Source organism: Folsomia candida, unplaced genomic scaffold (genome assembly GCF_002217175.1).
Source record: "Folsomia candida strain VU population unplaced genomic scaffold, ASM221717v1 Fcan01_Sc014, whole genome shotgun sequence".
Classification (NCBI taxonomy): Eukaryota; Metazoa; Arthropoda; class Collembola; order Entomobryomorpha; family Isotomidae; genus Folsomia; species Folsomia candida.
The window spans coordinates 2960835-3101216 of record NW_019091206.1 but is presented as its reverse complement, the minus strand read 5'-3'; the positions used below and the strand labels follow the sequence as shown (position 1 = coordinate 3101216).

The 140382-nt window shown below is 36.6% G+C and overlaps 17 protein-coding genes, 3 long non-coding RNA genes and 1 other non-coding gene across 29 annotated transcripts in view; 12 read left to right on the top strand and 9 right to left on the bottom strand.

Annotated features, from left to right (window-relative positions):
• LOC110855925 (schwannomin-interacting protein 1) overlaps positions 1 to 2051 on the top strand; it is a 14261-nt gene extending 12210 nt beyond the window's left edge. For all 3 annotated transcript variants that reach the window (XM_035856647.1, XM_035856646.1, XM_022104346.2), the window contains 2 exons: positions 1248 to 1347; positions 1886 to 2051. In XM_035856647.1, the coding sequence (XP_035712540.1) occupies positions 1248 to 1347; positions 1886 to 1967 (182 nt within the window). In that variant the 3' untranslated portion in view covers positions 1968 to 2051. The remainder of the gene's footprint in view (positions 1 to 1247; positions 1348 to 1885) is intronic.
• Positions 2052 to 7879: 5828 nt separating this feature from the next.
• Positions 7880 to 8742, bottom strand: LOC110855833. Its single transcript, XM_022104227.2, has 2 exons — positions 8662 to 8742; positions 7880 to 8584 (listed from the first exon to the last, which is right to left on the bottom strand). Exons 1-2 carry the CDS (start codon positions 8724 to 8726, stop codon positions 8125 to 8127), a joined length of 525 nt encoding a protein of 174 aa, XP_021959919.1. The 5' UTR covers positions 8727 to 8742; the 3' UTR covers positions 7880 to 8124.
• A 12565-nt stretch (positions 8743 to 21307) lies between these two features.
• On the bottom strand, positions 21308 to 21949 carry LOC118437636. Its single transcript, XR_004836214.1, has 4 exons — positions 21833 to 21949; positions 21574 to 21648; positions 21416 to 21478; positions 21308 to 21324 (listed from the first exon to the last, which is right to left on the bottom strand). It is a non-coding gene; the product is annotated as an uncharacterized LOC118437636 (long non-coding RNA).
• Positions 21950 to 23987: 2038 nt separating this feature from the next.
• LOC110855831 (ionotropic receptor 93a) lies at positions 23988 to 39025 on the top strand. Its single transcript, XM_022104225.2, has 9 exons — positions 23988 to 24010; positions 25552 to 25747; positions 26362 to 26571; positions 28041 to 28196; positions 28674 to 28839; positions 36822 to 37042; positions 37521 to 37701; positions 37794 to 37872; positions 38714 to 39025. The coding sequence occupies exons 1-9, from the start codon at positions 23988 to 23990 to the stop codon at positions 39015 to 39017; spliced, it is 1536 nt and encodes a 511-aa protein (XP_021959917.2). The 3' UTR covers positions 39018 to 39025.
• Positions 39026 to 39734: 709 nt separating this feature from the next.
• Positions 39735 to 40994, top strand: LOC118437638. Its single transcript, XR_004836216.1, has 3 exons — positions 39735 to 39851; positions 40208 to 40478; positions 40888 to 40994. It is a non-coding gene; the product is annotated as an uncharacterized LOC118437638 (long non-coding RNA).
• A 6773-nt stretch (positions 40995 to 47767) lies between these two features.
• Positions 47768 to 49393, top strand: LOC118437635. Its single transcript, XM_035856816.1, has 2 exons — positions 47768 to 47941; positions 49021 to 49393. The coding sequence occupies exons 1-2, from the start codon at positions 47769 to 47771 to the stop codon at positions 49385 to 49387; spliced, it is 540 nt and encodes a 179-aa protein (XP_035712709.1). The 5' UTR covers position 47768; the 3' UTR covers positions 49388 to 49393.
• A 728-nt stretch (positions 49394 to 50121) lies between these two features.
• LOC110855830 lies at positions 50122 to 51639 on the bottom strand. Its single transcript, XM_022104224.2, has 3 exons — positions 51369 to 51639; positions 50367 to 50512; positions 50122 to 50281 (listed from the first exon to the last, which is right to left on the bottom strand). Exons 1-3 carry the CDS (start codon positions 51614 to 51616, stop codon positions 50181 to 50183), a joined length of 495 nt encoding a protein of 164 aa, XP_021959916.1. The 5' UTR covers positions 51617 to 51639; the 3' UTR covers positions 50122 to 50180.
• Positions 51640 to 52731: 1092 nt separating this feature from the next.
• LOC118437581 lies at positions 52732 to 54709 on the bottom strand. The gene is made up of 3 exons (XM_035856736.1): positions 54494 to 54709; positions 53894 to 54029; positions 52732 to 53227 (listed from the first exon to the last, which is right to left on the bottom strand). The coding sequence occupies exons 1-3, from the start codon at positions 54701 to 54703 to the stop codon at positions 52779 to 52781; spliced, it is 795 nt and encodes a 264-aa protein (XP_035712629.1). The 5' UTR covers positions 54704 to 54709; the 3' UTR covers positions 52732 to 52778.
• A 535-nt stretch (positions 54710 to 55244) lies between these two features.
• Positions 55245 to 57381, bottom strand: LOC118437624. Its single transcript, XM_035856798.1, has 3 exons — positions 57055 to 57381; positions 56288 to 56494; positions 55245 to 55589 (listed from the first exon to the last, which is right to left on the bottom strand). Exons 1-3 carry the CDS (start codon positions 57379 to 57381, stop codon positions 55245 to 55247), a joined length of 879 nt encoding a protein of 292 aa, XP_035712691.1.
• A 426-nt stretch (positions 57382 to 57807) lies between these two features.
• On the top strand, positions 57808 to 59296 carry LOC118437623. Its single transcript, XM_035856797.1, has 4 exons — positions 57808 to 58031; positions 58446 to 58713; positions 58805 to 58811; positions 59124 to 59296. Exons 1-4 carry the CDS (start codon positions 57808 to 57810, stop codon positions 59294 to 59296), a joined length of 672 nt encoding a protein of 223 aa, XP_035712690.1.
• A 5024-nt stretch (positions 59297 to 64320) lies between these two features.
• On the top strand, positions 64321 to 65565 carry LOC110855960. Its single transcript, XR_002548531.2, has 3 exons — positions 64321 to 64485; positions 64651 to 64855; positions 65232 to 65565. It is a non-coding gene; the product is annotated as an uncharacterized LOC110855960 (long non-coding RNA).
• Positions 65566 to 65649: 84 nt separating this feature from the next.
• Positions 65650 to 73337, bottom strand: LOC110855962. 2 transcript variants are annotated; one of them, XR_004836153.1, is made up of 12 exons: positions 72803 to 73337; positions 71905 to 72376; positions 71173 to 71493; positions 70437 to 70723; positions 69587 to 69841; positions 69057 to 69155; positions 68808 to 68982; positions 68063 to 68389; positions 67373 to 67510; positions 67060 to 67292; positions 66141 to 66585; positions 65650 to 65818 (listed from the first exon to the last, which is right to left on the bottom strand). XR_004836153.1 is itself a non-coding variant. In XM_022104400.2 (11 exons), exons 1-11 carry the CDS (start codon positions 72884 to 72886, stop codon positions 66307 to 66309), a joined length of 2670 nt encoding a protein of 889 aa, XP_021960092.1. In that variant the 5' UTR covers positions 72887 to 73337; the 3' UTR covers positions 65650 to 66306. The 2 variants fall into 2 exon arrangements, 1 of the variants encoding a protein (XP_021960092.1); XM_022104400.2 differs by having other exon boundaries at positions 65650 to 66585.
• Positions 73338 to 73631: 294 nt separating this feature from the next.
• LOC110855829 lies at positions 73632 to 83678 on the top strand. Its single transcript, XM_035856596.1, has 12 exons — positions 73632 to 73874; positions 74044 to 74105; positions 74265 to 74465; positions 75101 to 75690; positions 76024 to 76608; positions 76686 to 77003; positions 77517 to 78227; positions 79212 to 79710; positions 79780 to 79897; positions 80301 to 80536; positions 80603 to 80777; positions 83327 to 83678. Exons 3-12 carry the CDS (start codon positions 74302 to 74304, stop codon positions 83597 to 83599), a joined length of 3669 nt encoding a protein of 1222 aa, XP_035712489.1. The 5' UTR covers positions 73632 to 73874; positions 74044 to 74105; positions 74265 to 74301; the 3' UTR covers positions 83600 to 83678.
• On the bottom strand, positions 81107 to 83308 carry LOC110855922. Its single transcript, XM_022104340.2, has 2 exons — positions 82052 to 83308; positions 81107 to 81519 (listed from the first exon to the last, which is right to left on the bottom strand). Exons 1-2 carry the CDS (start codon positions 82301 to 82303, stop codon positions 81250 to 81252), a joined length of 522 nt encoding a protein of 173 aa, XP_021960032.1. The 5' UTR covers positions 82304 to 83308; the 3' UTR covers positions 81107 to 81249.
• A 1400-nt stretch (positions 83679 to 85078) lies between the features above and the next one.
• On the bottom strand, positions 85079 to 89399 carry LOC110855909 (60S ribosomal protein L3). Its single transcript, XM_022104323.2, has 7 exons — positions 89292 to 89399; positions 88131 to 88323; positions 87593 to 87761; positions 86931 to 87066; positions 86460 to 86646; positions 85885 to 86243; positions 85079 to 85339 (listed from the first exon to the last, which is right to left on the bottom strand). Exons 1-7 carry the CDS (start codon positions 89292 to 89294, stop codon positions 85181 to 85183), a joined length of 1206 nt encoding a protein of 401 aa, XP_021960015.1. The 5' UTR covers positions 89295 to 89399; the 3' UTR covers positions 85079 to 85180.
• Positions 89400 to 90340: 941 nt separating this feature from the next.
• On the top strand, positions 90341 to 99274 carry LOC110855937 (alpha-tubulin N-acetyltransferase). 2 transcript variants are annotated; one of them, XM_035856630.1, is made up of 6 exons: positions 90341 to 90603; positions 94023 to 94078; positions 94489 to 94706; positions 94846 to 95029; positions 95608 to 95926; positions 98033 to 99274. In XM_035856630.1, the coding sequence occupies exons 1-6, from the start codon at positions 90497 to 90499 to the stop codon at positions 98295 to 98297; spliced, it is 1149 nt and encodes a 382-aa protein (XP_035712523.1). In that variant the 5' UTR covers positions 90341 to 90496; the 3' UTR covers positions 98298 to 99274. The 2 variants fall into 2 exon arrangements, 1 of the variants encoding a protein (XP_035712523.1); XR_004836164.1 differs by lacking the exon at positions 98033 to 99274 and adding an exon at positions 96482 to 96968 and having other exon boundaries at positions 90344 to 90603; positions 95608 to 95992.
• Positions 99275 to 99351: 77 nt separating this feature from the next.
• On the top strand, positions 99352 to 101650 carry LOC118437622 (uncharacterized transmembrane protein DDB_G0289901-like). The gene is made up of 3 exons (XM_035856796.1): positions 99352 to 99873; positions 100360 to 100703; positions 101078 to 101650. The coding sequence occupies exons 1-3, from the start codon at positions 99870 to 99872 to the stop codon at positions 101648 to 101650; spliced, it is 921 nt and encodes a 306-aa protein (XP_035712689.1). The 5' UTR covers positions 99352 to 99869.
• Positions 101651 to 102351: 701 nt separating this feature from the next.
• LOC110855874 (facilitated trehalose transporter Tret1-2 homolog) lies at positions 102352 to 108948 on the top strand. The gene is made up of 11 exons (XM_022104269.2): positions 102352 to 103064; positions 103135 to 103235; positions 103321 to 103371; positions 103450 to 103532; positions 104522 to 104702; positions 104776 to 104878; positions 105291 to 105642; positions 106651 to 106725; positions 106802 to 106931; positions 107049 to 107183; positions 108453 to 108948. The coding sequence occupies exons 1-11, from the start codon at positions 102862 to 102864 to the stop codon at positions 108845 to 108847; spliced, it is 1809 nt and encodes a 602-aa protein (XP_021959961.1). The 5' UTR covers positions 102352 to 102861; the 3' UTR covers positions 108848 to 108948.
• A 4024-nt stretch (positions 108949 to 112972) lies between these two features.
• Positions 112973 to 113089, bottom strand: LOC118437650. Its single transcript, XR_004836225.1, has one exon. It is a non-coding gene; the product is annotated as a U5 spliceosomal RNA (small nuclear RNA).
• A 441-nt stretch (positions 113090 to 113530) lies between these two features.
• Positions 113531 to 122711, top strand: LOC110855873 (zinc finger protein 646). Of its 5 annotated transcripts, none has more exons than XR_004836162.1 (13): positions 113531 to 113794; positions 113859 to 114183; positions 114671 to 114872; positions 115276 to 115447; positions 116972 to 117080; positions 117154 to 117538; positions 118172 to 118386; positions 118474 to 118668; positions 118742 to 118828; positions 119233 to 119465; positions 119953 to 120271; positions 120917 to 121572; positions 122164 to 122711. XR_004836162.1 is itself a non-coding variant. In XM_035856627.1 (13 exons), exons 3-13 carry the CDS (start codon positions 113863 to 113865, stop codon positions 121514 to 121516), a joined length of 2838 nt encoding a protein of 945 aa, XP_035712520.1. In that variant the 5' UTR covers positions 113540 to 113642; positions 113703 to 113794; positions 113859 to 113862; the 3' UTR covers positions 121517 to 121759. The 5 variants fall into 5 exon arrangements, 1 of the variants encoding a protein (XP_035712520.1); XR_004836161.1 differs by having other exon boundaries at positions 120917 to 121584; XR_004836160.1 differs by having other exon boundaries at positions 120917 to 121601.
• A 4620-nt stretch (positions 122712 to 127331) lies between these two features.
• On the top strand, positions 127332 to 129714 carry LOC118437572. Its single transcript, XM_035856712.1, has 2 exons — positions 127332 to 127608; positions 128272 to 129714. Exons 1-2 carry the CDS (start codon positions 127354 to 127356, stop codon positions 129631 to 129633), a joined length of 1617 nt encoding a protein of 538 aa, XP_035712605.1. The 5' UTR covers positions 127332 to 127353; the 3' UTR covers positions 129634 to 129714.
• Positions 129715 to 140382: the final 10668 nt, after the last annotated feature.

The following is a 140382-nucleotide window of genomic DNA, read 5'->3' as shown; positions in this document are numbered from 1 at the left end:
TTGATTTTGAGAAAAATTGATTTTCTAATTGGATTTAAAGTCACAGAATTGTAAAATTTACTATGATTCTGAAAAATATTTCATGGTTTTTTAAAATTTTGAAAACTTGACGCTTTATTTTGAATATTTTTTACTTTCTGAAAGTATAACTAAATTTCCAATTAGAATTAAAAAACTTATCTCAGGAAACATCTTAAAAATAAGAATGATGTAGTACTTTATGAACATTTGATTTTGAGAAAAATTGATTTTCTAATTGGATTTAAACTCACAGAATTGTAAAATTTAAATACTATGATTCTGAAAAATGTTTCATGTTTTTTTTTATTTTGAAAACTTGACGCTTTATTTCGAATATTTTTTACTTTCTGAAAATATAACTAAATTTCCAATTAGTGAATTTATAAACTTAATTGGTTCAACGAAATCATCTAGAGTAATAAAATTTTCTATTTTGAGAAAAGTATATTCTTCTAACTGGCTTTAAAATTCTACAGTCTAAAAATTTATTGTGATTTTGAAAAATCGATATTTCAATAATGCTTCACATTTGCAAATTTTGAAAATTTTAAAGTTTATTTCGAATATTTTTTACTTTCTGAAATTACAATAAAATTTTTGATATGATTAAATTGAGATTTTAAAAACTTAAATAGTTGAACGATATTATCTAGAGTAATAACATTTCAATTTTGAGAAAACTAAATTCTTCCAACTGGCTTTAAAATTCCACAGGCCACAAATTTTGAACAAAATTTAAAATTCCACAGTCCAAAAATTTTGAACAAAATTTAAAATTCCACAGTCCAAAAATTTTGAACAAAATTTAAAATTCCACAGTCCAAAAATTTTGAACAAAGTATTCATAATTTTCTTTTAAAAACTTGGAATTTCCTATAAAACATCACACATTTCATTTACAAAATCAGCCTGGCTTTTTTTAAATCATAATTTCATTTAAAACTTCAAAAAATTGGCCACCACATTTTTTTCAGAGTTAAAAGTTTGTAACTTTCAAAAAAATCAGAAATTACTAAAAATTTCAGTTAGCAAATCATAATTTAGTTAAAAAATAATTAGAATTTCGATTTAACAAGTCAGAATTTGGCTTGAGAATATTTAGAATTTTGATTAAAAAAATAGGATTTCCTACAAAATACCATAAATTCTTATTTAAATCACAATTTCCGTAAAAAAAACGTTAACATCAAAATTAGCTAATTATTAATCTCCTAATTTGTATTCAGAGTTGAACGAGGACCTGGTGTCGATGTTGGTGGAAAGGGACGATCTGAACATGGAGCAGGACTCGATGCTCGTCGATATTGAAGACTTATCCAGATATCTGTACGTACTTATCTACTTGCACTCTTAAAAATCATATATACACCGTACCGGTAATGATTTGGTAAGAACTTCCTACCGGATTGGTAGCAGTTTGTTTCTACTGACTGGCAAATTTTTCATTACCATAAAATTACTAAACGGTAATGCCCGTTATTACCAGTGCCGGTATAGTTATGCACATACATATGTACTCTGTACTGGTAATGATTTGGTAATAACTTCCTACCGGAATGGAAGCAGTTTGTTTCTCAGCAGTAAATTTTTTATTACCACAACATTACCAAACGGTAACAATGCCCGTATTACCACTGGTAATTTACCAGTACCGGTAGATTTAAAAATGTATATGTGCTCCGGTCAGTAATGATTTATTTAATCCCAGTTTTCTATGTAAGAATGTACTAATTTTATCCACGCGTAGGCCACGCTGCCACGCATAAATAAATATTAAATTTTCACGATATAATCCACTAATTAATTATTAATTACTTCCTTAATTAATTATTTACTAATTAATTGATTGACCTCCTTTTTTCAGGGCGGCTAAGCACAACTCTTCCCCACATCAATCCCTCCCCGTCCTCTCCGCGTCACAGAGTATTCTCGGAAAGAAAAAGTGATCAAAATGGAAAACCAATCATTACCAAGCACTTTTTTTTTTACTAATAATCTATTCTAATCAAGATTTACTACCAAACCAACACTCAAAATAAGGTAGTAATGAATCATTACCATGCGGAATGACTATGTGGCTCTACCACGTCGGTTACGATTTGTCGTAGAAATGGTAATAATAAGTTCAGGGAAATTCAAATTTAATACATAATGGTATTCACTTCCTTAATATTTGGTAATGAATTTGAATTTCCCTGAACTTATTATTACCATTTCTACGACAAATCGTAACCGACGTGGTAGAGCCACATAGTCATTCCGCATGGGAATGATTCATTACTACCTTATTTTGAGTGAACCAATCAATTGACTCGCATACATATTTATAACACATCAAAAAAATAAAAATAAAAAATAAAATGCAACATTTTCACTTAATTTTGTAATTTCTGAAAATTCAAAACTTCAAAGATGTGATTTTTATAAACATGAGACACGAAAATTATCTAGTTTCATAATATTTATATTATGAGAAAAGTAGATTTTTATAACTGGCTTTAAAATTCTGCGATCAAAAATCTACTGTGATTTTGAAAAATCTAATATTTGAAATATTATATTTCAAGATATTATAATTATGTAAAATTTACTGCCAAACCAATCAATTGACTCTTATAAATGGATAATACACACTAAAAAAATATATGAAAATGCAACATTCCATCATTCCGAAATACAAATCTTAATTAATAAAACCAGCCAATAAAAAAATTGATCTTAATTGATTGAATTAATTGCTAAATTATTTGCGAATAATAAAACATGACATGACAAGAACTATGTGTCAATGACATTTATTAGTAATTTATATCGTTATTCCAGACTTATTGCAAATTCCAGAATATTATGTGCAATTCCTGGATGTAAAAATCTCACAAAAACGTCATTTTTAGACTTATCGCAAATTTTGTGCAATAATTTTAAACTCGTCTGCAATTCCTGTATTTAAAAAATCTTAAAAAAAAAATTCTATTTCGCAAATTCCAGGGATCCACAATTTATTTGCAAACCTGGCACAAAAATCCTCAAAAAATCCCACAAATCCGACTAAAACCATTTCATCGATCGATTCTGGAGTCAGGATTCCATAAATTTTTAATGCGACCGACAACGAAGACAATGGAACAACTTTTTTAGTTCCTGATGTCCCACACGCAACTCAGACTGACTGAGATTCCAGTTAAAATAAATAAAAAATTGCACGCGATGCGACGAGAAAACCTAATTTACCAACCTTGACATGTCGTCGTCGTCTTCTTTTTCGGGACAAATTAATCCGAAAAGTAATCCGAATTAATTTATAACGGACCAGTCAGTCGTGGTCTTTCGGAGAATCTGCATCAGTGTTGTTCCTTCTATTTTGTGTTCCTTAAAAAATGAAAATTTGCCATTGTTCTTGGCGAGTTTTAGCCACTGTGATTCTACTTTTGTTAAGTTTCTGGTCCCCTTTCAGTTCCGGACAGCAAGATGAAATTCCCGTGGAACAGTTTCAGTATAAAAATATTGTGCTGGGTAAGAAGAAACTTGTTAATCTTGTGTTTTACTACTTCCGGTCTGGTAAATTTTAAAAGTGCCATCTTTACAAGATTTGTGGCACGATTAATTCACTAAAAAAATTATACCCCAGTCGAAAAATTATGTATACACTTTTTGTTTCATTTTACCTCTTAGTTTGCAAAGTTTACACAATTGAAAAATAAATTCCTTTCAATTCTCTCAAAATTTTATTGCCAAAGAATATAATTTTAAAAAACACAATTTTTTATCTGATTTTCCCTCAATTTACAAAATTTACACAGCTAAAAAAATTACCTTATCATATTTATCTCACAATTTATCAAATAATCCTGAAGTCCCAAAATTACTTACTTTTTGTTTAAAATCTTCCCTGATTTACAGGATTTACGAATTTCAAATATTCACGTCAATGGTTTTACAATTAAGTGATTAACTACACTACAAAAATCATACACCTATTTTTTTTACACTTTTTTGTATAATTTTGATACCAGGTTCTTGAATTTTTATGTTTACAGTATACTATAAAGACTTAAGATTCAGCGTTGGACTGGACATATAAAGTCTCATCTTACCTCCTTATTTGCACAGTTTACACAATTGCAAAAAAAAATCTTGTCAAGTTTGTCACAATTTATTAACTTCAGCCCAAAAACCATATACTTTTCTCTCATTTTACCTCAAGCGTCCTTTCTTTGCACAGTTTGCGCATTAAAAAATTGTGACAATTGTCTCACAATTAAGTCCAAAAATGATTCAATTCTCGTCTCCTTTTACCCCACATGCGTCCTAATTTACACGGTTTACGCAATTCCAAAAAATTCAGGCCAATTGTCTAACAACTACGCCTAAAAGCATACAATTGTCTCCTTTTACCCCTCATGCGTCTTAATTACACAGTTTATGCAATTGCAAAAAATTAAACTCGTCAACTTTCTCACAATTAAACCCAACTCAAAACAAAATCCTCGTCTCATTTTCCCCTCACAGGCGTGCTTATCGACACCTCGTCCATCTCCATCCTGGACAAGCCGGGTTATCAGGCCGACCTCATCGCCATGATAAACGCGACCATTACCGCCCTCAATAACGGGACGTACAACCCGACACACACGGCGGGGACGCGTCGCCTCCCGCCGATCAACCTGGCCACGCCGTCCGGCAGCGTGGGGAACATTGGGGGGACGCTGAACGTGACGAAGGTCTCGACCGTCGGGCTGCACGTGATGGAGGACATTTACGACATCCTCGAAAACGTGCCGGAAATGGGGGCGCTATTCACCATGCTCAACTGTAAAGATTCGCATTATATGAATACCAAGATTACGTCGCAGTACGGCCCCATCGTCCATGTCGCGGTCACTGGTGAGTTAGCATGGGGGGTACAAAATGGGTATTTTTGGATTTTTGAACTTTTGTACATTTGCGTATTTTTAGATTTTTTTTATTTTGTTAACTTTGGTATATCTTTGTACATTTTTTGATTTTTGCATTCTTGGAGATTTGTACATTTGTTTATTTTTATATTTGTTTATCAAATTTTACATTTGTTTATCATATTATTTTATGATTTTTTGGATTTTTGGACTTTTGTACATTTGTTTATTTTTGGATTCTTGTATTTTGGTTCATTTTTTTCTACATTTTTGTATACTTTTGAAAATATCTTTTTGTATGTTTTTGCATTTTTGCGCATTGTTGAACTTAAATTTTGTATAACTTTTGCGTTTTTGTATAACTTTGACACCAAATTCTTGAATTTGAAGTATTTCTACTCCTGATAATATTTTTGTTCAGATGATGAGTAATGTTGATATTAATTACATATCTTAAATTTTACATATCTTAAATAAATTTCTCATAAATTTAAATTTTAAAATTTCAAAAATTTATTTCAGAAATTTCAGAAATTAGAAATTTATTTAAATTTTAAACATTTCAGAACCGGGTTGCACCCGCCTCTCATCGACCTCCGCGATAACCGTCCCGCTCACCTCGTCCTCCCGAAATGCGGACCTACTCCAGCTCTTGGTGGACGTTCGTGGCGAAAAAGTCCTCCCCGGATGGAAAGAGGTGAGCTTTTTTATTTAAAAAATTCACATTTTATAGAAATCTTTCACTCTTTACCGTAGGACTCGTAGGACTCAAAATTCGCACATTTTTAATCATTTCTCGCCTCTGAGAATTTATTTTAAAATTCTGAACGGCAAATTTGTAGAGGGGAGAAGAGTTACCAATTTAGGGTAAGGAAAACCCCGGGGTTTTGCTATTGAAAACCCATACCCCGGGGTTTTGCGGGTAGTCGGGGTAGTCGGGGTTTTGGGGGCAAACTGAGTCAGTGTCTCATGTATTAAATTCAGAAATTAATGAAAAAAATCAATTTTTCAGTAATTTCGCAACAAAACTGCTTATTAATTATATTTTAATAAGTAAATAATTTGTTGAATTGCTAGTAATGCGCTGTTATCATATTTTGTAAAATTTGAAAACCCCGACTACCCCGACTACCCGTGGGTATTGCTCAAATTTGCTACCCCAAAACCCACCAAAACCCGCAATACCCCAATACCCCAAAAACTCGGGGTAGCATACCCTGGATCTCATGGTTAAGAAGCCTTCAGAAAAATTGGAACTCATCGAAGCTGGCTCAAAATATAGAGAAAACTAGCACATTTTTAATCATTTCTCGCCTCTGGAAATTTATTTTAAAATTCTGGACGACAAATTTGCCGTCAATGAGTTGATTGAGGGAATGGCGTCGAGTTTTTTGAGCCAGTTTCGACGAGTTCCAATTTTTCTGAAGGTTTCTTAAACTTGAGATCTCGTCCTTCAAAAAGTGTCAAAATCTGGAATTTACACTTTATAACAATTGGCAACGACACACATTTGCTATACACAAGATTAAACTATATTCCTAGAGCTGAGAAATGATTAAAAGTGTGTCGATTTTGACCATTTTGACCACGAGTCATCGAGTTCAATAACTTTAAATTTCTAAAATTCATTACAGGCCATCATCATCAACGATGTGGAAGCGGGTGACGAAATAATTGACGTTTTTGGTCTCGGATTTTCCACTCATTCCGAACACCTTACCACCATTACGCAAACTATTTATAATGTAAGACGTTTTTAAAATTGGGGAATTTTACAAAATTTCCAAATTTCTGATTGCATATTTTGAACTTTGCAAATCAAATTATTTACAAATTATGTAAATTATCTTACATAAAGTTTTATTCTTCTTGAGGAAAGTTTAATTTTGTTACTGGCTTTAAAATCCTCATTTTTAATTCTTTATGATTCTGATGTTTGATTTTTTGAATTTTTATTTATTTTTTATTATTTTGAAATCTCTAAGCTTCATTTAGAATATCTCATAATTTCTGAAAATACAAAATTTCCAACTTGAAATTAAAAAAACTTATATAGGTAATTTTCTCACACATGAAAATTATCTAGCTTAACAAAATTTGAATTTTGAGAAAAAATTATGTTTGTAACTGGCGCTGAAATTCAATTCTAAAATTAACTCTGATTTTGAAAAATGTTTTGTAACAACAAATTAGTGTTTTACATATATGTCAATAATATTTTCATTTTTGACAATTCTGAAAATTTTGAAAACTTCGAGCTTATTTCGAATATTTTCTAATTTCTGAAAGTACAAAGACACTGTGTTATTTTAGGCGGAATAACCGAACAATATTTTAATAACTAGCTTTAAATCATGCAATTTTCCAGACTTTCAAAATTTGGATTTTTAAAAACATATTATGGGGAATTTTCTCACACATGGAAATTACCTTACTTGTTAGCATTTTAATTTTGAGGAAAACTTATTTTGATAATTTGAAAATTTTGGAAACATTAAACTTGATTTCGAATATTTTTCCGTACATCATGCAATTTTAAAATCTTTCGAAATTGCCATTTAAAAAAATTAATTGCTGGGTTAAAAATAATCTATTTTAATATTTAATTCTTGAGAAAAGTTTATGTTTGCAATTGACTTTAACCTCTTCAGGGCTACATTTATTGTCCCTAACTTTTCCCAGAGACTGCGAAGCTATTCATTGGCGTTACTACGGGGGCGCCAGTGATAATTTTGAGGGGCATAATTAAAAATATGATAAAGTCCTAAGAGACGACGTTTTTTTTTAAAAAAAAATACATTAACATAAATGCAGTGTTTTTATGTATGCAGTGGTGATGAATGAGCAAAATCTTAAAGAGTTTAAATATTTCTATAATTATTCAGTTTCCTCTTTCCTCGCAAATTGACTAACAATTTTGTTTCAAACACAAATCACCAAACAAATGAAAAAAATTGCAAACATCTAATTATTTTGATTAACGCGAAATTGAGACGAATTCAAATCAACATCATGCAACGTTAGAAAATCGGGTGTATCTAATTCGTATGGCGGAAGGGAGGGCAATAGAGGATCAGCCCGTGCTTGTGAATTTTTCTTTGGAAGATGTCGTTCAGTGTGATATTTTTTGAAGCAAGAAAGCTTTCCTGTAACACACAGCCAATTTTCACATGTTCCACAACGATACGATGTTGTCTTCTGAACACATTCAGCAGCACAATACGCACATTTTCCTGGAACCTTTTAGAGTTTGTTCCGAAAAGTGTGAACCCTGAAGTCTTAACTCTTCGGAGAGGCGTAAAAGGGGTCGTCCGACATGAGACGGATCAGTTGGGAACTGTTGAAGAATTTCTTTTACGAGTGACTCCACAAATTGCTTGTATCTTCGCTTGGAATTTGGGTGAATAATTTTGTACGCTCTGAAACTATTATACACCGCATGGTCCCAGAGATGGAAGAACACTTTTTTGTACCACTTAATGGTCTTCCTAATGGACTTGTTCGGCTTCGTCACCTTGTCCATGTCGTCAACTCCTCCCATTTTCGAAGTGTAGAGCAGAACGGTGTTAGGTTTATTCCGTGTGTTGAATGGATTAGTTGAAAGCTTCTCAGTCATTGCATGTCCCATGAATGAATTTATCATACAAACCTCTCGTCTGTCTTCCCACCTAGAAATATAATTATTTTATTACTAATTTTTCTTTATTAGAAATAAAAAATAAATATTTACGGAGGTTTGTATTACCGTTCAATAAGAATATCACCGTTAGTCCAGCTCTCAACATTTCCTTTCCTAAGTTTCGTTCGCATCTGTTTCTTTGCATCTTCACATCACCTTGACTGAACAGTCCCAAGGTAATATGTATCATTTTTCAACAATTCTGCAACTAGCTTGGAGTGGAAAACCAATTGTCAGCCACAACACGGTGGGATTTATTAAGATATCCATCCTGCAGCAAATATTGTGTTTTTGCCCTGATATGGAAGCAGAGCTAGGACTGCCTTTGTTGCACAATCCACCAAGATGTAGAACTTGACGCCGAATCTTGCCCTCTTGGAGGGTACGTACTGTTTGAAACTCAGTCGTCCCTTGAACGGCATCAAACTCTCATCTATGTAGAGATATTCCCCCGGAATCACAAAATTTTTGAACTTCGACATCAACGATGGGAAGAACGAGCCGAGCTTGATAAATCGATCAATATTTCCCGTGGGTATATTTCCATCGTTTTGGAAGTGAAGTGCCCTCATTATATCTGTGAAACTAAAATTATCAAATGCAATAATTATCATTGTCTAACACCACGTATGCATAAAATGTATGCATCTACTAACCGATCTCTGCTCATGGTTTTACCAAAAATTGGGGTTGATATTAGTTCATCCGTGCTCCAATAATCCTTCACATCTCCTTTTTTCACAATTCCCATCAGTGTTGATAGACCCATGAATTTCCAAAACTCCTGACGGCTTAGTGGTGTCCACCTCTTCAATGCTTTTGGGAATTTGGCTTTGATGACGGGCGTATAATCGTTCGATTCGAGACAAATTGTATCCACCATGTCGTCGTCGATAAACATTCGAAGCAGTTGAAATGGTGTAGAATCTGAGTCAGCATTGAATGATCGATGAAACCTTCCTAGTGGGGGCACAAACTGCGTTGGTCTAGGGTGGAAATTGGTTCCATCTCCCCACGTCGAATTTATCGTGGAATGGATAACCACTGGAGTTGGGACGACTTGTGACCGCGATGTTGTGCGTCGCCGAATTCTTGAGATTGGGGACTCTTGCTGTAAAATATAATGCTTGCTATGCATGATCAGAATAATACATTTAAAATATTCAAATACATTTGCAGCATTATCTCATTGTGCAAAATAAAGTGTCGCAAACTGCCTCTTAAGTTTTGGGGTTGATCAAGGTTTATTTGAAAGGATCTCACACACACACGCTCCACAGAACGACTAAACTATTCCTGTCCACACAGGATGGGTAAGTCTAAAAATGATGATTAACCTAAAGTGCCAATTTGGCAAAACGATTGTACACAATTCAATGGACTTTAAGATTAAGACATTTAATTAAGCACTCATTGAATGAAGCACTGTTATTTAATTATGCACACTACTTAGGTACTAGTGGTGGTCATTTAAAGATAACTAAAAATGCTGCCTCAGCACAAAACCATCTCGTCTTAAATAACTCATGTTATAACTGGAGAGCTGGAGAGCTCTCCCTCACGCAACCATTACACGACGATATTATTATGTGTGTTTCACATTCAACTTGCGTCCAAATATGGGTTATACATTCATTAAATTGGGTCGCTGATTAAAGATGAAATTGTGTCCTAACAATATGTTTGGAATTTTCGCCAAAACAAAGTAAGAAGCAGGAAAAAAAATATTATTTTCAATTTGCGATTGAAAATATGGTGATGCAACAAAAGTCGATCGTCGTCTCCAGGACATTTTTTGAGGAATCGACTAGACCGTCGTCTCACGGGGATGTTTTAATTTAGAGACAAAAGTCGCCTTTAGTCTCCATGGGACAATTTTAAAAGTCGACAATAGTAGCATGCCATCTCTCAGGGATTTAAAACAATGCAACTATAGTAGCCTTTAGCCCTAAAGAGGTTAAACTCATACAATCCAAAGATGTACTATTAATTGAAAAATCTTATAATTCAATAACAGTGGAATTTTGAGAACTTTAAGCTTTATTCTAAATATTTTTTTCTTTTATGAAAATATATCAACAATTCCCAATTTGGGATATTTATAAACTAATTGCGAAATTTTTTCACAAATGAATATTAATTTATATATCTTGTTTATTTAACACTTAAATTTAAGATAGATTTATTTTTATAACTGGCTTTAAAATCATTCTAAAATGTATTGTGATTTTGAATAATATTCCTTTATCATATTTGATTTTTTAAAATTTTCAAAACTTTAAGTTTTATTTTGAATATTTTTTTAATTACGGAAAATACAACAAAATTTCGAAGTTGTGGTTTTAAAAAACGTATTTCGGGAATTTTCTCACGTATGAAAATTATCTAGTTTAATAACATTTATATTTTGAGAAAAGCATATTTTTCCAACTGGCTTTAAAATCTACATTAATGTAGATTTTCAAAATTTTAAAAATCAAAAAGTATTGTACTTTTTTTTTTAATTAAAAAAAATTATTGTGATTTTGCAAACTCCAATATTACAATACTCTTTGATTTTTAAAATTTTGAAAATTTCAAACTTTATTTTGAATATCTTACAATTTTTGAAAATACATCAAGGAAACTGAATCTTAGGCGCATTGGATTAGTTTAACGACAAAATTATATTTTTTAATTAGCTACAAAGTCATGCAATTAAAATAACACTATTTAAAAGCACCTTAAATTTAGCTTTTAATTTTATTTGAACATTTTAAATTCATACTTGATTTAAAAAAAAATAAAAATTTCAAATTTTATTTTAAATATTTTTTTTTAAATCAGGTGGATTCGATGAGTTTAACGACCGAATTCTCCGTCCAGATTGAACACGTTTTAGCAAAATATCAAAAATCCTCGCCCGGAAATTACATATGTATTACAAAGTCAACAAATGTAAATCGTGTTTTAGAAGCGGTAAGGATAATTTTATTCACTTTCAGTCAGTGAAATAGATTAATGAATTTTTTTGTGGGATTATGGATTAATGTTATTCCAGGATTAGATTAATCCAGGCTTAATTAAATAATTCAATTTGCTGGGATTAATGATTAACCAACAATGCTCTTGAATTCAGGATTAATAATTAGGATTAATTAATCCTTATTAATTCTTGATTAGGGATTAATTAATTGATTAGGGACTAATTAATCCTGATTAATTCGTGATTAGGGATTAATTAATCCTGATTAATTTTTGATTAAGGATTAATAATTTAACCTCGCTTCTTCGGGATTATGCATTAAGGATTAGTAATTCTTAATCTTTAATCATAATTCGCAATCCATTAATCACGATTAATTAATCTCGGATCTCTCCTTCCGGTTCATTTGCATAATTAATAAATTACCAGGCTTCCCGCACGGGGATGTTATCCATCATGAAACAGTGGATTTTCGTATCGCCGGACCCCCTCGACCCAGAATTTAGTTGGGATTACATCGAAACCAAAATCATCGATGACGGCGTCAATGTTGGCTTCATCATGAATTCTTCGATCCCGTCGATAAGCAGCGTGTCGGTAAGGTCCCATACCATCACCGATAACCATTTAATTCTCACTCTTAAAAAATCGTCGAAATTTCTTTCCTTTCACACCGTTTTTTTAAAATTCGTCCCAATGTTCCCACTATTTTTTTTTAAATCATAAAAATCTCTCAAATTTCACCCATTTTTCAAAGGAATTAACAAAATTCTCAATTCTCACTCATTTTTAAAACTCGTCAAAAATTATTTCAATTGTCCCTGATTTTTCAAAATTCATAAAAATTTATAAATTCTCACTCATTTTTTTAATTCTTCCAAATTTCTCACATTTCTCACTCGTTTTATTTTCAAAATTGGCCAAAATTTCTCAATTTTTCGTTCAAATTTTTCACATTTCTCACTCTATTAAAAAAATCTGTCCTTTCTCTCAATTCTCAACAATTTCCTGAAAAACTATCCATAAATTTCTCAGTTCTTACCAATTTTCAAAAAAGTTTGAAAATTTCTTAATTATCCATCATTTTTAAAAATTCATCCAAATTTCTCAAAATTTTCGCTCATTTCTTGACTCCTTAGACGAGCACGCACCTCTACTGCGACACCGAATCGCTTATCGTCCTTCTCGCTGACGTCATCGAGTCCCTCGCCCTCTGGGAGTTTGACCTCTACCTTCAAGTCTCCAATGAAGAATGGGACATCATCAAACCCACTCGGGTGACTAAATAATTCATTTCAAAATTTCGAAAAATTTCATACACAATTTTTTTTACCTAATTTAATTTCGTTTAGGTCGACCGAGTCGTCAATATTACCGGCACGATGACGGAACAACTCAGGTAATAAAAAGATTCGGATTTTGGAATAACATATATTTTTTCACATTTTTTGTATAATTTTGATATCAGGTTCTCGAATTTTTATGTTTACAGTATATTGTAAAGATTTTAGATTCGGTATAAATTATTTTTTGTACACTTCTTTCCATAATTTTGACACTCAGATCACGAATTTGCAAATTTGCTGGACAATTTATTACTCACAATTTAACCTTTTTTCAAGCTACACCGGGACTTTGCAACGAGTTATATCAAAAATCGAGCCAAAAATTCGGAATCACATGACGCTTATCCCTCCATTAAATGGCCCTTTGAAGAAAAATATTGGGGGCCAAAGTTCCCACGAGCGACTTGGTTTTCGCCTCGTGGAGGAAAAATTTACTCAAAAAATGAACTTTGCCACCAATATTTTTCTTCCAAGATTTAGTTCTTTGAATTCTTTTCTTCAATTTTTCATTCAACGGAAAGATAAGCGTCACGTGATTCCTAATATTTGGCTCGATTTTTTTTATACAAGTCGCTACACGCTTAAAAAAGGTTGAATTATTGTCAGATTTCAGGTTCTCAATCTATTTATTTTGGTTTGGAACAAAATAAGTAAAATAAAACGTAAACTTTTTTGTCCACATTTTATATATATATTTTGACACAAAATTCTTCAAATTTTTAAATCTGCTTGATATTGTATTGTTTGGATTTTAGGTTCTTAAGCAGTTTTATTTTACGACAAAATAAACTCAAAATATTGTTTTTACTATAAGTTAGACACCAATTTCTCGATTTTTTTGCTTCGCAGTATATGATAAGTGTTTCAGGTTTGTAGTTGTTTACAATATTTGTAATCAACAAAATTCTTTTGCATGATTTTTACAGAAAGTTCTGTCTTTCAAAATTTGGTTTGCAAAATATTGTTCGAGTTTGAGGTTTCTAATATCCTGTATTTTATGGCAAGCATATTTTATACAATATTTTTTTTACACTTTTTTGAATAATTTTGACACCAGTTTCTCGAATTTTATGTGCTTCACATTACTTTATAAAGTGGGTATTCACGTCAATTAAAAACGTCGCTTCGCAACACATCTTCGTAACTTTGCGGTGTTTGCGAAATCGGTGTCGTGAACGACTTATTTTACATGAAAATGCGCAAATTGATTATTTGCAAAAAATAAATTCATTTGACGGAAAAGTGTAAGGTTGTCTGGCAACATTTCCAAAAATGAGGAGAAAATAAAATTTCACTTGACGACGAGTTTGTGAAAAATAGTTTACGACGATAATAGATGCCCTTTTGCTTCGCATGTTTCGTAAAAAAAAATAAAGCAATCTGATTGGTTGTCGCATCGCAACTCTTCGCAAACATCGCAAACTTGCGAAGATATGTTGCGAAGCGACGTTGACGGCTTTTACGTAGTTGACGTGAATACCCACAAAGTTTATAGATTTATAACCACGTCCACGGAATTAGAGAGCATGTTTCCCTTTGGGACAAAATGGAACATAAAATATTTTTTGTACAATTTTGAAACCAAGTTCTCGAATTTTTAAAATTTCTTGGACATTGTTCTTCAGATATCGGGAGCTTGGTTTCTTTTATTTTGCGACAAAATAAATACATCAAACTTTTTTTAGTACATTTTTCCACAATTTTTAGACGAAATTCTCAAATTTTATAATTTGAATTACAAAATTGTGTTCAGATTTCCTTATTTTTATTGATTTTTGGGGCAAAATAAATAAATATATTTTTTATTTTTGGTATAATTTTGACTCCAATTTCTCGAATTTTTATAATTCAAAGTGTTCATTATAAAGTTTGCAGACAAATTTTATTTTTCTATCTTCTAGACAATATAAATACATAAAATGAATTTAAAAAAATAATTTTAAGACCAATTCCTCCAATTGTTAAGGTTTGTTGTACAATATGTGAAAGAGCAGGTTTGGTCAACTTCATTAATGCCAAACCCCCTAATTAGTATGCCACTCACCTCCATCATCTCTTACAAACAAGAGACAATGTTGCAAACCAGCTTCGTCACAACCTCATCCGAGATATCTCTATTCAGCGTGGCCAATCGGTTCATAATCGGTCAACACATAGGTATCAATTAGGTATTGCTAGGATATATAAGCGAAAGCGCAGCCACCAGACGGGGAACGGTGGAGGACGGTCGAGGAAGTATTTTGTGCTACTGCAGGTTACCTCTCCCAATATTATTGGGAGAGGCAGAGTTCTGCCTGTTTGCACAAGTAATAAATAAAACCTCTCTAAGAAAAGTGCAACCAAGTCTCATCTCGCCTCCCAATTATTACGCACACACCACAACGACGACGACGATCGTCTCATCTTCCTCATCACCACCATCAATGCAGTCAACCCCCCATAAACGGAACTTCACATTGGTACCCACGGCGGCCTCTCCTTGTCAGAAGGAGAGAAGGACGCCGCACCCCCTCACTCAACTCGCCCCATCTTCACGACTGCAGTGTGACGAAGTGTCACAACGACAAAAACGCCCCATTCCCTCTCTACCTCCCATCTTCACGACGTCGGTGTGACAGACTGTCACCAAGGTAAGTAAAAAAAAAATTTCCATGACTTTCTAACCACCCCCCCCCCCCCCACACTCTCCCCCCTTCACCATTTTACACGATCCACCATTGGTCGGTACTCCGTCGATATTTTACAGAAAAAAAATATTTTGAGTTCCCACCAGCGACCATACGTCCACAATTCCCTAGAATCACGTACCTGTCAGAACTAAAAAGGACGGGGAGAAGTTTGGGGAACACTTCTTGCCCATAGGGGCCCCTACATTTCAAGTACACATAGAAGACTGTATGAATTTATTTCCCTTGACTGCGGAGACAGCAAGGACGAGGTCGTTTTTCAGTCCTTTTTGCACCTAGTAGGCCACAGTAGCCATTTTTTTCTCGCCATTAAGCGTATTTTTCTAATTATCGGTTCACGCTCCGAGGGGCGCCGATATATTTTGAAAATCATTTACCCTGTGACAGTAAGTCGTACGCACCCCGTTGTTCTCTCCAGCCGTTAAGGCATCCTCCGTTTCATTTAGCGTGTTGGTAGTTATAGCTCTTTTTTCCCATACCTGACACACAGCACTTTGTAATAAGAGAGAGCGGCAGCTCGTTCAACTCGACCGCATTGAGGATAATTTCATTTCTCGACATCGATATTACACATCCCAAACCACTAACCCCACATCGGCCTCCCCGAATCCTCGTTCCCCTCCTACTTACCGGTTACCTATAACCACATACGATCCACATTTTCATCCGGCACGCCCACTAGACCAATATTTTTCGGCGGACGAGTCGGCCTTACATCTGAATTAACCCCAGCATCATCTCACACTCTTGGTCCTCATAATTTTGGTGCCACGTCGATTGGCCAATCTCTCCCATCAGCGAGGAACTTTCCAATTTCAACATCTCGACCCCAAATCGAGGTTGTTCCGCATACTTTTGGTGCCACGTCACTTGGCAAATCTCTCCAACCTGCCACCCCCTTTCTAATTTCAACATCTCGACCCCAAATCGAGGTTGTTCCGCATACTTTTGGTGCCACGTCACTTGGTCAATCTCTCCAACCTGCCACCCCCTTTCCAATTTCAACATCTCCACCTCAAAACGAGGTTGTTGCTCCTCACCACGATATCATTTTGAGTCCAAGACGCTCACCCCAACCAGAAACTGCTTCTCCTTCATCACCTCTCTCTTCTGACCCCGATAGCTAAAATCCAGTTCCGAGTGCAAATCAACTACCTGCAGCATCCATCCCTGCGACTTTTTATCTCAAAACTAGTATCTTGCCTCCCGCTACTTTCTATCCTCAGCCAAACGCCAGCCCCCAACGTCTTCCATCAACCACCACACTCCACTCCAAACCGCATCTCAAACATCGTACTCTACGAAACCTCCTGCACAACGACTCCGTGCCCATCAACCCCTCAATCCTTATTGGTACCACAACATCTTTTACTCCACCTCCCAGCAGTGGTTGAGACCCTGCCCAAAACAACCTTCCGCTCCTCAACCACCACCATTTTTTCCTTTCATTATTGCATCACCCACTCTTTTCCAAATGGGGACAACTATCAACGACATCACCATCTCTCCAGGATGTTCACCCCCGACAGACACTAACTCTCCTCTTTCTTTCCCACAAGTCTGTCCTAATACGGAGTTGGAATCTTTACCAACCCCCGCGGCACCTCTCCCTGCTAACATTTTTGTGCCACCTCACATTCTACCTTCCTCCCAACCTGTACCTCCACACCATACCAACGCATTCTACCGACCACCTTTCCCTCCCTCGCATATCTCGACCATTGATGGCGACTTCTGCGCCTGCCCACCACACATCTCTCACATCGACAATTTGACGGGGTGGCCCACACCCACTACATCTTCCTACGATGCAGTTTTCGCCCACCTCATTCAAGCCTTAAGGTTTGCTTCCATTCAAGAACGTAATGCACACCCCCCATTCGTCAATCCCCGATCGACCAACGACCCGCACTTTGTCTCTCTCTTAGCCCAACAACTTCCCTTCCAATTACAACAAGGGATTGGTACATCCGACATGAGGCCTCATGTAGTCTCTGCAGGTTCAGATTCTATTCATATGTTAGATGCACCTCGCCCTCGTTCCTCGGGTCAGCACATGACCTTCCCAGATTCCCCACCGACGGGTGGTTTTAGACACAATAACTACCAACAGCGCACCTCACAGGGTAACCGTAACCGTAACCATAGGGGTAGATCTTCGTATTCCATCAACCGTGGTGGCGGTTTCTCTACCCGCCAGAATGTACATAGCCAATTCCAGATCACAGCACCTTCGAATCACTGGCAATCCAGGAATACAGAATTCCGAGGCACACATCACATACAGGATGGTGACGGCCGTAATTTTGGTGGAGGTGGGAGAGTCCATTCTCGACGACGCTATAACCCCAATACTAACCGACCTCGTAGTGAAAATCACTCGTTGTATTCTTCCCCTAACGCACACCCCCGCCAATCACGTTATAACTCACTGCCTATACACACTAACTACAATCCAAATCGCTCCTCCTCACATATCCCAAATACCTGGCGACCAGATCTATTAACTCGACCTAATCTACCTACCAACCTCTCCCGACCACTTTCCAATTCTAACCCTCTACCTTCTTCACCCAGCCAATGCCTCGCCCCCCACACCGCCGGTGGCAACATTCCTTTTCCTCCATGCCCCGATTGCGTCGCCTCACGACACACGAATTTCTCTATCCCACATACTTTTAAACCAGGCAGGGTTTGACCAACCTCTGCCCCTCGGCAACGTTCTCAATTAGATAACCTTGTTACACTAGCTGTATTAATTATATACGTATCACGGCGAACCCAGGATGGTCCCCTTGACTATCCCCGTAATACAATAGTAATAAATAGTAATACTTACCGGTCACCCAGATAGCTGTATTAATTATATACGTATCACGTATATACGTATACACGTATACACGTATATACGTATCACGGCGAACCTAGGATGGTCCCCTTGACTATACCCATTAATACAATAGTAATAAATAGTAATACTTACCGGTCACCCAGATATATATATATATACGCATTAGAAAACCCACCCATAGGATTTACAACAACAAAAATCCACAAGAGAATTCTTTCTCCTGTGTATTTTTTTGCGCTTTTCCATAGGTGATTTTCGATATCTAGGATTACGTAGACATCCCACATTCTTTTGTACCACATAACTATTACTTAGAAGCGAAAACCGGATAGTCTACCATATTATACAGCGGTCGCTCTATGGTCCCCACAACCATTCGCCGCATTAAATATATAAGAGAACTAACGACGCGATAATCATAAATCCACAGGAGAGTTCCTTCTCCTGTGCATTTACGTTGCGTATAGACCTCGATGGGCATCTCCCCTAATGAGTACCCTCACTCCCCTACCTTAAGATTTAACTCTAGTAAGCTCCTCCTGGTCACCTTCGTCTGCACATTTTTTCCAGCATTAGGCAACCTTCGATCTGTCATTCAACCAGTAACGAATTGTCCGCTCAATTACATTAGTTTTCTTTCTTAATCGCTACTACGTACCTCCCCGTCTGTTCACGAACCACGTACGCGACTCAGCAATACGTTTAGTATAACGGTATCTTCTACACCACCTCTATATACTCAATACCTCACCTCACCGGTTGACTCAACACTTTACTCGCCCCCGATGTTATTCTCAATCCATATACCTTGTGGACCAACTGGACCACAATATTACTCTCCTCGCTTCAGGGCTCATCTCCCATGCTGATCACAAACAATTAGCCGTCTCACTTACAACGATCCGACCCCCCGACCACAATCTAGCTCCAACCCTCCTTCTACCGTTTATCGCACACCTGAACCTCACAAAAAAAAAACCTGTTCTCCGCATCGACAGGACTCCTCGGCCAACCTCATATCTACAACGAGGAAGAACGACCTTCATCACATGGACGCCGATACCCTCATTCTCACCTGATTCTCCCTGCTCAAAACCAGTCTCCCTCCTGCCTCCATTGTCCATACTCATCCTGCCGAATATCCAACTCGACCCTTCCTCGGGCCATAACACCCATCACCCACTAACCCATATTCTTCTCCCAGACGACACTCTTCACCTCGCAACCTGCAGTATCGCCCCAGACACTGGCTCCTCCGTCTTGTATCTTCCACCCTGTGACAGTGAACGACGACCAGTTCATCAGGACCACACAACTTCTCTAGAGGAGGATTTCATCCTCCCGTGCCATGGACCACCAAGTCCCAAGTCGCCGAAGTCCACCTTCTCGTCCACCCAATTTCGGGCGTACAACAACTCAATCCTCATGCTGACCTATCTAGAAGAAATGCAATTGGCCTCCGAACTTCTTCGACTTTTTGATGCGAACTTTTTCTTCACCCCCAACCACCTCCTCCAAATGTGTGGAAAATTTACGTCCAGCCTTTCACCTCCACGCCCCTTTAATTTCACCGACTCTACAACAGTGGATGAGAAATGGTTCAACGAATTCGCAGCCCTACACCCGGAATTATTCACCAACATCAATCTCCTCACCTATTACGGCGCTTATGGATTCTGCACACGACACAATGAAAAACTCACCATTTTTCCCCCTTCAAAACTCCTACCGGTGCCAGGAAACCTACGTTTACTACCTCCACGCCCTCCCAAAAGGGGCCTCCTGTCATACGCGTACCAACTTTGTTCTTGTTCTCACTCCCCCCGCTATCTCCCGCGTCTTAAACCGCGTCATACCACGTATCAAGATCACGCCGAACAACCAATCGAAACCGAGGAAACTTCTCCAATCCCCCCACTCTACCCGAACATACCCGCCGACGGCTCCAAACCTTCCCCCCCACTTCCATCCACTCCCTCAAGGCCTGTGCCGGCTAACAGTAGGCCGTCCCCACCCCCAGATTCAACGCCATGCTCTCCAACACTGCAATCTCATCCAGCTGATCCGCCTCAGCAATAAAACAAACAACGGATATTTCTTTTCTTTACACCGTAGACCTCCTCACCCATGCCCTCCCTAATCTTCCCCTGCTTGCGGCTAAACTTCCGGCGACTCTATCCCTCTCTCTGCCGTCCATCTGAAACCCCACACCCCACCCTTCTCGTTCTTTCAAGCAACTCAGACACTCGTTTTACCCACTCAGCACCATCAATTTCATTCAGAAGACCAACGATTAACCACGGTTACAAATTATTGGAGATATTGGAAATTTTGTCAATTTTATTCCGTCAACAAAAAAAAATTAACCACGGTTACAAATTATCGGAGATATTGGAACTTTTGTCAAATTTATTTAGACAGCAAACAATTAACCACAGTTACAAATTATTGGAAATGGTGCACATTATTGGACACAACAAAAACTTATCTACGACGACGATAATCTACTTCTGGATTAGGATTTCCTTGGCATCCTATCAGATGACATCTTCCTATATTGCAAGAACCCCCATTGCAGTTCTTCAGATGATACCTCCATCGGTCCCTCGCGATGAAGACATGGCCACATGGACACCTCCTCCGAAACCACTGAAATCATTTACAAGACAATTAATTATTATCTTCGCCATTACACCTCTGTCCAACCCCTCCAACAACGGTTCTCCCTTACTCAGTTCCACTTACATTTTTCGACCTGGCCTTTATCCTCGTTTTTCCTCCCGCCATCACCCTCCCGCTCCCACCGGCCTGGTTGGCGCTCCTCTCGGTCTCCTCACCTGCACCAGTGGAAGACTTCTTCCCCTTCCGGACACGTTTCACCTGCCAAATTCAAACAATATCAGACCATCACTTTTTCTCTTCAAGCAAGTACGCACCCCCTCATCCACACACTACTAGCCCCGCTTCTTACCTTAACAAACAACGCCTCCAAGTCGTTCTCCTCCTCCGAAGACACCGGCCCCGAATATTGGACCTACATACAAACCATTTCCGACAGTCAATCTCTTTATCAGGTCATCTACTCAGGGGTTTCATCTTTATTAAATTGGCAAACAACTCATCCCTTACTTGATGATTCCTGCCGCCTGTTGCCCCTCTTCCACCACTACTACCCGGCTGCATCTCAGTTCTGGGGCCCACCTCCTAAACACACATGTCACCATTACTTCTCCACTCGCAAGAAAGAAGAAAAATAAACCAACACAAACACAACCACCCCCAAACAAAAAACGACATAAATAATAATATAAACAGCAACAAAAAAAAAAAAAATAAAAATCAATAAACACAGACCCAATCTACAGACATCTCTACGATAACCACTTACCACCGTACCAACTGCTGCGGCGTCATCATCTAACAAGAAGCATAGATAATTAGATAATTAGATAATTTAATAGCAGTAGATAATTCTTCGATTACCACCATGGTCTAAACACATCAACCAACACATGTTACTTATAATTTTTAGCCCAGTATTAATCACCATTATTGTTTACCAATTTTTTCTTTAATTGTTAGAGTACTTTTTATTTTACATTAATTTCTGTTACATTCTAAGACATTTTAATTGTAGGATCTATGAACTAATTTAGATAACTCTTGGCACTCATAACTCATCGTCTATTACTTTTAGTATTTTCGTCATCACACCATTGTTTTCACATCTGGCACTCCTCTGTCTTTGGCTCCCTCTGCTTCGACCTGCCGGGCACATATATATTTTTCAGACAGCTCCAATCCGGTCCAATTAAAATTCTTAGATAGGAAAATTGTTATAATTGGGTGAGGAGGACTGCATGTGTGTAGCGGCTACACACATGCAGTCCTCCTAACCCAATTTTAATAATTTTCCTATCTAAGAATTTTAATTTTTACAATTTTTCAAACTCCCAATTATAACAATTTTCCTATCTAAGAATTTTAATTTTTACAATTTTTCAAACTCCCAATTTTAACAATTTTCCTATCTAAGAATTTTAATTTTTTCAATTTTTCAAACTCCCAATTTTAACAATTTTCCTATCTAAATCTTAATTTGTTCCATCAAAAATCTGCTGCCTCAGTTTTTATTTTTTCGTTAATAATTTTCCGACTTTCGTACATAAGTTTTAAAATTTTGTTTTAGTTTTACCAGCCATGCACGCATTTATGCATGCATTTTATTCTGCTAAAATACCTCCCCATTATATTTCATTCACGAACACACTTTACGTCAACAAAGCTTACATGCAATTGTCCATCCACCACCATCTTGGGGGAATACATACCTATCCATTCTTAATTGAAAAAAAACAAATTTTCTTACCTGGATTTTTGACGAATTTTCCCGACTTTTCTGAATACGTTGACGCCAAGTAGGTACACAGAATCTGACTGAATTAAATCTCGCATTTTTTCGTTTGTTGCGGTAGGGCCACCGCTTACTAGAGGTGAATATTGTGAAAGAGCAGGTTTGGTCAACTTCATTAATGCCAAACCCCCTAATTAGTATGCCACTCACCTCCATCATCTCTTACAAACAAGAGACAATGTTGCAAACCAGCTTCGTCACAACCTCATCAGAGATATCTCTATTCAGAGTGGCCAACCGGTTCATAATCGGTCAACACATAGGTATCAATTAGGTATTGCTAGGATATATAAGCGAAAGCGCAGCCACCAGACGGGGAACGGTGGAGGACGGTCGAGGAAGTATTTTGTGCTACTGCAGGTTACCTCTCCCAATATTATTGGGAGAGGCAGAGTTCTGCCTGTTTGTACAAGTAATAAATAAAACCTCTCTAAGAAAAGTGCAACCAAGTCTCATCTCGCCTCCCAATTATTACGCACACACCACAACGACGACGACGATCGTCTCATCTTCCTCATCACCACCATCACTGCAGTCAACCCCCCATAAACGGAACTTCACAAATATGTTATTCAGATTTCGTAATTTTGATAATCAAAATTTGATTTATTCTGGGACAAAAGCAATATAAAATATTTTTGTAAACTTTTTTGTCTAATTTTGACACCAAGTTCTCCAAATTTTACAATTTGTTGGCACTTGTCCACTTTTCATAGTAATTCTAGTTATGATGAATTTTCAAAAGTTTTTTTAAATCTTGGGACAAAATACAACACAAAATATTATCGAACATTTTCTTGTCTAATTTTGACTCCAATTTTTGGAATCTTAAAAATTTGCTTGGCACGATATTATTCAGATTATATGTACGTACTGTCCAATTTATAGCCGATCACTTCGTTTGCATATTTTGACACATTCGCGACTTTATTCAACATGGAAAGCCGGTATCCCGGAAAATGGGCATACTAAGACTTTGCAAATGAGGTGACACGCCTAAATCATACCTGTTCACTTTCATTCATGTGACTGATTATGATAGAGAATGATAGTGAATGAAAATGAAATTCCTGTCATTTGAATGAAAATGAGTGATTTTTTGATTTATTTATTTCAATGAGACACCCCAATGCTGGGTTATTACGCCTCAAGGTAAAAAATTTGTCATTACAATAGATTTAAGAAAATAATAATACAATTTATCAAAGTGCATCATGATCGTCTAAAATATCAAATAATTCCACCATTCTCTCGGTACATTGTTCATGAACACGCTCACATTTAACTAGTCGTTTAAATTCAATTATACTTAGATTTCTTAACTTTTCAGTGATTCGTACCGGTAAATTCAGTACCGTTTTTGACGCCCTATATTGACTTTCTCATCAATCCATTACATATAATGTTAGGCTCAGAATACGTTACAGTTCTTGTTGCCCTTACTATTCTTTTCTCTTGACAAATATAGTCCCGGAAAATTCCCGGTCCGATATTATTATACATATTAAAGGCAATTTTACTCATTTCAAACTTACAACAATTTGCGTTTACATTTAACCACTCGAGATCTACAATGATTTCATCAGAAATGCTGTCAAATTTAGATTTACCATACACAAACCTGGCACATCTTCGTAAAATATTATTAATACATTTTAAGTTGCTACTCCCAACTAACCAAATCGGACAACAATACATTATAATAGGTAAAATTAAGGCTTGCACCACCATTATTTTATGTCTTACATCGAGGACTCCCTTTAATGAATATAACGACCATAACGCAAAGTTACATTTCTCCGCTACCTTATCACATTGTAAATTAAATTTTAAATCGTTATCAATTATAATACCGAGAATTTTTATAAAATTAACTCTTTTCATGGGTACTCCATCCAGTTTAACACTTATATCCTGAACATATTGGATATGTTTTTTTGCAGCAATGACCATCATTTCACATTTATCATTATTCAGTTCAAGCCTGCTACTTTTCATCCAATTACATATATTTAATAAATCAGATTCAAGTTGAATGAAAATGACTGAAAGATTCAGTAATTTCGGATGAATTACTGTGAATGAAGGATTTATCACTCATTTCATTGTGCACCTGCTTAATACATGGGGCGAAGTAAGAAATGAAGGGTTCTAATTTTCAGGATTCTAATAAAATATTTTTTTTAACACTTTTTGTATTTTGGATAACTTTGACACCAAGTTCTCAAATTTCTAAAAAATTTATTACTCCTCAGATTTGAGAGATTAGGTAGGATTTAATGGTCTCTTTTATTTTGAGACAAAATAAATACATACGATATTTTTTAGCATATTTTTTTATTAATTTTCACATAAAGTTCTCAAATTTTTAAAATTTGGTTGGCAAAATATTGGTCAGATTTTGTCATTTTATTTATTTTTGGGACAAAATACATACATATTTTTTTTATATTATTTTTAGTATAATTTTAAAACCTAATTCTGAAATTTGAATTTGTCTGATTCACATCATTATAAAATTTGTAGGTATCAAATTTTCATAGTGTTGGAAAAAATATTATATATTTTTTTCACACTTTTTGATATAATTTGACACCCAATTTTCGAATTAAAAAAATTGCTTCGCAGTATATTTCTCAGATGTCAATGTTTTCCGGTATTTTTATCAATTTTTGAAATTGTGCAAATTTCAGTGACCGCGTGTTGTCCCGGTGCGACAAGAATTCGTCCACGTGGAACCTCCAGGCCGCCGAGAATGGTCAAAAGGGCAAACAGATTTTCGAGGTGGGTTGGTGGAACCCGTTGACTGGGCTCAGAATGACAGACGACCTCCTCCCCCACGTCACCGGGGGGTTTAGAGGACGAAGAATCGCCGTTACATCCATGCACGTGCGTCTACATTCCAGCAATATTTAATCAGAGGGCGGATATGTATTTATTTTCAGACTTTTCATACAATGACGACCTTTGTGGGTGTCTCCCCTAACTCGCATAGAGCACACAAATTTAAAAATATTTCCATATGTCGGAACATATTTCGAGGTTTTCAGACATGCAAATATTTCCGTTATTATTTGAAAATTGTGCAAAGGTGTTCCATATTTTTTCAAAAATACATGTGTTTCATAAATATTTCAAGTTTCAACGATATGATGTGAGATGATCTTTTTTGTTCAAGGAAATGAATCCAGATCATTAAATTCCAAAGTACGAATTTTGCGAAATTCATTATTTTCATCAGTTTTAGTACATCGTAAATGCTAATTTTGACGTTTTTGGCTCAAATATTAGGTACATATTTCATTCATCGAAATATTTTGCTTAAAGAAATTGGAACACAAAAGATTCAGAGTACTAAATTCAGAAATGCAAATTTTTCGAGAATTCTCATTGTTATCTATTTTTGTACATATCTATTTTGTAAAGATTTTATCCGCCCTCTGATAACAATTTGTACCGCAAAAGAATAATAATCCCCCAACTTTTACCCTTTGCCCCCACAGTTTCCCCCGTGGCAAATGATCACCCGAGACGACCCCGAAAATCCGGACAACGTGACCTATTCCGGCCTCATGTTCGAAGTTCTCAACCACATGTCCAAAGATTTGAACTTTACATACGAAGTGCTGGAGCCGAGACATGGCGAAACTTGGGGACACCTCCAATCTGACGGGTCTTGGTCCGGCATGATGAAATTGGTCGCGGAAAATAAGGTCGGAAACATTCTTTTTTTTATTGCAAATTCATGCAAAAATTCATAACTTACAAGGAAAATCTGCCAGCGTATGCTCTCCGATTTTGGGCAAATTAGTGTTAATCTGTGACAAATTAGGATGTCTGTTAATCAGTTAGGATGAAATTTGCAAAGGTACACTCAAAATAAGGTAGTAATGAATCATTACCATGCGGAATCACTATGTATCTCTACCACGCCGGTTACGATTTGTCGTAGAAATGGTAATAATAAGGTCAGGGAAATTCAAATTTAATACATAATGGTATTCACTTCCTTAATATTTGGTAATGAATTTGAATTTCCCTGAACTTATTATTACCATTTCTACGACAAATCGTAACCGACGTGGTAGAGACAGAGTGATTCCGCATGGTAATGATTCATTACTACCTTATTTTGAGTGTATATATGATCTCCCATGAATGGGCACGTTTGGCAGAGATAGATATTTGCATCGGATGAGGAGAAAACGGGTACTGAAATTGACAAATTAGTTTACTGAGCGTTTTCTCCTCTTCGGATGCAAATATTTCGGCCAAAAGTGTCAATTGGGAGATCGCTTCTTTCGCAAATTTCATATATGAAATTAGTATTTAATTAGTATACTAATTAAATTTGTGATCGATTAATTTGCATAAAATTGGAGATTTGCCTTACAGAGAAAAATACTTAGCTGCCAGAAACCACTTCTCCGTACTATTTCTTGAAATTGGTTGCACCTGAAACCATACCTGTTCAAAAATTTAGTTTTCATTCAAAATTCAAGTCATCCCGATTTCTGAATGAAGATTGTCAGTAATTTTATTTCAAACTCATTTCATTTCACTTCATCTGACTTCATTTCTTACTTCGCCCCATGTACAGTATTAAGCTTATGGTGAAAAATGAAATGAGTGAGAAATCCTTTCATTCACAGTCATTCCTTTGAAATGACGGAATCCTTCAATCACTTTCATTAAAATCAGATAAAATTAATTTTCATTCTCTATCATAATCATAACATGAATGAAAGTGAACAGGTATGCCTGAAACACTGTTTTGTACATATTTCCATACATGTTCAATAAATATTTATTCATTCAAAGTTCATTCATTCAAAGCCTCGAAAAAAAGTATTCATTCTCTATTCACCCGTTCATAAAAATTATTTATTAATTATTCAACATTTATTCATTATTCACCATTCCTTCATTATCCATGTTATTCAAAATTCACAGTATTAGATGAATTTCTCAACTTTCCATATGTATTAAGCATTGAGTGAAAATGATTGATGAAAAAAATATTCATTCACACGAATTAAATAGATATTCACTCAGTATTCATTTATTCAAAAAATTAGGATAAAATATTCATTCAATATTCATTCAAATTTTGAACTATTGAATGCATAATTTATTCATTCATCATTAAATGAATGAATGTGAACATGTATGCATATTTCAGGTCGTCCTTGCCGCCGCGGCGTTCACCGTGACGCCAGAAAGGTCAAATTATGTCGACTTTACTCAAGTCATTGAACGAGAATCGTACGGATTTATGGTCAATCGACCCAACGAGTTATCCCGCGTGCTCCTCTTTGCGGCCCCATTTAGTTATCCGGTAATTTAAATCTTAATTAATTAATTTGCATATTCATTAATTACTCAATTAAGTAACTACTTAACTAACTAATTTATATATTCATTAATTAACTGGCTAATTTCCATATTGGTTAATTATTTAACGAGTAAATGAATTAACCAGCTATTGATTTCTTATTTAACTGATTAATTAATTATCAAGCTATTAATTTCGCAGATTAATTTCTTACTAACTAATTACATTAATTCGCTATTTTGCATATTCATTAATTATTTAACTAGCCGATTAATCAACTAACTATCTAATTTCCAGCTTGGTTAATTATTTAACGAACAAATGAATTAAGCAACTATTCATTTTTTACTTAACTGATTAATTAACTATGTAACTAATTCGCATATTAATTTCTTACTAACTAATTAACTAATTTGCATATTTACTAAATATTTAGCTATCTTATAAATCAATTAATCAACTAATTTGTATAATGCACAGGTCTGGATCTGCATAATAATCACGGTCATACTAGTCGCCCCCGTTTTAAACGCGGTCCACCGTTCCAGCTACTTTTACACGTTTTATCACAAAGTCGACGAAAATAATGGGCTCAGCAAGATGAAAAATTGCTACTGGTACATTTACGGCTCACTCCTCCAACAAGGTGACTTTATTATCAATTTATTTACGACTTGATGACTCGTCTCCGAAACATACCTGTTCATATTCATTCATTTGACTGATTATGATACTGAATGAAAATGAATTTCTTATCATTTGTCAAGTCAAGTAATCCTTTATTAACATGTCAACAAGTATCAGCTAATATAAACTGGTTTCCAATATTTGAATGAAAATGATTGAAAAATTCCGTCATTTCAGATGAATGACTGTGAATGAAGGATTTCTCACTCATTTCATTTTTCACCCTATGCTTAATCATGGGGCGAAGTAAGAAATGAAGTCAGATGAAGTGAAATGAAATGAATTTGAATCAAAATGACTGAATGTGAATGAAAATCTTCAATCAGAAATTGGGATCAGTGACTTTTGAATAAAAATTTGAACAGGTGCCACAAAATGGTCAATTAATCATGTTTCCGCTCTGGGAACTTATATTTCTAATTCACCTGATGAAGGAAAAAGTATTTTCCGAAAGCTTGTGACTAATAAACATCAAACAAAAGTAATCTCTTATTTTAAAATTCTGTCCGACAAATTTGTAGAGCAGGGAGTTCCCAATTTTTTCAAGAAATATACACTCCAGATTTTGACACTTTTTGAAGGAGGAGATCTCGAGTTTAAGAAACCTTCAGAAAAATTGGAACTCGTCGAAACTGGCTCAAAAAAAATCAACGCCATTCCATTAATCAACTCACTGACTACAAATTTATCGTCCAGAATTTTAAAATAAATTCCTAGAGCCAACATTAGATTTACTGGTATGAATAAAACCAGGGAAATCCTCCAAGGAAACGGGAAAAGGGAAAGGCATTTGCCTGAGGGAAAGTCTCACAGGTCAAGGCTATTGCTCCTTTTCGTATGAATAAACTTTACCTTTCTCGCCAGGCAAATCCCCTTGGTTTCGGGCAAATCCCCTGACTTCAATTACATGTAATCAAAATAATACCATCGCAACGAACACAAATGCATTTCAAAAATTTCTCTGACCATGATTTTGATCAAATTCTTAAAGAAATGTCCCCCAATGACCCCCACTGGTTTGTGATGTTCGCTAAAAAGGCTAAAATTCGGTATCGGCGCATCTCAGAATTGCAAAAATCAAGGAAATTTCAGCGTTGTTTTGTTGTATATAAGTGTATTTAATTTAATCTATTTTTGATTTTTTGAACACCCTCCAAACTCACTCAGACTAACCTGGAAAAAAACACCTTCAAATGCTCGCCAAAAATCAAATTGTTCTCGGAATTTAAAAACTCTTTTACGATTATTGTCCCATACAGTTATTTTATAATATTCAAGATCAAAGTCATTTTTGAATTTTTTATAGATTTTCAAAAATTTCCTAACCAGGAAAAATACTAAAATTCTAACCTCCTAACTTTGTATAAAGCTAAAAATTTTCGAATTTTGAAACCTCCCTTTTTGTAAAATATGCACGACGATGAATGGGTTTCAAAATCGCCATTTATATGGAGGAATGGAAAGTTGAGACACAAAAATTCAAACTCAAAACCCACATGCAATGGACCCTTAAACGGCGAATAAATGAGCGAAAGCAGAATTTAATTAGAATCTTGGAAAATTTTCAAAATTTATATGCAACTTGCGCGATACCGGTAGCATGACCAGTTGGCCGAAATCTGAATTTAAAAATATTTCAGAAAATATTTTCAGGTTTTCAATGAAAATATAAAATACATTTTTTCGATGTCGATAGCAAATAAAAATCTATATTTTTGTCGATAAATCTGGTTTTGTGAGTTTCAAAGCCCTAACATGTCCAACTAGTGTCCAACATTCATAAAAAGTACAACAGATGCTTAAAAACTAAGTTTTATTGCTAATTTTGTTAGTTGGGGTCAGCATAGTAGCTGATCGGTATTTTTTGGGGAGATTGCCTGAAGGAAAGGCTTTCACCTTGGTTTTACTCATACGAAAATCCCCGTCTCCAGGGAAAATCTTGAGGTTGAGGTAAAAGCTATTCCCTTTTTCCTTTCCCTCGGGGAAAAGCAAATGCCCAAATTTTTATTCATCTATATTGGGGCATTCTCCTCAATTTTTTCGGAAAAAGGATTTCCCTGGTTTTATTCATATCACCCATTATGAAGTTTTCAAAAATTTCTGAAACATGATTTGAAAAAACATATTTTTATCGATTGTTTTTGATCGATCGACCCAACAAGCTTAATCTGGTTAAATAATATTTTTTAAAGAAAAGTTTATTCTTATAATTGGCTTTGAAATCCTACAATTTACTCTGATTTTAAAAATTGGGTGATTTCTGAAAATTTAGAAAACTTTAAGGTCCTTTGAATTTTTTAGCAAATAATCAATGCATTAAGCTGAGCAACAAAATTATGTCTGTTCTAAGTAGCTTCGAAGCAGACTATTTCAAAACTTCTAAAATTTTGATTTTTAAAAACATATTTTAGAAAACTTTTCGTCCTCAAAATTAGAATATCTAGTTTAATTGCATTTGAATTTTGCGAAAATTTCATTTATTGCTGCAACTTACTTTGGAATCAAGAAATTCTAAAATTTGCCTTGATTTTGAAAAGTGTTTTGCAAAATAATTAGAACAGAAAAACTACTAAAAATGTATTGATTTTTACGATTTTGGCGACGAGGCAATCACTGGTATGAATAAACACAGGCAAAAGCCTTTTCCCCTAAATTTGAGGAAAATCCACAGTTTTGTATGAATAAAACTTGAGGCCTTCGCTTTTACCAAGGTCAAAGGAAAAGGAAAAAGCTTTTCCCTTTCGCATGACCTTTTCCCCCTCCCACAGAGAAATTCTTATGAATAAAGTCCGGTAAAATCCTTTTCCCCTGGAGCAATTACCCTAAAATACCGATCAGGTCAAATCCATCCCCGACGTCAAGGAAAAAGCTACTTCCTCTGCAAATTTTTAAATTCTGCTCACTATAATTAATTTCTTTGTTTAATACGCCCATTCTGCACAATTATGGCAGCCTTTTTAAATGTGGGAGTGGTTCGAGCAGCCAAGGATTACAAGGCTAGAGTCACTACAAGAGATTCCGACTACAAATCGCTTTTCCGCTTTGAAAAAGAGAGTGTTGAATGGTTAGCGTATCACTTTTTAGGGGAAAACACCGAACATAGGGGAGGAGCTTTAACTTCGGAGCAGACAATGAAGGTCTTCCTGCGATATATGGCGGACCCAGGATTTCAAACTGGCGTTGGTGAAGATGTCGGCGTGGACCAGACTACAGTGAGCAGGACTGTACACGAGGTTTTAATAAACTTATTTATGATCTGTTTAATTTCAAACCTCATGGTACAGGAAACTACAATTATTAATTCTGCACTTTAGGTTAGAAAAAAAATTATGGAAAAAGCTCACATTTGGATAAAATTTCCCCAAACGGTCACCGAGATTTTAGCAGCTAAACAGGATTGGCAAACAAAGTTTTCGATTCCGTCCGTCGTAGGCGTGGTAGATTGTACACACATCCGGATCCCCAACCCAAAAATCGATGGTGACGAATATATAAATCGGAAAAATTATCCCAGCTTAAACGTCCAAGCCACTTGTAACGCCAAGGAGTGGTTTACGAGTGTTAATGCAGAATGGCCGGGCTCAGTCCATGACAGCAGGATTATGAGAAATTCCGAACTTTTCCAAATTATGAGCAAGACGCAGGATACCATAATCTTAGGTGACTCAGGCTATGGAATTTCGCCATGGCTAATTACACCGTATCAAAATCCAACAAATCATGTGCAGCAATATTTCAACAAAGTGTATGCAAAAGAAAGGGTTATAATAGAACGCTGCTTCGGTCAAGTAAAAAGAAGATTTCCCATTTTGCACTATAAGGTCCGGACAGCTCTTAAATCCGTTCCATCAATAATTGTCTGCTGTTTCGTGCTGCATAATATCGCCAAATATTTAAAAGACCCAGATGATTTTCCACATTTTGATGAAGAGGAGAGTAATGAAGACGATCTGGATGGGATTGAGCTGGTGACTGGCCAGAGCGCAAGGATTAGACAACTTGGCCAACAGAAACGAGATCAGATTGCAGCAATAATTTATCAAAATAGATAATTCTTAGTTTTCACTATTCGTATGTTCATTTCTCTGCAATAATCATAAATTGTTAACAGTTTACTAGTGCATTTAAGGGTTTTAAAATGTTTCAAAATGTTTTACGAACACCAACCTACCTATAAATAAACAAACATTTATACATTTTTTTTACTATTTAACTTCATGAAGTGTGAAAGGTTCACAGCTATCTACTGTAAAAGTTACGCTTTGGCCACGAATTGGTGATGCACTTTCTAGTCGACGCCGTTTCAATCGTAGAACCTGTAGTTGCTCCAGAAGTACCAAGCGCTGAGGCTGGGAACTAGACAAGTTTCGAGTCTCTTCTGTTTCAAATTTTGCCAGTATCTGCTCCCCAGTTTTCCGTTTGTGAGTACTATCAGGGTTTGAAATTGGCTTCGTAGATTCTAAATTGATTTTGAGGTCAGGAACAGTGATGGGGTCGGAAATCCGGGCACTAGAAACCCCCGCGGATACAGCTCCCTGGAAGAATAGTTATCAATTTTACGAGGATTGAAATTAAAGGGGATTTGTTTCACACCACACCTGAACCTGGGAAATTGATGGGTTCGACTTTGACCCAATCAATTCAACCATAATTTTCTCCCAAGGTTTTAGAGAAAGTTTCTTGTTTCCTGTTCTATTGAGATCGCACTTATTTTTCACTTCGACTTCATTCTGGAAATTTTCTTCGCTAACGTTGCCTTTGTGAAAATTTGCATAAGTTGTTCCTGAAGCTTAACAATTAACTCAGCCACTGCCTTATCTTTACTTTCCTTTACGGCGGGTAGTTGAGACTTGCTTAACCAGATTGGATAATCTTTCAGTAATTTATTGAATGCAAGTTGCTTATCATCAGAATCTCCTTGTATTGCTCGATCCTCCTCATCAAGTTCGGAAAGAGTTGACATCTCTATAACCGGTCTAAAATAATTAAAATTGCAATTGAGGGTCTGGGTAAAATTATTACAAACATTTAAGTAATTTAATTAACATACCTTTAGATGAAATTGAAACTTTGGCAAAGTAAATTGGACGGTTGAGTAATTTTTTAGGAATAGTAGTATAAATTAATCGCAATTATTAGATAGATTTTTGTATATTTATTCAGGCAGCTTTATTGGATAAAAAACCGTTTTCCCGCAATAAACATTTGCAAAAATGGGGCAAATGCCAATTCCTCCTTGGGAAAAGGCATAGGGAAAGGCAAAAGGTTATACCACTAAGTTCATACCACTTGGGGCATTTGCCTATACCTTTTGCCTTTGCCACCGGAAATAGCCTTTCCCTTTTCCCCTTTCCCCGGAGCTTTTCCCTGATTTTATTCATACCAGTGAATATTTGATCATAAAATTTTCCAAAATTTCAAAAGTATGATTTAAAAAGCATATTTTGGTCAATTTTCCCACATGCAGGAATAATCCAAAGTTCTGGTTTAATATCAATTTATTTTCAGAAATGCTTATTTTTGCAACTGGCTTTAAAATCCTACATTCTCAAATTTGAAAAATGGTTTGCAAAATAATTCTCACAAGCATACCTGTTCAAAAAAAATTTCTTCATTCAAAATTCACTCATCCCGATTTCTGGCTGAAGATTTTCAGTCATTTCACTCAAAATTCATTTCATTTAACTTCATCCGACTTCATTTCTTTCTTCTCCCCATGTATTAAGCATAGGGTGAAAAATGAAGGGAGTGAGAAATCCTTTCATTCACAGTCATTCATCTGAAATAATCGAACCTTTCAGTCATTTTCATTCAAATGAGAGGAAATTCATTTTCATTCCCTATCATAATCAGTCAAATGAATGAAAGTGAACAGGTATGCTCACAAGCAGAAATTATTCAAAGATCTGTTATTTTCAGAAACGCTTATTTTTGCAACTTACTTTAAAATCATACATTCTCAAATTTGAAAAATGGTTTGCAATATTTAAACGGAAAAATTATTAAAAATGTACTGATTTTTACGATTTTGGCGACGAGGCAAAATTGGATCATCAAATTTTCCAAAATTTCTAAATTATGATTTTAAAACCATATTTTGGTTTAATTTCTCACACACTGCACAAATTAGAAGTATCTGGTTTAATATTATTTGATTTTCACAAAAGTTAATTGTTGTAACTAAACAGCTTCAAAATCCTACATTCTCAAATTTACTGTAATTTTGAAAAAGTTTAGCAATAATTTGAGCTGAAAAATTACCAAAAACGTACTGATTTTGCCGACATCATCAAATTTCACAAAATTTCCAAATTATGATTTCTAAAAGACATGTCTTGGTCAAAATTTCTCACACGTTTCTCCAAACTAAAATATGTATCTGGTTTAATATTATGTACTTTTCAGAAAAGTTTATTTTTTGAACTGACTTTAAAATCCTGCATTCTCAAATTTACTGTGACTTTGAAAAATGTTTTGCAAAAATTTGAACGGAGAAATTATTAAGAATGTGCTGATTTTCTACGATTTCGGAGATGAGATCATAAAATTTTTCAAAATTTTGAAATTCTAATTTAAAAAGCATGTGTTGGTCAAAATTTCTCAGGTACCCCATATAAAAGTTGTCTACTTTAGCAGCTAATTTTTTTTTACGAATTCGGGGACAAGGCGATATTACATCATAAAACTTTCCAAAATTTTAAATTTCCACATTTCCAAAATTTCTAAATTATGATTTTTAAAACATATTTTGGTCAAAATTTCTCACACATTGCCCCGAACTATAAAATATTAATATCATCAACAAATTTTCAGAACAGTTTATTTTTGTAACTGACTTTAAAATCCTACATACTTTAATCTACCTTTATTTTGAAAATTGTTTTCCAATAACTTGAAGAAATTATTTAAAATGTGCTGATTTTTTTACGATTTTGCGTACGAAGTAACAGTGGATCGTGAAATTTTTCAAAATTTCAAAATTATGTTACAAAAACATGTGTTGGTCAGAATTTCTCACACGACGTCATAGAAAGTTACACACCTATTTTTACAGCATTTAATTTTCTAGAAATATCTATTTTTGTAACTGCCTTTAAAATCATACATCCTCAAATTTCAGTTGATTTTGAAAAATGTTTTGTGATAATTTTAGCTCAGAAATTATTTAAAATGTCTGATTTCTCTTGAAGAATTCGGGGACCAGGCGATATTACATCATAAAATTTTCCAAAATTTCCAATTTTTCCAAATTTTCAAAAAGTATGATTTAAAAAGCATATTTTGGTCAATTTTCTCACAAGCAGAAATAATTCAATGATCTGGTTTAATATTAATCCATTTTTAGAAAACTTAATTTTTCTAACGGACTTTAAAATCCTACATGCTCAAATTTAGTCTGATTTTGAAAAATGTTGTATAATAATAATGTTTAATTTTTGAGGGGATAAATTATAAAAAATGTGCTGATTTTTACGATTTTAGGTACGAGGTAACATTACATCCAAAATTTTTCAAAAGTTTCCAAATTATAATTTTAAAAACATGTGTTGTCCAAAATTTGTCACATACAGCACCGCCGAAAAAATTTCCTAATTTAATAGCATTTTGTGTTCGAGAAAAATTAATTTTTTGCAACTGGCTTTAAAATTTGGTCTTTGTAAATTTTGAAGAGCTTCATTTTTACTATTTTTCAATTTCTGAAAAATGCAACAAAATTTCCAAACTATGATTTAAAACAAATTATTTTGAAGAACTTTTTTTTCATTAATGTATATGCAAATTATCTAGTTTAATTTCACATTTGATTTTTGAAAATCTTACAATTCTCAAAATTATGATTTTGAAAAATACGTTAAATTTTTAACAAAAATTAAAAATCAATTTTAAAATGTTCCCAACCAAAAAATTGGGAACTTTTCCCTTAAAATTTTGAATTTTTAGGAGGAATTCATCTCCCCGAAGCGCTCAGTGGACGAATGTTGATCGGATTTTGGTGGCTTTTTGTGATCGTGACGGTCACAACGTATTCCGGAAATTTAGTGGCGTTTCTGACCTTTCCAAAAATTGAGAGCCCCGTAAACACGGTGGAAGATCTGACCAATTTCCGTGGCGTCGAGTCCTGGGGTTTCCTGGCTGGTAGCGTCATTGAGGATCATCTCATGGTACAAATATTTTTTTAAAAGTACAAATTGTGTCAAAATTTGAGCAAAAATTTAAAAAGCTGTACATAATTTATAGCTTTTTAGCTACAAATTTTGCAAACAAAAAAGTCGTTGCAGAATCCTTTAAAAAAATTGTAGTAAAATTTTGTAAAACATGCATATTAACAAAAATTGTGCCAAGCGGAGTTTTCGACAAATTTTAAAACTGCTAATTTTTTCAAAAGTTGTACAAAAACATTCGTCAAAAAATTGTGCAAAGCGCACTTGTAAAAAAAATTGGAAAACATATTTGCCAAAAAAATTATGAGAAATGAGAAATTTTTATTAAAAATTCCACATTTGTCAACAAATTGTGAAAATGCTTATTTTCTCAAAAATTCCTTTTCTCCACAATTTTTAAAAATGTGTCCAAAAATACAAAAAAATGAAACTTTTCTATACAAAATTACTAAAAAATGTATTTGTATTTTGGTTTCAGCGATCTTCCGACCCTCAGTTTGAAATTTTGTATAAAAAAGCCATAAAACACGCCGCCTTTAATAAAACCGTGCTCGACCTGGTCAGCCATCACCAACACGCCTACATCGACTGGCAAATCGTCCTCGCCACCGCGATCCGCGATTCGTTAAGAATTACCGGAAAGTGCGAATATATCGTCGGTAAGGAATTAAATAATGTGCAAAAACTTAAATTCATTGCAAAAAACATTAATTAACTGCTAAAAAATTCTTACTTTTCCTGCATATTACAGGATCCGAATCCTTCTTTGAGGAAAAGATCGCTCTCGCCGTCCCAAAAAAGAGTCCATACCTGCCCGTTTTTAACAAACAGTAAATTTACCAAAATTTATAATGTATCACGGAAATAATTATTTAACATTTTCGAAAAAAACGTCAAAATATTTACGAAAAAACGTCAAAACTTTCCAACATTTTTTTCCAAACCATGATTTTTTTGTTATCCAAAAATATTGGAAAATACTTAAAAGCTGCAAAAAAATCCCGAATCGAAATATTGCTACTCTGACCCCACAAAGTTTATCGGTTGTGCAGGCGTCAAAAAATTTAAAAATTCCTGAAATTGACAAATTGAAATTTAAAAAAAATCCTATAAAAATTAATGAAAATGTTTAATTTCTCGAAATATTTCCAGAATTGGTCAAATGTCGCAAACTGGTTTATTAAATAAATGGAAGTCTCGTCAAAGTATTCATCAATTTTTTTCGAAAAGACGCAAAATATTTACGAAGAAACGTCAAAATATAAACATTCTGCTATTTTTCTCCAAATCCTGATTCTTTTTGATGCTCAAATTTTGTGTGTGGTCCATTTAAAAAAATGATCTTTTAAAATCATTAAAATATTGACAACATTTCAAATAAAGTCTGAAGAAACATTTATAAAATTTGATATTTCGAAAAAATTAGAAATATAGAAAAACACTGGAAAATAAATATTTCGAATTTTTTACGAACTTTTACATTTCACAAACCTAATATACATAAAACATCCAAAATATTTTGAAATTTTACTAATTAAAGTTTAACAGTAAAGTTAGTCCGTGAAAACTGAAAAAATTATTCCATGAATCTGACTGAAATATTTTCCAAATATTTATTTTTCAAGTCTCATAAAAAATGGAAACTATACTAATTTTTCAAAATATTTTCAGAATTGGTCAAATGTCGCAAACTGGTCTGTTAAAGAAATGGAAGTCTCGTTACTGGCCGGGGAAGGATCGCTGCAGTCGGATGACGATTTCAGCCGGAAATCGAAAAGTAGGCGTGGGCGATATGCAGGGATCTTTCTACCTGCTCTGTCTCGGCTTCGGCGTGGCCCTGGTCGTGCTTATCATCGAGGTTATCGTCACCCGCCGGAAAAAGAAGAAGATGATCGACACCCTCAAAATCCTCGTCGGCGGGGCGGGAAAAGACATCAAATTTTGGAAAGATAAACAATTCCCTTTCCTCCAATAGGATAATTTATTATGTGAAAAAATTGGAAGTTAAAACAGTAAAAATCAATTATAAATTATTAATAATTGATTAACCTTAATGCTTAATTATTTAATTAGCATAATTTCCACAATAAATATGCAGATTTTCAATTCAGTTAATTACTACAATTCTTTAAATTGGTTGATTTATTGAAATTTTGATTTCCACCGAACTTTTTCAACGAAGGATTCGATGAATTGTTACAAAAAATTGTAAAAAAACAGCACATTTTTAATCACTTCTCACTGAAATTATGAAAATTAACACATTTTTAATCACTTCTCTGCTCTGGGAACTTATTTTAAAATTCTGGACTACAAATTTCTAGTCAGTGAGTTGATTAATAAAATGGCCGTCAGTTTTTTCACCTAGTTCCAATTTTTTTGAAGGATTCTTAAACTTGAAATCTCCTCCTTCAAAAAGTTTCAAAATCCGGAGTGTATATTTTCAAAAAATTGGCAACCTCTTGCTCTACAAATTAATCATTTTAATTTAATTTTAATTTTTAAAAAATCATTTATAAAGTTGCCAGGTTTTTACTTTACAACATTATTTATTTCCAAATATTTCTTTTCAAAAAATTACCGTTTCTTAAAATTTATTACGTAAATATTTCTAAAATCAAAATTACAAATTAAATCAAAAACAGAGAATAATCATGACCGTGACAGTCTGGAGTCTGTCGTGGCGCTACGTGTACCGCACCTTCTTGGAGACGCTGGTCTGGGTCCTGCATATCAAACTCGTGCCCATCCTCTACCGCTGGGTTTCCCTCTACCCGGACGAAACGTGGGATGCATTCTTGAAATACTGGTGAGTTATCAACCACCACCATACCTGTTCAAAAATTTAATATTCATTCAAAAGTCAGTCATCCCGATTTCCAACAGAAGATTTTCATTCACATTCAGTCATTTTCTTTCAAATTCATTTCATTTCACTTCATCCGACTTCATTTCTTACTTCGCCCCATGTAGGGTGAAAAGTGAAATGAGTGAAAAATCCTTTCATTCACAGTCATTCATCTGAAATTCCGGAATCTTTCAGTCATTTTCATTCAAATGGTAGAAAATTCATTTTCATTCACTATCATATTCACAATTATAATCAGTAAAATGAATGAAAGTGAACAGGTATGATTCCATGATTTATTTGTTACACCTTTTCAGGATATTCGCCTTCCTAGCGATCTCCGTTGCAACAGGTGTGGGCGTCTTCTCCGACCGGGATTTGTCGCATGTGTCCTCCCACGATTTGCTGGTTCCCGCCTGGTTCACCGCTGTGTTCTGGAGCTGGCTGTATCTCGCCTACCTAGCGGGGAGCAAAATATTCAAAATCTTGTGGCGCCAAGAGGACCCCGCTGAAGTGAAGGAATTGAAGAATTTGATCTGCTGCGTGGCATCCTTCGTGGTCATCAAGATCATCATCGTGGACCTTTGGGTGCTCTATTTATTAACTGACAATGGAACCTTTTTTCAAGCTACATCGGGATCGACTAGCGAGTTATATCCAAAAATCAAGCCAAAAGGTAGGAGTCACATAACGCTTATCTTTCCGTTGAGTGGCCCTTTTGATGAAAAATATTAGAGGTCAAAGTTCACACGAGCGCCTTGGTTTTCGCTCCGTGGAGGAAAAAGCAAGAGAAAATTTGCTCAAAAATTGAACTTAACCGCCAAGATTTTTCTTTAAAGTGGCCATTCAACGGAAAGATAAGTGTTATGTGACTCCTAATTTTTAGCTTGATTTTTGGAAATAACTCGCTAGTTAATCCCGGTGTAGCTTGAAAAAGGGTTCCATTGTGAGTATAAAGGATGTCCATAAATTAAAGGTTGATTTTATTTTTTTTTAGAAATTGTCTCTAAAAATCCGAGCCAGCAAATCAACCAGGTGGTTTTAGGAGGAATTCATACTATTTAACTGATCATTTAATTTAATACTTTTTAAAACATTTATTATGGTCGAAACTAGTATTAAATAAACAATGATCAGTTAAACCTTCCCAATTTAATAACGACCAATAAATCTACATATTTTGCGTGATGAATAAATAAATAAATGCTTATTTAGTATTTACAATATGAATGTAGTCACTTTTTGCGACAAATTTTTCAGTAGTTCCTTAAAAATATTCGATACTCTACAAAATGTAATTTACAAACGCACATCGCCGTGATGGAGACGGAAGTTTGGGGGGGGGGCACTAACATTATGGGATTATGAAGGGGAGGGGTTTATTAACACTGGCAAGATACGATTTTACTGAATTGTTTGGTGAAACCCTGCCCCCTGCGTCCCAATTTTCTTCGTAATTTATCGCCTAATTTAATTAATCAGGTAACTATAATAAGGTAACTATACATAAATTTCCAGAAATTCCCCATAACTTCCTCATAAATTCCCCAATTTTTCTAAAAAAAACGATAAAAAATTACTTCCATCTTTCTTCTTCTTCATTCCTTCCTCATTTTCGATGTTTTACATATCAACGAATCCAAATATGAATAACGACAACGCTGCGACTGAAGCTTTCCCGGCGGTCCGCTCATCCGTTTCCGGGCTCACCTTGAAATCGATGGCGATGGAGGCGTCGCTTAAGATGCTGTCGACATCCGCGCTGGGGTCGGGAAAGGTTCGGGATGCTCGGGGAAAGAAAAATTTCCGGAACGTGCTGGACCAAACTTTGCCCAGAGAGTTGCAGGTGGATTCATAAATTTGAAAAAATATGGGGGAACATACCAATATTTGGTCAAAATGTTTAAATACAAAATATTTTTTGAAAATGCAGTATTTTGATCTCTGTTCTTCCCAGGGTTTAGATTTCCGGGGATGTTGCACCCAGAAAAAGGCGACAATTTACCTGGGGAATACAGCAGTCAGTCGAAAATACAGGTTTTATGAAGAAATTAACAATTTATCCGTCAAAATACTTTGTTTTCACGATTTCCCAGAAATAAAGTGTTTTGACAGGGATAAAATGTTAATTTTTTCATAAAACCTGTATTTTCGACTGAATGCTACATTCCCCAGGTAAATTGTCGTCTTTTTTTGGGTGTAGCATCCCTGGAAATCCAAACGCTGGGAAGAACAGGGATCAAAATAATGTTTTTTCACAAAGTATTTTGACCATCCCTTGGAAATTTCCGGGGCTGGAACACCCACAAAAAGACGAAAATCTGCAAGGAGAAGGCAACAGACATGCGAAAATAGTGGTTTTGTGAAGAAATACACTTTTCATTGCTGGAAAAATGCTGTACTTTTTTTTGAAAATCGTGAAAAAAATTATTCTGACAGCGATGAAAAGTTAATTTCTTTACAAAACCTTAATTTTCGAATGACTGCTGCCTTCTCCTCGCAGATTCTCGTCTTTTTGTGGGTGTAAGCTTGAGCTTTGCAACCTGTGTTGCAGCCGAGCGGAGTTGATCCCGCGACTACTTTTCTATTAAGCTTGAGCATATAAGTCCAATTCCTATCTCGGAGTTGCATCCGAGCGGAGTTGATACCGCAACTTTGTATACACAGCGTGGGAGTAGGAGACGTTTTGGTATATAGAGTTATGATAAATTTGCCGCGCGGATATTTGGACGCATTTTTTTAAATTTACAAAAAACCATACTTTTGGAATATATTTTTTTTCACTTTTTCGAAATACCCCTGAAAAACAGAGGAGCTCAAAATTCCCCACATTTTTTGACCAAGTATTTTCCCCACCGGTGAAAAAAAATGACGTATTTTGAATTCTATTATTTAGAGTGCCTTGATTTCCAAAGCGGTCGAGAAATTCTTCCCACCCGACCGGATGTTGAACTTCCTCGACATCTTCAAACCGAACCGAACCATCGTGGACGCGGTGGACATGCTGGGCAGCTTCCGGTCCGCGTACGGCTGCCACTTGACCGAAACCGGGGTCGCCTGGTCGGACGGAACGTTTGACACGTTCAATCTCACCGTGTCGCAGTGCAACCGGCTTTACCAGTTGATTTCATGGAGTGGCGCATTAACAAAGTATGTACATACCTGTTCACTTTCATTCATGTGCCTGATCATGATAGAGAATGAAAATGAATTTCCTGTGATTTGAATGAAAATCACTGAAGGCTTCCGTCATTTCGGATGAATGACTATGAATGAAAGGATTTCTCACTCATTTCATTTTTCACCCTATGCTTAATCCATGGGGCGAAATAAGAAATGAAGTCAGATGAATTGAAGTGAAATGAATTTGAATCAAAATGACTGAATGTGAATGAAAATCTTCACTCAAAAATCGGGATGATTAACTTTCTGGCATACCTGTTCAAAAATTTAATTTTCATTCAAAAGTCAGGCATCCTCATGCACAGTCATTCATCTGAAATGACCAGACCTTTCAATCATGTTCACTCAAATGACAGTAAGTAGTTTCATTTTCATGCACTATCATAATCAGTCAAATGAATGAAACTGAACAGGTCTGCTTTCTGGCAAGTGGCACCTCGCATTTCTCCATTTCCAGTGCAAGAAATGTGACAAACGAAACACTGCACATTTCCTAAATCCCTTTTTCAATCTTTTTCAGCAAAAGTCTCCGTTCCATTATCCTCTCTACGGAACCGGACGCTTTTTCGGGCTCAAACCTGCCCCACATTCTTTCCCGATCCTCCTCCTTGACGGAAGTGACCCTTCTGAACGGCGCGACGGATCACATCCTCCGAATTTTGGGGAAAAACTGTCCCGCCTTAAAAATTCTAAATGTCTCGCACTCTACTGGAGTCAGCGACGCAGGTCTGGCCGGGCTTATTTTGGCGGGAAGGCGCCACACCTTCGGGCGCCGCGGGCGCATGACGGTCGCAGAGGCGCGGGCCGTTCCCCCCGAGGAGAAAAATCCGTGCGCTGTGTCGCTCTGCAAGATCGTCCTAATGGGAACGATCGTGTCTCTGAACGCGGTCAATTTGTCCTGCGCCATCCTGCAGGATTCGTACTATGTCGCATTTATTCCGGATGTCATGATCGTGCGAGCGTATGGGGCGTGTCGGCACGATGTGCAGGTAGATTTGGTCTTAAATAGTCACCAATTTGTGCAAAATTGAATTTTTAAAGCAGTTTTGGACACCCAGACAAAGGGACAAGTTTAAAAATTTTAAGAAACGCCAAATAAACGTTTTTTTAAATTTTGAGACCAAATTTTTAATGAGTTGTGGACAAGCTTATTAAAAATTATCAATTTACGATTTTTTTTTTACTTATTTCGTTAGAATTTATACGATTGCAGCCTAAATTTGTCTGGGAGTTCAAAAAGTTGAAACGTGAATGAACCAGGAATAAGTTGGAAATAAACCAGAAATTGTAACTGAGTTGAAGACAATTATTCAAAAATTATATGAAAAATATCCAAAAAATTATCAATTTCCAATTTTTAGTTGAAACTTTGTACGATTAGTCCCAAATTAATTTAGGAATCCAAAAACGTTTAAAAATTCAATTTTGTATATACAAGTAATTTTTTACAGTGCATTTTAACCCAACTAATTTTCCACACTATTAATCCTCAGGGGACACATGTTTCCACCCGGGTTGAAAATGAGGCCTCCCTCCACCCACTTTTTGGCCGGGAAGAACCCACCCTTCGCCAGGTGGGGCGGATCCTGGGTCAATTTGTCACTCGGAGAGCGGGCACCGAGGGAACGCTGCAGGTTCTGGAGCACCACGAGCTTCCCCGTGGTAACGGAGACAGGAGTGCGTACAATTTTGTGAGAGGAGTGGATTCCTATCTGGCCGAAGGCATGTTCGTGACACGGTCCATGAACACGGATGAGACCATTCTTATTACGCGTAAGGAAAATAACTGACAATGGAGGCGCAAACCATGTTCAGCCAGATAATTTTTTGACCTTATTAGTTTGAAAGAGCAAGTCTTTATAAACAATATTTGGTTCGGCACTTGGGCAGATGCGCAAATTTCAGCACGTTATGGTCGCCGCAAGTTCGCAAAAACGCACGAAGTTGAGCTCGCGCTGGGCATTGCCCGAAAAATAGTGCGTTTTTGCGAACTTGCGGCGCCCATAGCGTTTTGAAATTTGCGTATCTGCCCAAGTGCCGAACCAAATGTTGCTTGTAAAGACTTGCTCTTTCAAACTAATAAGGTCAAAAAATTATCTGGGCTGAACATGGTTTGCGCCTCCATTGTAAGTGGAAATATAAATTGAATATCTGTATTTCGGATGTAACCACTTGGGAGAAATAAGGGCGAGGAAAGTGGTTTCATGCATACCTGTTCAAAAATTTAGTATTCATTCAAAATTCAGTTATCCCGATTTCTGACTGAAGATTTTCATTCACATTCAGTCATTTTCTTACAAACTCATTTCATTTCACTTCATCTGACTTCATTTCTTACTTCCCCATGTATTAAGCCAAGGGTTAAAAATGAAATGAGTGTGAAATCCTTTCATTCACAGTCATTCATCTGAAATGACGGAATCCTTCAGTCATTTTCATTCAAATGATAGGAAATTCATTTTCATTCCCTGTCATTCACTATAATAATCAGTCACATGAATGAAAGTGACCAGGTATGCCTTGCACTGCAAGAAATATAGCAAACCCGCAAGAAACGAAACACTGCTAAATTCACATTAAATAATTTTGATCGCATCTATTTTTAGAGTTGATCTTATTCTGGGACTCGTTCGAATGGCCGATCGCAGGTCTCCCAGATTTGGACGAGTTGGGCGTCTGCCTCCCAAACCTGGTCGTGCTCAAGGCACGCCTCCGAGGAAAATGGGACCGAGCCGAACCACTCTTTCCGAACCTGCGGGAAACGTACATTTGGACTGTGAGCGATACCACGATGCTCTCGTTTTTGCGGAGCTCGCCAAAAATTGAAATCCTCAATTTCAGCTGTTTAGATCTACTCGGGTAAATATTTACAAACATGCTTTCATGCGAGGTGCAAAAAAAACTGCAAGAAATATGCGATATGGACACATGCAGATAGCTGAGAAAAAAACAGTTTCTTGTCGTTATTTCTTGCAAGTATTAATAGTTACGTTTGCATGCCCGAAACATTGATCATGAATTTGCAAACTTTACTTGCTAATTTATAACAGTGTTTTGTTTCTTGTGGGTTTGTCACATTTCTTGCACTGCAAATCAAGCGATGCAAGAAACTGCAAGAAACATGCACCATCTTGACACATGCCGTATTTATTGCGGGGGGGGGGACCTAGTTTCTTGCGCCGTGCATTTCATGCATGATGCAGACCAAAATTGCTCAAAAGCACGACATTCTTGCCTTTATTTCTTGCAAGCAGTGTTACGTTTCTTGCGGGTTTGCTACATTTCTTGCACGGCAGAGCAAACCATGCAAAAAATGCGAGGTGCATGCAAGAAACTGCAACAAACATGCGCCATCCATACACCCACGCGCAGTATGAAAATACCGCGTCTGGACGCAGCTTCTCGCTCGTTGCGTTTCTTGCAGTTCTGCAAAAAACACTTTCTTGCACCTTATTCCTCCCACCTGAAAACACTAGCCATCAATTTAACCCATTAAAAAAATCCTCCTTTTTTTCCTCCAGAACGCACGAGGAACAGCTGACCGACGCCACTTTGGCTCAAGCACTTTCCGCAAATCCAACTCTTCTCACAACCCTGGTCGAAGTTTGTATCTCTCCAGGCCGCGATTTACACCCTTGTTCGGCACGTTTCCTGCTTCAGAGGGCGCCAAAGTTGAAGCGGTTAGGCGACATTGAATCGTGGCGCGTGACGCTGGCCGAAATGAAACAGCTGGGCGAAGAGATGGACAAAGCGAATTCGAAATGCATCCTAACCGTATTGTCCTTTCCGCCCAAGGAGAAGCATCAGTACCTCTTTTGATGTATGATTTTATCGCCAAAATCGGAACACTTTAATCATCATTTCTCCGCCGTGGAAATATATTAAAAAATTCTGGCCGAAAAATTTGTACCGAAGGTCGTTCCCAATTTTTTAAGAAATGCACACTCCAGATTTTGACACTTTGTATTGGAACTTATCGAAACCGGCTGAAAAAAACTCGACGCCATTACATCAATCAACTCACTGACGGCAAATGTGTCGCCCAATTCTTAGAGCCGCGACTTAATAAAATAGAAATCTTGATCTGACCATAAATTTTGTGCTGGAAATTTCATCATTTTATTTATTTGCTAATCATATTTCAGCTAAATAATAAATAATTTCAGTATTTTCTCCTCTTGGGATGCAAATAACTCGGCCAAACGTGCCCATTGGGAGATTGTATCTTTTGCAAATTTCATCCTACTCAAATTTATGATCGATTGACAACGTATGCTCTCTGATTTTGACGAAATTAGTGTAAATCATTCACAAATTTAATTAGGGTAAAATTGGCAAAAGACACAATCTCCCAATGGGCACGTTTCGCATCCTAAGAGGAGAAAACGCGTCATAAAGTTGACAAATTTTACACTTTCCAAATTTACTGTGCGTTTTCTCCTCTTCGGATGTAAACTTCTAAGCCAAATGTGGTCATTGGGAGATCGTGTCTTTCGCAAATTTCATGCTAATCAAATTTATGATCGATTGACATTAATTTCGCCAAAATCAGAGAGCATTCGCTGGGAGACCTGTGGTATTCCGTCAAACTTGCCAAATGCTCCTTGACAACTCCCCCTAAAAAAATTGGCTTATCAACAAACCTGATATCACTCGTACGATTTATTATTTGAACTAAAAACCACACCCTTCAACATGGCCACTTCAACACCTTCGAGAGCTTGGGACGCGTCCTTTTTCTGGCAGTGGTTCTGTCTCAGCCTCATCGAAACCATCGTGTGGACCTTCACGCTCAAAGTCATGACCATTTTGGAGCAGTGGCTCTCCCTCGACGTGTACAAAACGCTGCAAGCCTTCCTCAATTCATGGTACGCTCATTAATTATCTAACTTAATGATTCATCACTAACTTGGTCAAAATCAGCACATTTTTAATCATTTCTCGCCTCCAGGAACTTATTTTAAAACTCTGGATAACAAATTTCTGGATCAGGTTGTTCCCAATTTTTTGAAAAGGTGCAATCTTTAGATTTTGACCCTTTTTGAAGGAGGAGATCTCAAGTTTAAGAAGCCTTCAGAAAAATTGGAACTCGTCGAAACTGGCCTAAAAAATTCAACGCCATTCCATCAATCAACTCACTGACGGGAAATTTGTCGTTCAGAATTTTAAAATAAGTTCCCAGAGCGGAGAAATGACTAAAAATGTGGAGATTTGGACGATTGTTTTAAAATTCTGGACGAAAAATTTGTATTCAGTGAGTTGATTAATGGAATGGCGTTGAGTTTTTTAGGCCAGTTCCAAAAAATCCAAATGAAGCTTAAAGTTTCCTTAAAGTTTTCAGAAATCACCCATTATTCTGAAACAATTTTTAAAATCATAGTAAATTGTGGGATTTTAAAGCCAGTTACGAGAATAAACTTTTCTTTAACCAGATTAATTTTGGGTCGGAAACAATCGACAAAAATATGTTGTTTTTTTCAAATCATATTTCAGAAATTTTTAAAAACTTAATAATCTAATGTTGGCTCGTCACCAAATCGTTAAAATTACTTAAAATCAACACATTTTTAATCTTTTCTCGTTTCTGGGAATTTATTTTAAGATTCTGGGCGACAAATTTGTCCTCAGTGAGTTGATTGATGGAAAAGCGTTGAGTTTTTTGAGCCAGTTTCGACGAGTTCCAATTTTTCTGAAGGCTTCTTAACCTTGAGATCTCCTCCTTCAAAAAGTGTCAAAATCTGGAGTGCATATTTCTGAAAAATTGACAGCTCCTTCTGCTCTACAAACTTTTTCTTCAGAATTTTAAAATAAGTTCCCAGAGCCGAGAAATGATTAAAAACGTACTGATTTTCTCAATTTTGGTGATCCATCAACCAATCCTACGCTAATTAATTAATCAACTAAAACCCTCCCATTTCACCCCCAAAATTCTCCTTATCTTCCTCAGGCTTATCTGTTTCTTAACCTGCGCGATCTTCCACCTCATCGGAATTTTATCCATCGACGACCTCATTCCCGATCGGAATGACGACTTTGCCAAATTTTTGGAACAGGTTTTCAAATTCTATTCGAACAAGGATCAAACTCAGATTCCGACCGAACCAATTTGGCGAATCCTACTCGTCTCCTTCTATTTCGCCATGATCGCGTCCTGGTTTTATTTGGCGGTCATTGCGGGGACACGGATCGTGCTGGGTTTCATCGCCGGGGGGACAGAGGAGGAAAACAACAAGTTTTACAACCTCCTCACCGGCGTCATGATCCTCGTCGCGGGCAAAAATTTCTTGTATATGACGCTAAACGTGATTCAGTAGATCAATTTAAATCCATACGACGAGAATGTGATTAAAATGAAATTATGCAAATAAATGGTGGTAACAAGCACGTTCTAAACTATTGTTGGATTTTTTAAATTTTCTGTCAAGATTTGCAGTGTTTCTTATACATGACGCTCAACGTACTTCAGTAGCGTCATAACTTGTCCTTTTTAAAACTACAGAACGTGAAAATGTCTAATTATGTAAATAAAATGAAATTATGCAAATATATAAATCACATTTTTAGCAGGATGAAAGCTTTAAACTATTTCTTCCGATTGAGATCTTCAATTCAAGCGTATGCTCTCCGATTTTGGGCAAATTACTGTCCATCGATGGCAAATTTAATTAGGATAAAATTTGCGAAAGATACGATCTCCGAATGGGCACCTTTGGCGCAGATGTTTGCATCAGAAGAGGAGAAAACGCTCTAAAAAGTTGACAAATTTTACACTTTCCAAATTTACTACTCGCTTTTCCCAGTCGGATGCAAATATCTGGAGATATTTGCGATTGATAAGGCAAGTTACGATAAGGTAAATTAAGATATTTTTAACGGATAATTTAAGATAATCTAAAGGCCAGGCCCATTAATATACCCACCCAGGATAAAGTTATATGTAAATATGTATGTAAATAGTAAATAGCAGAGGCAATAATTAATTTCTTAAATTAGCAAAGTTTTCTGTTCTCAATTTATTAATACAGTTTTTTTAATTTCTCCAAAAATTTTGAATTTTTTTCATACTTTCATAAGTTCAAATTAGATTTCAAATTATTATTTCTTCTCTCAACACTGTGGGAGCGACTGGTAATTGAAGACCGTGGAAGTTCGTGGAAAGTTTCCCTTGGACGGATGTGCCCACGCCATGTATCGCGGCCCATATTTCACTAAAATAAAATAAAATTTTGAGCAGAATTAGAATTTTGGGAAAATTTGTTATCTTTTTTATAAAATTATGAAAATCAATTAAACCTCCGAGATAGGGCGGCCATTCACACCGAGTTTTCGGATAGCAGATCGGAGCTTTGTTGCACCCACAGGAAATATCACTCGCGGCGATGCGTTGGTCCTCATTGTACCGACGCCAATCCCGATTGATTCCGTATTGCGTGGGGTCACTAAATTTACATAAAAATCATGCAGAAATTTACTATCGATCTAAGGTTAGCTAGAAATTTGCAAATTTTGCAGAAATCTGTTGGGGAGCAAGTAAATTTTAAAAATCATACAAAAATTATCGTGCTAAAATTTACCATATAAGGTTAACAAGAAATTTGCAGAGAAACTGTTGTGGAGCAAGTCAACTTTACAAATCATACAAAAATTTGCCAATATGTTAAACAAGTTAGCAAAATTAGCATCTGAGGAACTGTTGAGGGGCCACTAAATAAATAGAAATTATGCAAATATCGGCAAATTTACGCAAGAAACTACTAAAATTAACAAAATTTCTTGTGTGGTAGCTAAATACATAAACAATTTCGCAAAAATGCACCAATTTTAGTGCAAAATTCGCAAAATTAGCGGATAAATTGTTGTAGCGTGGCGTCACTAAATAAATACAAACTTTACAAAGAATTCATCAATTTAGGGAAAAAATTACTTTAAAAAATCTCAAAAATGCATCAATTTTGGTACGAAATTTGCAAAAATAGTAGAGAAATTGTTGTGGCTTCACTAAATAAATGATTACAAATCGTGCAAAAATTTGCCAATTCACATAAGAAATTACTAAAATTAGCATAAAGCCTTGCACGGTCACTAAATAAATAGGACATAATCTTGTAAAAATGTACCAATTTTGGCCAAAAGATAGGAAAATTATTGCTCAAAACTGTGCAAAAATCATACAAAAAATTAGCAAAAATTCTTGCACGGTCACTAAATAAATACGGCAGAATGTTCCAATTGTGGCAAAATTATTGCCCAAAAGTGTGCAAAAATCGTGCAAAAAATTAGCATATATAACTCTACCATTTATCCTTCTCTGGCAACTCCCAGACGCACGGAATCGTGGGTCCGATCAGGCTGCGGACCTTGTGACACTTGAAGCTCCAGTCGTCCGGTCCTGGACACGCTTGACATCCGATGTTGCTCGGCGTGACGAGCTGATCCACAAAATTTCGCCATTCCGCTTGGACGACGCGGTTTTTGAACCAGGGCTGGTCCTCGTACGCGCGGAGGAGACCGATGTCACAGTTCTTGTTCCAGTACGATTTCATGTCGTCCACACAGTTCCGCGGCAGGTTGCAGACCACGCGACACTTTTTGGGAAAAAATGGCGAAATTTTATGGCAAAATTTCTACTCGGAATTTTATGGTGGCCAAATTTTATGTCAGTATATTTATCGAAATTTTATGATGGAGTTTTACATGGGTCGGAATTTTATGTCGGGGTGTTGAATCGAAATTTTATGCTGTTCAAATTTTAGGTCGGAATTTTATGTCGGAATTTTATAATCTGCAATTTCATGTCCAAATTTTATGTCAGGATTTTTACGATGTCCCAATTTGTCCAAATTTTAGTCGAATTTTCTATCGATTGAAATTTCAAGGTCTGTGTCCAAATTTTATGCCAGAATTTTATACTCTCAAAATTTTGTCGGAATTTTTGTTGTAGGAATTTTATGATGTCAAAATTTTGTCTGAATTTTATAATGTCCTAATTTTGTCCCGAATTATACCTCCAATTCAAAAAATGCTTACTTTTCCATACGATTTTCCGCACGTGAGTCCTGCCCGATTCGACTTTTTACCCCCGCAGGACGCGTCCCCAAGGGGCGACGGGCCGCTGAGCATATTCGGATTGTACAGCTTTCGGACATCATCCACCCGGACGGAGTACGGCGAACGGCGACAATTTTTACACGACATGACGAAAACACGGAAATTTTATTCCAAGAAATAAAATAGGTCACGAAAAATCGACACAATTTGATATTTCGCCATCGTTATTTATTTCGCCACGGGTTTGTTTATTATCTCCGAGACGACAAAGTTCCACTCATTTATAATCTTGTCAAATATGTAAATGATGTCAGGTCACGTGGCGTTAAAATTTTAATTTACACCATTTTCATGAATTTCATCATCCTAATTAAATTTACTCATTGTTAAGTCGAATAAATGGCGTTAATGGCGTGGCGTAAATTGTCGTTACGAAAATAGCGTCGTCGCGTAAATGAATGCGCTTATCCATACATTTTGTTATTCAATAATCCCCAATTTTTTACAGATTAATTCACCATTTTTCACATCATTTTACTTAAATTTACTTGTCATTAAGTCGAATAATTAAATACTTGGAGTAAATGGCGTCACGTGATGGATATGCGCTTATCTACCTTTTATTCCTCGATATCCACCAATTTTACATATATTTTTTTACATATCATCATTAATACTATGAAACCACGTGGAAGCCTGATCCGTCTGCGCCGTCGTGTTTGTCGTCGTACTCGCCCGCGTCGGCGTGGTCGTTGTCGTCACCCCGGTCGATGCTCCGGCCGGGGGTCGAATTACCATGTTGGGCGCAATATTCATGATCGACATGGTTTCCAGGAGGCCATGATTGGACGCCTTCCGATTAACCGTGCCGACGGGCATGAGTCTGTGCACGGCGAGCAGCTTGGTCCGGATGTTCGCCATGGTGGTCGAGGGGATGGAGGGCGTTGGCGACCCCGTCGATGTCCCTGACCCGCCCGCCGCCGCGATGGGGCCGGATCCTCCGTCGGTATGTGGTGGTGGGTGTGGGTGCGGATGCGGGTTCCACAGGCCGGGGGATACTATCCGCATTTCGGGAGGGACGTCGGTCTCGTCGCGGTAGGATAAGTCTGAAATTTGTATAAAATTATAGTGTTTTGGTTTTTGCAGGTTTGCAAAATTTCCTGCGCTGGGAAGCAAGAATGCAAGAAATACGCGCCATATGAGGTAAAAATTTCCTGCGCTGGGAAGCAAGAATGCAAGAAATACGCGCCATATGAGGTAAAAATTTCCTGCGCTGCGAAGTAAGAACGCAAGAAATGCGAGGTGCCAGAAAGTGGGAGAAATATGCGTCATCTAGCGACGCGCCGTATGAGGTATTGCAGCGGGGTGTCGTTTCTTGCAGGTCAAACCTGTTCGCTTACATTCATTTGAATGATGATGATAGTGAATGATGGTGAATGAAATGAAGTTCCTGTCATTTGACTGAATAATTCCGTCATTTCAAATGAATGACTTGAATGAACGGATTTTTCACTCTTTTCATTTTTCACCCTATGCTTAATACATGGGGTGAAGTATGAAATGAAGTCGGATCAAGTGAAATGAAATGTAATGAATTTGAAACAAAATGACTGAATGTGAATGAAAATCTTCACTCAGAAACCCGGATGACTAAACTTTGAATGAAAAAATAATAATTTGACCAGGTATGCTACCACTTTCTTTCCATTATTTCTTGCAACTGGTTACTTGTACCTGAAACATTTGCGGCGCAAATAAAATTTATGCATTACCGGAAATTGCGTAAACTGCGCCGGGTTTGTAGAGGAGGCTGTCGTGAAGATTGCTGTGGGGAAAGAGCACTTTCGACGCGTAGGATCCCATCCACATGATTATCCAGCAACACCCTGCCCCACCAAAGATTAAGATCTGCAATAAAAATACATCTTAACGTATGTACGACTCATCGCCAAACTGGTTAAAATCAGCACATTTTTAAACATTTCTCAGCTCTGGGAACTTATTTTAAAATTCTGGACGACAAATTTGTAGTAGGTGATTGATTGAATGGCTGTCAGTTTTTTTCAGCTAGTCCCAATTTCTAATTCAAAAAGTGCTAAAATCCGGAGTGGATGTATATTTCTAAAAAATGTGTTCCACAAACTTGGTCGGAATTTTAAAATACGTAAATTCCCGGAGGCGAGAAACGATTGAAAATGTGCTGATTGTGACCACTTTGGCGACGAGTTATCGAGTCCTTGTAATACAATTTTCTAAAATCATCAAACAAACTATTCCTCTGCCAATTAATTAAATAAGTAAAAAAAAAATTAATTGTAAGTGTAACTGATTATGAGTAAGTAAATAATTGATTAATTAACTATTTATTTTACAATTGCCAGAATCTTGTAGAAATCCATGGGGCAAATCTTGAGCTTTTCAAAATCTTTTAAAGTGTACTCCTTCCGAGCTCCGGGGATGGCAATTTTCTCGGCTAGCTTGACGTGGCGACAAGGGTCTTGAAAATTCATGGCGACGTAGCGCCCGTACACGCACAGCTTCACGATGTCCAACAACCTCTGCAACTCTGCAGCGTCCTCCATCGAATCTAAAACCTGACAAAAATTGTGCATAAATAAATGATTTATTTCATAAGTGGTGACAACCCCCCAAAAAATTATGGTTTTTAGTCCCATCCAAACAGAAGTTTCCGATTTTGTAAAACCACAGGATTTGGGTTAAATCAAAAATCGAAATCGGGAGCCGGACATGAATTTAAAAAGTCGTCCATGAAAATCAACATTTTTGTAGAATTTCCGGTTTTATGAAAATTTACACTTTCATGGAATTTACCGTATTACGGAATTTACCACTTTACGAAATTTATGGTTTTATGAAAATTTACGTTTTTACGGAACAGTTTTCAGATTTACTACGGAATTGCGGAATTTAAGGTTTTAGAGAACCTACAGTTTTACGGAATTTACGGTTTTATGAAAATTTCCGGTTTTATAGAATTTCCGGTTTTACGAAAATTCACAGTTTTCCGGAATTTACCGAATTTTCGATTTTACATAGTCTCCAATTTTATCAAAATTTCAAAAATTAACCCCAACTACTTTAAAATCCTCCCATTTTACCCCCCTAAATTGTACCCACCTGACAATTATTCGTGACCACGGGCCAATCCGGATTAACCTTTTTGTAATGATGCGGCCTGTGGTGTGGCACCATTCCTCCCGCCGAAACGTTCACGTCCTCAATCTGCGTCCTGATGTGGACAAACCCGTCGGGAATGAAGACGATCGTGGACATGGTCAAAATCACTCCCGCCACGAACAGCACCACGCCCAGAACGCCAAACCCGATGAAGGCCGCGATCAAACGCTTCCTCCACTCGGAGACGCTGCACGCCACGAAAATGACCAGCTGCACGGCGGCGTAGAGAAAAACGGCCAGGATGAGGACGATCACACCCGTTTCGAGGGACTGGTCACGATCAGAAATGGTCAAAAATACTTGGTCAAAATTCATAATTTACCGTATTTTAAGCTCGGTTCTTCCCAGGGTTTGCATTTCAAGGGTGTTACCATACCTGTTCATTCATGTGACTTATTATAACAGAGACTGATAGTGAATGAAAATGAATTTCCTATGATTTGAATGAAAATGACTGAAAGATTCCGTCATTTCAGATGAATGACTGTGAATGAAAGGATTTCTCACTCACTTCATTTCTCACCCTATGCTTCATACACGGGGCGAAGTAGGAAATGAAGTCCGATGAAGTGAAATGAATTGAATTTGAACGAAAATGACTGAATGTGAATGAAAATCTTCAGTCTGAAATCGGGATGACTGAACGTTGAATGAAAACTAAATTTTTGAAAACGTATGGCTGTTACACCCAAAAAATGTCTACCTGGAGAAGGCAACAGTCGTTCGAAAGTACAGGATTTCTGAAGAAATTTACCTTGTATTGCATTCAAAATACACTTTATTTTCAAAAAATCGAGAAAACAATGTATTTTGACCCCGATAAAAAGACAATTTCTTCACAAAACCCGTATTTTCGACTAACTGTTGCCTTCTCCACACAGATTTTCGTCTTTTTGTGGGTCTAACACCCCCGGAAATGCAAACCCTAGGAAGAACAGAGCTCGAAATATTTGTAGTTTGACAAATACCTGGTCACGATGCAAGTACTTCTTCAAATTCGTGTAATTCGCCGCGGCTGGAAAAACTTGGGCCACATGGCGAAGTTTTTTACCCGCAAAGATTACATCCTTTGATGAAACGGATGGGAAGGCTCGTTTCTCAGAGAGGATCCCGTTCCACGCCAGGTCGTCGAGGAACGCGAACAATTCCAGAGTTGCGGAGGCTCCACATAAAATCTAAACATGTCGATAATTAGTTAATTGATTAAGTAAACGGCAAAAAAAATTTTGTGACAGTATTTCGAGCTTTAAGAGATTGGAGTTCCAGCCATGGGTAAAACCAGTTCTTGCTACACACATTACATGCACTGCAAATGCGAGGTGCAAGAAAGTGCCAGAAATATGCGTCATCTAGCCACGCGCCGTATGAAGTGTTTATAGCGGCCGGGCGCAGTTTCATGCGCCTCGAATTTCTTACAGACTTTCTTGAAGCTATTTCTTCCAAGTGGTTACGCAAGAAATACAAGAAATGCGACGTGCAAGAACCTGGGAGAAAATGCGAGAAATATGCGCTACCTAGTCACGCGCCGTATGAACTACAGCGGCCGAGCGCAGTTTCTTCCTTTACCTGAATTTCTTGGAGGTTAAAACATTTACCTGCAAAAAAAACACTTTCCGCCCGTTATTTCTCCCAAATGGAAATCCAATCCCTTACAAGACCGGAACTCAAAATACTCTAAATATTTTGACCACCTCTTTTACATAATTATTTACATAATTTAAATCTATTCACTCACGATAACCACAATCATCAGCAGGATCAGCATCACATGATAAATCCACCTTGAACAGGCCACCGTTTCCTTATTCCCTTCGTGGTTGTCCAAGAACGCCACCGATTTTTGTGAGTGGACGCCTCGCTCGAGAAACGTGGCGGCCGTGTTGGACAACTTGTCCGCTTCGCGCGCCTGGTCTTGCGGCCCCTTCGATTGCGCGAAAGGTAACCCGAGCGTGGAGCGGCGTCGACCCACCCGGCGACCACTGCCCGCCGAAGAAACCGAAGCGATTGACCGATTCGGCTCGGGGACGAAGGACACAGACGGTTCTTTAGAGGGAGGATTCATAATTTAATTCTTATTTTTTTTCGGAAATTTATTTCACGCCGGGAACATTTTCGCCATGCACAGATTTTGGCACGGATAAAACGGGAACGAAAAGCATGATAATCACGAGACTGACATGGATTTATTTGCCAATTGTCTGCCTTTCGGGTATGATTTCTTTCTTTTACTCCTTGGGAACTTGCGCCAATGTTGTAATTTTTTGACTGTGGCGCAAGTTACCAAGGTTCATTTTTGAAAAAAAAACTTTCATAATTCTGAAAACATTTTGCTGAAAAAAGACGTCGCGAAAAAAAAAAACGTTTTCGCCAGGTTATTTATTTCCCGATTTTTTACGGAAAATAATAAATTACACTCGAGCACCAACTCGTTTTTTGAGTCCATTTTCGAAATCTTACTCAATTTCTACCCCATTTCAAACTACGGAAAATGTCGCGAACTCCAAATTTGAGCCGCACCACGACCACCACCACGTTGTCGGACAGTAGTCTGTCAAGGAGATCAAGTGGTTCATTCTCTCGGGCGTCGGCGTCGGCGGCGTCGGTGTCTTCAGTGTCCTCTACTTCCTTCACGACCTTATTCGCCCGTGACGAAGAAGAAGACCAAGAAATCGGTGACGATACCTTAAGTGAAGAGTCGCTAGATTCGGAAAGGTATGCATGAGAGGTCAATTCACGTACAACAAAATCTTGTCCCTGGCAGAATGGTGATTGAACAATTATTGACCAATTCGATCACAAATTTAATTAGTATAAAATTTCCAAAAAACACGAACTCCCAAGAGCACGTTTGGTAGAAAAATTTGCATCCGAAGAGTAGAAACCGTGCAGTAGAAAAGTGTAAAATTTCTGAAGTATACTGGTCGTTTTTTCCTCTTGGGATGCAAATATCTCTGCGAAACGTGCCCATTGGGAGATCGTGGCTTTTGCAAATTTCATCCTAATTAAATTTGCGATCGATTGACATTAGTTTGCTCAAATAAACCCCTCCCTCCTAAAATATCTATGTCCCCAAATGTCCCCACGGCTTCCACTAATTGAATCAATCTTGTTAATCTTAATAAATAGTGAGGGGTCGCTGGAGTCCTTCACTGAAGGGTCGCTCGAAAACCCAATCCGAGGTTCAAGCCAAGAATCGCTGCCATGCTCGAGTCAAGGATCGCTTCCTTCTTCCAGCCAAGACTCGCTCGACGGCCCGATATCTCCCACCGTCAGTAAAACCATGATCCGTGCCGCGATCGATAAGGTGGCCGCGAAGCGATTGACGGAAAGAGGCGTCCCCCGCGCGTGCTACACGCCCAAATGGATTTCCAACAAGACGGAACGCAACACGCAGGTACACAAGTACTTAAACCCGTCTTGTAAATTAACTGATTCGTACATATTAACACGCAAATAAAATTGTAATAATGAAACCTTTTTTCAAGCTATTCCGTGATTTTGTAGCGATTTATGTCAAAAAATCAAGCCAAAAATTAGGAATCATGTGACGCTCGTCTTTCCGTTGAATGTCCCTTTTGAAGAAAAATATTTGGGACAAAGTCCAATTTTCGAGTTACTTTTCCACCACGGGGCGAAAACCAAGCTGGACACGTGACCAATATTTTTCGGCACATTTAACGGAAATATGTAGGAGTGTCACGTGGTTCATAATTTTTGGCTTGATTTTTTTACATAAACCGCTACAAAGTCACGGTGTAGCTTGAAAAAAAGGTTCCATTGTAAATCAAATTAAATCAAAATTAGGATATCGACGGCCGGATGGCGTTGTGGGGGTCACCCTGCAAACCGAAGACGAAGGACTGGATGAAATTCCAACGAGACGAGTATTTACGGGAGCAAAGGAAGTACGAAAAGTCGGAGGATGCCCTTATGGATCTATTTTTCGAACCTTGGAAGCCCAAAGTGGTTCAGCATAGATTCAATTTTGGATGTGAGCGAATTTCATACATATTTTTCTTAGATCTTGAGTTTAATGTTTGACTCTAAGTCAAAGTCGTGACATTTTTAATCGTTACTCCGCTTTGGAAATTTATTTTAAAATTCTGGACGATAAATTTCCAGTCAGTAAGTTGATTAATGGAATGGCAGCGAGTTTTTTGAGCCAGTTTCGACGAGTTCCAATTTTTCTGAAGGCTTCTTAAACTTGAGATCTCCTCCGCCAAAAAGGGTCAAAACAGTACCGTACCAACCGTGGTATGGTGGTACCAAATACCAGGCCCGGGGCCCGCAAGGGCCCGGGCCAGGTCACTAGCTTTTCACTAGATATAATGGACTTTTTTGGGTATTGACGATTTTACAAAAAATATTCCACGCAAATAAATTTTCTTACATCTAACATGAAACTGCTAGATTTATTTGTTTTTCATGTGTAATTATGCTTGTATGAATTTAGAGCAAACATACTGTGTCACCTTTAATTTTAATAGTTTGACTTTCGAATTTCAAATAATATGAAAAATCCTGATTTTAGCTGAAACGCAATTTAGAAATTCAGTTAAAAGGGAAATTAGCACACTTAAAGAAAACCTAAAAGTGTGGATCGACTTATTTCTGTGCTTGAGGAATTTTAAAATTTACGGGGTAAAAATCGGAGAGGATCACATCACGCCTACGAATGTTTCGTTACAATTTTGAAATATGTAAATTACCTGACACCAAAATTTGTCAAAAGTTGCCATATTGCTATTATATTTTGTGGGATTTTGGGAAATTGTAAAGTGTTGGTACATTCTTAATTTGTTGGAACCGAAAATGCGAACTTCAAAAATTCAATGTGAAAAAAGCAAAGATGCTTTTTGGAAACTCAAATGTGCCTCGCTAGGGGACAAATTTAACGAAACCCAGTGATAAAAGTGGATATGAACTTAGGACCATTAACTTACAATGCGATGACACCATCGGTCTCTCTCCGTTTTTGACGAAACCTCGATAGTTATGCAACCTTAGACATATAATAGAATACGTGTTTCAGGATTTTTCATAATGCTCAGCTTAAAGGAAATTATAACGGAATCCGTGAGCGAGAACTTCCATTTTGACCGTGACATTTTCTTGCGAGGGAGAAAAATAAAGATTCTCGCTTACGAATACCATCATACATAATTTCGTTTAAGCTTAAAATGCGTGGGCATAGATTGGTTTCCTCCAATTTTGACCCGACCAATTTAGATTGCATACACAAGGAAATAAGAGGACGTAGTTTTGTGCATACCCCGTTACTGCCTGTGAGAAAATTTTTGAAGTCATTTTGAGCCAAATTTGGATTTTTCAAAGTTATGTAAATTTTTAAATTTGGGCCCTATTGCAAAAATGAAAGAACATTTTTTGCAAAGCATGACATTGAGTTTAAGGAAATTCTCAATTTCAAAAACTTTAAATTTTTTCGAATTTTCTGATCTGGAGCATATTTTCATACAAATTTCGAACGTTAAAAGTTCTTCGAAAAACAGTTCTTATAATTTTATGGAAGTAATTTTGAGCAAACACGTTCTTTGATTTTTAAAATAGCGTTAAAAATTCAAAATTAACAGCTTTCTCAAAAATCCTGATTTGGCTGAAAATGTATTAAAAACTTGTCACAACCGAAAAACGAACATACCGGAAAACGAAAATTACGGGTTCAGTTATTTTAGTGTGTGAGCAACTTATTTAAAATTGGTTAGATCAAAATCCAAAGAAATCAATTCAGGTCCACGCATTTTAACTTTAAACGGAACTATGATAGAGTTCGTCAGCGGTAAAAATACTGGAAATTCTCGCTCATGGATTCCGTCATAATTGAGTTTAAGCTGAGCATTATAGAAATGCTGAAACACGTGTTTAATTATGTGTCTCAGGTTGTGTAATTATTGTGGTTTCGTCAAAATCGGAGAGACCGCTGGCGTCATCGCATTGTGAGTCAGACTATAAGCTAACTGCTTCAGGCCCAAATGTTTACGATTGTATATTTTTTTCTTACCGCTTGGTTCAATTTTAAAAGCTATTTTCAGCTAAAACGTTGACTTTTCAAAATACTGTATGTTTTTGAATGTGTACCTTTCAAGAAATCAAGAATACGTGTTCTAAGCATTAAATAGAATTGAGTTTTCGGACCGGCATTATCGCCAATTCCAAATGAGTCTTTGAATTTTTTAAACTTTTAAAACGGATAGAAAAGTAATCAATCGAAAAGGGTTTGGGAAACGTTGCGAAGTAAGCGAAAAGTATCATATTCGCATATTTATGCAACTTATACGTATATAATTTTCTCCGTCCCGGCGATATTTTAAAAAATATGGCTGAGTTAAAAGCGCAAGTAAGTAAATTGTCACTATCTATTTTCCCACGGAACTGGGAAAATAGTGTACTCTTAATACTCGTAGAATATTATCTACTTCGTTCCAGAATATTCTGTATTCTGGAACCAAAACGATTACATAATATCGAATATATTGAAATTATGAAAGGGCCCGGCACCGAAGCTCATACCAGGCCTGACAATTTCACGGTACGGCTCTGGGTCAAAATCTGGAGTGTATATTAAAAAAATAGGAAACTATCTGCTCTATAAATTTGTCATGAAAAATTTTAATATAAATTCCTGCGAACTTCTGTGAAATATCTGTACTTTTACCTATTTGGTGCACTAAACCTGAGTTATCTTTAATAATCTTTATTTTCACTATTTCCTAAATCGACTTTAAACTTAGTCATCCACATCGTCAAAACCAGGACATTTTTAATCATTTCTCGCCTCTGGGAACTTATTTTAAAATTCTGGACGACAAATTTGCCGTCGGTGAGTTGATTAATGGAATGGCGATGAGTTTGTTGAGCCAGTTTCGATGAGCTCCAATTTTTCTGAAGGCTTCTTAAACTTGAGATCTCCTCCTTCAAAAATTGGCAAAATCTAGAGTGTGTATATTTCTGAAGAATTGGCAACAACCTGAATTCGCCAAATCTTTCAAAATCTTCAGATTTTTAATCGTTTTTCAGGTCTGAGAATTTTTGTTAAAGAATGAGAATTTATTCTAAAATTCTGGACGATAAATTTGTAAAATAGGTCGTTCCCAATTTATCAGAAATATACACTCCAGATTTTGACAGTTTTTTTAGGAGTTTTTTTAGGAGAGCCTTCAGAAAAATTTGAACTCAAAACTATAGTAGCTGAAAAAACTCACCATCATTCTATCAACCACATTTTGGAACATTTTTCGCCTCAGGGAATTTATTTTAAAATTTTTATACCATGCACCTTAACATGTTTTCTTTAGAGCTTTTACTTAAGTAAAATTTTAATAACTGACAATGGAGGTCTCCCAACGTGTGCTCACAGATTTGGACCAAACTGGTGTCAATCGATCACAAATATGATTAGTATGAAATTTGCAAATGGAACTATCTGCCAATGCGCAGGTTTGGCGGAGATATTTGCATAAAAAGAGGAGAAAACGCACCAAAAGGTTGGCAGATTTTTCATTTTCCAAATTTCCTGCGCATTTTTTCTGCTTTTAAATGCAAATATCTCTGCCAAACCTGCACATTGGGAGATAGTTCTATTTGCAAATTTCATACTAATTATATTTGTGATCGATTCACGCTAGTTTGGTCCAGATCTGTGAGCATACGTTGGGAGACCTCCATTGTTGGATAATTCCATATTTAAACCTGCAGACATGACTGAACCCGAACAACGCTACCTGTTCCCCTACATGTTTGAGAAGGACGCTCCCCCCACCCCCGACCCGCTCGAGGACCCCACCCTCAAACCCGAACTGAAATGGTTCATCAACAAAATGAACCAGATGAGCCACCTCGACTACGAACTTTGGATAAGAGAGATTCGCGATAAGAACGCCAAGTGCAAGGAGTGGCTGGAAAAGGGCGGGCGTGGCGTCGTCGCCGATCTCCTGGCGACGGACAAGGACGTGCGCCTCCACCCGGAAAAGAACTTGAAGAACAAGCCACCCCCTCCCCCAGCGTATATTCGGCGGAGGTTCAACAACTGGATTAAACACGTGCCCATTGCGCCGCTCTATTAATAGATTACAGATCTGTACTAATGTATGAATTTGCATATGAAATTGGTTATTATATGTGTGTCGTAAATCTGAGCCTGTGCTAATTTGAATAATAAGATAAATGCAGCAAGTATGTAAAAATAAAATAAAAATTACGGGACATAATTTCCTAAATAAAATCATGAAAAAAACAGTTCATTGTCAAATTCGTAATATAATATGGATCATGGATTTTGCATGAAAATTTGCATCAAACTTTGCATTAGAAACTAAAACGATTGAAATTTTGCGGCATATTAATTCGTCCATCGTGTACTTGCAAAATTGCAAGTTGATTCGAATTTGCAAATTATTTGTAAAATTGCATGTAAGAACAAGCCACCCTCTCCCCCGGCCTACATTCGGCGGAGGTTCAACAACTGGATTAAACACGTGCCCACTGCACCGCTCTATTAATAGACCAATTATTTGCATATGTATTTATGTACATATTAATTGATAATTGATACTAATTTATTATGTGTGTATCAAATCTAAGCCTCTTCTAATTCAAATAAACCAAATGCAACAAATCAAAATAAAATCAAAATTACGGAACATAATTTAATTTTCTAAAATTTTTGAATATCAAGTCCTTATACCGTAAATCATATCAATTACAATATAATTTTCCAAAAAAATCATGACTCAATGTCAAATTTTCAAATTCTGAACAAATGGTGCATGGAATTTTGCATGAAACTTTGCATGAAAACTAGAAAACTAAAACCGTTGGAACTGGGAGTTTGATGTTAATTAATTAATTAATAGCCTCCATTAATCAGTAAGATACGCCAAAGTTCATGGTTATCGTCAATTTGCAAAAATTGCAAATTTTTTTGCAATTATAATATGCAAAACTACATGTAAGTAAATAGTGCTTGCGATTTACGGGGTGTCTTGAGTTGCGCGAGGTTCAGTGTGCAGCCGATAAAATTGGCGATCACATTTCGCAACTTTTTGCATCACTTCTTCTACCTGGAATATTCATTCTCGCAGAAAATTATAATTGAGCAATCACAATTACTAATTTACAATTTGTCAACCGGAAATCTAATTTGATCAAGGTTTGTCGTCCGATATTTTTTTTGATAATAAAATTGATTTTATTGCTATTGCAATTTTATGGGAAACTTAATGCTTTTTTGCAAAGAAGATAATCAATAACTATTAAGTTTTTACACGTTACAATTGTAATATTTACGATTTTGTTTACTGTTTTACTTGCACAGTTTTAACCTGTTCCGAAGCCGAAGAAGTCTCCAAGATGCCGGAAATGACGAAATGCGAAGGGGCCGTGAATAAGGAACAAAAACCCTGCTCTGATAAGTCCAAGTGCACAAAAGCTGACTCTGCCACACCCCCAGCTCCCACCGAACAGAAGAAATTAAAGCCTTGTTGTGCTTGTCCAGAGACGAAAAAACCTCGCGATCAGTGGTACGTACGACACAAATTAAATTTAATCAAACCAAGTCGTCAGATTTTGAGCAAATTAATGTCAATCGATCACAAATTTAATTAGGATGAAATTTGCAAAAGACACGACCTCCCAAGGGGCACGTTTCGCAGAGATATTTGCATCCGAAGAGGAGAAAACGCACGCTAAAGTCGACAAAGTTTTACACTTTCCAAATTCACTGCACATTTTCTCCTCTTCGGATGCAAATATCTCGGCCAAACGTGCCCCTTGGGAGGTCGTGTCTTTTGCAAATTTCATATTAATTAAATATCGATACTAATTTACTCAAAATCGGATCGCATTTATCCATTGCAAGTCTGAAAACTTCAGTTTTTTTATTTTCTAAATTTCCAGCATCGTGGAACATGGGGAAGAAAACTGTACCGAACTGATTGAAGCACATAAACAATGCATGAGAAAAATGGGATTCAACATCTAAAATCCAGCTACGATAAGATGGAACTAGTAAAAAAAATTGTATTACATAATTCAGTCGTCCTCTAGTCAGGGCCACTCCGATAAGGACGACATGATAAGCATTTAATTGATAACCCAACACTTCTTGTGCCGTCAATCTGTCTTTACTTAAAAGAAACAGCGGATCTCTCCACATCAGAAATGTGACTAATTCGTTAAATATTAATTGTTGAAGAGATGATTTAACTGAATAAATCACAATTCTACACAATTTTCGATCTTGAGTGTTATGCAAATTTTATTTTTCTCCATTCCGTCCGACATGAAGTATGAGTGAAATAATTAGAGCGATATATATATTTTTTAAACATTCAGAAATTTAATTCCAACCTTCCATTTCAAAAATTTGAAGTCAATTACAATTTTTTAAACATACTTGAAAGTTACAATACAACAGGTATCATACACATTTATTAAAACATTTCGAAACAAGATAACAGTACCATTAACGTAGGACGATCTAACTCATCGCCAAAAATCCCCACATTTTTAATCATTTCCAGCCTCTGGGAATTTATTTTAAATTTCTGCCCGACAAATTTGAAGAGCGGAACTGCGGAAGTCGTTGCCAATTTTTTTTAGAAATATCCACTCCAGATTTTGACACTTTTTGAAGGAGGAGATCTCAAGTTTAAGAAACCTTCAGAAAAATGGGAACTCATCGAAACTTGCTCAAAAACTCAAGCTATTCCATTAATCACCTCACTAACTACGAATTTGTCGTTAAGAATTTTAAAATGAATTCCCAGAGGCGAGAAATGATTAAAAATGTGCTGAAATTTTTACGATTTTCCCATTAAGTCAGCCAGTCTTACGTCAAAACTCGATTTAACTATAATATTACAATACAAATTGTAATTTACAATAGTTTAGGATTCATTTACATATATTCTTAACACTTCAATAATTAATTAATATACGTCTTTCTTTCCAATAAATAATTTCATTCAGCTTAAGCGTTCTTGGTCTCTTGCACTTCCGCAAGAAGATTTACTTTAGAAGATTCCTCCTCCTCCTTGGCGACTCGAGTGGTCACGAGTTTATCGACCAAATCCAAAAATTGCGCATACTTTTTCGCAGAACTGGCCCGATTTTGATCGGACGCAGTGACCAGGTCCGTTTTAAAGTGGGTGATCCCATCCTGACCAAAGTTGTCGGCGAGGGAGGCGTAATACTCGTGAAGGACGAGCGCAATAAAGGTCTTCGAGTCGTGAGAGATTCCGTCCTTTTGCTGAAAGAACAATGAGAATTTAGTTTTGGGGATAATTCACGCCAAATTGTGGACAACCTTTAGCACATGTTTTGATTTGCAAAATTTCGAGATTTTGTGCTTAAAGATAAATCGACCCAGAAATTTGTATTATTTCAAAATAAACTCTAGCCTTCAAAAGTTATTGAAGGTCAAAATTTCTAAAATCCCAACTTTTTGCCCCATCTCAATCTCAATCACACTTTGACCTTCAATGACATTTACATGGACAGAACGAGGGGCGTATTTTTATTCTCCTATTCTACAAATTTATCGACCAGAATTTTGAACTAAATTTCCAGAGCGGAGAAATGATTAAAAATGTGCTGATTTTGACGATAAGTCATAGAGTCCTACATTAAGCACAAAATCTCGAAGTGTACATATTTCGCAAACACATGTTAAAGGCGCGTCCAGAACGATTTGCAATCATTTTTTCAAATAACAACAACTCACCTGCACCTGCGTTCTCAACTCTTCCTCCTCCATCATGAGTTGGGCGGCAGTGTCGAGCGGTACTTTCATGGCGTCCTGGACGAGAAAATCTTCCTGCTTGTGGCAAAACGAGAGGAGACTGACGCCCAGGGAAAAGTAGTCCAGAGTGCTCGATCGGCTCGTCGAGTCCGTGCAAAGCCCAAATTTACGGAGAAGGTTCAACAAAAAGGAAAGAACTGATTTGTAATTCTCCCCTGAATAAGCAAATTCATGCAATTAATTAAATTATCCAATTAAATAGTTATACAATCAATTCAATAGTTTATGTATTTACTAATTGTTTGTTTTCCGTTTGGAGTTTTATACAAGTAGACGAAGCAACTCAGTCCGTTCAAAACGGCAGTTTGGACGTGACCCTCTGGTATTTGGGGTTCCATATCGTCCAGCGTTCGCTCGTCAGTTGCGTCGTCACCTGCGGCCGAAACATAAATATTCGAATTTTAAAACAAATTCAGGATGATGCGGATATGTATTTTTCCAAATTTTTCATTTGATGACGCCCGACGGTCAAACTTTGTCGACGTGTTGCCTAACTCGCATAGATCACAAAAAATTAAAAAAATTTTCATATATTTCTAGGTTTTCAGAAATATAAGTATTTACAAATATTTCCGCTATTATTTGAAAAGTACGTAAATTTTTTACATATTTTTTTTAATACGTATATTTTGTAAATATTTTAACGATATGAGACGAATTTTGTTTTCTACAAAAAATAAGTAAAAATTTTACCAGTTTTCCAAAAAATCATACATTTTGTAAATATTTCAACGATATGAGAAGAAATTTTTCACAGAAATTCGCCCTTAAAAAATCCAACGTATTAAGGTTAGAACTACAATTTCTTACTTCTTCGTACAAATCTCGTAAATATTTTGACTTTTTTCGAAAGTATTACACCCATCTTTCAGCCATTTCTTCATAAAAACATATCCGCCCTCTCATGATAACCGTAGCTTTTTACCTAAGGGACCATGATTCTCGTGAGTATGAGTGCTCGTCATTTTTTGCACCTTTCTCGGCTTAGGATTCTTCAACAGCTCGTTCAGCCCTTCGCAGAGGGCTGAGACAAATTCGGTTTTGCAGAATGGATTGTAATTTTCGTAATCTTTCTTCTTTTCTTGCAACACTTTTCCAAAGAAGGAGCTCGTCGATTCTTCTCCATCATCGTGACCCTCATCCCCACCGACGCCTTCGCCTTGACCGCCATCTTCCTCTTTATCTTGAAGATCGGGACTTAACGCTTCCAAAATTGAGAACAGAGATACGATCACGTTTCCCAGAAGGAGTGCTGTAAATTTGAATTTTGAAAGATGATTTGAGTAATTGTTTGGATAAGCTCGAATTTGGAAGCATATTTTGATATTTGTTAAAATCAAGTAAAATTTTAAAGAATATTTTGAATTATTGTTATAATAAATTTGAATTTGGAAGCATATTTTGATATTAGTTTAAATCAAGTAAAATTTTAAAGCATATTTTGATAATTGCTTATATAAATTCGAATTTTACGTCCTATTTTGATAAATGTTTAAATAAATTCAAAACTTTTAAAACATATTTTGATAATTGTTTAAATGAATTCGAATTTTAAAGCATGTTTTTGATAATTGTTTCAATAAAATCGAATTTTAAGTTACATTATTGTGGAAATTGGGTTATAAAACTACTCATATTTTCCAAAAATGAATTACAATTTTTTGTTTTACCATTTGTTGAGCTGGATAGGATAAAATTAGCACAATTAAGGAAATCTTGACTTAGCAGCAACCCCTTCCAACCTTGGACGAGGGCAACGTTTCCTAAAAACCATGTGATGCGTCGCATCACTGCAAAAACTTGGATGAGGACGGACACACGGGGCATCTTTTGGGCAAGGGAGACCTAAAAATAGTGACCACGTGCTCAGCCATGATTCTCCTCTTTAAATTTTGTACCATAAAAAGTAATCTACTTACCACACCCTCAACCAATTTCAGGGAAGCGTCATGAATCGAAAAATCCTCAACGATGCTCTGCTGCGAAATTATATTGGCCATGATTCCAAGTCCGATTTCCTAAGAGTTTAAAAACAGAAACAGTTAATATATTCAGTAACATTACATATTACAAAATTTCTTCACGTAGAACTCAATGACTCGTTAAAATCGGCACATTTTTTTTTACTCATTTCTCAGCTCTGGGAATTTATTTTAAAATTCTGAACGACGAATTTTCAGTCAGTCAGTTTCGCCGAGTTCCAATTTTTCTGAAGGTTTCTTAAACTTGAGATCTCCTCCGCCAAAAAAGTGTCAAAATCAGGTGTATATATTTTCTAAAAATTGGGAACGACCTTTGCTCTACAAATTCGTCGTCTACAGTAGAATTTTAAAATAAATTCCCAGAGCCAAGAAATGATTAAAATGTGCTTATTTTAACCATTTTAGTGACAAGTCCTACATTAAATTGAGCCCTCGAGTCGAGCCCTACATTAATCCGTAAAACGTACCGTGAGTCGATCACAGCATGACGCATGCAAAGTTTCTCGAATAATATTGAACGCGTTTTGTTGGACGAGAAAATTCATGACGTCCGGTTCAAAGCTCATGTCCCACAAGAGAGCCATTTCTTCTTCAAAGTCCGGCTCAAGAAAGCGATTCTTGTCCACGACGGGGGCAGGATTTTCTGTTGCTGCTGCGACGTCATCCGACGTCTTATCCTCTTTTGCTATTGTTGTCCCGTCGTCCGAATATTTTGGGAGTTCCTGCGTATAAAAAGCACAATTTGTATCACGATGGGCAAGGTCAACGTCTACCACGACTCTAAACAACTACATAAAAGTCTCCCGTTTCGCAATTTTGTTTCCCAGCGTTAGCTTACTAATTTTGACCAAATTAGTGTCAATCGACTACAAAATTTAATTAATATGCCATTTGTGATAATTCCTTGCAATATATCGGGAAGACTTGAATTGCACATTAAAAGTCATGTAAAAAATATCATATTGTGCAAACCGGTATAATACAGGGTCAAAGTTGAGCCTAATTTGCATGGAATTCAGAATTGACTCTTTGCAAAAGCCATAATCCCCCAATGGGCACGTTTGGCAGAGATATTTGCATCCGAAGAGGAGAAAAGACGTCGACAAATGTTACACTTTCCAAATTTACTGCGCGTTTTCTCCTCTTTGGATGCAAATATCTCTGAGAAACGTTGAGAGATCGTGTCATTGCAGATTTCATACTAATTAAATTTGTGATTGATTAGCATTAATTTGGCCAAAATCTATGAGAATACGCTGAGAGACCTCCGTTGCGAGAGACATTCCAACTATAAAATTTCGTTGTTTTTTCCCCTACCTGAACCCATTTCATTAATATTTTGATAACATGTCGCTCTGAATATGTCGTCGCTCCGATTCTATCGCCTCGCAGGACATTGTCGTTTTCCTCCAATTCTTCCACATCCGAGACCATCGGGTTACACGTGACGTCCGCTTCAGGTTCAGGGGTGCGACCACTTTCGCCACTCTCGGACGCGGGACCTACTACTGTTAGGAAGGAGGAGGACGATGGTGGTGGGACTGCATCACTAGTCGTCGTACTGGGGGCAGTGTCGTTATCATCATTTTCCGATACTTTTAGCCCTGTTAACGAATCAAAGTTATTTAGTACATGATTCTCAATTTTGGGCAAAATACTTCGTCAAAATTCGGTATTTTGAGCTGATTTCTTCCCAGGGTTTGAATTTTCGGGGCTGTTACACCCACAAAAAGACGAGAATCTACGTGGAGTAGACAACAACAGTACGAAAATACAGGTTTTGTGAAGAAATGAACTTTTTATCGCTGTCAAAACACTTTATTTTTAGAAAATCGTGAAAGCAATGAATTTTGACAGCGATCTAAAGTTAATTTCTTCATAAAAACCTGTGTCTTCGTACAACCGTTGTTTTCTCCATGAAAATTATCGTCTTTTTGTGGGCGTAACAGCCCTGGAAGTTAAAATCCTGTGCACAACGGAGCTCAAAATACCGAATTTTGACAAAGCATTTTGCTCATGCATGATAATTTATTAATTCTTGCTTTAAACTCACTTTTAGCAGCCGACCCTCGCATTTCGTCTTCCTCTTCGTCACCACCATTTTTGACGACATGCTTATCTTCACCGTTACCTCCTCCCACACTGTTTGCAGACGACGCCGTTGCTACTACTTCCGCTCCACCCACCTCAGCTGTCGAGCTCGTCCCCACAGTAGTAGCGTTTTCCGTTTCTTCTGCTCGTCGTGCCTCCTCCGCCGCAATTCTTGACACGATCGCAGCTTCATTCATGGCAATCGCTCTCCTTAAAATTTGCTCTAATCCGACCTCCCCCAAACTAAGGGATTCTATCGCTGCTGGTGAAAGCGTGAGGGATGCTGTGTCAGAAAAAAGATAATTAGTTAACGCTTAACACCAAAATCGTCAAAATCAGCGAGTTTTTAATCATTTCTAATCGTCTCTGGGAATTTATTTTAAAAATTCTGGACGACAAATTTGTAGTCAGTGAGTTGATTAATGGAATGGTGTAGAGGTTTTTGAGCCAGTTTCGACGAGTTCCAATTTTTCTGAAGGTTTCCTAAACTTGAAATCTCCTCATTCAAAAAGGGTCAAAATCTGGAGTGTATATTTCTAAAAGTTTGGCAACTCTCTGCTCGCCAAAATTTGTCGTACACGATTTTAAAATAAATTCCCAGAGCCTAGAAATTACTTAAAAATGGGCTGATTTTGACGATTAATCACCCCCAAATGCCAGATAATTTAATGATAAACTAATTAATAACACTCACAAGTTGCTCCTCCCGGCGAAGCTCCCGTCGTATTATTCTCTACAACTCCAGAACTCGAAGTATTCGACGAAGCCGCACTCGTCGTCCGAACTTCCGCCAATCTCGAGCCCGACAACACCCCACCGCTCCCCCGTCCACTCACGGTTCTCCTTCTTTCTCCCCCAAATGCAAAGTAGCCCTCCAAACTGACGTCCTCCGCCTCGTTTTCGTGATTATTCGTCTGACTCGTCGCCAACTGGCGCGACCGGCTCAACGTCGTGACTGGGATGAATAAATCGTCAAGGGAAATATCGTCCGACTCGGCAGTGCTGGATTCTCCGGAAAATTCGCCACGCAGGGAAACCTCGTCCCCCTCACCGCCCCCACCACCCTCGCTGTCAGAGTCCGAATCGGTGTAAAGCGCGAGGCCAAATGGACCACCGGGTCGGGTGAATAAAACTTGTAGGTCGTCTTCCTCGTAAATTGCGCCGACCTGTTAATTAATTAAGTAAATGGTTAATCGTCCTCGTTCTAATTGTGGTTATCAGAGGTGGGGAAAATACGTCGCCAAAATGCTGCGCTCTCTCTTGCCAGTGCTGTTGTACGGTACAACTTGTACCCACAAAAATACCGGAATTTGCATGGAAAATGCAAAAGTGCCACAAAAATACATGTTTTCTGAAGAAATTAACTTTCCGTCACTATCAAAATAACGAATTTTTTGAAAATAAAGTATTTTGACAGCGATAAAAACTCAATTTCTTCACAAAACCCGTATTTTCGAACGCCTGTTGCCTTCTTCACGTAGAATCTCGTCTTTTTGTGGGTGTAACACCCCCGGAAATGCAACCCCTGGTCAGAGCCTATCTCAAAATACCGTATCTTCCCCACCTCTCGCGCTTATCATATCTTATCTTACTTCTGAATCCGTCTCAGAATCGGAATCTTCCACAAAGTAGTCGTTGTCGTCCACTCGAACAATTCTACCTCGGAAATTCTTCATTCTCTTTACGATTTCTTGTCCACAACGGTACAGCAATAGGATCCTTCCGGAATAATAATGTCTCCCATTAAATATGGCGACATCCAATCCAAAAAATGCAATCCGGAAATCAAATCAAAACCTTCCTTCAAAAAAATCGGCCCAATCTCTTTCTTCCTACTGTGCCCAACTCCCTCCTAATTTCATTCAACAGTGGTTAACTAACTGGGTTAATTAATTATGTTGACAATTAACTTTTTCCACGACACGTCAGTCAAGACGATAAAAAACAGAGGGTAGCAAAAGCAAGATTACAAAAACAACACACAAAGAAGTTGGAGAAGAAAATGCTATAGGCATTCACTCGCTGGAGATTTGGGGTCCCTTTGCGCCCTAGGATTTGGTGTGGCGACGCCATCGTGGCGATGAAATCGGGGTCACAACGGTTCAATATTTCTTCCCATACTCAGAAATAGTACTTATATGGACGTAAATTGCGTTAATTTGATAAGGTAAAATTTTGATAAGCCAAAAAATCCGTTACACTGCGCCCAATTCTGTGTCAGAAAGCACTCGTAGCACATTTATAAAGGGGAGATACGTGGTCCCTTTGCGCCCCCGGGTTTGGTGCGGCGACGCCATCGTGGCGACGAGGTAAGGGTCATAACGTTTCAATATTTGTTTCCCGACTCGAAAATATGATACTAATCGATGTGATACTACTTAATCTGATAAGATAAAGGGTCAGATAAGCCCAAAACTGTGATATTTGGCACTAAATTCTGAATCAGTCGGCACTATTGCATCCGCTGAGCACATGTATAGACTGCGACTGCACCTCATGGATGGAAGCCGGCGGTAGAAGAATAAATCAGCTCGAGAAAAATGTGCTGCGTTTAAATTAATTATTAATTGAAGACAGTTAAAATTTAAAAGTTTAACTAACTGTTAACCATTGTTGTTCGTGGTCTGGCCGGTCAGAATTAGAGTTGCTCAACAGAATTAATTGGTAAGCTCCAGTCATTTCTTTTTTTCGATAAGAGAACTATTTCGTCAGCATTTTAAATTATTTTTTATCACGGCGACAATTTTTGACAGACGAGGGATTATCGACGCATAATTATTATAAATTAATCAACTTGTTAATTTTACATTTTCGTGTCTTATTTGATTTTCAGAACTTTCAAAATCCGCAAATTTTTGCTCGTCAGGCCCTTCTGAGAAGGGAATGAATTAAGTGGTAAGCTTATCAGCAATTATCGTCAGCATTTTTTAAATTTATTTTTATCACAGAGGAAAGGGTTTGTCGACAGATATAATAGTTTATATAAATGTATAATTATCAACATTTGAAAATTAATCAAATTTTACATTTTCATGTCTTTATTTTTCATTTCAGAACTTTCAAAATCCGTAAATTTCTCCTCTCCCTCAAAATGAACCAACTTCGAGCATCTTTACAAATCTTGTCCTCCCCATTTTACAACGGGTCACTTTTAAGACAGCAATTCCTTAATGGAACCAGGAATTGTTCCTTCTTCCTCCAAAAGAATTATGAAGGATCATCATCACCAAATTTGAAACAAATCTACATTCTCAGGTAAAAAATTCATCCTATTTCATAAAAAATTCAAGAATGGTCAAACTAATTTGTCGAAATGCAACATTTTGATCTCAGTTCTTCCCAGGGTTTGGATTTCCGGAGCTGTTACACCCACAAAACGATGAAAATGTACGTGGAGAAAGCAACAGGCGTTCGAAAATACAGGTTTTGTGAAGAAATTAGCTTTTTATCCCTGTCAAAATACTGAACCAATTCACGCAGTCATTTCGCAGTCACTCGTAAAATCCGTGCTTTTTGTACCACAATTTTACAACCTTTTACAAAATAAAGAGATGCCCTTGATCTGCTCAAGTCTACAAAAATTTGTAACCTAATTTCCCTTCGAAATATGAGTAAAATATTGTACAAGTTTGTAAGTTTATGGAATTTACGGATTTTATAATGTTACCAAAGCCTGCGTGAATAGCCACAATATTTTGACAGCTAAAATAAGCTAATTTCTTTACAAAACCTGTATTTTCGTAAGACTGATACCTGCTCCACGTAAATTTTTGTCTTTTTGTGGGTGTAACAGCCCTGGGAAGAACGAAGCTCAAAATATTGTATTTAAACCATCCCTAAAAAAATATTAATCCACTCCACTAATTACATATTTCTTAAACGAATCACAGAAGCTTCTCTTCATCCCAAGAAGGCGACGCCCGACCACAAGAACACGTCGCGGAAACTTCATCCCACGACGAACCCACCTCTTTCCAACAAGAACCCGAAGAAACGACCCTTCTCCACCAAGAAATCGACCCAGTCGCCATTGTTCCTAAATCCACTTCACGACCACCCGCACAAAAAGAAGACCCCAACGACCCCGCATCCATCACTCAACGTCTCATCCAGCTCTCCACATGTTCCCCGGAGGATTACACTCCATCCGCCAAGCTAAATCCGGACCTTCTCAAGAAAGCGAAATCCCGATATCGCGAAGTTTTACAAGACTACAAAAACAACTTCAGTCGCAACGAGTTTCTCAGGCAGAGAATGAACTCGAACAATAGCAGTTATCGACCCAGGTTCAATAATTCAAATTATGGCAACAATCCCACCTGGAGGAATAGCAACAGGAACGAGGATTATTACGATGATCACAATGACGGTGGGCGGCGCTGGTTCTCAACTTCGTCACCGCGAGGAGACGATGATGCAATGCGCGATCGCATGAAACAATTAACGGCGTCCATGTCGCAGAATAAGCAGGAGGCCACAGGTAATTTTTAAAAGCAGACGACACAACTAAATTCCTACAAATTAGAACAGTAGTAAAACTAGATTTTGATAAGCGCCAAGCGATGATAAGTTTAGTACACCAATTAATTTATTTGTTAAATAACCACCAAAAAACTAATACCAAAATCCTCCAAACTATACAAATTAGAACGCTAGTAAAATTAATTAGATTTTGATAAGCGCGGTGATAAGTTTAGTCCACCAATTAATTTGTAAGGATAAAATATTTCATAAATAACCAAGTTTGAATAAATCAACAAAATCTGATATTTTTTCCTTGTTTTTCTTTATTTTCATATCCATCCATCCGAAGAACATGGAGAGGAATCGAGTAATTATAAATATAAGAAGGACAGAAGAGATGAAGAATATTTCGAAAATAGGGGACGGTCCGAATCTAGGCAGAAATATAACAATACTAAAAAGAGACCCCTCACCCAGAGGACTATGCCAAATTATGACGACTACAATGATGACGATGGTCATGGAGAAGAAGACGCTTATCCAAGAAGAAGGAGTCAGAGTCAGAATGACGGAGATTTTAACGATAACCCAAGACCAAGACGTCGCAATTTTTCGGAGAATAACGACTTCAAACAGAGACGAAATTTTAACCGAGACGATGAAAACAATCATAATTTTGACGGAGGTGACGATCGCCGCAATTATGATCGGGGGAATAATCGACGTAATTTTGACCGTGGGGACGATCGACGTAGTTTTGACCGGGACGATAACAATCGTAATTTTAACCGAGACGGTAACAATCGTAATTTTGATGGTGACGATCGACGTAATTTTAACCGAGACGGTAACAATCGTAATTTTGACGATCGACGTAATTCTGATCGCGGTAATAATTACGGTGACAATAGGAGAAATTCATGGTCCGAAGGAGGTATGCAAATTGCAAATTCAATATCCTTCTCAAATACTTAATTAATTAAGAATTAAACTGACCCATTTTTTCTTCAGGGAACCGACAGCCAAACTCGTACAACAATAGGAGCCAAAACTTTTCCGGTGGTGGTGGTGAAAGCGGTCGTTACAACTCGTATAATAATAATAACATCAGCCATTACGATGACCGAAGACGTCGCGAAGATCACCGTGCCGGTCCCAACTATAATAAAACATTGGACGACCTTTACGAACGGAAAATCCGCAAAACAACCGATGACGAAATACGATTTCAAAAGTACGGACGCAATTATGAAGAGATCTACGATCAGGAGAGGGCCAAGTTAAAGGCGTACAAAGATCCGAATCGCTTTGATAAGAAGTCAACTGCTGGTAAATTTTTACAAAAAAAATCAGTATTTCGTTCAGGGAAAAGTAACCAGTTGCAAGAAATAACGGACAGAAAGTGGTTTCTTGCAGCTAAATATTTTAACCTGCAAGAAATCCAGGGCGCAAGAAACGACGCAACGCCGCGATAAATAGTTCACAATGGGCGTGGCTAGATGATGCATATTTCTTGTACCTCGCATTTCGTGCGTTTCTTGCTTTGCAGTGCAAAAATGTAGCAAACCCCAAAGAAATAACGACATGAAAGAGTTGTTTTGCAGCTATTTTGACCTGAAATTACTGCAAGAGCCAAGAAACTATGCGCCCGCCGCTATAATTCATACGGCGCGTCGCTAGATAGTTCCGTATTTCTTGCCCTTTCTTCTAGATTTCATGCGCTCGCTCGTTTCCTTGCAATTCAAGAAATGTATTTAACAACCCCACAAAAAAACGAAACACTACAAAAACCAACAATTCAATAATTTTCAACCCATTAAAAAAATCTAATTACCTTTCCAGTTATCGGAGATTATTCAAAATTCACTTCCAAAACCGGACCCACCACCACCACCACCTCCTCCTCTCCCTCGTCCACTCGTTCTTCCCCCTCCACCTCCGCCTCCACCCCTGATGCATCCCTCGACCTCTCCTCCCTCCTCTCCCACACTGACGCCGACACCTTCGGCACCCTCAGCTTAGGCCCCGTCCCCGTCAAAGACTATGTCGGCACCTCCCTCAAAAAAGAACTCCTCTCCGACTCCGTTCAACTCGGCCTTGTCGACAACATTTACGACGACGACGCCGAAGGCGACGACTCCAAATTCCTCCCGGCCCGTGAAGACAAATGGACCATGCTCAAACTGTCGCGGAGAGTGAAACTCCTCGTCGACGAGATGAAGGTCAAAGAGGCCGTCGACACGGTGCAGTCGGCCCTCGCACAAGGCGGCTTCCAGTACTCGCACACGCAATTCGTCTACATTTACAATCTCCTCATCTCCTCCTGCGCGCAGGTGGGATACGTCCAAATGGCTTTCAAGATGTTTAACGACATGAAAAAGAGAGGCTTCAAACCGAAGGAGTCGACGTACACGAGCCTTTTCAACGCCTGTTCGAACTCCACGTGGGACGCGGAGAATAATATTAAGCGGATGGGAAGGTTGCGAGAGGCGATGGGGACGGAGGGTAGTGTCGTGACGCCGAATCAGATCGTGTATCATGCTATGATTAAAGGTGGGGTGGATTGTTTTAATGTGTATATTTGCATACATATGTACCTGTTCAAAATTTCAGTTCTCACTCAAAAGTCAGTCATCTCTCTTTCTGAGTGAAGATTTTCATTTACATTCAGTCATTTTCGTTCAAATTCACTTCATTTCTTACGTCGCCCTATGTATTAAGCACGTGGTGAAAAATGAAATGAGTGAGAAATCCATTCATTCACAGCCATTCATCTGAAATGACGGAATCTTTCATTCATTTTCATTCAAATGGCAGGAAATTCATTTTCACTCAATATCATAATCACTCATATGAATAAAAGTGAACAGGTATATTTGCGTATCAATTTAATGTAGGACTCGACGCTAAAATTGTCAAAATTAGGACATGTTTTTTTTTCATTTTTCCACTCTGGGAATTTATTTTAAACTTTTGGACGACAAATTTGTAGAGCAGGTCGTTTCTATTTTTTTAATGTATACACTTTTTTTTGATAAGCGCAAAAACCTAGGTAAACCCGGTGTATTAATAGCAAAAATATAAATTTTCGAACTTTTAGAATTATTATTTTAGAAAAACGTGTACGCTTTGAACCTGATATGATATTTTAAATATTTTTATTTCACTATTTTATAAATCAACTTTGAACCTCGTCACCAAAAATGTCAAAATCTCCACAATTTTAATCATTTCTCGCCTCTGGGAATTTATTTTAAAATTCTGGTCGACAAATTTGCCGTCAGTTAGTTGATTAATGGAATGGCGTCGAGATTTTTGAGCCAGTTTCGACGAGTTCCAATTTTTCTGAAGGCTTCTTAAACTTGAGATCTCCTCCTTCAAAAAGGGTCAAAATTTGGAGTGTACATTTTTAAAAACTTGGAAACTCCCTGCTCTAGAAATTTGTCGTCCAGAATTTTGAAATAAATGCCCAGACCCGAGAAATGATTAAAAATCTGTTAATTTCGACTACGTTAATCCGAACTTTTTTGCCCGCAGGATACGGACGTAACGGCGACATCGAATCCGCCTTCGGCGTCGTGGACGAAATGATTTCTCTCGGACAATACGACCCCAACACGGAAACGTTCAACATGCTCTTACAAGCCTGCATAACCAATACGGAGAACGGCTTTCGACACGTGCTCGTCACATGGCGGAAAATGCACGCGATGCAGATCCGCGCCGACATTTACACCTTTAACTTGCTCCTCAGGGCGGTTCGAGAGTGCGGAATTTTGCCGGAGCCCGCATTCATCGAGGCGGGTGCGCAAAATGTCCGCAAAAAGAAGGCGGACGACGAAACCGGGCTGCTCCTCCCGCCCGTCACGACGCTCGAAGAGAGTGACGACATGCTCAACCTGCTCTGCTTAAATGATGCCAATTCTCTCGATAAGATTAACCAGAGGATGCTGACAACTAATCAAATTGTGGAGCAGGAAGTTAGACAGTTTTCCTATATTGATCTCATCGAGGCGTTGAAACTTCCGCAGAATAGGTGCAAATTTCTTTTTAAAATGTATTACTTTTTTGCCAACTTAAAATTGAATCCCATCATTTTTTCCAGGCTCATCGTTTTCGGCGGACTGCGTGGCTTCCTCCAAGAAATGGTGACAAGTCGGGTGGGACCCAATTTAAAAACGGTGACAGAATTGGGACAAGTCATCCATCCGTCAGACATTTCGGTTCGTGTAGAGATTTACATAGTTCAACGTATTTAGGAATCTATGACTAAAATCCGCATATTCTTAATCACTTTTCGCTTCTGGGAATTTATTTTAAAATTCTAAACGACAAATTTCTGGAGCGCGTCGTTGCCAATTTTTAAAGAGAAATATACACTCCAGATTTTGACACTTTTTGAAGGAGGAGATCTCAAGTTTAAGAAGCCTTCAGAAAAATTAGAACTCGTCGAAACTGGCTCAAAAAACTCATGCAATTCCATTAATCAACTCACTGACGGCAAATTTGTCGTCCAGAATTTTAAAATAAGTTCCCAGACCCAAGAAATGATTTAAAATGTTACGTCGATTTTGGTGCACTATACATTTTAGTCTAATTTTTAACTCTCTCTCTCTTCTCCTCCAGGATCTCGTCATGATGATGAAAACGTACAAACTGAACCCGGACATTACCTTTTTCAACCTCATGTTAAAACGTTACTACGACGGGAACAACTCCGTCGGGGCGAAAAAGCTGCTCGCCTGCTTCCCCCAGTTCAACTTAACGCCAAACATAATGACCTGGGGCGTGTCGGCGACTGCATGCAAATCAAAAAAGATGGCGAGTGAACTTTTAGCGGAGATGGATGCGGCAAACTTCACGTAAAATAAATACACGCTCAAAATGCAAATATGATATGATCAATGCTAATTTACATATTTTTGCAGACCGAATATTCAAATTATGGGCGCCCTGCTCACCCAAGCGAGCCGCGCTTTCGACCCGGCCTACGTCTTCTGGGTCATGGAGGAAGCAAACCGCCGAGAAATCAAGGCTGACACGAGATTCGTCCTCAATATTGAAGATTTTAAAGAAGTCGTACGAAAAGGAATAATTAACAAGGTATTTATCTGTTTTATTCGGATTAATTTATATTATTTTTTAATTACATATCTATATCCGGCGAAATACTTTGTCAAAATATCGTATTTTTAGCTCAGTTCTTCCCAGGGTTTTGATTTCCAGGACTGTTACACCCACAAAAAGACGAACAGAACACAACAGTCACACGAAAATGCATGTTTTGTGAAGAAATTAGCTTTTTGTCGCAATATCAAAATGCTTTAACTTTAAAAATTCCTAAAACGAATGTACTTTGACATCGATAAAAACTTAATTTTTTCACAAAACCTGTATTTTCGTACGAATGCATGTTGCCTTCTCCACGTAGATTCTCGTCTGTTTTTGGGTGTAAAATCTCCAGAAATCCAAACCCTGGACAGAACGAGGCTCAAAATACTGCATTTTGACACAGTATTTTGGTCACGCTTGCAAAAATATAACAAAATTTGTCGTCAATTTTCCGGTGAAATCACTATTTGTCCAACTCGTCCCTCAAATCGGTCAATATTTGTCCCAGAACGTTCCTCCCTCTCCACTTGTTTCTGTCCGAGGCACGAGGATTATTAGCGGACAGGCCGATTCCATAAAGTAAATCTCTCGGGCTCGCTTCCGCCAGCGTGGTGCCCTTCGTGGCTCGCAGTTTTTCCAGGAGGGCCGGATTTTGCGTGAATTTGTGGCGATTCCCTTCTTTCACGATGGTCCGTGAGTGCATATTCCAGATCGCTTGGTCAAACTTCTTGACCTATTTTTAGGGACAGTTTATTATCAGTCAGAGGGCGGATATGTATTTATTTTCAAGTTTTTCATTTAATAACGATGCACGGTCAAACTTTGTGGGTGTGTCCCCTAACTCGCATAGACCAAGACCACAAAAAATTCAAAATAGTTTTACATATTGTCACACATGTCTAGGTTTTCAGACATGTAAATATTTTCTCTAGTATTTTAAAATTCGTAAATGTAAATTATATATTTTGCATATTTACATATTTTTTTTCAAAAAATGCATATGTTTAGTAAGTATTTCACCAGATTTCAACGATATGAGACGATTTTTTTGTCCAAAGAAATACGATCACAAAAAAATCAGACTTAAAAATATAATGTCTCTTATTTTTATGATTTTTCGTTTCGTACGCATTTCCAAATTTTTTTTATCGTTTTTTTTTGTAAACAGTAAATGTAAATACATACTTCAGCGATTTTCTTATATGCATACATATCCGCCTTATATCATTTTTTAATGTCTCAAAATTATGAAATTTCTCTCTCACCTGTCTCCCCAACTTTTTGCACTTGAAGGGTTCCTCCGTATTCAAAATCTTTGTAGCGATGTCCTCATCTTTAAAGAGTTTCGCTTTGTTGTACATCATCCACATTTCGCAACTGGAAAATTCCTGAACCTCGAGCTCCTCCTCTGCATTATGAAAATTGATCGGAGCTGCGGTAAATTTCGCGTAGTGGAATTGCGAAAAGGGAGATTCGGCGTGGTAGAAAAATGTAAATTTTTCAGGTGTAGTGGCCATATTTTGTAAGAACACTTGGAAAAATTTTGCAATTTTAAAATGTTATACGTGCAAAATATTTGCGAAAATGTGCACTTATTTGCCTGACAGGTAGAAAGGTTTGGCTACAAATGACAACATTTTATAGAATGCATCACCTTTTACCATTGATGCCTGAGCCTGACGTTGATATTTCGTCGGGAAAAAGAGAAATGCACATGCAAAACGTTATATTCGCGAATTTTACATGCAAGCATTGTGTCACGTAGTGGGTCAATTTGCGAATATTTTGTTTGCATATGGATTCCATAAGTGTGTGTACAAACAAGCAAAATATTCGCAAATGTATGCGTGTGATCTGATAACCTTTAGCTTATCATCATAATTCTAAACGATTCTCTGGCTGATTCACCGTTTTTGCAGTTGTGGGATGATGCACGTCATAAGTTCTCATTCGATTTGATGGCACAAAGATCATTTGTAACATGCTTTGTCGACAAAAGGGAACATTGTGTCGAAAAAATTGGAATAAAATTATAACATGGCGAATAACAGGAATGTTTCTAGGCGAAAATCGGGGTCAAGGTGGTCACGTTTCTTGAGCAAAAACTATCCATAATTAAACACGCATTAATAATTTGTTCCGGGTGGAAGTAACCACTTGCAAAAAAGTGGTTCTTGCAGGTAAAATATTTTGACCTGTAAGAAATGCACGGCGCAAGAAACGACGCCCCAACGCCATACGGCGCGCGGCTGGATGGCGCACATTTCTTGCAGTTTCTCGCACCTCGCATTTCTTGCCATGTATTGCAAAAAATGTGTAGCAAACCCGCAAGAAACGAAGCGCTGTACGTTTTACCCAAAATAATTAAATACTTTCAGTGAAAGTCTTTCACTTACTCTCTACAAGGTTAAAAATTAACTCCAATTTTACGTAATTTTAAAAAGTCCCTTAAACTCCAAACCGGTCAAATTAACATGAAATTAATCCCCCAAATCCAAAAACTTTGCTAAATATGTTTCTCCTCTCCTCTTGTCTCGCAGGAAATGGGGAAGCCCGTCACACCCCCCAAGTTGGCCCTCCTTCTCGAAGACATGGACACGTTCACCCCTCTCTGGACCAAGTTTGGTTATCGGTATGCCAGCTGGATGAAAAAGACGCCCGTCGCCATCGAGCCGAAAGACCCCTTCCAAGAGGACTTTGAATCCTTCCGGAAAAATAAGACGCATGGAACCGTCACGAAAGAAATGGAAGATCAAATGGACAAAAAATCTGATGAGGATGACCAAAGTGCCATTAATAACAAGAATTCCTAGTCCTTCCTTAATTAGTTAATTATGTAGATTAGTTAGTTTTTGTTTATTTATGCAAAATAAATATTTTTAAGAATTTACACTTCTCTCTTGGGTTAAAAACAACTTATTTTTCATTAAGATCAATCGTAAAACTACAAATATTTTCAGTAAAATGGACAAAACTAGCAAATCTAATGATAATTGATGACCAAAGTGCCATTAATAACAAGAATTCCTAGTCCTTCTTTAATCAATAATTATGTAGATTAGTTAGTTTTAATTTATATGCAAATAATAAATATTTTTAAGACTAATTCAAACCTCTCTTGGATGATAACTGGCTTACCTTTCACTACTAAAAAATCAACGATAAAACAGTAAATCTTTTCAGTAAAATGGGCAAAAATACCAGCAAATCTCGTGATTGATGATCCCAAAAGTGCAAAGAATTCCTTTCCTAGCTCTTTTTTAACTGGTTAATTATGTAAATCAGATAGTTTCTATTCTATTTATGCAAAATCAATTCAAATATCTCTCTTGGATAAAGAACAACTTATCTTTCACTACTAAAAACCATGATAAACCAACAAATCCTATCAGTAAAGCGGACAAAACTACCAAAATTTCATGATAATGCTGACCAAAATAACAAGAATTCCTACTCCTCCATGTAAATCAGTTAGTTTTAGCCCGAACCAGGGCTTATGTAATTGTCATGTCCGTCTGTCTGTCTGTCCGTCTGTCTTTCGATAACTCTCGAACCAGTTGACCGATTGACTTGAAATTTTTACCATATGCATATTGGACAAAGTTAGGAAACGAGTTCGAAGATGGGCCAAATCGGTCAAGTGGTTGACCGGTGGGGGTCATCGGAGTGGGTGGGGTATTATGCACCAAAATTTCAAAATTGTGTTAAAAAGCTCAAATTTGGTACAAAGGTTGCTAATGGCTCCTAATGAAAGAATATGAAGTGAAATTGGAAAATTTGTCAACCGGAGGTACCCGAGGGGGTGACCCATACCGATTTTTCAAAATCATCCAATCGAGCTGAAATTTGGTATAGAGGCTGCAAATGGCCCGTAATGGAAGAATATGAAGTCAAATTGGTAAAATTTTCATCCAGAGGGACCCTATGGGGTGACCCCCACCGATTTTCAGAAATTAACATAGAAAGCTGAAATCTGGACCAGAGATCCATACTGTTTTTTCACGAAATAACATGAAGTTAAATATGAACAAAAATTAACCAGGAGGCTATAGAGGCGACCTCCACTAGGAAGTAGTCAAGGGAAGGGATAGTAAATATTTTTAGAATTTGGAGCCTAGTAAGTAATACGAAGGATTGATGGAAGAATTAATGGAAAATAGTAACACATAATTTCATAGAAAACTACTGACAAACATGGGTTTACTAATCATTCCTGGTTCGGGCTAAGCAAAGCTGTACTGATAGGTTTTTCTTTTATTTATGCAAAATAAATACTTTTTTAGACTAACATATCTCTCTTTGGTGAAAAACCATTTATTTTTCACTACTAAAAATCAATGATAAAACAACAAATCCTTCCAGTAGTTACTTAGTTAATTATAAAGGTTAATCATCTACTCCGCCACCTTTTCCTTATCCCTCTTAAGCGGACCCATAAATGCCAACTTGTCCTCGGGCGTTTGGAATCGTCCATGACCGAATTTGGAAGAGGTGTCGATAAACTTCAAGTTGATCTTCTCCAAGGCGGAACGCTTCGTGTGGGTGAGGAGAGACTAGAACATAGTAAAGAAAAAAATACGTTAAAACTTCATCCCCAACAAATAGTTTATCAATTCCCAGTTTTCTTCAGTTGTAATCAGTCCTATCATTGATAATCAAAGTCGGTACGTGTACCGATTCATCCAAAAAAAGGCTCTAATGAATTCACATCATCTTAACTAGTAAAAATGAAGGTCTCCCAGCGTATGCTCTTAGAGCAAACGAGTGCAAATCGGTCGCAAATTTAATTAGTACGAAATTTGCGAAAGACACGATCTCCCAATGGACACGTTTAGCAGAGATATTTGCATCCGAAGAGGAGAAAACTCTCAGTAAATTTGGAAAGTGTAAAATTTGTCGACTTTAAGACGCGTTTTCTTCTCTTCGGATGCAAATATCTCTGCCAAACGTGCCCATTGGCAGATCGTCTCTTTTGCAAATTCCACACTTATTAAATTTGCAATCGATTCCCACTAATTTACCCAAAACCTGATCACATACGCTGACAGACGTTCATTCTTGCTACATAAAAATCCTTTCTTTAACAAATCTCTCTCACCTTTCTCAAAGTAAGAACCCTCTTCTTCGGCCCGACGCAGCACCCCTTGATCATCAAGAAATCGTTGTTGACCTCCCCATAATGCGGGAATCCTCCCATCGGGGTGATGCTCTTCTCGGTCAAGTCGTACTCGGTGGAGGCGTTGTTCACCACCTTCTTTCCATCCTTGACATGGATACCTTCTCCGATTCGGTAAATCTTCTTGTTCATCTCGGTCCTGTGGTGGTAACCCTTTTGACCGGCACGTGCCACGGTGAACTGAACACGTGACGGATGCCAGGCTCCGATACAAGCGACCTTCCTCAAACCCTTGTGCGTCTTGCGGGGCAGCTTCTTACAATGCCAACGGGAAGTGACACCTGCACACAGAAATTGGACAACATTTCAATTTAACGGCACAATTAACTAATTAACAACCTTAATTTTAGTTAGTAACATAGTTAGTTAATTAATCAGAAGGAAGGCAACATGTTTTATCCACAGGGTTTCTTTCAGTGTGGTAAACTCACGTTAATCATCACGCTCAAAAAATTAAAAATGAAAATCATGCTAAAATTTCAGTTTCTGAAACTCACCCTTCGTCCCCTTTCCCTTGGTGACTCCGATGATGTCAATCATCTCGTCCTGGGCGAACACGTTGTTGATTGGGATCGGCTTTTCGAGGTGCTTCTTGGCCCAGTCCAACTTTTGAGAGATGGACCCACCGTTGAGTTGGATTTCCATGATGTGAGCCTTCTTCTGGCGTTGTTTCAACAGTTTCATCTGCAAAAAAATGGAATAAATACGGTCAAAAATGGAATCATTATCAAAAATCGACACATTTTTAAAATTCTGGACGACAAATTCGTAGAGCGCAAGTCGTCGACAATTTTTGAAAGAGATCTCAAGTTTAAGAAGCCTTCAGAAAAATTGGAACTCATCGAAACTGGCTCAAAAACTAATCGCCATTCCATTAATCAACTCAACGACTAATAATTTGTCGTCCAGAATTTTAAAATAAGTTCCCACAGCCGAAAAATTATCATACATAATTACGCTAAATTTACCTGAGTGTGGGCAATGATCCTGATCACGCTGCAGTATTTCTTCATGATTTTAAAGTCATGGTCGATCTGCTTCTTGCCGAGGGCATCCTGCCATTTCTTGCTCGCCTTGGTGAACGCCTTCTTCTTGGATTTGTACCTTTTTTACCAATCAAAACGTCAACTATTTTCTCCCCTTTCAAAGAAGAACAATTCTGCATTTGAATCCCTGTCCCAGCAACATTTTCATTTCATTTCGAGTCGTCGTCTCATAGTTTAAACTGTGCCAGGCAAATGGTAAAGTTAACAGAGTCAAAATTAGCCAAAAGTCCGCAGCACAGAAACCAGAGGAGACAAATTTTTATACAAAAAATTACGGATGGGGCTTTCAATATTGGAATTATATTTTAAAAAGCCACTAAATTTCGAGAGGACGTGGTCCACACTAAATTTATAATTAATTCATCAATTAATCCCTGATTTTAATTAATTTGAAGTTAAATTTTCTACTAATTTCTATTCTTTTTTCTGGTTCATTCAAGTTTTCAGTCCGCCCTAGGTTATCGATCACTGATCAATCAGCTGGTGCTTTGTACACTTGGTTTATCCATCATTTGACTTGAATGACCAGTTAAAAATCCACTCTCTAATTAGTTAAATATAGACAAAAAAGTGTCCAAACTCACCAATTCTTGTAGAATCGTCGACGACAATCTTCACTCAAATGTTCAGCCCAGATCAATTTGAGGGCTCGGAGACCGTGTGGAGTGTCGATGTAGCCAACCACGCCGACAGCGACCATGGGAGGAGTCTCGATGATGGTGACGGCCTCCACGATTTCCTTCTTGTTCACCTCTGTGGAGAGAAAAGTCAAGAATTAAGTAAGATTAGAATATTTTGATTAATTATCGTCAAAATCGGCACATTTCTAATGATTTCTCTGCTCTGGGAATTTATTTTAAAATTCTGGACGACTAATTTGTAGTCGGTGAGTTGATTAATGGAATGGCGATGAGTTTTTTGAGCCAGTTTCGATTTTTCTGAAGGATTCTTAAACTTGAAATATACTACTTCAAAAAGTGTCAAAATCTGGAGTGTATATTTCTTTTAAAAAAAATTGAGAACTCCCTGCTCAACAAATTTGTCGTCCAGAATTTCAAAATAAATTCCCAGAGGCGAGAAATTTGCGGATTTTGTTAATTCTAATTAATTTCGACTACTTACTTGAACCCGGCTTATCTGCTTCCCTCACGATATGCGTCATACCGGCCTTGTATCCCAAAAAGGCGGTGAGATGGACAGGCTTTTTGGGGTCATCTTTCGGGAAGGCCTTCACCTTTCCGCGGTGACGAGCAGCACGCTTCTTTGGGTAGAAGCCCATGGACCCGTGACGGGGGGCGGAAAATTTACGATGCGACTAAAGAATTACCAATAAATCATCATTAATTAATAAGTAAGATTCCAGTCTAATTAATAATTACTAATTAATTAAGATAAGTTAGGCTGTAGCTCGCATGGCCTATCTCCCACTTCACGGCCGAACCGGCTAATGAAAGATAATGAAATATGCGACCTTTCGACTGCGCCACCAATGAAGACGGCGCGTCGCATTTAATGTACAACGCTGCGGGTGTGGAATAACTATATGGAAATTTATATAGCTCCAGAGACCGCTTTCAGCTTCCGCCGGTCCGGTCCGAAAACCAGTCCAGCTTCGGCCAAGCGTTGATTTTGATAAGCAAAAGGTTAAAATCTAGTAAAAATTCCACCCCAACTACACTAAATTGTACAGCCCCAGGTCATATTTAACTCAAAAATTACTAAATTGTACAGCCCCACCCTCAAAAAGTACCAAATTCCTCCCCCACCAAAAAACCGGCATGACCAGACACGCTTGCTCACAAAAAAGTCTAAATTTTTACAAAATTTCAACCCCAAAAAGTGGAAATTCCACTTGGCCGTGTAACTGCAAAGCACAGGCAGCCCCACCCCCTCATAATTAACTCAAAAACTACCCAATTCCTCCCCCCACCAAAAAACCAGCATGGCCAAACACGCTTGCACACAAAAAAGTTCAAAATTTGACAAAATTTCACCCCCAAAACTTAAAAATTCTACTTGGCCGTACAACTGCAAAGCACAGGCAGCCCCACCCCCTCATAATTAACTCGAAAACTACCCAATTCCTCCCCCCAGAAAAAAACCGGCATGGTAAAAAATGGCGGACCAGGAAAAAGTCCAATTTTTCCACAATTTCTGCCCCAAAAAGTAAAAATTCTACAACTACAAAGGTTCCCCCAGCTCCCCCTGAGTGGGGGCTTGACCAGATTTGAGAAAACGAGTGAAATTTTGAAAAGTAAAAAATAAAAATTTCTGGGAACTTACCATCTTGAAGTTGACGATGCGAGGAGAACGCAACTACTGAAGTGAACAAGTAAAGCACGGTGTGTGCAGGAGAGCACGAGGCGCTCGTGGTGAGATTTTGGTGCGAGTGAGCGCATGCAGAGGGCGACCAGGTGGTCGGAAATATACAAAAAGATGTCTCATTTTGTACAATTCATTTTGTACAAATTGAGACTAAAACGTCTCAAGAAGTGGATAATAATTGTCTCAAATTGTGAGAAAATTGAAGAAAGCGTTGAATAGAATGACGATACTAATTTTATGTAAACTTATTCACCAAATTGTGCAAATATTCAATGCAGAAACGAACCCCAACATGAAATCGTAATGTTTCTGTCCTAAAAAATCAAATGTCAAAAAATATATTTCTTTAAAAATCAAATCTCATCCATAACGGAAGTTTTAAAAAAACTTCAATTATACAAAAGTGTATTGTATGTAGCAAACAGTATTTTGAAATTTTTTATCATTCTCTCACCACCACCATTATCATCAAAAATTCCCACATTTCATCTCTTCTTCGTCCACCCACCCACCCACCACACCCACTTTTCATCCCCACAATCACATTTCTCTCCCAGTTTACAATTTCAAAAAATCAAAATTCGCAAAAACTGATTCTTACAAATTTTTCCATTTCCCCCCTTTATTAATAAATTTTCACACTTTGCAAAAAAACACACTATTTCATCTCTTCCCTGTCCACCCACCCACCACACCCACTTTTCATTCCCACCAGCATATTTCTCTCCCAGTCTACAATCTCATCATCATTTCACCACAAAAATTCGCAAAATCGTATTCTTTCATCTCCGTATTATTAATATAAATTTCCACAATTTTTACACCCATTTCGCAAAAAACAATATAAAAACGTTTTCATTCCCTTCCCATTCCTCCCCCCGCCACACTTGGAAATACAAAAAATCTGAAAATTTATCCCCCTTCTTCCACTTGAAGGCGAGTCGGTCGGTCTTTTTTACGACTACGACGTGCAGCAAACCAACCCATCGCACATCGCAACGGCCGTCATCATCCCAGTTCAGTCAGCCAGTTGCATTTCTCTCTCTCGCATCAGCCCGCATCTTTCTTCCATCAAAATAATAATAATCAATAATTAACTAATTATTCTCGAGTGTCTAACTGCTGCTGTGATTTAATTGTTCACTAAATAAATTTCTACCATTATGGAGTACGCATTCCAACTCTCAGAGTTGTTTCCGGAAGAAATCACCGTCATAGGGAATGATCTTATTCCGATCGGATGTCCCATGTTGAATCAACTGGGGCCAAAGTAAGTTAACGAAAATTTAATAAGTATTTAATTGCATAGTTAGTTAGTTTGGAGTGTGTGTAAGAGAGTGAGAACGTGTGTATGAATAATTTTGCTTGATTTGCCATGTTTTTTGCTGCGATACTTCATACTTTTCGTTTCGTGAGGATTAATTGAAAATTTCAATTTGAAATCATGGAATTATTAGTATTTTCAATTGTTTGGATTGGTTTTTTTTAACTGTTCTGTTGATAAGCTAAGCTATTAGATGACAAGAAAATTAATGAAAGACAAGGACTCGACGTAGTCCAAAGTAATTAGTAAAAAAATAAGTAACGGTAATTAATTTAGTCGCCGTGACGGGCATTTTATGGCGCATCATCATCTTCATCACACGGTCACGGTAATTAATAAGAAACTAGAAATCTCAGACACGGAAATATATTCGTAAAATTGCCAAATTTATGAGGTGGGTGTGCCAATTTTCCTAACGAAAAGAACACCACTACCACTTGCCAAAAGTTCTTTTTGCCAATTCTTCTCCCTGCAAATAGATATTTGCAAAACAAAAAAATCCTATCATCAAAAATCCTATCAAACAGTACGACGTAGACTACCGAAATCCCGTCAATCTACACATTTTTAGTCCCTATTTCCTCCCTTGTCAAATCTTTCTTTAAAACCTGGTCCCCAGTTTGGTTTCAAAATTTGTATCCGGTGCAAAATAAGGCATTTTAAAAGCAGCAAAGTAACAGGTGTTGCATGTGTGTGTCATTGCTTTAATTACTTTTTGCTAAATTTTATCCATTCAACATTACATAAATATTTATGGACGGATAGAAAGGAGATGAAATGATCACATATTGTTGGACAGAATACGACGAGTCAAGTGTTGTGTTTGTAGATAAGTGCGTGGGTGGTGTTTTGCTAAATAGTGAATGTCTCATGTCGTCTGGTTTACTGGTTCAATTGCCAATCCAATTAAATTCCGTGGTACGAACGTTATGTTGCAGGCGCAGTTAATTGAAGTAATTGTTTGTTAGGATAAATTGAATCCCTAAATTATGCATTTCCTCATTCGCCCTTCTTTAAGTTACTGTATCAAAACAATAATTTTGCACATTTTTGTTCGCAATTTTAAGAATTGATTTTCCAATAAGAATTAACAATTTTTCCTGCTTAATTTTGATTAAATGAGAAGCATTTGTAATTGTTTTTTGGTATAAATTGAATCCCTAAATTACATATTTCCTACTTCGCCTTTCTTTAAAGTTTATTATTTTGCACAGTTTTATTCGCAATTTCGCAAATTTAACCTTTTTTCCAAGATTTAACAAGTTTTCCTACCTAACCCTCATGTAATAATGTCGTCTGGTTTACTGGTTCAATTGCTAATTCAATTAAATTCTGTTGCAGGCGCAGTTATATAATTCGTAATTGTTAATATTGATAAATTGAATCCCTATAAATTATGCTTTTCCCCTCCTTCGCCTTTCAGTTACTGTATTTTTACAAAAATAATTTGCACATTTTTATTTGCAATTTAGTAATTCAGCTTATTTTCAACAAATTAACAATTTTTCCTGGTTAATCTTTATGTCTTCTTGATTAAATGGCATCCCCGAATTCTCTAGACATGAGTTACCGTATTTGTACAAAAATATTTAATTTTGCCCATTTTTATACGCAATTTCACCGAATCATTTCCCTGCTTCGATTAAATGAGACGAGAAGCCCAACCGTGCAGTAATGAAGAAGTTACATAAAAAGAATAGTATAAACAGTTCTGTCATGTTATTTATCATCATTCATTTTCATGTTTTTTTTCTTCTTTCTTGTTATGCGATGCGTTATAGAAAAATTGTTGGTTTTTCATTTACAATTTTACTTTTAGATTATAAATTCTACGAGTGGATTCATACATACATAAATACGGCTTAGCTTTTTAACTTTTAAAGCTTTTTCTTTTAAAACTGTACTCTCATCCGACCCTTCCTCCTTCCTGCAGTGGCCGCGGAAGCGTGGCGACAATGTCCCCACGATTATTCGATGTCCCCCTCATCCCCCCATCTTATATAAACCCCTCCCTCCCCCCATCCTACAATGGCAATATCCCCAGACGTCCCCCCACCAGCTTCCGCGGCCACTGCTTCCTCCTCTCCTCCTCTTTATCCCAGTTTTGTTAACGTTTTCATCCAAGCGTTAACATTTTATTTTTCAAGTTGAAACTTTTCTTCAACAAGTTTATCCGTTCTGCTTGGCAGGATAAGAATTGCAAGGAAGAAGACGAAGAAGTTCTAGTACAACAAATGCTGCACCGGTTATTATTATGTGATTGTGTAAAAGTAGAAAGATCGTGGTGGTTGGTTTTTTAGTCAAAGTTAGCAAGCATTATACGTAGTTTGTGGCAAGCATGGGAAAAAGGAACAGTTTCAAAACCGTTTTTATTAGAGTTCTAGACCAGATTTTCTCATCACTTTTGCGACGACGACGACATGATGGTCACCACCACCACCGGAATTCTGTGTCGGTTATGCTAGTCTTGTTATTCATTCATAATTTCTCTCAAGTTATGTATCATTAGCCGTGTTTGCATTTCATTTCATTAACTATGTACTAACGAACGAAGCGGAAAATGTTGGCATTTTGGCAAAAAAAAGTTAAGTCTAAAAAGATATGGAGGGAGGGATGGTTATTAATATATCCGATTAAATATTGACATTTCTACTCAAACTTAACGACTTCATTCATGCTTGTGAATGCCACGATTAGATAAGAAAAAAGATTAGAGTTTTCGGTTTTGCTCATTTACTAATCATAGATAAATCCAGTAGGAAGGGGTAAAAATGAGATGATCTTGTACATTTGCATATACGCATTTTTATTTAACCTTATTTATAGTCCTCCATATCGCATCTTTTAATGGCTTTTTACGGAGAAATTGGAATGTCACGTGTCCCATAAAAATTGTGTTTGGTTAAAAAAACATGTCATCTTTTCCAATTAGAAAAGAGTGGTGACAATGAGATGATCTTATCCATTTTTAACCTCGTGGTCCATTCCATATCGCATCTTTTAGACGATTCTTATATATTAAAAAGCTTTCCGTTTTTACGGAGAAAAAAAGTATTAGAATTTCACATGCCCCATAAAAATTGTGGTTAAAAAACGACATGACAGCCCTTGCTGCCGTTGACTCGCCCACTCGTGACAATTTGACGTTGACACGCTAATCATTGTTCGTGAATTAGGCGAATTTAATAAAACGCGAGATTCAGATTTTGCACGTTACTTTACTTGCTGACCAGACCATCAATCAGCCAACACCCGTTATTTTTTGCGTGTATGTTGTTATCCTGTCAGCATGACTTTTCATCACCATTTCATTCATTTCGCAGAGGAGCAAAATTAATGTCTAATTATTACTTTTGTTAATGCAGGATTGTTCGGGAACGCGTTTCTGAAATTTTGGATACGATGGGTCGTGCCTCTGCAGGTATTTACATAATAATTATTTGTTTAATGTACGAATTGATGACTAAAATCAACACATTTTTAATCATTTCTCGCCTCTGGGAATTTATTTTAAAATTCTGAACGACTGTAGAGCAGGGAGTTCCAAATTTTTGAAAAATATACACTCCAGATTTTGACCATTTTTGAAGGAGGAGATCTCAAGTTTAAGAAACCTTCAGTAAAATTGGAACTCGTCGAAACTGGCTCAAAAAACTCAACGCCATTCCATTAATCAACTCACCGACCACAAATTTGTCGTCCAGAATTTTAAAATAAATTCCCACAAACGGAAAAATGATTAAACACGTGCTGACTTTGAGGATAATGAGTCCTACAGAAATTGATGAAATGCAATAACTCACCACCCTGTTTTTTATCTGAAATCCACAGAAGCACAATCTCTCCACAGTATAATCACGAATGCAGAGAAGCTAAAATCCGGAGAGAACAAACTCTACATGTTTTGTGATTTCGTCTCGAATCGTGCCGTCGGACTGTTGAAGATCGGGAAGAAGAAGCTTTTCCTTTTCGACGACGCCGGAACGCAGCATGAACTCAACCCGTTTTGCATTTTGGATTTTTACATCCACGAATCCAGGCAGCGACAGGTAGATGATGACGATGTTGTAGTAGACAAGGACAAAGTAACACATATTTGGCTTGGTTTTGGGTATTGTTAAGTCATTTACAACGTTAAGATGTTGATTTCTAATGTTCTGGACTTGTTCTTGTCCTGGTATTTTTCAGGGCGCAGGAAAGTACCTGTTTGACCACATGTTGAGAGAGGAGGGCATCCCGGTCCAGCATTTCGCGATTGATCGGCCATCCGACAAGTTCGTCTACTTTCTTCGCAAGCATTACGGATGCACCAAAGTGCTCCCACAAGTCAATAATTTTGTCTTGTTTGATGGATTCTTCACTGACCGTGCAGGTACATACGCGATTAATTAATGAATTAATTAACGTAGGACTTGATGACGCGTCACCGAAATCAGCACATTTTTTAAATCTTTCTAGCCTCTGGGAATTTATTTTCAGATAAGTTTGTAGTCAGCAAGTTCATTAATAAAATAGCCGTGATTTTTTACAATAGTTTCGACGATTTCAATTTTTCTGAAAGCTTCTAAAACTTGAGATCTCCACCTTCAAAAAGTGTCAAAATCTGCAGCGTATATTTTTAAAATTTGGAACGTCCAGCTCTAAAAATGTGTCATCCAGAATTTTAAAATGGATTCTAACGACTCGTCGCCAAGTTAAAAAAATATACACTCCAGATGTTCACAGTTTTTGAAGGTGGAGATCTCAAGCAAGTTTAGGAAACCTTCAGAAAAATTGGAAATCATCAAAACTGACGTAAAAACTAATCCCCGACTATGAATTTATCGTGCAGAATTTTAAAATAAATTCCCAGAGCGGATAAATGATTAAAAATCTTCTGATTTTGACTATGAGTCGTCAAGTCCTACATTAATTATGAACAATCTTACTAATTCATCATCCTATCATCAGATTATCAAGGGAAGAAGAAGCGATGGGAAGGACTCGATCAAACCGCCGACATTCGTCACGTCGCACACCCGAAGGACAAAGCCTCCCGAATGGAAGACTCCCTCACGTACAACGTCGAACCCTTGATTCATCTCCGCAATGGGGCCCAGCTCCCCCCAAATTACACGCAACGGCGCCACATCAACTCGATCGGAGACATTCTCCAGCCAAACCATGGCGGCGTGAATCAACCCGTGAATCATCACCATCACGGAAATGGAACCACCGGAAACGGTGCCAACGGAAATGGACATCATCACGTTGATCATCACGATTTTATGTAATAATTTCAAAATCAAATCAAACCAAGTTCCCCAAAAATCAAATCCACATTTACACTTTTACGGTAAACAGAATTAACACAAAATTAATTAGGCAGTTGGTAAATGTATGTTTTTAAAATTTTCGTAACTTTCCCTATTGAGTCAAAATTTCCGCAAGAGTTGGGTAAAAATTCCCGTAAATTTCCACATTTCTTGAGCCGGGTCAAAATTTCCGTCTGGAGTAGTGTCAAAAATCAAAATTTCCGAAGATTCCCGTATCGTTTGATGAGTCGGGTCAAAATTTCAGATAATTTTTCAATATCTTGATTTGTGTCGAAATTTCCATAAATTTCCCTATATCATGAATTGAGTCAAAATTTCCGGAACTGATCTTGAAATCACTCTTGAGCTGAGCGTCCTCTCAAAATTTTTCATTCTGTCCCCTCAAATTTAAAGAAATATTAGGAAATATTAACAGAAATTTTAAAAACGTACCTTTCCTAACTGCCTATAAATAACTCGACTAATTAATTACTCACACTAATCCATTAATAATTATCTATGTCTTCCAGTTTTTGTGTTGAGTTACCAATTCCTCGATCAAACCAAGTACTTCTTCCTCCTTCAATAATTTACATACATAAATAGTATCCAAATCCAATTCTACAACGACATCATCGCGATCGACAACGTCTTCTTGCCTCAACAAACAAACCGCAACAGCAACTAAATAATTACCACCACCACCACCATTACTCATCCATCATCACAGTATTGTTAATAATGTGTCGTATATACTCACTCACCAATCCAATAACAAACCAATTGTTAGCTTAATAACTAATAATCAAGAATATCTAGTACTGTTAAGAAACGCAGGGTTTGCAATAATTTCGCTCGTAAATTATTGTTATATACAAAAAATGGTTTTATTATGTAGGTATTGTCGGACGAATAATAATTATTGAGCGATTTTCTTACCTACAATATCAATATCACCACCACCGATTAATGAATGACGACGAGAAGATAATCAATCTTTATATATTCTTAACTTACGTAGGACCGGACGACGCATCGTCAAAATCGACACATTTTTAATCATTTCTCTCGCCTCTGGGAACTTATTTTAAAATTCTGGACGACAAATTTGTCGTCAGTGAGTTGATTAATGGAATGGCGTTGAGTTTTTTGAGCCAGTTTCGACGAGTTCCAATGTTTCTGAAGGTTTCTTAACCTTGAGATCTCCTCCTTCAAAAAGTGTCAAAATCTGGAGTGTACTTTTTTGAAAAATTGACAACTCCTTCTGCTCTACAAATTTGTCGGTCAGAATTTTAAAATAAGTTCCCGGAGGTGAGAAATGACTAAAAATATGCTGATTTTCCCGATGCGTTATCCAGTCCTACGTTATCGTTAACGTTAACAAGCAGAAAAGGAAAAGACTGTCTCCACTTTAAATTAAATTATTAACCTTTTTCCACCACCCCCACTCGAAAACTTGCCGTTTTAGCTACAAACAAGTACACACTTTACCAAGAACCAACGGCAATTCAATTTATGTACCTGTTGATTAATAATTTATGTTGTAATTATAGTATTATCTAATTTATATATTTATTTTACTGACTTTATTCAAATTTTTTGGGGCTGGAGGATTTGTTCAAGTAGTACTACTTAATTTATTTATAACAATATTTAGCAGCTTTATGTTAATTGTCGTCGTTCATCCTCTTAAATAACACAATTAATCATAGTCGCGCAAATCTAATCGTAATTTATAAAGAAAAATACCCTAATTTTTGAAAAAGGGGAAAGGAAAACCGAGTCAATTTTTTGTTTCATTAGACACATAAATTCGAAAAAATGTGTACTTTTTCCTAATATTTATTGCATTTTGTATTATTATATTAATTAACATGCAGCACACACCACTTTAAAAAGGACGGCTAATAAATTTAAGCTAATTTAAATATTAATTGTAGTTATATAATTAATTATTTAACTAAATTTATTAGCATCTAAAAAAAACATTAAAAAACTTGTGTCGAATTTTTACCCTATTTCGTTTTTTTGATTTTGCTTTTTCTTTTTTTTTGGTTTTGTGTTGCATGCGACGTAAAAAGACGTCCTTCCTCGACACGTGGCAGTAGCGTTGCCGGTGACCGTTTTGACCTTCAGGTCATCGATACCGCGGCGGTGGGAGATTTGGAATATGACCAGTTACGCCGACAACCGCGCCGCATTTCGCGTCTCACTTCGCTCAACGCGTCCGATATTGAGATTCATTACCAATTCAACGTTCAGAACATGAGGTCCGAACAGTTCCAAAAGTTGAGGACGTCCTCACGAAATCATGGCGTTGATCAGGGGCACGAAGCGTTGTGGTGAAAATATTATGTGAAAATGCTGCAATTAATTATTAAGACCATAAAATTTAAGAAAATTTAAATTTTAAATTAACGAAACCTAATAATTTATTTTGATTTCATGTTTGAATTAAATGCGACATTTAACCCCTGAATTCGATAATGTTCTATTTTTTATGTGAGAACAAAACCGTAATTAATTGCAGTTAGTTAATTAATTAATTACCAATTACACACCAATTCGCTGATTCGTCATAAAATGACGTACCGTAAAATATAAATTTTTATAAAAAATATACTGGTTTTCAAGCTATGCAAATATGAATTCGTGTACATTGCTAAAAAATAATTTAGAAAAGTTTGTTTAAGTAAAAAAAATAGTACCACTTTAATAATAAAATGTAAGATTATTTAAATCCCATCAATGAATTTTGCGGTGCATAAGTACTTATCAATTCGCAAAACGGAAATTTAGCTAAGTTTTTACCCTCAAAATTGAGACTCGTTACCAATTTAACGTGCAGAACATGAGGTCCGAACAGATCCAAAAGTTGAGGACGTCTTCGCGAAATCATGGCGTTGATCAGGGGCACGAAGCGTTGTGGTGAATATGAAAATTTCCCAAAATAATATTTAATAATGCTGCTACAATTAATTATAAAAACCATAAAATTTAAGGAAATTTAAAAGTAAAACATAATAATTTTAAGTTATTTAGATTTCATGTTTGAATTAAATGCGACCCTTAATCCTTGAATTTGATGAAGTTTGTCGCGCTAGCGTTTGATTTTTATGCAAAAAGGACGCCAATTACACGCCAATTCGATTTAAAAAAATTCGCTGATTATGATCGATAACTAGGACGTCTTCGCGAAATCATGGCGCTGAAGGGACATGAAGCGTTGTGGTGAAGGTGAAAATATTACGATGAAAATTTCCAAAAATACTATTTCATAATGCTGCAATTAAATATAAATCATAATTAAATTACCATAAAATTTAAGCATATGTATCTAATAATTTTAAGTTATTTAATTAGAATGTCGTATATGTATATGATTTTGAAAATGGAAACGCGACAATTAATTACTAAATTTTATGAAATTTCTAGCGTTTTACGAAACATAATAATTATTTACATGGAATGTCGACTTCATTTTTGCATGAAATGCGACAGTTAATTACTTAATTTCATTACATTTATTGTGCTAGCGTTTTATTTTTATGCAAAAAAGACGCCAATTCGCTGATTCGTCATAAGAAATGATATGACGTAAAATATTAATTATTATGTGTAAATATGATTTTGATGCTGCTAAAAACATATTAAAAACAATTTCTTTTAAAACAATTGTACCACTTTAATCAAATTCAATTATTTTGTCATCGAAAAACCAGACATGGAAATTTCTGGAAATTTCGCCAAATTGTCTCGTTGGCGTAACTACGACAAATACGAAACGAGTAAAAAACTACTTCGAGGTCAGAAAATTGTACAATTTCAAAAAACAACCAGAAAAATTTCCAGCCCCCCAGCAGCACAACGAACTTCTCAACTTCTACTTCTCAAATCAAAGCTGGGAAACTATTCGACATGGGTAAATTAAATCAAGATTTAAATTTAAATACACAGTGGGGGCGGAAGCAAGGGGACGATGTCCCCACCGTTGTGCCATGTCGATGTCCCCATCATCTCCCCATCTTATGCAAACCCCTCCCTCCCCCCATCCTCGATTGTTAATGTCCCCCCACCTTCCGCGGCCACTGTGAGCCACCACCCCTACAATTTCATGACCAGTGGTCGCGGAAGCGGAAGGGCGGACAGAGGGATAATGTCCCAACGGTTATTCGATGTCCGCATCATCTACGTTATATGGACCCTTCCCTCCCCTATCCTTCATTATTAATGACGGCTTCACGGCTTCCCACGGCTTCCGCGGCCAATGGGCGCGTGGCTGGATGGCTCATATTTCTTGCACATTCTTGCACCTCATTGCTTGATTTGTGGTGCAGGAAATGTAGCAAACGCCCAAGAAACACTGAACTTGACCTTGAACTTGACCTTGACCTTTTTTTCCCTGCAGCACCCAACCAAAACGACGACGACTTGGAGCGACCTGGTCTAAACCGCGCCTGCAAGTGTCCCCCCACCGGCGGACGTGGTGGCGGCGGCGGTGGTGGTGGTAAGAAGAAGGTCGGCAAGAAAATCAAACGAAAGGTCATCACGGGTCGGCGCCACGGGAAGAAAGCGGGTGCTGGAAAGCGCCCGAAATCCGGAGGCAAAGCGGCCGGTGGGAAGAAGAAGAAGACCGGTTCCTCCTCCAAAGTGAAGAAAGCCAAAGCCGTCGCGATCGCACTTTGGCGCAAGAAAGGCAACGGAAACCATTCCGCGAACTGCTTCATCCTGTACTTCCTCGACACTTGGAGGGTAAAAAAGCTCAATTTATTAATTATCTTTCACTCATCCTCAAAATCGTCAAAATCAGCACATTTTTGACCATTCCTCTCCTCTGGGAACTTATTTTAAAATTCTGGGCGACAAATTTGCAGTCAGTGAGTCGATTAATGGAATGGCGTTATTGGCGTTGAGTTTTTTGAGCCAGTTTCGACGAGTTCCAATTTTTCTGAAGGCTTCCTAAACTTGAGATCTCCTCCTTCAAAAAGTGAAAAAATCTGAACTGTATATTTCTAAAAAATTTGGAACTCCCCTTGCTCTACAAATTTGTCGTCAAAATAAATTCCCAGAGCGTTTAAGTCACTAAAATATTTACTAATTGGATAAAACCTCTTCTTTTTCTCCAGAAACAAGGCGGAAACGTCTTCCATGTTGCGAAACAGTGCGGCCACGACTGGTGGAAGCTTCCCGACAGCGTCAAGGAGAAGTACCGCAGAGCCTACTGCGCCGTTCAAAAGAATTCCAAAGTTTGTGGTGGAAAAGGGGGAGGAAAAACTGGAGGAGGAAAAGGCGTGAAAACCGGAGGAGGAAAAACCGGAGGAGGAAAAACTGGAGGGGGAAAAGGCGGAAAAACTGGAGGGGGAAAAGGCGGAAAAACTGGAGGGGGAAAAGGCGGAAAAACTGGAGGGGGAAAAGGCGGAAAAACTGGAGGGGGAAAAGGCGGAAAAACTGGAGGGGGAAAAGGCGGAAAAACTGGAGGGGGAAAAGGCGGAAAAACTGGAGGGGGAAAAGGCGGAAAAACCGGAGGGGGGAAAGACAGGAAAACCGGAAAAGACCGAAAAACCGGAAAAGACCGAAAAATCGGAGGGGGAAAAGGTGGAAAAGGAAAGACCGGACCCCCAAAGCCGAAGCCAGACCCAATTCGACCTCCAAAACCAACGACCGGACCAAAACCACCACCACCACCACCGACATGTTAAATAGGTCAAAAAATGTCAATAATACTGTGCAATCTATGTCATTTCCTAACTACTAATACGCCATGATAATGTATTTGTACCACTAAAAATTGATTTTAACCATGTATGTAAATAGGTAAATACGTATACTATAACGTCTAAATTCCAATTTGTAAACGTGATAAATGATGAAATATGTATTAAATAAAGCGATCGATCCATCCACGTAAATTCTTAGCTTTTCACGATAATTAATTAATTACTCAAACTTAAAACTTAATATACCAATTAATTAAATACTTATTATAATTTAGACATTAATTCATCCAGCGTCACGTATTTACTTTCTTAATACTAATTAAATATTTACTTATCAATGAGACATTATCAATCCCAATAATCCCAAGGCCTCCAATTTCTCCTCTCTTAACTATCCACTAACTGCTCCATTAATTAAACCTAATAACTTCTCAATCCCAACCTACATAATCTTTTATTAGTCAATAATAAATAAGCCTCTACATAAATTTGCATATCGTATACTCCGTCGCCTTTCTTACTATTTGATCACGATAAGTAGGACATTGAGATGCATGCAGGGAAGCTTATAAGTTTGAGGTCATTAATTAAATATGTATGTATTTACATACGCTATCGTGCCCATGAAAATCTGATACATTCAAAAACATACCAAACCAGCAGACTAAATAGATCCCACTGCTGATAAGTAAGTAAATTATGAACAGCAGCAGACGCATCATTTTCTTCTCTCCAGATAAGAACTCATCGTCCCCTCAAAAAGTGCACTTTTTTATAAACTTCATTCGCAGTTTGGACCCGTTATCGCATCACTGCTGCGTATTTTCATAGCGTAATTAATTTCATAGCGTAATTTTCCCTGTGCACTGTAAAACACGACATTTTAATAATTTTTCTACACAAATACATTATTTTTAAAGACATGACACGACTCAAAACTTTATACATTTTAAATAATTAGTGACGAATTATAATTAATTAGTTATATCGCTTCACTTATATCACTGCTGCGTATTTTTAATTAATTTCATAGCTTAATTTTCCCTGTGCATCGTAAAACACGGCAGTTTAATAATTTTTCCACAAAAAAATAACATTTTGAACTATTTTTAAAAACATGAGACGACTCAAAACTTTGTAATTTTAAGTAATTAGTGACACATTTTAGTTAATTAATCAATCAATTATAAATAATGGCTCAACAACCTTCATCTCCAGCCGTTCCGATAAGCTCTCCGCGACGCGGACAAGCCGGACCACCCCCACCACTGATCTCACTCCCCTCATTTGCATCAAATCATCAATATTTTCTTCACGGAGGAGGAGGCAAAGAAGACTCACTTCCGTCCCAATTACATTCTTCTCTCAATTCTGAGTCGACACGTAGGAGTCGAAGGTATAAGTAAAAAAAATTTGAATTTTATAAAAATTTCAAATTCATAAAATTCTGAAATGTACATAAACAGGTCACGAAAGACAAGTTTCCGATTCAGCGAGTGTGACGGAGATGAAGACTTGCCACAGTTCCAAGGACCCAGAAGGGTCCAGTATTTCGCAGCTTTGGCAGGTTTGATAGATATATTTTTCAGAATTTTATTTTTCAAAAATGTCCCATTTTCTTCAAAAATTTCACAAAATTTCATATGTATTAGCGAACATGGGAGCTCTCGCGTTAGGAACGGTTCTCAGTTGGTCGGCCGTGGGTAAGATTTATAGAAATTCTTTAAAAAAACATTATATTTTTGGAAACGTTAACTTCAAAATTTCAAAATTTTAATCAGCCCTGCCCGATCTGAGGAAGGATCCCAGATTTACGGCCACTCTCACCCCCACCGTAGAAACTTGGATTGGCTCAATTATCACGGTATGTAAATTAACCTTGAATCAATTTGCATGAAAGTTTACTTGGATTAGCTCCATTAAATATCACGATATTTCTAATAATTTCAAATTAAAATCATCAAAATAATTCCTCCAGTTTAACCCTGGAATAATTTGCATGAAAATTTCCCATAAAAAATATCTCTTAAAGTAATGTGTCACTGAATAAATATCGATTTTCAACGGAAATTAAGTAAGTACAGGAAGTGCGTCTGGCATACTAATGATCCGATTGTACCACGACGTCGCGTGATTGACACACATCACACATGTCCATTTTAATCCCGGATTAACAACAAACTTGCCACACTTTTATTATCGCTTACTTAAATACCTTAACAATTACGTAGTAAACTATATTCAATACTTAACTCTGGTAGCAAATAAGTATTAAGAATTTCATGCAATTCGAATCGACTCAAAATCCGGCGTGACACTGGATAAAACTGACGCCATCGTGATCTTATTATGCCACTAGTCTGTTACGGGTCAAAGGGAACATGTTTACATATTATGCTAATTTTATGTATGTACAATTTAAACCCATCATTTACGTAAATACCTTAACAATCATTATCAAGTATTAAGAATTTCATGCAATTCTCAAAATCAGACGCGACACTAAATAAGACTGACGCCATCGTAATCTTGTTATTATGCCACACGATTAATTATGGGTCAGTAATAAGGAAAGGGAGCAGACATATTATGCAAATTATACCCGTACTTTAATTAAATACCTTAACCTTAAAATCCGTGTAATTAAATACCTTAATTATGTAATTATTAAGAATTTCATGCAATTCCCATCGATTCTAAATCAGACATTACATAAAACTGACGCCAACGTAATCCTTGTTATGTCACAACGATTAATTTCGGGTCAAAGGGAATACACATGTTATGCAAATTAAGCTCGTTACACAATTACGTATGTAACCTTGACCTTGACCTTATCCAATTAATTCGCAGTTGGGCGCCGTGGCTGCGGGACCAGCATCCGGATTCGGTATCGAGACCTTGGGTCGCCGCAAGTCGATGCTCCTCCTCACGGGGCCCTTCCTCCTCGGGTGGCTCCTCATCTATTTCGCCTACAATGTCAATATGATTCTGGCTGGAAGATTTGTCACCGGTTTCTGCTCAGGAATATTCGGTTAGCCAAAATTATTAGCAACAGGTTTCACGAAATATTATGATAATTTTTGAAAATCTGTGGAAATTTGCAGCCGTCGCGGCACCAATTTTTTGCGCTGAAATGGCCGACGTTGAAATCCGGGGGACGCTTTGCGCCGGGTTCGACTGCATGATTTCGGTCGGAATTCTTTTCATGTGAGGCTCAAAAAATACAAAGCTTATATAACGAAGAACTTATCACCAAAATCAGCACAATTTTAATAATTTCTCGCCTCTCGGAATTTATTTTAAAATTCTGGACGACAAATTTGTAGAACAGGCCGTTCCCAATTTTTTGAGAATTTTTTTAGAAACTCCAGATTTTGACATTTATGAAGGAGGAGATCTCAAGTTTAAGAAGCCTTCAGAAAAATTGGAACTCATCGAAACTGGCTAAAAAAACTGAACGCCATTCCATCAATCAGTTCACTGACTACAAATTTGTCGTCCAGAATTTTAAAATAAGTTCCCAGAGGCTAGAAACGATTTAAAATGTGTTAATTTTTCCGATAAGTGATCGAGTCCTACCTTAATTTACGCAAACATGACCTTTCTCCCCCACATTCAGCTACATCCTGGGTTCCTTCACCACTTGGCAAACGCAATCCCTCATCTGCGCTGGATTTCCGGTCATCATCTTCATCATGATGCTATTCGTCCCCGAATCTCCACGTTTTCTCGTCGCCAAAGGAAAATTTGAGGAAGCCTCGCACGCCCTGACGCGCTTTCGAGGGGCCGTCGTCCCAGAACAAGTGGACCCCGAACTCGCCGCGTTGAAAGTCAGTTTCCGCCTGTCGCACGATAAATCTACAAAATTTCAGGAACTTTTCCGCGGTCCGATCCTCCGCCCGGTGTCGATCGCCTTTTTCATCTACTTTTTCCAAGTCTTCTCTGGAATTGATCCCGTCCTGTTTTACACGGTACGAATATTTATAACTCTAACAATGCGATGGTGTGAACTGTAACCCTCCGATTTGGTTGAAATTTTGAAATTCTGTGGTCCATGTCAATACAACCCACGTTTCTTGAGACAGTTTGTGCGATGGTTGGAATTTTCCCAAAATATTTGAGGTCAAAGTTGAAACACGGGCGATTTTTAGCACGGAAAAAGAATGGACGTTGAATTCGCTTTCTCCGCCTGGTTAAAATCGCCCGTTTTTCAACTTTACCCTCAAATATTTTGCCAAATTCTGACCATCGCACAAACTGCCTGAAGAAACGTTGGTTGTATTGACATGGACCACAGAATTTCAAAATTTCAACCAAATCGGAGGGTTACACTTAACACCATCGCATTGTAAGAATGGAGGTCTCCCACCCAGCATATGCTCTCAGATTTTGAGCAAATTAGTGTCAATCGATCGCAAATTTAATTAGAATGAAATTTGCGAAAGACGCGATCTCCTAATGGGCACGTTTGGCGCAGATATTTGCATCCCTAGAGGAGAAAACGAGTCGTAAACTTGACAAATTTTGCAGTTTAGAATATATAATTTCTAAAATATATAATTTCCTGTAGCAAAATTCAAAATGTGTTTTCATTTTATTTCGTAATTTCAACAAATCTGTAAAACTTAAGATCCCGGATGAAAATTCGGTCAAAATGTATAATATAAATGACTTTCAAAGATATTGAGGGTCAGGTTTCTGAGAAAGACTGGATCTTCCAATGGGCAAGTTTTGCTGAGATATTTGCAAAAATAAATCGAAAAGTTGACAAATTTTGCACTTTCAAAATTTCTCCTCTGCAAATATCTTTCTGCTAAACAAGCCCATCGCGTCTTTCGCAAATTTCATCCTAATTAAATTTGTTATCAACTGGCACTAATTTGCTCAAAATCGGAGAAGTTCGTTGAGAGACGAATTTTCTTCATTGTAAGATTTTTATGGTGAATTCAAAACCCCAAAATTTTATGAATTTTTTCCAGGTGGACATCTTCCACTCTGCGGGTGCCAACGTGGACGACTACTATTCAACAATTATCATCGGCACGGTCCAAGTGGTATTTAAGATTCAATTATAAATTTTTTGCCAATACAGGATCTGTAATTTTTGCTAAAAATTTGCACGTCCGTCAGATTTTCGCCGCTATTGGTGCCTTCATGGTGGAATACTTCGGGCGTCGCGTCCTCCTCATGCTCTCCGAAGCCGTGATGGTCGCATCCCTCACGCTGCTCGGATTCTACTTTTATCTCAAAGCAGAAAACGGTGGGGTTAATTTGCCAACAATTTCTAATTTCAATAATACAAATATTTGTTAAATAATTATTATTCAAAAAAGGTTAAATATTTAATTAATCATTAATAAAAATTATGTAAATGAAGGTGGCGTCGCGCCGGACGGAGGGTGGGGCTGGTTACCCTTGGGATCTCTTATCGTTTACACGATCGCCTACTCCGTCGGCGTCGGACCGGTCGGATACATGATCATGGGCGAAATTCTGCCACATCACGTTAAAGGTGTGATATAACTTTAAATATTTACCTTATCAATCTCAACTTATCATCAGAGGGTGGATATGCACTTATCCATTCAACTTCTCCATTTTATGACAACCAACAACTGTCAAATTTTCTTATGTGATCATTAACTCGAATAGATCACTAAAATTTCAAAATAGTTCTACATATTGTCACGTATTTCTAGGTTTTCAGACATGTAAATATTTCCACTATTTACTTGAAATCTTTCAATCTTTTACATATTTTTTTTCAAAAATGCATATATTTTGAAAATACATATTTCAACGATGCGAGACGAATTGTTTTCCTTAAAGAAATTTGAATACAAATCATCCAGAACATTATGTTCAGAAATACGAAAAATTCTTGTTTTTTGTACAAATTTCGTAATATTTTGGGGTTTATTTCATAAGTATTAAATACATTTTGCGGGTAGAGGTGAGTCGAGCAGCGATTTTCAGAAGCTCGGCTCGCTCAAGCTCGGCTCGCTCAAGCTCGACTCAGGAAAAGCTCGAGAAAGCTCGGCTCGCTCGAGCTCGACTCGAAAAAAGCTCGGCTCGCTCAAGCTCGACTCAGGAAAAGCTCGAGAAAGCTCGGCTAGCTCAGAGCTCAGTTGAACCGAGACGAGCACGATCAAATTCGGCTAAATTCAGCATTTCTTGTGACAAAGATGCATTCATGCCATAATACATACTAAATTTTAAATATTTATCGTTCTATTAAAGACCAGGATACAAAAATGTAGAACTTTTGCTTTCCTGTTGGATATGTAACAATTTGACTTCAATTAGTGATTAACATCAACCAAAAAGAAATTGTCAAACCAAAGGTTGGCAATTAATGCATACATTTTATACCCTGTAATTCACTTTTTGTGAGAACAATTTAAATATTATTGTGAAGAGAGAAAAATATGTTTAAACTACACGGATACAAATTTCTCACTTTATCCCACTTGAAATTTTAGAAAATAACGAGCTTGTGAATAAGCTCGGCTCGGAGCTCGACTAAGTAAAAGCTCGAAAAAGCTCGGCTCGCTCAAGCTCGGCTCAGAAAAAGCTCGGCTCGCTCAAGCTCGACTCAGGAAAAGCTCGAAAATACTCGGCTCGCTCAAGCTCGGTTGAGCCGAGCCGAGCCCGAGCTAGCTCGGCTCAACCGAGCATTTGGCTCACCTCTAGTTGCGGGGATTTTTCGTAAATATGTACATATCCGCCCTCTGCTTATCATAAATCTTAACTTATCATTGTTCATTTACATATTATGCAGGTCTTGCTGGCTGTATTTTGACCTCTTTGAAATGGTTCATGTCCTTCGCGATGACGAAATTCTTCCAAGATATCATCGCTTTGCTGGGGAACGACGGAGCGTACTGGTTCTTCGGGGGATCCTGTCTCTTCGGTTTCATCTACACTTTCCTCTTCGTTCCCGAAACCAAGGGCAAAACGTTGGACGAGATACAGGCCGAATTTGCCAGCAATAAAAATGAGGAGGAAGACTTCGAGCGAGAAAGTTTGCTGGGCGGGGGAGGTGGAGGTAGTTATTTGGCGACGTCGCCATACAGAAATCCGACCAGGGCGACGTCCACAACTCTGTCGCCACCACCAGATAATCTGAGGAAGAAGCGGGCTCGCACTTATCACTCGTTTGGGCAGCATGTCTAGATAAGCAGAAATTTTAGGATAAAAATGTGGTAAAATTGCAATAATTACAATGATTTGCAAATAAATTTTAATCCAAAATTGGGACACGTTTAAATGCAAAACTGTGCAAAAATTGGACAAGTTTTGTTCAGAGGAGTTTTTTTATCTAAAAAATAGTGATGCAAAATTGAATTTGCGAATAAGTTTTTATATGAATAAACTAATTCTTTAAAAAAAACTTAGGTGAGGCTTGCTTAAAAGGGAGAAACAAGAGGTTCTCATCGTGTAGTAAAATAATATGCTACATCAATGTTCATCTCATGATTTATAATTTTAGGTGAATACAACAACAAATTATATGCGTTTCGGACCATTTGCCTCGCCGTGGGCCTGATTAATTGTTCCATACCAATGCATATATGTATATATTTATAGTATGTGCGCCATATTGATGCTTGTACCTAAATATACATAAGTTGCAATCTTCGTTACTATTCGATTCTGCTTATACTGATGGCCTACATGAATATATTTCAAAGATAGGTCGAAGTTTTTAAAATTTAGTGTTCTGAAATATAATATTACAAACTAACTCAAGCTTCGTACATTACATCACCAATAGATTATGGATAACGAAATTATCTAACTAAATCCTGTATCGTTTCATATGAATTATTACTGCATATGTGTATCAAATGCACTGAGCGCTAATAAATTTTCAAGTTATTTTAATTATTTGAATCATAAAATGGCCCACGGCGAGGCAAATGGTCCGAAACGCATATAATTTGTTGTTGTATTCACCTAAAATTATAAATCATGAGATGAACATTGATGTAGCATATTATTTTACTACACGATGAGAACCTCTTGTTTCTCCCTTTTAAGCAAGCCTCACCTAAGTTTTTTTAAAGAATTAGTTTATTTTTTTGTTTTTAAGTCTCTTTAAGTTGTCATCAATAATAGATACCAAATTAAATCTCATTAGCCTGGATGCGTTACATAATATGCAATTAATTCTCCAGTGGGTGTGAATGCGTGGAACACCAAATTAAATTCCCCTATCACCCGTGGACTAAAGGGCAAGAAATGCATCAACATCATACATACATGTATTTTGTATATACACACACTTAGAAATCTGGTATAATTGAAATCTCAGTGGTTCCTATTGCTTGCAATACGATGACGCCAGCGGTCTAGCTCCGATTTTGACGAAAACACGATAATTATGTATCCTTAGATAAATGATTAAACACGTGTTTCAGGATTTTTCGTAATGCTCATCCTTAGTTTAAACAAAGTTATGATGGAAAACGTGAAAGAGAATTTGCATTTTCACCGTGAAATTTTTCTCACATGGGAGAAAACGAAACATGATTACGTCAGAGCATTAGTTATGAATACCATTTTTGTAGTCATTTCTGAATACCGCTTGGTACTATTTTAATACTGGATTTCTAAAAGTGCATACATGTACATACATATTTACATGTTTAGATATTTGCATATGTAAGTGCAGAGCTTACATGTTTCTATTGTGCTGGTTGCTAATAGAAACGAGTATTTGTTATAAGTAATGAAGAAACATTACAAGCAACGTAACTGGCTGCAGATGCTACCAAGAAAACTTTTTCATTTCTTGTCCGATTTCGCTCGGGTTTGTTTTAAATGACGCGTTATAGATTTCCGCACATTAAAACATGGACGAGTCACAACCTTTGCATGGGAAAAGTGAATTTGCCAGTCGTTTGAAAGTTTAAAATCGATTTAAAATGGGTTAAAATAAGATTGTCAAGTCTCTAGACCTGACGGGCATCATCTACCCAGCAAGGTCTGCACGATTGCCTTTTACACCATTTTGATACGATTAGCCGTTTTGCCACAATCTTGAGTGGAATTTTGGGAGGGGGGGTCTGTTTGCATACTTAGGCTTCGCCGTAACCATGCATTTTTTCAAGAGGTCATGGTTACTATGCCTCACCTAAGAAAAATGTACTGAACTTTTAGGTGCACCTTTGACTCTTGAATCCATTGAACATGTTTTCCGCAAAAAGATTCACGCTTTTACTAACATGGCTGGTCGATTGCATTCCATTCCAAGCCATATTGCGTATTATCTCTTGAAACATTCACTAGCTATTCCACGATTAGTTTATCTACTAAGGGCAGCCCCTATTTTTAAATCTCCACATTTGCTAGAGGAGTTTGATTCATTGCTCCATAATGCCTTAGAACAAATTACAAATTGCCAAATTAATCCTTTGTCTTTAGAAGAAATTGCATTACCAATTAAATTAGGTGGTTTAGGAATTAGACAATCTAAAACATTAGCAACTCCATGTTTCCTTGCATCTTCATTTGCCACCACTGACTTGGTTTCTTTAATTTTGCCCTCGTATGTCACTGCTTTGTCCGATTCACTTGTGACCGAGGCGCAGGACTTGTGGAAGTCAATTAGTTGTGAAGAACTACCTCGCAGTACAATTACTTCTTTTCAATCATCCTGGGAAAGTCCAATTTTCAATTACGTATCTTCACGAATCCTGGAATCATCCACCACCCCAATAAATACTGCTAGGATTTTGGCATCAAGGTCAAAAGAATCAGGTGCATGGTTGCAAGCTTTACCATCGAGGAATTTAGGCACACTTTTAGACGATAATTCCTTCAGGATTGCAATAGGTTTGAGGTTAGGGTTAAATTTATGTTTCCCTCATAAATGTGTTTGCGGCGCACAAGTAGATGAACTAGGCTTACATGGTCTTTCATGTAAAAAAAGTGCTGGCAGGCACTCTAGACATACGCAAGCCAATGACATTATAAAGAGAGCCTTAATTTCTGCAGACATACCAAGCATTAGGGAACCATTAGGATGTTGTAGGACAGATGGAAAAAGACCGGATGGTCTAACACTAATACCTTACAAACATGGACGCTCACTAATATGGGACTTTACATGTACAGACACTTTTGCCCCCTCTTATCTCTCTCACACACTTAGACATGCTGGCACAGCAGCAAAACTAGCCGAGACCAAAAAACACAAACTGTACTCTGAACTTAAAACAAACTATATCTTTGTTCCGGTGGCTATCGAGACATCAGGAGTATGGGGGACGGAAGGGTTGAAGTTCATCCAAGATGTTGGGAGGAGGATGAAGGATGTCACTGGACCAATGTCGACAACTTTTCTCATTCAACGGATTAGTTTGGCAGTTCAACGCGGGAATGCGGCATCAATCATGGGAGCTGTCCCCAGTCAACGAGGATTAGAAGAATTATTTTATATTTTAAATGATAGGTCGTTTTATTTACAAAAATCATGTAAGGGGCCGAATGGTGATCTCGGACGCCTATCCGGATCAAGTAAAGGTTTTCCCAACCCACCAACATCGGGTTTTTCCTCTACTCCCCAAGCCAACTAAGTGTATTTCATAGTTTATCAATGTTTATGTTAATAATAAATAAAATCGACCATTAATCCTCTTGGTAAAAAAAAAAAAAAAAATGTGCAAAAATTTGCATGCCATTTTATTTGCTCAGCATTTCTACCGTGCAAAAATGACGATAAAAGGAGGCGTTTTGTGATAATTATATTTTTCGACTCGAGTCATAATAATTTTAATGTGTGAATGATTTTGAAAATATTGTGTAACGTAATTAATTTTATCCATTTTACGAACTGAATAAAAGTCAAGACTTTGTAAATAATAAATCGTTAGTTATTTAGTCCTCATCTTATTTTAGGGCATGGACAATTACATTTCATGATAACGTATAGCAAATTCTCATCTAAATACAATAAATACATCGACGAAGTCATGCATACGTGAAGATGACACAGAATTTGTCGGGTTTTTAGTCCAAAATTTGTATATCTACATAAAATTTAGCCAAGCTTTTCGGTACGTCTGCTTATCATCGCTTTTCGATATGTGGTGAAATCGCAATAATGCCAAAAATTAAGAAGAATTGTGCATATTAAATGCAAAATTGGGCATATTTCTGCACTTCAAAATTGTCAATAACGAATGAAATGAACAACCTTGCGTAAAAATTGAGACAAAATTTTGGCAAGTTTTGATGCAAGCTGCTTGACAAGTTGCTTATTTGGAGAAGTTCTTATCTTTGGTTTATATTGATCGCCCACCCGGAGGCAGGCTGTCAAAAAATTGTTAAATTCTCATAGAATGTCCCCCCCCACGGAAATCTTTAGTAAAAGGCGAAAGATTTATACGACTTGAAGGGAGACCCGAGATGCTTTAAAACGTCCAAAATCCGTTCCCCCAACCTTTTCACACCCGTAACCACTAAACGAGACAACTTTTACCGATCTCCACCACCCCCACGGAACCTCACCCCACTCCAAAATCTCATAATTTGCATCCCACTAATATCCAAGTAACCTTTTGTGCATCAAAATTTTCAAAAAGTTCAGGAATTATGGAGATATCTTAAATTTCCTGAAAATTCCGAGAAATTCGTATTGCACGACATGAAAATAATTGACAAATTGAATAAATGCACCAATTTTTCTGATTTTTCATTATAAATAAATCGTAAAATCATACGGATTGAAATTTCGATTATAATTTTTAAGCAAAATTTGAAATTCCTAATTTTGGAAAAATAACGAAACTTGACGTATTATTTTATCCAGAAATCTGGAGCCAAGCGCAAACCTGGCTCGATTTGATTGATGGATTTTCTTGGTATGTTTATCAACACTCAAAGAAATTGCATTGCAAGCTCTGCTGTCTGAGAAAATAAATAATTGCGCAATTAACTAATCAACTTGGAGAATTTTTAAAAGGTTAAAAATACAGCTTAACTTAACGTGCATCGTGTTTATTTAAAGTTAAACGTTCTCCAGGAATTTTCAAAAATGGAAGAAATGTCGATTTGAATTCGTCGATAATTTGTGATTAAATTATAATCGTTAAATGGTCGTGTTTTTAATAAAAGGTATGAGATAACTCTTTAAAATTGTATAAATTATGAATTGTAATCAAAATTTGTACCTTTTCAGAATCATGGAAGCTTTAAATCTCAATTTGAAACACGATATTCAATCGCAACAAAGATTATTCGACATTCTTCAGTCGTCCTCATCCTCGGGGGGTGGAGGACCGCATCATGGTCACGGTCATTCGGGAGGCAGCTCGTCGTCCTCCTCGATTGAATTTATGCTCCGTTCTTACGATCATCAACAAGACCACGATCTTATCGCTGCCTTTAATTTTAATCAGTATGCTAACAACAATCAACATCATCATCATCATCAACAACAACAACTTCCTCCTCCTCCACCACCCCCACAAGCGCCACAAACTCCGCCACAAAATCATAACACGGTCAGTATTTAAAGCAGGACTCGATCGTCAAAATCAGCACATTTTTAATCATTTCTCGGCTCTGGGAACTTTATTTTAAAATTATGAACGACAAATTTGCCGTCGGTGAGTTGATTAATGGAATGGCGATGAGTTTGTTGAGCCAGTTTCGAATTTTGCTCTACAAATTTGTAGAGCAGGGAGTTAACAATTTTTGAAAATATACACTCCAGATTTTGACACTTTTTGAAGGAGATCTCAAGTTTAGGAAGCCTTCAGAAAAATTGGAACTGGTCGAAACTGGCTCAAAAAACTCAACGCCATTCCATTAATCAACTCACTGACTGCAAATTTGTCGTTCAGGATTTTAGAATAAGTTTCCGCAGAGCGGAGAAATGGTTAAAAATGTGATGATTTTAACGATTTCGGATACGAGTTCTACGTTAAATTATAATTATTTATCATTTCAAGCATTTACTAAATATTTTATTAATTCAAAACCACACAGACTATTCCTTCTTCCTTGTCGTCATCGTCTACGACAACCTCGTCCACCACGACAACTTCGCCATCGACATCTTTATCAGCTTCGGAACAACATCAACATGACATGATGACTACGACGTTAGAACTCGATCCGAACATTATCCTGCAAAATTATGTCAATGACAATTCAGACTTTGGGGATGGGAGCATCTCGTCAAATTCTGGTAGCAAAACGTACAATGGAGTTCCACCAGCGTATACTCTCTGACTTTTTAGCAAATTAACGTCAATCGACCATCAAATTTAATTATGAAATTTGCGAAAGACGCGATCTCCAAATGGGCACGTTCGGCAGAGATTTTTGCATCCGGAGAGGAGAAAACGCGTTCTAAAGTTGACATATTCTACACTTTCCAAATTTACTGCGCGTTATCTCCTCTTCAGATGCAAAAAAACTGTGCCAACAAACGTGCCCATTGGGAGATCGTGTCTTTCGCAAATTTCATACTACTTTTTGTCATCGATTGACACTAATTTGCTCAAAATTGGAGAGTATATGTTAGGAACCATCCATTGGTTAGTTAATAAGTAAGTATAAATTAATTGCGGAATTTCTTAATTATCCAGGAAAAGGTCGTCCCCACTACTGCACGCATTGCCAAGCCTCGTACAAAACAAGGACGCATTTACGCCGCCACATGGTCATCCATCTCCCCTCGCGACCTTATCCTTGTGCCGAGTGCGGCAAGGGGTTCAATCGTAAAGAGCACTTGAGCAAACATATGGAAGCCGTGCATAGGTGGGGAATTAATAAAATGCCACTTATACTTAATTTAATACCGTATTTTGAGCTTCCCAGAATTGTGGGTGTTACGCCCGCAAAACGACGAAAATCTACGTGAAAAAGGCAACAGTTGTATGAAAATATAGGTTTTCTGAAGAAATTAACGTTTTATCGCTGCCAAAATACCTTGTTTTCACGATGGCATACAATTAACACGCCCAATAAAATAGTAAAAAATGCACAGTAAAGTGGTAAAAACCAATAATAGTAACTATTGCCCAGATAAATAGTTTTATGAACCCAGTATAAAAGTAAAAAGGTCCAATAATGTCGTAATGCATAAAAACGATACAAAATGGAGAATTATAAACATAAATCAAATATTTATTTCCTCCACCTTATTCGATGATAAATTTTTAGATAGGAATTAATGCCTTCTTGGCTTTGGAATTGCATCCAGGGCCAAACAATTTGTGTACAATAGCAATGCCATTATGTGTTTACATAAATACATTTTTAAGAATACAGGGCTCGAGCGTGAAGATTTAATCCACTGATGAGTATTAAATTTCACTAACCATAGCCTGCCTAAACAAGTCTTGTATGTGTCAAAAGTCTTTCAACTTCGTCGTTCTCTTAATCGTAAATATCTATTGATATCGTCCTCCTTAAGTTTTGGTTGATTTGCTGCTGAAATGAACTATGTGGTAACATTGTCATCATAGGTACGATATTTGATATCGGGTTTGTTTTGAACCGAGTTAAAAACAGATGTCTGCAATGCGAGGGACACAGATGGTTCTTCATGAAATGATTTTGAGTTAGGTAATCCTGGTATTCGCTCCTTCGACCGTCTTTGTCCTTGATAGTAGAACGTCGGGCATCGATATTTTTGCACAAGTGGAACCAGCAGTAAATACGGGTAATGTCCGAACCGGACGCTTCTTTAAATCCATTTGTGATGGATTCTGACGCGTCGGCTATTAGAATACTAGGCTTGTATTCCTCAGAGGTACCTTTCTTTAAACTTTCAAATATAAATTTGAAGTCGTCTGAAGTTTGGGCAAATGGCAAAAAACTGACAAGAACTATGAACAACGAGAGGGTGACTGACTGCAATAATTTATCTGTTTAGATGGCTAAGTTTCAAGCTCTGAGTAAAAGATACCTACCACTATGTATTTGCATATCACGCTTAATATTGTGTTAATAAGGTAATTTGGCGAACAACATTATTGGACCTTTTTACTTTAATATTGGGTTCATAAAACTATTTATCTGGGCAACAGTTACTATTATTGGTTTTTACCACTTTACTGGGTATTTTTTACTATTTTACTGGGCCGCTTAATAATATTCCTTTCACGATTTATGCAAAATAAGGTAGTTTGACAGCGATAAAAAGTTAAGTTCTTCAGAAACGGTGCATTTTCGTGTGGTGGTTGCCTATTCCACATGGATTTTCTTCTTTTTGAGGGTGTAACACCACTGGGCGCTTCAATTATCATATTTAATTAATTAATTAATCATAAATTACAGTGGAACGAAGCACGTGTGTCCATTATGCGAGAAATCAATCTCTAGAAAAGACCACTTGGCGAGACACGTTAAAAATATGCACCCCACCTACGCCGTCCTCCTGAACAAGGTAATTAATTAACAATAATGCATATTTAACTAATTAAACTTAATTAGTATTAATTATGTAATTGCATTTACAGGAAGATTTCCTCTCACTCACCTCGTCCGCAACGTTAGCGAAGATTGGCGTAGTATCAAATCGAACAAAAATTGCACCTGCCCCATCACCGACAAAGTCTTCTTCAAATCCACGCTCCACAAAAGCCTCGCTCCGAATCCCGGTAATAAATTCGCAACAACCTGGTGGTGGCAACCTGTCAGCCAGTCCGGACGGAAAGAAATCTCTAAATTCATCCCCTCCACGTGAGGATAATAACGATACGAGAAATCGGTCAGCGTCTTCGTCCTCCTCGTTGTCATCTTCTTGTTCTCGTCAAGAGGAAACGACGACCAAGTCCCATCCGCAGCAGGGACAAGTGCAATCTCAAAATAGTTTACAAACTTTTCATCAACTTGACTCTACTGGTGAGTTATTTATTTGGGTCTACGTACGACAAGGACTTGATGACAGAATTGGCACATTTTTAATCATTTCTCGGCTCTGGGAATTTATTTTAAAATTCTGGACGACAAATTTGTAGTCAGTGAGTTGATTGATGGAATGGCGTCGAGTTTTTTGAGCCAGTTTCGACGAGTTCCAATTTTTCTGAAGGCGTTTTAAACTTGAGATCTCCTCCTTTCGAGGAGGCTTCGTCGGAATACATGGGTGTGGATTGTAAAAGCAATTTATTTAAGCTTTCGATGCTGAACTTACATCATCAGGAAATCAGGATTTTTTAACAATTTTTTGGAAATCGAAAAAACAGTGATCTTCTCAAATCTCAAATTTCCTCCTTCAAAAAGTGTCAAAATCTGGAGCGTGTATTTTTATAAGATTGGGAACGACTTGTTCTACGAATTTGTCGTCCAGAATTTTAAAATAAGTTCCCACAGCCCAGAAATGATTAAAGATGTGCTGATTTTGGCGATCATCGAGTCGTGCGTTAACTGAATAGAGGTCATGACCTCGATAATTCATGACAATTCCTAATCATAATTCGTTAATCATGACCACGCATCATGCGCTAATTATGCAAATCATGTTACCCTGATCTGCAGGACCAAGCCTGTCGTACAGTACGACGAGCACGACCGTGACGAAAACCACCACAACATCATCACCTAAACTTCCAAAACCTCCGAAACGATCACTCCTCCAACCAAATGGAAACGGACTTGTCAGCCTCACAAATTTGAGTCTAACGTTAGGCGGACAAATTAAGGAAGCCCCCTTCGCCAATTGTTCTCCAAACAAGAAACAGCAACTCAACATGGTAAAAAAAACTCTGGTTATCACATCGAGAGATTAATTAACTAATTAATTGCTCAAGTAATTACTAATTTAATTAATTAATTGATAGACCCTCCAATGTCACGAATGCGGAGTTACGTGTAACAACGAAAAAGATTTAGCGACCCATTTGAGAGGACACAAACCACAAAATTTCCGCTGTCCCGATTGTCCAAGGGCGTACACGAGAAGAGAAAAATTGTCTGAACATATCCGTTGTTTTCATCAGGGACAAAAATTCAAGTGTGAACATTGTGGAAAAGAGGTTTGAGAACTAATATAAAAGAAAAGCTCGTCAAAATTCAAAATTTGAAACATTTATATATCCCAAATTTCAGCTCTCTCGAAAAGATCACGTCCTCCGCCACGTGCGAAGCATTCATCCGGACTTATTAGCGTCTCGATTTCATGGGATGAATTCCACCGTAAGTTTGATCGTCGCAAACAATGGATGTTTCCCATCGTATGCTCCCGATTTTTACCAAAATAGTGTCAATCGATCACAGATTTAATTGGTATGAAATTCGCAAAAGCCACGATCTCCCAATGGGCACGTTTCGCAGAGATATTTGAATCCGACGAGGAGAAGTCCTAAAGTCGACAAATTTTGCACTTTCCAAATTTACTGCGCGTTTTTTCCTCTTCGGATGCAAATATCTGCGCCAAATGTGCCCATTGGGAGATCGTGTTTCATGCAAATTTTATTCTAATTAAATTTACAATCAATTGACGCCAATTTGCTCAAAATCGGATCGCATACGCTGGGAGACCTCAATTATAAGTAATTATCTTACTAAATAAGTCAATTAATTAATTAAACTTTTCTCAGGACATCCCCGTGGAACACCTCGGCCTTCCTTTGCCCCTCGTCATGAACGAGGATGACCACGACCGCCTTTCCTCCATTCCAATGCCAACGACGAAACAGTCTCATGGAAATGGTGACGGGAGTAGCGGTGCGATAACGATCGCCTCCTCCTCCGCCAACGATATGGGCGTCCTTCTCCGCAGTATTTGCCAATATTGTCTCAAAGTTTTCGGGACGAGTTACCATTTGAGCAGGTAATAAAACGAGTATGACCATCAAGACTATAATACTAGTCTAGTATTACTAGATATGCTGTTAACACGTCTTATTGACATATGTATGTCCCTCAAGATTTTTCTCGTAGGACTCGATGACTTCGTCAAAATCAGCACATGTTAAATCATTTCTCCGCTGTGGAAATTTATTTTAAAATTCTGGGCGACGAATTTGTGGAGCAGGTCGTTGTCAATTTTTGAAAATATACACTCTAGATTTTGACACTTTTTGAAGGAGGAGAGCTCAAATTTAAGAAACCTTCAGAAAAATTGGAACTCGTCGAAATTGGCTAAAACACTCATTTCAGCGCCATTCCATCAATCAACTCACCGACTATAAATTTATCGTCCCGAATTTTAGAATAAATTCCCACAGCCGAGAAATGATTAAAAATGTCCTGATTTCGACGATTTTATTACCGACGAGTCTACACACGTTAAATCTGACCCTATTTGTTTTCTGCAGACACATAGAATCCTGTCACAACGGGGACATCCGTCCCTACCCGTGCCCCTCCTGTTCGAAACAGTTCAAACGGAAGGACCACCTCACAAAACATATCAAGTCACATTGTCCCACGTTACGCGAGGGGGTAGTAACGCCACATCGCCCTCGCACCAGCAGTGGCAGCAGCGGGTGCAATATTGTCAAAAATGGGCCAGAACAACATCGCCACGATCAACAACAGGGCTTCGTCCCACAAAAAAGCCAAGCGGTCAGAAATCCATTTCATCATCACGACAATGCCAAGGAGTCTTCCGGGAGTAAGAGAAAAGTCAAATCGGTGTGTGACATGCTATAGAATAATGTCATAATCAGAGGGCGGATATGTATTAACGAAAATCGCTGAAATATGTATTCAGTATTTATGTAAAATATGCCAATATGTTTGCCAAATACGCACAAAAAATCCAAAATAGAATTTTCGCAAAACTTATATTTCTGAAGTTGGCTTTGGACTTTTCACGATCCAATTTGGAAATTGGTTCTTTGGGCAAAAAATACTGGATATGTATGTATTACAAAAAAATCTCTGAAAGGTGTACATATTTACGAAAAAATGCCAAAATCTTTACTAATTATGTACGAAAAAAGAAACACAAGAATGAGAATTTTCCCAAAAATTATATTTCTGAATTAATGGTCTGCTCTGGATTGTTCATGGTCCAATTACAAAAATTCGTACCGTCCCCTCATATCGTTCAAATATTTATGAAATATGCGTATTTTCGAAAATACATATGTAAAAGATTTCCGTATTTTTCAAATAATAGCGGAAACATCCATATTTCTGGAAACCTAGAAAAAATATAAAAATTTTTGCGATCGATGCAAGTTAGGGAACATACGCACAAAGTTCGACCGTGGTCGTCATCAAATGAACAATTTGATAATAATCTGATAATAATTATAAATTTTTATCCACCAGGAACGAATCCCATCCCGCAAAAAGGTTCGCAAGACTGATCCCCCTCAATCAACTTATCCTCCTCCTCCTCCACCCCCACAAAACGGGCCCCATCTACTCGACGGCATAATGAATCTGACCAACAAGGCGGACTCGATCTCTGACGAAGATTCCTCCTCGCAAGACTTCAATCTCGCCATGATCTCGTCCTTCATTTCCTCCTCGGCTGAAAACGTCGGCGGCGGCGCAGAACAAGACTTATCTACCGCTTTAATGCTCACCCAAGAAAATGATAACCACGACCACGACGAAGGTGAAGAAGTCGTCTCGGTTATCGTACATCAAGATGATAACCACCACGACGACTTAGTACATCCCCTCCTCTCCCCACAGTCTTCGCCGACCAGCTCGTCGTCCCTATTTCGGTGTGGCCACTGCCAAAAAGAATTCTCCTCACGGGATCAACTTCTCGACCATTTGCAAGATCACAGTGCGGATGATTCGTCCTCAAATTCGTCGCCATTGCTAAATAGTAATCATGACGTGCAGCAAAGACGACATCATCATCACGCCGACCGGCATCACGAGGGACTCAGAAGTATACAATTTTCTAATTATTGAGGACATCATAAACTTGGACATCACAGCCTTTAATATTTAGTCACGAGATTGTAGAGGTCTTCACTCATGTACAAATTAGTTTAACGTAGGAGTGGATGACTCATCTTCAAAATCAGCAGATTTTTAATCAATTGTCTCCTCTGGGAATTTATTTTAAAATTCCAGAAGGTAAATTTGTAGAGCAGGGAGTTCCCATTTTTTGAAAATATACACTCCAGATTTTGACACTTTTTGAAGGAGGAGATCTCAAGTTAAAGAAGCCTTCAGAAAAATTGGAACTCGTCGAAACTGGCTCAAAATATAGTGAAAACCAACACATTTTTAATAATTTATCGCTTCTGGAACTTATTTTAAAATTCTGAACGACAAATTGGCCGTCAGTTAGTTGATTAATGGAATGGCGATGAGTTTTTTTGAGCCAGTTTCGACGAGTTCTAATTTTTCTGAAGGCTTCTTTAACTTGAGATCTCGTCCTTCAAAAAGTGGCAAAATCTTGTGTATATTTCTGAGAAATTGGAAACTTCCTGCTCTACAAGTTTGTCATCCAGAATTGTAAAATAAATTCCCAGAACGTAGAAATGGTTAAAAATTTGCTGTCTTTAACCATTTTGGTGATTTGTTATCTCGTCCTACGTTAAAAATGTCAGCTAAATATGCCGCTAAAAAACCTGGGTGCCTTAACTAATGGCTTATCCAGACTAATTAATTAACTTATCATATTTAAATTTCTACCTGTACATACAAATATAAATGACTCATAATTAACATAATTAATTAGTATTATACATACAAAAATGTATACTAAAAATGGAAATATTTTGGTCCCCATTTGGGTAACAATTGACTACTTTTTCAATGCCAAACTTGTGTATCATTTTTACTCAGAAATTATTGTACAAATTCGTACACACAGTACGAAAAGTAGATATTTATCGTTCTTTTTTTGCTATGTATTCATTAAATTTGTGTATGTATGTACCACCGCTCGCTATTTAATACTTAATTTAGTATTTATTTAACAACCCGTTATTAACAATCAGTTACAGAAACGTATTGTTCATTTGTAGTAATAATGTAATGCATGTAATAATTTACATAAATATTTATGTGTCCACTAAGTTGTAGAAATTCTTATGTACCGATTTAGTTGCAATAAAATTCTTAACAAAATGATAAAAATTTCCAACTAGCAAAATTTGTGTATCTCACCGCAGATAAATACAATTCTTCACATAGAACGGTTAAGCAAAAGATGAAATTCGTAAATGCATGAAAATTTGCAAACTTTTTGCATATCCAATCCAAGCATATGAAATTATTACAAAATTTGTTTTCTCATCAAACCTAGGTAATTTGTCTTTGCTATATTTTAAAACTCTGCGAATTTTCGTAATCGACGTTAAACTCTATTTTCATAAATTTTTCATGAAAATATGAAAAGAATTTTTTCCACTTATTAAATTTGTGTTTATCACGGCTCGCTATTTAATATTTAATTTAGTATTTAACAACCCGTTATTAACAATCAGTTTATTGTTTATTTGTATTAATGCAATGCATGTAAGTAATAATTTACATATGTAAATATTTATGTGTCCACTAAATTGCAAAAATTCATGTGTCAATTTAGTTGCAATAAAATTCTTAACAAAATTATAAAAATTGCCAACTAGCAAAATTTATTTGTGCAAAATTCTTCACATAGAACGGTTATGCAAAAGATGCAATTCGTAAATTGATGCAAATTTGCAAACTTTTTGTATGTCCAATCCAAGCATATGAAATTATATGAATTCTCCAAAAATCTAGGTAATTTATCTTTCCGATATTTTAAAACTTTGCAAATTTTCATAATCGACGTTAAACTCTATTTCTTGTATTTTTCATGCAAAATATGAAAAGAATTTTTTTCTACTTATTAAATTTGTGTTTATCACGGCTCGCTATTTAATATTTAATTTAGTATTTAACAACCCGTTATTAACAATCATTTTCAGAAACGCATTGTTTATTTGTATTAATGCATATAGTAATAATTTACATAAATATTTATGTCCACTAAATTGTAGAAATTCTTAAATGTCGATTTAGTTGCAATAAAATTCTTGACATAAGAAAATGATAATCCATGCGAAAACTCGCGAATTAGCAAAATTTTGCATGTCTCCAAAATTCTTAAAGTAAAACGGTCGAAAAAAAAGAAATTCAAAAATCCATGCAAAGTTGCATAATTGCCAAATTTTTGCATACATATAAAACGATTGCAACAATAGTCTTCAAAACCAATCTATCTTTTTTAAATCTTTGGCTATTTTAAACTTTTAAAATTTTCAAACCCGACGTCAAACTTTATTGAATTGTTTTTATTAAATAACATGAAATTTAAATTCATATATGGATGCAAGCACTCTTTTTTGCAAAATTTTTGCAAATCAATGCAAATGCAATTTTTGCAAATCGATTCGGATGCAATTTTTGCATATCAATCAATTCACGCTGAGAACTTTGAATCTTTTGCATTCTCTCGATATTTTGCTCTTTACAAATTTCCATCATCGACGTTAAACTTTACAAATTTAATTTATTTTTTTATGAAAAATACTTATTAGCTCTAAAATATGTACATATTTATTTCGCGAGAGTTTGCCAATTTACCAAAATTTACAGTAGTTTTTCTGCTTACACAATTTAATATGCTGCCATATTCGCAAATCGACGCAAACAAAAATTGTTTGCAAAATTTTGTAATATCAATCAATTTTTGCCTCGGATCTAAAAATAAGGGATCTTTTGTATCCTGTCGATATTAAAACTTTGCACATTTTAAAACTCTACATATGCAATTTATTTTTTATGCGGAATATTTACTCTTAAATATGCCCATATTTCGCGAGAGTTTGCTAATTTAGTTGGTAAAATTTACAGTAGTTTTTTCATTATGCACTGCAATTATATTTAACTGCAAAAATTTTCATACCCGACATTCAAATCAGTTCAATTTCAGTTTTATTTTTAAATAAAACGATTTAAAACAAAATAAGATGTAAGTTAAATTCAAATTCATAAATCAATGCAAACAAATTCTTTGCAAAAATTTTGTTGCATATCTTTATCAAAAGTACGGGGTTAATACGATAAGATAGGGACCTTTTACTTCTCTCCTTATTATAAAATTTGCAAATTTCCATCATCGCCGTTAAACCCCACATATTTCATTTATTTATTTTTTCATGCAAAATATTTAGTCTCGTAAATACGTCCATATTTCGCGATTGTTTGCCAATTTTGTTACCAAAATTTAAAGTAGTTTTTTTTAATTACACACTTTAATACATACATATTCGCAGAAAGCAAATTTTTGCATTTTTTTCGAACTTTTGGCATTGGGCATATGGACCTTTTTTATCATTTCAATTCTTCAAACTTTGCAAATTTTCATCATCGACGTTTAACTCTGCAAATTTCATTTATTTTTTTATATGCAAAATACTTATTAGCTCTTAAGTATAGTATGCACATATTTATTTCGCGATTGTTTGCCAATTTCGTTACCAAACTTTACCGTAGTTTTTTTTTTAATTACACAATTTAATACGCTGAGCCATTATATTATTTAATTGCATTGTTAATTTTAACATGCTTACATATGAAAATAGTCACAATTATGAAAATTTTCATAATTTATTTTTAAATGAAACGATTAAAAAAATAAAATGTAATTCAATTTTCATAATGTATTTTTAAATACAACGATTTAAAAAAATAAAATGTAATTCAAATTCAAAATCATAAACTCTACATATGACATACCTATTTCATTTATTTATTTTTCCATGCAAAATATTTACTCTTAAATATGCCATACTTATTTCTTGATTGTTTGCCAATTTCGTTACCAAATTTACCGTTGTTTTTTTAAATTACACACTTTAATACATACATATTCGCAGAAAGCAAATTTTTGCATTTTTTTCGAACTTTTGGCATTGGGCATATGGACCTTTTTTATCATTTCAATTTTTCAAACTCTGCAAAATTTATTTTTTTCATGTAAAATCCTTATTACCTCTTAAGTATGTCCATATTTATTTCGTGATTGTTTGCAAATTTCGTTACCAAACTTTACCGTAGTTTTTTTTAATTACACAATTTAATACGCTCTGCCATTATATTATTTAATTGCATTGTTAATTTTAACATGCTTAGATATGAAAATGTTCACAATTATGAAAATTTTCACAATTTATTTTTAAATACAACAATTAAAAAAATAAAATGTAATTCAATTTTCATAATTTATTTTAAAATGAAAACGATTAAAAAAAATCAAATGTAATTCAAATTCAAAATCATAAACTCTACATACCTATTTCATTTATTTATTTTTTCATGCAAAATATTTACTCTCTCAAATATACTCATATTTCGCGAATTGTTTGCAATTTCGTTACCAAACTTTACTTTTTTTTAATTACACAATTTAATACGCTCTGCCATTATATTATTTAATTGCATTGTTAATTTTAACATGCTTACATAAACATTATGCAGTTGATCAATTGTTCTTTCTTAACTTTTATTGAAAATCGAAATCAACTCTCAACTCTCTATTTTTGGAATTTGCCCATTGTTCTTCTTAATATTTGTCACTCGCTATTTTATTAATTTCGCTGTGAAGGTCACATTCTTGCGCCACACGGAGACGCACTTTCCTCCTGGAAGTCATTCCCTATTCAACGTTGGTACGATTTGGATCCCAATTTTTCTTGGGGCAATATTTTATTTTTCGGAAACTTATCTCAGAAATATAAACTCTGGTAAACCAACTTTTGAAGCAGAGGTGTACCGTCACCTGTAACCACTTAAAACTACCCTAAATCCCACTTTTTAACATATCTAAATTAAAGGTATTAATGAGTAGATCATTTCTAAGTAAAAAATTATCAACTTTAAAGCTCAACATTTTTCAGGAAAAATCAAAATATTCACAAAAACCTATTTTTCTTGCATATTTTAATTTTCCTGAAAAAAATTCCCAACTTTTACCTTAAAAAATTTCAGGAGAAATCAAAATATGCAGAAAAAAATGAGAAAAAGATAAGTCTTTGTGCATATTTCGATTTTCCCTGAAATTTTTTAAGGTAAAAGTTGGGAATTTTTTTCAGGAGAATCAAAATTTGTAGAAAAAAATGAGAAAAAGATAGTGGTTTGAGCATATTTTGATTTTTCCTGACAAATTTTTGAGGGTAAAAGTTGGGAATTTTTTATATAGAAATATATGATCTATCCATAATACCTTCAATTTTATAAATGGGTTGACCCTAGGTCAAAGGTCATGCTTTTCAAATTTAAGGTAACACACTGTAGATAACTGGTTTCAGGTAGCGGTACACCTCTGCATTTTTTTGGGACAAAATAATTTTTATTTTTATAAAAATTTATTCATCCCAGAAACATAAAGAGTTCAATTTTTACAGAAATTTATTTCCCTCAGAAACATGAAGATAATAATTTTCACCCTTGCCATCATCCTCCATACCGCACACGGCGTCATCTTCTCGTCCCCCACGTCCAACGCGGTCGTCGCTCCCGTCCCCACCGCTACCACCACTACGACGACCACCACAGAATCCAAGAAAATTACCCCCGCCGACCCCAAGAAACAACCCCCCTCAACAAAAGCAAGTGACGAAAATAAAATCCCCCCGCCCCCCTCGTTCCCCTTCCTCACGCCGACCACGTTCCTCTTCCCTCCGACCCTGTTCCTCTTCAGAAATGTCGAAATGACCAAGAAGATCGAGGAGGAGGACGAGAAAAAAGTGACGACGACGACGCCCATGGAGGTGACGACAAACAGACCAAAAACGGCTGCAGAACTTCCTGAAGACAATCCGTTCTCTATTTTGTTGCAAAAAAGTAGAATGGCCAATCTCAAATTGGGAGATTTTGAAAATAAGGGAGCAAAGGATTCCGATCCTGAACCAGAACCGTTTGAAAGAGCTGATAACCACCAAGCTTATCACCACGAGATGGCTACCAATAAAGCGAGAAAAGAGACGACACATAGGCACAGATTTGCTGCTTCCCTTAAGGTTAAAAAAGTCGTACATGTTTTAAATTGATTAAGAATTGAATGGAGGTCTTCCAGCGATCCGATTTTGAGAAAACTAGTGACACAAATTTTTAAATTTTTCTTAATTAAAATTAGGGTTATATACGTAAATTTTCGAAAGGCACGATCTCCTAATTGGCAGAGATATTTGCATCCCAAGAAAACGAGCAGAAAATATGTATACCTACACTCAAAATAAGGTAGTAATGAATCATTACCATGCGGAATGACTATGTGGCTCTACCACGTCGGTTACGATTTCTCGTAGAAATGGTAATAATAAGTTCAGGGAAATTCAAATTTAATACATAATGGTATTGACTTCCTTAATATTTGGTAATGAATTTGAATTTCCCTGAACTTATTATTACCATTTCTACGACAAATCGTAACCGACGTGGTAGAGCCACATAGTCATTCCGCATGGTAATGATTCATTACTACCTTATTTTGAGTGTAGTGTAAAATTTGTCGACTTTAGGACGCGTTTTTTTGGGGAGATCGTATCTTTCGCAAATCTCATCCTAATCAAATTTGTCATGGATTGACACTAATTTGCTCAAAATCGGATCGCATACTCCGCGAGATTTCAATTCGGAGTCATTATGAAAATTTGCAAAAATTCAACCTCTTATTTTTGCAGGCACCGACCCCCACCCCACACAAGAAGGTTACCACCGCCCCCGCTGCCCCCAAAACTTCGGACGTTCTTATTCCCCCACCACCATCCCCCTTCCAGAAGACCCTCATCTTCATCATTCTCCAAAAAGCTCTCGAAAACAATAAAGATAAGTCTTCTCCCCCTCATTTCAGCACGTTTCCCCTCCTCCCCAACCCTCCAAAACCGTCCAAGAAATCCTCCAAACCGCAAAAAACCTCTAAACAAACCACCAAAAACAAAGACTTAGAAATTCTCGAAAAACTAATCCGGAAATCAAAACTCGCCCCACCCCCGCCCCGACCGGCCGGCCCTTCCATGCTCTCGATGGACCACTTCTCCTCCTACGAGGACGATCTACCCGACTACTTCTTCTCATCCGCAGAACTCTTCGGTTATCCGGGCAGCGAACAACACCACTCCCGCCTCCGAAGCGGCGGAGAAACGGATCACTTCCGGTCAACAAAACCACAGAAAAAACAGCAAAAAGATAACCACCCAGCGAAAAATGATGTCTTCTTCCCCCCGAAATTCAATCCCCTCAAAAAATCCGGGGATTACGACAACCAAGACTATTTTTTCTCGTCTCCAGAACTTTTCGGTTTTCCGGGCGAAAAACATTTCGGGCCACCAAAACCGCAAAAAAAGCCGCAAAAAGATGCAAAAAATGATATATTTTTCCCACCCTTAAAATTCATCCCCGCCATAAAATCCGCGGATTTTCCTCATTACGAACACGACGACTTTTTCTCATCTGCAGAACTTTTCGGTTTTCCGGGTGAACATCACTTATCAAGCCTCTCGTCAACAAAACCACAGAAAAAGCAGCAAAAAGATAACCACCCAGCCAAAAATGACCTCGACCTTGATTTCTTCTCAACTCAAGAACACTTCGGTTTTCCGGGTAGCGAACAGCACCACTCCCGCCTCCGATCCGGCGGAGTGGATCACTTCGGGTTATCAAAACCACAAAAAAGCCAACAAAAAGATAACCACCCGGCGAAAAACGATGTCTTTTTTCCTCCTCTGAAATTCAATCCCGCCACAAAATCCGATTTCTCGGCGCCACCCCTGCCACCATCTTTCTTTTGGGATTTCCCCCAGCAGAAAGAGCGACCCCCACGATTCGCCCCCTCATCGTCCTACATGGACGACGACGTCCCTATTTTCGACTACCCGGCGACCTTTGACCTCGACGATTTCAATCATCACGAAGACGAACATAACTTCATAATTCCGCCAGCGCCACCAGCACGCAAGCAGAAAATTCAGAAAAACCCTGTCAAACATGCCCCAATTGTACCCGACTTTTTCGATCTGGCTCTAAATGATGACATCTTGTATTAAATTTTTTGAATTGTGTATTAAATTTTACAAATTATTATTAAACTTTCCGAATTACTACTAAATTTTCCGAATTATTATTGAATTCTCTGAAAACATTCTATGAGAAAAATTGTATATTTTAAATTGTTTCTGATTTTATTTCATAATTTAAATTCAATAAAAACTGTAAGATTTGGAAACCAAATAGAAACTCCGTCAAAATATTACAATGTAAATGTAATTCGAAGATATATCTGCACAACGAGCTGGAGCAAAGCAAAATTTAACAATTTCATAAAATTTTCCAAAATTTTTAACACAATTTCCACTTTCAGCAATGCCAAAACCTTCTTCTCGTCCTACATGGACGACGATGTCCCCATTTTCGACTACCCGGCGACCTTTGACCTCGATGACTTCAATCATCACGGAGACCAACATAACTTCATAATTCCGCCAGCGCCACCAGGTCGCAAGCAGAGAATTCAGAAAAACCCTGTCAAACATGCCCCAATTGTACCCGACTTTTTCGACCTGGCTCTAAATGATGACATCTTGTATTAAATTTACCGAATTATTATTGAATTTTATGAATTATGTCTTAAATTTTATGAATTATGTATGTATTGAATTTTCAGAATTTTTTTTTAATTTTCCGAATTATTGAATTTTCTGTAAAAAATATAATTTCTTCGAGCAAAATTCTATAGTCTAAATTGGTCCTGATTTTATTTCTTAATTTAAATTTAATTAAAAACTGTAAGATTTGGAAACCGAATAAAAACTCCATCGAAATTGTACAATTTTTATGTAATTCTAAGATCAATTTGACCTGCATACGAACAATAATAAAGTAAAATCTAACAATTTCATAAAAATTTCCAAAATTTTCACCACAATTTCCACCCCTCAGAAATTGTTCTCCTCCTACACCGACACCGACGCCCCCGTCTTCAACTACCCCGTGACCTTCGACCTCGATGACTTCAATCTCAATCATCACGAAGTAGACCAAAAAAATCTCCTAATTCCGCCAGCGCCACAAAAATTTTCTGCAATTTTCTGCAATTCACTACAATTTTCTGCAGAAAATTGCAGAAAATTTAAGAAATTGCAGAAATTGCAGAAAATTTAAGAAATTGCAGAAATTGCAGAAAATTCAGAAAAAAACGTCAAATATGCACCAATTATGCCCGATTTTTTCAACTTATTCGCCAATGATGACATCTTGTATTGAATTTTATGAAAAAAATGCCATTTCCTCCACCAAAATTAGAATTTAAATTTGCCCTTCCTGATTTTATTTCATGATTTAATAAAAACTGTAAGATTTGGAAAGCGAAAACAAAATCTGTCGAAATTACATAATATTTTTGGACTTCTAAGATTAATTAGAATGATTAATGGAATAAAGCAAAATTTCATAATTTCACAAAAATTTGCAAAATTTCCACTCTCAGCAAACGAAGCAGAACATCCCCCCTTTCTACATTGACGACGACGACCCCATTTTCGACTACCCGGCGACCTTTGACCTCGATGACTTCAATTATCACGAAGAAGACTAGCAAAACTTTGTTATTCCACCGGCACCAGCAGCCCGGAAATTGTAGAAAATCCCGAAAAAACCGGCAAAATTTGCACCAATTGTCCCCGATTTTTTCGACCTGTTTGTAAATACTGAATTTCCTCAAAACATATAACAGAAATAGATAATTTCCACCCCCAGGAAATCTTAGCAATAGCATAAAATTGTAATTTCCTGCGGAAATAGTTATATTTGTTTTGATTTACTTCATAATTTAATAAAACTGTAAGATTTAGAAACCGAATAAAAACGGTCAAAATTTTATAAATTTTGTGAATTACTACAGATAAGGTGGATCCACAATCAATCAAGTAAATTACAGTTTCCCAAATTAATAATTTTGCAAAATTTCCACAACAATTTGCACAATTTATCAGAAATAGCAGAACCTAACGTTGACTCCCCATCCCCATCTTCTACTACGCTGCGAGCTTTGACCTCGTCAGGACCTTTGACCTCGTCACGACCTTTGACCTAGTCACGACCTTTGACCTAGTCACGACCTTTGACCTAGTCACGACCTTTGACCTCGTCACGACCTTTGACCTCGTCGCGACCTTTGACCTCGTCGCGACCTTTGACCTCGTCACGACCTTTGACCTCGTCGCCTTCAATCTTCACGACGAAGACCCCCAAAACTTTTTAATTCCACAGGCGCCACCAAACGCAAGCAGAAAACCCAGAAAAAGTGCGTCAAAAAAATTGTGAGATTTGGATGTCGAATAACAATTCTGTCAAAATTTTATAATCCTTTCAAACTCAATAGGTATAACTGAAACGCTAATGGAAATCGATTAAATTAAATTAAATTTCGTTATGATTCAAATTTCCTCCAAAAAAATTTTGAAATATATTTTGATTTTATTGGATAATTTAATTAATCTATAAAATTTGGGTGTAGAATACAAATTCTGACAAAATTTCTTATATTTAGGAACTTCAAAGATAAAATAAAAATGCGATCTATAAAATACAAGATGATTTTATTAATTCATAATTTTACAAAATTTGAAAAATTTCCACCCCCTCACACAACTCTAACTCGATTTTTTCGATCTATTTGCCAATATTGGCTATTATTTGTCAATAATATTCTCTATACAATTTTAATAATTTCCTCTAGCAAAATTTTTGGGATTTTTAATTTTCTCCTGATTTTATTTCATAATTTAATAGAAACTGTAAGATTTGTAAACCTAATTAAAATTCTGTAAAAATTATAACATTTATGAAATTTTAAGATAAAATACAACTGCTTAACATATAAGAGTGTAAAATTTGGTGATTAAATTTTCTAAAAAAAATTGTATAATTTCCAAGAACAATATTCAAAATTTGATTTTATTTCATTTCCTAATTTAATACATAAACGGTAGAATTTGGATCCCGAATAAAAATTGTGTTAAAATTTCTAATATTCACCAACTTCAAAGATTAAGAAGAATGCGTACGATAAACGATTAAAGTTAAAGTTAACATTAATTACTTCATAATTTTACCTAACTTCTGGGAAATTTCCATCAATATTACCCTAAGTACGTAAGGTAGGAGAGAGAAGCCAACATATTTACGGTCGAGTATACGGGGATTGGCCGAGGTGTTGCACTCGGATTGAAAAAAAAACATGTGGAAATTCTCTGAATGGAATCTGGTCAACCTGCCAGCTGTGCCAGGCTGTGTATATCCCTACGGTGAGTTTGTAAACGTCCCCCCATGGGGGGTGTGGTCGGGGCAAAATGAGACTTCTGCTAAAATTTAATCTAAAGATGAAATGAAGTGAAATTATGTGTTCCCGCGACGTGTCGCACCCCCTCCCACCCAGGGGGTGTGGTCGGGGCAAAATGAGACTTCTGCTAAAATTTAATCTAAAGATGAAATGAAGTGAAATTATGTGTTCCCGCGACGTGTCGCACCCCCTCCCACCCAGGGGGTGTGGTCGGGGCAAAATGAGATTTTTGCTAAAATTGAATCTAAATATGAAATTAAGTGTTCCCGCGCTATCGTGGGCGTGGCGCGGGTGAAGTAAGTCTGAAGCTAATTCTTCATGTGCGTTTGACAAGGTTTATTTACATTTCATTTATTAATTATAAAAAAATCATGATGAGACATTTCTGAGGTTTTGTTGATGACAAGATGATTAAGGGGGATTATTTAAATAAATTATTGAGTCATGCAAAGCTTGCAATGTTTCAAATAAAATCAAGTATCATCCCCGAAAACCGCGGAAATGTTTCGTCATTATATTTGTATAATTAATAAATGAGGTATAAATAAACCTTGTCAAACGCACATAAAAAATTAGCGTCAGTCTTACTTCACCCGCACCACGCCCACGATAGCGCGGGAACACTATGCAAATATCTCCGCCAAACCTGCGCATTGGCAGATAATTCCGTTTGCAAATTTCATACTAATTATATTTGTGATCGATTGACACTAATTTCGTCCAAATCTGCGAGCATACGTTGGGAGACCTCCATTGTGAGTGAAGATATTCATTCACACTCAGTCATTTTTTTTAAACTAATTTCATTTCAATTCATCCGACCTCATTTCTTACTACGCATAGGGTGAAAACTTGAAGGAGTGAAAACTCTTTCATTCATCTGAAATGACGGAATCCTTCAGTTATTTTCATTCAAATCACAGTAAATTCATTTTAATTCACTATTATTCACAATCATAATCAGTAAAATGAAGGAATATGAACAGGTATGCCTTTGACCTCGATGACTTGAATCAAAAGGACCAAAATAACTTTATATTTACACCTGTACCACTAGCACGAGCATGAAATACACAAAAATCAGGTAAAACATGTACCAATTTTTTCGACTTCTTTGCAAATGATGCCATCTTGTATTGAATTTTATGAAAAGTTACAATTTCCCCAGAAAAAATTTTTTAATCTAAATTGGTCCCCATTTCATCCATAATTAGTAAAAACTGCTGTAAAACTTCATAAATTCATAATTGCACAAAAAAACTGTGGCCAATGTTTTCGACATGTTTGCCAAAGACAACATCATGTATCGAATTTTGTGATCAAAATATAATTTTCTCGAATAAACTTATCAAGCTTTAATTTTTTGTTTTAATTCACATTCACAAGTAAGATTTGGAAACCGAATAAAAATTCACTCAAATTTTTATATTTATTTTACTTCAAAGATAAAGTTCAGAATATGTTTGAGATGATTATGGTAAAACAACAAGAAAAATTACATTAATTAGTGATAATTCAATTTTATAAAGAAATGTAATTCCCTACAGTAAAATTCTGAAATTCGATTTATGTTTTATTTTATTTCATAATTTAATATATAAACTGTCGCTGGATGTCGATAAAAAAATTCATTCAGATTTCAATGCCAAATACAAATTCCGACAAAATTTTGCAACGTTCACGACCTTATAAGATAAAAATTCATTAATTTTCTATATAAAATTGTCTAAAAAATTATAACTTTGTCGAGCAAAACTCAAAATCTGGTTTGACTTTATTTCATAGTTTAAAAAATTTGGAAACCGAATAAAAATTCTGCGAAAATTTTAGATTTTAATAAACCTCAAAGATAAAAATGGATCGAATCGATCAAATGAAGTAAAATTTTGTAAGTTAATAGGTGTAGAAACATTTGAAAAATTTCCAGACAAAAAAACTCGAACCCGATTTTTCGATCTTTTTGTAAATGACGACATCACGTATGGAGTTTTCTTAAAAAATTATAATTTCATCCAGCAAAATTCAAAAATTTCTTTTGGTTTTATTCCATAATTAAATAAATTAGTAAGATTTCGAAACCGAATAACAATTCTGTGAAAATCTTGTAATATTTGCCAACTTGAAAGATCTAGTTGAAATGTAGGTCAAAAAAAGTAATTAATTTAATTCATAATTTTACAAAATTCTGAAATACTTACAGCCCAATGAACTCGCAGCAATTATACTTTCCCGCAGGAAAATTAAAGAATTTTATTCTTTCTTCGATTGTATTTCGTGATTTAAAAATTATAAGGTTTTGATGTCGAATTACAATTTTTCAAAATTTTAAAACTCACAAACTTCAAAAGTAAAATGAAATTGCTGACCAAACTCGATAAAATAAAGTGAAATTTCATTAATGCTTCAATTTTCTAAAACAGATTATGTTCTCAAGCAAAAATCAAAACATATTTTGACTTCAGTTCATAGATTAATAAATCTGCAACATTTTATAACGTTCGATTATGAACTTCCAAAAGTAAGGAGGAAGTAATAAAGTAAAATTTCAAAGCTTCATAATTTTACAAGCATTTGTGAAACTTTCGCCACAATGTGACACATAGCAGAACCTATCAAAGAAACTGTCAAATTTGCACAAATTCTGCCCAATTTTTTCGACCTGTTTGCAAATGATGACATCTTGTATTAAATTTTCTATAAAAAATTATATTTCCTCCAGCAAATTTCCAGAATTTAAAGTTGCTTTTATTTTATTTTTATTGTATTCTATAATTTAGTAAAACTGTAAAATTTGGATCTCGAATATAAATTTTGTAAAAATTTTGTAAAGTTTATGAACTTCAAAAAGGTAAGGACGTCCCCAACTTCGACTACCAGGCGACCTTTGACCTCGAAGTTTTCAACAGTCAAGCATACCCCAATTTTTTCGACCTGTTTGTAAATTACGACATCATGTATCAAATTTCCTGAAAAATTTATAATTCTGAAATTTTCTTTGATTTTATTTCATAATTTAATAAATCTGGAAAATTATAATTCCAAGCAAAATTCTTGAATTTTATTTTTATCTTGATTTTATTTCGTAATTAATTTTGTAAGATTTAGATATCGAATTACAATTCTTTCAAAATTATAAAAGTCAACAACTTCAAAGATAAAATGGAATTGAATTGCTAAATAAACTTGATAAAATAAAGTAAAATTTCATAAATGATTCAATTTTCTGAGCAAAATTATAATTTTCTCGAGCAAAATTCAAAATCCGTCTTGATTTTTAATTTTTAGGAAAAATTTCCAAAATAAAAATTGTCAATTTTTTAAATCCTTAATGAACTAAAAAAAATAAAATCTGATTTTATTGCGTAATTTACTAAATCTGTATGATTTAGATGTCGAACAAAAATTCTGCCAAAATTTTTAATATTTACGAACTTCAAACATAGTATAAAAATTCGATCTATTTAGTAAAGGATGATTTCATTGATTCATAATTTTTCAAAAATTTGAGAATTTTTCAGCCCTAAACAACTTTCACTCGATTTTTTCGATCTATTTACCAATTTTGACTGCATATAATCCTCTGAAAAAGAAATAATTTCCTGTAAAGTAAAATTTCAGGATTTCAAATTTTATTGTCAATAATACAAATCATGAAATTAGTTGAATTTCTTTGTTTTCCAATCTAATGAATTTTATACCAAGAAATATAATTTCCTGCACCAAAATTCTTCAATATTATTTTTTTGATTTTGTTATTTTTCAGAATTTAGTCAAAAATGTAAGATTTGAAAGTCGAATATAAATCACGTCGAAATTTTGTTAATTCCTAGAACTTCGAAGGTAAGGTAAAAATTCAATCTATAAAATAAGCTACAATTTAATTAAGTCAATCATAATTTTACAAAATTCTGGAAAATTTTCTTCGCAAAAAAACTCTAGGCAATCGTGGAAAATGGTAATTTCCTGCAGCAAAATTCAAAAATTTTGAGTTCGGTCTGTATTTCACCTCACACCTTAAGAAAACTGATTTGAAAGATTTGAAAACCAAATAAAAATTTTATCCAAATTTTATGATGTTTAAGCACTTCAAAGATAAAATGGTATTATTTAAATTTGTTATAATTATGATGAAATAAGTAAAATTTCCTTAATTCATAATTTTACAAACAATTTTTTAAATTTTCACCCTCAAAGAACCATCCCCGATTTTCGATTTGTTTGCAAATGAGGACATTATTTATTGAGGTTTTACAAAAACTTATGTATAATTTCCTGGAGCAAAATTCTGGAAATTTTATTTGATTGTATTTCATGATTTAAAAAAACTGTAGGATTTTAATCCTGGATAGAAATTCTGTCAACATTTTATAGTTTACTTAGACTCCCAAATGGCATGATATAGATAAGGTTTTATGAAAAGTGAAATTTCATTGACTCATAATTTTAGAAAAATTTGGAAAATCTTCACCCAAAAGAACTCTCAGAAGTAGAAGAAAATTATCATTCTGTGCAGAATTTATTTTGGAATGTATTTTTGTCTTTATTTTATATCACAATTTAATAAACCTGACTTGGAAGGTTTTAAAACCGAATACAAATTCTGTCAAAATTTTATTAGTTTAATAAACTTCAAAGATATATTTGAAGTACAAGACTCTGGAAAATTTCCATCCAAAGAACTATGGGTAATTAGGATGGAATATAGTAAAATTTCATAAATTCATAATTTTACAAATATTTTGGATGCCAATTACTTCTGTCAAATTATGCAATTTTTACTAATTTCAAATATAAAATAGTTACAAATAGTTTATAAATGTTTGGAAAATTTCCACCCCTGACCAAAAAAACTAAATTTTCTCGATCAGGAGGTATATAAAACTTACTTTGATTTTAATTCTTAATTTAAAAAAACAATATAAAAATATATAAAAAATTCTGTCTAAATTTTGAAAATTACAAACTTCAAAGATAAAATGATACTGCGAGTTATAAAATGAAGTTGCAATTTATCCAAAATTTTATCCAAAATTTTATCCAAATTTTATGATGTTTAAGGACTTGGTTCAGAATCCTTAGACGCAAAACACACGATTTCGTTTTTAGTGTTAGCAACAAAATTTTGGTTGAAAAATGCTGATAAATAATTTTGCTCGTGGGCATTGGAGAAAGGCAATGTTTCGATATGATGGCATTTAATCATAAATAATGCAATTATAATTTCAACAATGACTATGAAATCCGGCAAAACCAATATATAGAAATATTTGCATGTAAAATAACAAAAATCCGCAAACATATAAAATTCACTACGGCGAAACTAAATTTTTCTTGACTTTGACGCGGTATTCAGGCACACGGAAATGACCAGAGGAATGAAATATCGGGTCACAAATTTCGGGAGCCATTTCATCCATATAAAATTTTAATAATTTAGCCTTTACTTTTTGCCATTCTTTTTCGGTTTCTTCAGTTCTTTCAATCCGTTGTTGAAACCAGCTTATATTGGATTCATCATCCTTCGGCTTGTGGTATACAAAAAAGTCACAATACCTCTTGCCCGTAACATGGAGTTGCATCAAAACTTGAAAATAATATTTGTGGGACTTTTTCAGCATAAGACCATCGCTTGGATTTTTTTTGTCTTTGAAAACTAGGAATTTGTCCGCTCGTTTTGGAACTTGTTCTGGGGACATGTAATGCACTTGATCTCTAAAATTCCATCCTCGCCTAAAGTTCCATCCGGAGACGCCGCCAAAATACCATTCTCTTCAGAAATGAAGAGACCACATTCTGCAACTTCGACACCGTTCAGGAATGTGTACATTCTTTTAGCCTCAGGCTCTAGATTCACTCCATATCGGATATTTTCGTTACCGGATAGGTCAGTTGGGTAGAGTAAGGATTTCAGTATAGACAAATTACTGGTGTGGGCTTGCAATGAATTGATGCGCCCACAATTACTGGCTGTGATTCGGTTTCTTCGCTCGTACTTCCAGTCTTCATTGTAACTTTGTCCAACAGTCAGTCTTTCGAGAAGTGCTATTTCTTCTGGGGACTTCTGCAAAGATTTTACTAGTATACTTATCGAAGGGGCTAACTCTTCGTCGCTCATCATTCCTTGACTTGCTTCTGTGCCGTATTCGAGCTTAGCTTTTTTTGTTGTCGTCTTGCTCAACTTGAAAGGACCTCGCCGTAACCGCTTCGATTTATTCTTATTCGATCTTGTTTTTAGCATAGTCTTTTCTGTATTCATCCAAATAATATTTGATTTGTCCATGAAGACTCGAGGAAGCCAGAATGGTCCAAAATCATAGGACAATGCCGCTGCAAAAGTTCTCCTAGTATAACTTCCACGTTGAGCATAATTTATTCGCTTCCCTCCTATATTTTTGCTCATCACTGCCATGAAAAATTCTGCGAAATTGCTCGTTACATTAAATATTAGCCGTTGGGACCTTGTTGCTAATCTTTGAAAACTCTGAATTAGATCTTTCCCTGCTGGGTTCCGGCATAGCTCAATAAACTCTTCCGATAGTATTCCTTGAGTCTTGCAGTAGTAAGAGTTGCAGTCTTTGTGATGACCAAGAATGTGAGAGGGAACGTTGATGATGTCTTCTGCTAGCGTCTTGGCGGTGGTGGGATGGTTCTCTCGACCTCGGTTTTGGGAGTTGTAGGATACTGCAGCCTTGACATCCTTCCCAAACCTGTCCATATTATATGTCATAAATACTTGCATTTTTGTGATATTTAAAATAAATCAGACCTATTGATCACGGTCTTAATCATATTCCATAATGTTTTTTAAGATAGGATGTACAATTGACAATACTATATATCTTTGAATTCAATCCTCGTACAGCATGGTTCACACAATCTACTTTCACCACTGGAATTCGGCCGGGATAAATCACTTGGGATTGTACTTTTGCAAAAACAAAGGAGTCAGCGTCCCCAACCATGTAACGGTAGATAAGTCCATGATCATCTAAACTCCTTCTAAATCCTGAGACTATGATATCAGATTCCATAGATTGCGCAGAATCCGTCCAATTCTTGTAGCAGGAGTGTGTCGGAATTTCAGCGGTGTCATCTCTGGAAAATCGGTCACAGATTATGCATGTCTTCACACGAGAGTCCATCCAAAGAATTTTTTTGGTCCGTGAGCCTGTCAGGTTAATTCGCGCAATTTAGCATTATTTGCATAATAAAATTCTGAATTATTATTTGAATTCTATAATTAACCAATAATAACTGCAAGGCCAGCGTTAGAGTTGTAGCTGTGACCATACGACCTTTTCGCCCATCCAGCATCGACAGTGACATTGATGAAGGGGTAAATTACACCATCAACCGTCACGATGTCGCCAGATTCAACTGCTAGCCTTTTCTCCTCCAGTCCGTTCATTTTGAAGGACGATTGCATGGCATATTCCATCCTTTTGCCGATTTTCTC

Coding starts and splice junctions, on each gene's coding strand:
- LOC110855833 (XM_022104227.2), bottom strand. CDS start 8,726: ATGCGAACGAAACTTAGGAAAGGAAATGTTGAGAGCTGGACTAACGGT. Junction 8,585..8,661: donor GGTGATATTCTTATTGAACG/GTAATACAAACC, acceptor TTATATTTCTAG/GTGGGAAGACAGACGAGAGG.
- LOC110855831 (XM_022104225.2), top strand. CDS start 23,988: ATGCTGGGTTATTACGCCTCAAG. Junction 28,840..36,821: donor CGGCTCACTCCTCCAACAAG/GTGACTTTATTA, acceptor TTGAATTTTTAG/GAGGAATTCATCTCCCCGAA. Junction 37,043..37,520: donor TCATTGAGGATCATCTCATG/GTACAAATATTT, acceptor TTTTGGTTTCAG/CGATCTTCCGACCCTCAGTT.
- LOC118437635 (XM_035856816.1), top strand. CDS start 47,769: ATGGCCACTTCAACACCTTCGAGAGCTTGGGACGCGTCCTTTTTCTGG. Junction 47,942..49,020: donor CAAGCCTTCCTCAATTCATG/GTACGCTCATTA, acceptor TATCTTCCTCAG/GCTTATCTGTTTCTTAACCT.
- LOC110855830 (XM_022104224.2), bottom strand. CDS start 51,616: ATGAAATCGTACTGGAACAAGAACTGTGACATCGGTCTCCTCCGCGCG. Junction 50,513..51,368: donor TTGCCAGAGAAGGATAAATG/GTAGAGTTATAT, acceptor ATGTAAATTTAG/TGACCCCACGCAATACGGAA. Junction 50,282..50,366: donor ATGGCCGCCCTATCTCGGAG/GTTTAATTGATT, acceptor ATTTTATTTTAG/TGAAATATGGGCCGCGATAC.
- LOC118437581 (XM_035856736.1), bottom strand. CDS start 54,703: ATGGAGGACGCTGCAGAGTTGCAGAGGTTGTTGGACATCGTGAAGCTG. Junction 54,030..54,493: donor TCTACAAGATTCTGGCAATT/GTAAAATAAATA, acceptor TTTTTATTGCAG/ATCTTAATCTTTGGTGGGGC. Junction 53,228..53,893: donor CGCAGTTTACGCAATTTCCG/GTAATGCATAAA, acceptor TACAAATTTCAG/ACTTATCCTACCGCGACGAG.
- LOC118437624 (XM_035856798.1), bottom strand. CDS start 57,381: ATGAATCCTCCCTCTAAAGAACCGTCTGTGTCCTTCGTCCCCGAGCCG. Junction 56,495..57,054: donor TGCTGATGATTGTGGTTATC/GTGAGTGAATAG, acceptor CGACATGTTTAG/ATTTTATGTGGAGCCTCCGC. Junction 55,590..56,287: donor AGTACTTGCATCGTGACCAG/GTATTTGTCAAA, acceptor GATCGTGACCAG/TCCCTCGAAACGGGTGTGAT.
- LOC118437623 (XM_035856797.1), top strand. CDS start 57,808: ATGTCGCGAACTCCAAATTTGAGCCGCACCACGACCACCACCACGTTG. Junction 58,032..58,445: donor GAGTCGCTAGATTCGGAAAG/GTATGCATGAGA, acceptor CTTAATAAATAG/TGAGGGGTCGCTGGAGTCCT.
- LOC110855962 (XM_022104400.2), bottom strand. CDS start 72,886: ATGAAGAATTTCCGAGGTAGAATTGTTCGAGTGGACGACAACGACTAC. Junction 72,377..72,802: donor ATTCTGAGACGGATTCAGAA/GTAAGATAAGAT, acceptor ATTAATTAACAG/GTCGGCGCAATTTACGAGGA. Junction 68,390..68,807: donor CCTATCCAGCTCAACAAATG/GTAAAACAAAAA, acceptor TCAAATTTACAG/CACTCCTTCTGGGAAACGTG.
- LOC110855829 (XM_035856596.1), top strand. CDS start 74,302: ATGAACCAACTTCGAGCATCTTTACAAATCTTGTCCTCCCCATTTTAC. Junction 76,609..76,685: donor AAATTCATGGTCCGAAGGAG/GTATGCAAATTG, acceptor TTTTTTCTTCAG/GGAACCGACAGCCAAACTCG. Junction 78,228..79,211: donor GTATCATGCTATGATTAAAG/GTGGGGTGGATT, acceptor TTTTGCCCGCAG/GATACGGACGTAACGGCGAC.
- LOC110855922 (XM_022104340.2), bottom strand. CDS start 82,303: ATGGCCACTACACCTGAAAAATTTACATTTTTCTACCACGCCGAATCT. Junction 81,520..82,051: donor GCAAAAAGTTGGGGAGACAG/GTGAGAGAGAAA, acceptor CCCTAAAAATAG/GTCAAGAAGTTTGACCAAGC.
- LOC110855909 (XM_022104323.2), bottom strand. Junction 87,762..88,130: donor AGCAGATAAGCCGGGTTCAA/GTAAGTAGTCGA, acceptor TTCTCTCCACAG/AGGTGAACAAGAAGGAAATC. Junction 86,244..86,459: donor CAAGGGAAAGGGGACGAAGG/GTGAGTTTCAGA, acceptor TTCTGTGTGCAG/GTGTCACTTCCCGTTGGCAT.
- LOC110855937 (XM_035856630.1), top strand. CDS start 90,497: ATGGAGTACGCATTCCAACTCTCAGAGTTGTTTCCGGAAGAAATCACC. Junction 90,604..94,022: donor TTGAATCAACTGGGGCCAAA/GTAAGTTAACGA, acceptor TTGTTAATGCAG/GATTGTTCGGGAACGCGTTT. Junction 95,030..95,607: donor ATTCTTCACTGACCGTGCAG/GTACATACGCGA, acceptor TCCTATCATCAG/ATTATCAAGGGAAGAAGAAG.
- LOC118437622 (XM_035856796.1), top strand. Junction 100,704..101,077: donor ACTTCCTCGACACTTGGAGG/GTAAAAAAGCTC, acceptor CTTTTTCTCCAG/AAACAAGGCGGAAACGTCTT.
- LOC110855874 (XM_022104269.2), top strand. CDS start 102,862: ATGGCTCAACAACCTTCATCTCCAGCCGTTCCGATAAGCTCTCCGCGA. Junction 103,372..103,449: donor TCTCAGTTGGTCGGCCGTGG/GTAAGATTTATA, acceptor AATTTTAATCAG/CCCTGCCCGATCTGAGGAAG. Junction 103,533..104,521: donor GGATTGGCTCAATTATCACG/GTATGTAAATTA, acceptor ATTAATTCGCAG/TTGGGCGCCGTGGCTGCGGG.
- LOC110855873 (XM_035856627.1), top strand. CDS start 113,863: ATGGAAGCTTTAAATCTCAATTTGAAACACGATATTCAATCGCAACAA. Junction 114,873..115,275: donor GAGCATCTCGTCAAATTCTG/GTAGCAAAACGT, acceptor TTAATTATCCAG/GAAAAGGTCGTCCCCACTAC. Junction 118,669..118,741: donor GTGAACATTGTGGAAAAGAG/GTTTGAGAACTA, acceptor CCCAAATTTCAG/CTCTCTCGAAAAGATCACGT.
- LOC118437572 (XM_035856712.1), top strand. CDS start 127,354: ATGGAGGTGACGACAAACAGACCAAAAACGGCTGCAGAACTTCCTGAA. Junction 127,609..128,271: donor GATTTGCTGCTTCCCTTAAG/GTTAAAAAAGTC, acceptor TTATTTTTGCAG/GCACCGACCCCCACCCCACA.